The 111,992-nt window shown below is 42.3% G+C and overlaps 2 protein-coding genes across 7 annotated transcripts; one reads left to right on the top strand and one right to left on the bottom strand.

Moving 5' to 3' along the window:
- Positions 1 to 10,603: 10,603 nt before the first annotated feature.
- letm1 (leucine zipper-EF-hand containing transmembrane protein 1) lies at positions 10,604 to 41,472 on the bottom strand. Of its 4 annotated transcripts, XM_076300442.1 has the most exons (16): positions 41,063 to 41,472; positions 31,682 to 31,739; positions 30,937 to 31,432; positions 23,721 to 23,864; positions 23,373 to 23,510; positions 21,622 to 21,825; positions 20,979 to 21,098; positions 20,603 to 20,734; positions 20,319 to 20,477; positions 19,807 to 19,935; positions 17,709 to 17,741; positions 16,675 to 16,809; positions 16,161 to 16,354; positions 15,168 to 15,200; positions 11,652 to 11,790; positions 10,604 to 11,423 (listed from the first exon to the last, which is right to left on the bottom strand). In XM_076300442.1, the coding sequence occupies exons 1-16, from the start codon at positions 41,139 to 41,141 to the stop codon at positions 11,271 to 11,273; spliced, it is 2,346 nt and encodes a 781-aa protein (XP_076156557.1). In that variant the 5' UTR covers positions 41,142 to 41,472; the 3' UTR covers positions 10,604 to 11,270. The 4 variants fall into 4 exon arrangements, with proteins under 4 accessions (XP_076156557.1, XP_076156559.1, XP_076156558.1 ...); XM_076300444.1 differs by lacking the exon at positions 15,168 to 15,200; XM_076300443.1 differs by lacking the exon at positions 17,709 to 17,741.
- Positions 41,473 to 42,693: 1,221 nt separating this feature from the next.
- On the top strand, positions 42,694 to 68,894 carry nsd2 (nuclear receptor binding SET domain protein 2). 3 transcript variants are annotated; one of them, XM_076300439.1, is made up of 24 exons: positions 42,694 to 42,864; positions 45,359 to 46,173; positions 46,769 to 46,925; positions 47,148 to 47,299; positions 47,658 to 48,362; positions 48,533 to 48,661; positions 48,913 to 49,084; positions 49,341 to 49,421; positions 49,609 to 49,718; positions 49,972 to 50,158; positions 50,537 to 50,649; positions 51,231 to 51,326; positions 52,186 to 52,312; positions 52,521 to 52,721; positions 55,876 to 56,055; positions 58,468 to 58,624; positions 59,482 to 59,684; positions 60,146 to 60,249; positions 61,392 to 61,661; positions 61,933 to 62,049; positions 65,072 to 65,213; positions 65,668 to 65,774; positions 65,952 to 66,150; positions 68,156 to 68,894. In XM_076300439.1, exons 2-24 carry the CDS (start codon positions 45,388 to 45,390, stop codon positions 68,500 to 68,502), a joined length of 4,842 nt encoding a protein of 1,613 aa, XP_076156554.1. In that variant the 5' UTR covers positions 42,694 to 42,864; positions 45,359 to 45,387; the 3' UTR covers positions 68,503 to 68,894. The 3 variants fall into 3 exon arrangements, with proteins under 3 accessions (XP_076156554.1, XP_076156555.1, XP_076156556.1); XM_076300440.1 differs by lacking the exon at positions 42,694 to 42,864 and adding an exon at positions 42,898 to 42,957; XM_076300441.1 differs by lacking the exon at positions 42,694 to 42,864 and adding an exon at positions 42,964 to 44,008.
- The last annotated feature ends 43,098 nt before the right edge of the window (positions 68,895 to 111,992 follow it).

Raw genomic sequence — 111,992 nt, 5'->3', positions numbered from 1 at the left:
TCAACTGACACACACAGACACCCACACACACGCACAGAACACACATTTGCACAATACAGGTGTCTTCGGTTGTCATTTACAGGTCTGAAGAATTAATACTCCTTGACAAGGCAGGTGAACTTCTGCCTTGCCCTCAGGCAATAGCATTACTCACTTCGTCTCTCTTGCTCTGTGTCTCTCTTTCTACACACGCACGCTCTCTCTTTCTCTCTCCTTCTCTGTCTCTCTCACTTACTCATATACACACAGACAGGTATGCAAATGCAATAACAAGGCATCACACATTTCAGTTTACTGTTTATTATTTTCATAATGAATAGTGTAATCAGTACACGTGAATGCATTCACTGACAATCATTTAGCGGTGTGGCGTTTAATTGCTTGTCCATGTATTTTCTAGTTGCCTAACTTTTGAAGCACCTTGGTTACTGCAGTAAAGTGCAGAGCACATATGAAAGCAATGAAATGTCTTTCTACGACACACAAAACAACAGCTCCAACCAACGTGGTCTCAAACAGACAAAAAAAAAAAGTACAGTATTTTATAGACAGCATTTAGTACCAATTCCTATGAACCCTACACTGACCAGTCACAGTTCACACTTACATATCATGCAAACTATGCTGTCATGTAGTATCTGTTGCTGATCGTAGGATGGTAAATACAGTGGCTTTGTATACAGCGATATATGTGCACCTCGTCTACCACCCTGGGCATACCAGGTCCAGCCAGCGAGGTGTTAAACCACAGCGTACACATTCAATGCATTAGCCGATACAGAGATGGATGGCTTCGCCATGAGTTAGAGTACACAGAGCAAAGGTGTACGAATATCTAACACTGTTGGTGCAGAGGAATTTCATTTGTCATTGAGTTAGCCATCCTGCGAGGACCCTGCAAGTGTGGAGTTGGGGAAGGCGCCCGAAAGAGATGGGTCAGCACAGATGTGTAAACAGAAGATACGTGGACGTGTGTGTGTGTGTGAGAATGAGCAAGATGTGTGTGTGTGTGTGTGTGCGTGTGTGTGTGAGCTCTTTTCTCTATGTTGTGACAGGCATTTGACAGAGAATACATAAATGCATTCATAATACACAGAACACTCAAATACACACACACACACACACACTCAGGGCAAGTCAGTGTTTCACAACACAACACACACATCCAGCTTGGCCTGTTGTGCCACATATTTCACAACCTGCTTACACACTGCTGTGCACTCCCTGAACTTGTTCTCACACACAAACATGTCTCCTCGAAAAAACTCAGAAGCTAACATCATAGACACTCTCTCTCTTACTCTCTCTCTCACACACACACACACACACACACACTCTCTCTCTCTCTGACAGGTCTGACAGCCATGCACTTATACTCTTAGAAGCAGACCGTTTTAAATTATAAGTCTTAAAGTACATCAGGCCATTGTGGACATGTAATACATCTCTGGAAGTCATTCTCCTCTGTGGCACGTTGTTCTCTCTGCAGGCATCTGTTAGGATAGCAGGTGTGCCCCCACAGACTCAGATTAGTAGGATGTGCATGAATATCACCCCTTAGCCAGGAGATGTTACTGAAACACTATGAGCAAATATGAGCATCATGCATTTCAGTTAGAACCCACAATAAGCCATGATCTGATTTTTTTGTTTTTTTTTTGTTTTCTGTAGTTGTAAAACATACTTTTCATCATTATTCTTACTCTCTCTCTATCGCTATCAGGCACATTTATAGTATAAATGCACTCTACCTGCAATCAGACTGTGACTGCCTTCATATGAGCTTTGACTTTCAAGTGTCAGTGGCTTTTGAAGCTACTACAAATCTCCCGTTTCCGTCCAATAAATGAAATGTGCATACAGAACAGATTAGATCTCAGGGCCCTCTGTCTGTTAATCACCACCACAACATAGCTTGTTATACACTTGGCTGTACTCCTTAACTGTTTATAAATATTAGGTTTCTGAGCAAAAACACACAAGTGAGGATTTTGCAATAGCTCCTTGTGACATGCCTCATTAGCACTCAGCATCTTTGGCTGTCTCTTGTTGTGTACATAAGGTGGATGCTAAGTCACACATAACAGACAAGTAGTACTCTGGAATGGACAGAACGTTCCTGTTGGCGGAGCTCTACAGCGGAGAGCTGTTGTTTTGGAATACACATTGCTTAATTGCGAAATAGTTAGTCTTTCCTTTAAAGGACAGCCACTAGCTGTGATAGCAATGCATTCAAAAAAGGGCAGTTAAATACTTCAACAGGAAACATGCCCATATAAGGTGTCTTTGTTTCCAGATGTTGTTTCAGCTAGTTACTGGGGAAACAGCTCCCCCTGTAGTCCAGGTCAAGTACTGACACGACAGCATTTTCTAACACTCCGTAGTCTGTTGACAGTACTACATTATTCTGAAGCATCATTATATGATTAGTACAGCGGCTAAGGCCAGATTTTTACCTGAATCGTTCAGTTTTTGCAGAAAGCACGAAACTTGGTACAGGTATACTACTACCCCTAGTGATCAAAAATTGAAATGGACCCCAACACATAGCGCCCCCTAGTGGCCCCTATCTTGACTTCAAATATGGCCACCAAAATATGCCCTTTTTTTCTACATTTATAATGCTATGCTGCTTTTAACACATAATATGACATCTATAGCCATCTTTCAGCATTATGAAATATATAATGAGACAATCATGCATAATTAAAATGGCAGACATGTTGGATTTTAAAGAAGTAGCCATACATTCTGACACTGAATCAAAAACTGGGGTGCGTTTAGGCTATGTGTAAAGTTTCGACTGTGTGACTAAACCCTGCACTTGCCTGGGCTCAACCCTTCTAATTTGCCCCCTAGAGGCTGGCATGCTAGCAAGGAGGCTAAAACCCATGGATGCTAACGTCTGTCAAGTCTCTTAAAGAAACATATGCTGCCTTTTGGGAAATTTGCTATTTTGTCTTCTATCCTAGAGTTAGATAAATTAGTACACATAACCCAGTCCAACACATCCTACTGTTAGCCTAATTCAATTGAGGTGGGTGGGGCTAATTAGCATATGCTAAAGTTTCTTTTAAGGCTTATAGTGATTGTTTGAAAAGGTCTATTTTGTTTTATTGTAGTTTAACATTTTGCATCCCATAAAATGATTATGCCTGTCAATGAAGCTAATTTAAATACGTAATACCTTATGAGTTTAGCTCCCTCCTGACACATTAGGGCTCATGCTAGTCAGTGAACCAGCACTTATAGGACACTTGCTAGTGCGTTCAGCGACCAGTCCTTGGGTGTGCTTTATGGTGGAAGACGGGTAAAGTTGAGTATCGTCCTCATAGCAGTGATAATCAAATTCATAGGAGCGAATGGTCTCACCCAAGGAAGTGTGTAAATAGAGAAAAGTAGGGGCCCTAATACTGATCCCTGAGGCACACCTGTGGTGAGATCATGTGCCCTTTAAGGTAGGACTTAAACCAGCCAAGGGATTTCCTAGACATCCCAGTTCAGATAGTGTAGAAAGGAGAATGTCATGGTTAACAGTATCGAAGGCTGCAGATAAGTCTAGTAGAATAAATACTAATGACGTCGCAACTTAGATGAGGACTTCCCTGATAGCACAGGGGCGTTGAATCCACGTTGAATCAACCTCCGCCGCTTCAAACAAACGTGGATTCAACGCCCCTCAACGCCCCTTTGCTATCTGGGTTAGCTACTCTCAATGCTTCGGTCACAGAAAAGCAGTTTCCATAGAATGACTCTTGAAAACAGACTGCATAGGGTCTAGCAGGTTGTTCTGATATAGCAAGTCCAAGACTTGCTTGAAGACCACTTTCTCTAAAAACTTTGACAAGAAAAGAAAAAGGGATATAGGTCTGTAAAAACAGGAATGGTTTTAGAGGTGGTGGCAAATTATACACTTTCCATCTTTATCCTCCTTGACTGATTTTTCACTAGTTTCACATTTGGCTAGGGTCAGTGTCAGTACTGGTAGCATAAGCCAGTACATGGAGCCTACAATCGTTGCAAAGGTAGTCCAACTCCTCCAGAATGGCACACCAATACGTTCCATTGCCAGAAGGATTGCTGTGTCTCCCAGCGCAGTCTGAAGAGCATGTAGGAGATTCCAGGAGACAGTTGCTCTAGGAGAGCTGGGCAGGATGGTAGAGGGTCCTTAACCAAGCAGCAGGACCAGTATCTGCTCCTTTGTGCAACAACAAACAGTAGGAGCCCTGCCAGAGCCCTACAAAAGGACCTCCTCCTGGCCACTGGTGTGAATGTCTCTGACCTGTCAGACTTCATGAAGGTGGCCTGAGGGCCCGATGGCCTCTGGAAGGACCTATGCTCACTGCCCAGCACCGTGCAGCTCAATTGGCATTTGCCATAGAATACAAAATTGGCAGTTTCGCCATTGACGCCCTGTGCTTTTCACAAATGATACCAGGTTCACCCTGAGCACATGTGAGGTCTAAAGATCTCTTGGAGAATGTAATGTTGCCTGCAACATCATTCAGCATGACTGGTTTGGTGGTGGGCCAGTGATGGTCTGAGGAGGGATATCCTTGGAAGGACGCACACACCTCTACGGGCAAGACAACTGCACCCTCACTGCTCTTAGGCATCAGGATGAAAACTTCAGACCCATTGTCTGACCCTGTATTGGTGCAGTGGGCCCTGGGTTCCTCCTGGTGCACAACAATGGCTGGACACATGTAGCGAGAATGTGCAGGCAGTTCCTGGAGGATGAAGGCATTGACACCATTGACTGTCCCCCCACACTCCCCTGACTTAAATCCGATTGAACACCTCTGGGACATTATATTTTGGTCCATCCAACACCGCCAGGTTGCAACACTGACTGTCAAGGAGCTCAGTGATGGCCATGTCCACATCTGGGATCAGATACCCCAGGACACCATCTGCTGTTTCATTAAGAGCATGCCCCGATGCCATCAAGGATGTCGAGGCCATACGAACTACTGAGTACCATCATGAGTTGCTGCGCTGAAATTTAAGCAAAATGGACTAGCTTGCCACGTCATTTTTTCCACTTAGATTTTCGGGGGGTCTTTTAATTCAGTCCTCTGTGGATTGATCATTTTCATTCCCAAATAACGAAGTGGCATCCTTTTCTTCCTAACATATTACCCAGTCCATATCAGTTTGAATCCTACCTCACAGGATGCTCGTTTAACGTATCATGGCTTGGAATGTTGGGGTAAAAGTAACGTGCATCATTGCTCTTTGCCAGAGTGTCTCGGCACCCCTTGGTCTCGGCACGGACCTCGGATTGCCTCTCAGACATATCTACATGGATGAAGGCACACCACCTCCTGCTAAACCACTCATAAACCAAACTGCTGGTCCTCCCAGCTAAACCTACTGCTCTCACCTACTCGAATGCCCTCATACAGGCATATATGCTACCCCCCGACCATTGCGCTCTTCAGACAAACATCATCTAGCTCTGCCACCGGTACGCTCAGGTCAATCCAAACTTTGTTCATCTGTTATTCCTCGTTGCTAGAACGCGCTACCAGTTCCTACTAGAGCAGGGACATCCCTCTCCACCTTCAAAAAACTCCTGAAGACCCAGCTCTTCAGAAAATATCTCCTCTCGTAGCACTACTTACAACTAGCTAATTCTAGCACTTACCACCTGACTTGACTGTATAAAAACAACAATCACCGATGCACTTTTCCCTATTGTACTCTACCTTTTTGAATTGTTTTAAATTGTTCTAGAATTGTTGAGAGAATTGTTTTAAAAGCGTTAAACTGTTTACCAGGTTGTAAGTCGCTTTGGCTAAAATTGAGTCAGCCAAATGTAATGTAATGTAGATATCCAGTATGATGTTTTTTGAGCAGTGTATGGTAAGAGTTAAGGTTTGCTCAGAAAGAGAAGAAGGTAGAATAAGAATTTATTGATGATGTAGGTAGTTACTTCAATTAACCAAGATATAGAATAATTGGCTTATTTTCTTACACATAGTGGCCATATTGGAATCTTACCAAATTATACTTGATGCCTTGTATATTATTGAGTTTGTCATGTGATAAAATGACTGTTCAAACTTTGAAATAGTTTTTGAATGATATTTCTATCATGAATAACAATAGAGAAGGTCTATATTTTCACATTTGGTATCCGCCATATTGGATTTCAAAATGGCCAACATCAAGTTTGTTTGGAAATCATGTCAATAGCTTCCTTGACCCTAAAAATTGAGTGTTAGAACTTAAAATACTTTTTTATCTTGTTTAATTTTGAAGTTGTATCAACAATTCTATTAAGAATGGTAGCCATATTTGAATTCAAGGTGGCAGCCACTAGGGGGCGCTATGTGTTGGGGTCCATTTAAATTTTTGATCACTAGGGGTAGTAGTATAACTGTGCCAAGTTTCATGCTTTCTGCGAAAACTGAACGATTCCGGTGCTTAGCCGCTGTACTAGATGCCTTTACACAGAAGAGACATTTGTCTTTTCATGTAAATTCAACACATACACACACACACCCCAACTCTCTCACTCACAAAGTCAAAGTAGGTCTGATTTTGAGTGTTTAGTTTTAACGCCCTAATACACACACACTGACACACCACTCTCATAATGCTCAGTAAATAATATAACCCATACCTACATATCAAATAAAACTTTTCTTTGTAATGGACCAAAACTCCTGCAAACCAGGTCCCCCAGAGAGGCCCAACCAAGACCTCTGGGAATTTGACAAATAAATCCTTCAGATTTAAATAAACATCAAACTGAGTGGTTGAACAAAAACACCTCTCAAGTCTTTAGGCTTTAGCTGTAGGCTATCCTACACCATCTCCTGTCTTCTCACCAATTAAGGCCTATTTAGTTTAAATCTCCTCTCTACCACTGCATCAAACTGGACCTTGTTCGACCCGAGCGCTTCTTTTGGATCATTATGGTTAAGGGGTTCAATCAGTTCTTATGCCATAGGCTTGACTGAATGACCCACTTTCAAGGTCCTTCCACGTATGTGTGTTAACAGTGTCTTATAGTGCAATCTAAACTGTTTAATGTGCTACTGTTCCACTACGTTGCCCGGTTAACTTTCTTGTTTTGTGTATTTTTTTTTTTGGGGGGGGGGGGGGGTGTTAATTTTAAGTACTACAAGTGCAATATCTGTGTGCGTTTGGCGGCTTTAGTGACGTCCACATCAATGCGAGACGTCAGGCTCTGGCTGGGCCAGAGGAAGAGTGCAGTCGTGCTGGGAAGGGCTGAGAGAGACGAGGGGAAAGAGAGGAGGATCCATGAACGAGTGAGTAAGGATGGGTGGAGGGTGGATAGATGGATGACCGGATGGAGAAAAACAGGATGAGATGTGTGTTGCAAAAATCAATTAAACCACAAAATCAATCAACAAACAAACAAAGGTCCATGAACATCACACAAAGATTGAATTTTATTGAACATCTCCCGTCTCCTATGGTTATTTTAGATGAGTGCAATATTTACAAGAAAGAAAAATATTATTCATTGCAAAAAAATGAAAAGCTTGCGTATCCTTACATCTCTACTGATTCAAGTAAACATCTACTGTCATTTCATTTGACAAAATTTTCTCATAGCTATGAATAAGTACTCAGCTGCGGCCTTTCCCCTTCGCATCAAAACTTGCCAGCAGTATAATTAAATAAATAAATACATATTACATCGTTTTTTTTGTTTTCAGGAATATTGACAGCGTAGATTTTAAAACGGCATAAATGTCTTCTTAATAAGAACAGTTAATACCCAGTTTATACACATGGTCATAGCTGGACAGTCTCTTTGGCCGTAGCTGGCCAAGGGTGCGTCTTTACAGCTGCAACAAGCTTTATAGCTCCCCCCAACACACACACACGCATGCACACACACACTCTCTCTCTCTGTCTCGCACCAAACACTCTCCCATTAGTGCATTTACACAAGAAGCTGCTAAAGGAGACACTGAGTGCGGAAACAATGGACACACATTAGCTGGATGATGTGCCACTAAGCTGTCCTGAAAATCTGAGCTGGAGTCGTGCATCCTCTCTCCTTCTCTCACCTCACACACACACACACACAAGCCCATATGCACCTAACTGACAATATTGTCATGTGAACATCAAAATCAACACATTCTCAGTCCCTTACACCTGCTGAAAGCAATTTGTATCAGAGTTGCACAACAGGTGAGATGATCAAGTTTTCAAAGCGTGGTAATAGAAACAGGCAACCTGAAATGCATTTCACAGCACCACTGGGTCACCTGTGTACCCAACGTGAGGTATTCTGAAATGCATTTCACAGCACCACTGGGTCACCTGTGTACCCAACGTGAGGTATTCTGAAATGCATTTCACAGCACCACTGGGTCACCTGTATACCCAACGTGAGGTATTCTGACTCGACACCTTACACCGGAGAGGGCAAAAAAGCTACTTCACACTTCAACTGTTGGACCTGAGTATACACTCACTCACACACTCTTAGTAAATGGACTCTTCTGTATGTATATATGTATGTATATATATACACATACACATCAAGTGTTATTGCTGCAGATACCAAGCCAGCCACTAAGGCTGAATTTTATTGGAGTATTTAATAACTTCTTCTCGTCTTCATGGCACTGAAGAGACGCTGTCTGTCTGACTATACATGCATGCAGTGCTTTCTTGACAGTCCATCTTCTAGATGGAGTAGGTATTCTGCACTGCTTTGAAACATACTGAGATAGGGGGTTCTGTTTTAACAGATTGCCAAAAAATGGCCTCTTCCCCAAAGGAAAGTTGGAGTTGATAGGAACCTTAAGTGGTCTAGCTAGCGCTTCTCTAGCATGAATGCACTGAGCTGTTTCAATGACAAGCCTGTCAATTCACAGGTCGACCAAACCTGTGCACAATGTATGTGTTTTTGTGAGATATATGTCTTTGATGAACTGTATACAAAATATGTTGTGTTCTTTGCCTTCTCCTTGTTACATTTGAATGTGACCCCCCCCCCCCCTTCCCTCCACCACCACCACAACCTAGGCTACCCTTCAGGGTTTTACAGTGATTACCTGAGTCAACATCAAGACATCCTCAGCGAAGCTCTACAAGACTCTAGTGCAATTAATTAAAGAATGAGTGATGCGTCAGTCAAGCCTTGCCAGTATGGACACCAGGATACAGAGCAACTCATTATTGCATGGCAGATGAAGAAGGCCTACATGGCAGTACTGATCACACAAGAACAAAACATACATATTAGCATTTCTTTTTCCGTAATCAAAAAGTCTTTCTTTTTATGTACTTCTTCAAATACTCTCACTTCCCTCGTTCTCCCCATCTGCCCCTCTCACAAACACCCACACACACACACACACACACACTCTAACAGAGAGCAGACGTGGTGTGTTTGGGGACAGTGTGTATAGGGTTCTGGTCAGGGGCAGAGTGGAGTCTCCTGCTGGCATGTTTAATGTTGGAGATGATGTATGCCGAGACTCCTGTACCCTGTGCCTCTGCGTCACTGAGTTCACACTCCAAACACACACACTAGCGTGTGTGTGTGTCTGCATGCAGGGCCAGTGTTTACTCTGCCATCAAGCTGACTGTACCCAGCCTACCCCTTACCCGTCTGGGCGAAGACAGAAACACACACACACACAGACACACACCGAGTCCTACACTTCAAAACACAAACTCTCTGTCCTGAACGTCAAAACACTGAGATTCCAGGGACGGCTTAAAGTTGATATCGTCCCTGCACACCTCGTTTATCCATGGCGCTTGCCTGGAGCGCATGAGTGCACACACACACACCCACACACCCTTTCCTGGTAGCCACACAAGGGTGTGTTCAGTTGAAATCCACCCAAACCCTTAAACTAGGCGTCTCTGCGGTCTGCGATGGGTCACAGGAAGGTCAGTGTGTGTGTGTGTGTGTGTGTGTGTGTGTGTGTGTGTGTGAGAGAAAGATTGAGATAGAGTACGAAAGAGGAAGAGAGAGTGTAAGTGTAAGCAAGACTCGTATGAGCAGCATGGGTGTATGTAGAACTGAATTCACTCTGATCCAAATACCACTTGAGTGAGAGAGAGGGAGAGAGAGAGAGAGAGAGAGAGAGAGAGAGAGAGAGAGAGAGAGAGAGAGAGAGAGAGAGAGAGAGAGTGTGTGTGTGTGCATTAGAGAGAGACTATATGTGGATGTGGGTGCATGTCTACATCTGCAGTTCTATTAAAGGCCACATCATACACATTGGCCAAAACCAACACATGTTAAAAGCTCAGAGGTAACAAGCCTCAGGTATGATTTTTTTTTTTTTTAATGAATTGATTCGATGAACCAAATCAATCAACAAGTCAGTCTGACAGCCAGTCAGTCAGTAACGGTCTACACCTAAAGCTTCACCAGCCTCCTCTTCAGGCGCGTAGCCGAACAGTCTCTTTCCCCACTTTGGCATAATCGAGCCATTTGTGTGTAATTTTATATCACACGAAAACTTACAAAAACTCTTATCTCTTTGGTGAATTGAACACTTTAGCATACATCAGTATGCTGTCCCCTCAACATTCACTGTACATTCAAGAATGGTGCCTGATGTTATGATTAGTTAGTGACCCAGAAACCCAGAACAAAAAAAAATGGAGAACAGTCAAATAAACAGAGGAGTGGAATGGTGAATGATGGTGTGATTTCTGTGCAGAAGTGCATTAGAGATGGTCTCCATCTTTCCTCTCCTCTCCTCGGGGAAAATGATATACTGCAGGGTGGCAAAGGGTATTTAAGACTCACCTTGGAGTCCCAAGTCCAGAAGAAATTATTGTAATTATCTTTGAATTGATTGATTGTAAATATTTTTGTTTGGTTCTGTTGTTCTAGTTAGCAAAGGTGCATATCAGAGTAGAAGCAAAACTTTTTCAATTAAACACAATTGCAAAATAGCCTATTCTGGCTTAGAAGAACAAAGTTCTGTTCCTAATTTATGCGTTTTTTTTTGTTAGGCTTTTTTTTTTTTACTTCCAGGGAAAATGTAAGTCTCAAACTCTATGAAGCAAAGGAAAAACACAGGTTGTTCCTGTTACTTCATATAACTTTTTTTTTTCTTTCTCTCTCTGTCTCTCTGACTCTTGGGGCAGGTTTACAAACAAGTTCAGAAAGAATGCATCCATTCAGACTCTGTGGTTGGCTGTGCTTGACGGCGGTGACGTTTGCTGTCTGGTGGATGGTGGTGATGGCTGAGAGGGGGGGATCTGCAGCAGACCTCTCCCTGAGCCGGGGCTCACCAGGGCCAGCCTCAGTTCTGCAGTTCGGCGGCCTGCTCCTTCTCGGCCTTCTCCTTGGCCTTCTCCCGCTTCACCAGCTTCTCCTCCTTCTGCAGCATCACCATGATCTCAGCCACCTGGTCCGTGGAGATGTCGATGTCCTCCTTATCGATCAGCTCCACCACCTAGACACACACACACGTTACTGCAAATTGTTGTCATTGATAAAAAATACCACCTCAGACAAATGCATTACAGATGTCTTTGATCACCAGATGAATCAACTAAACTACCTAGTCACACGTCAATACCTTTTCTCCCAGCTCAACACACACACACACACACACACACACACACACACACACACACACACACACAGAGATCTCTCCTGCTGTGACCCTCTGTCGTCTCACCTTGATGACATCATCAATGTCGATCTTTCCATCCTTGTTCTCGTCGAGTGCATCGGCGATTCTCAGCAGCTTCTGCTCCGGAATGTTCTGTATCTGCCGCATGATGGCGATGAGCTCGGCGATGCTGATCAGGTTCTCCCTAAACGAGAACAAGAACATGCCGCGTACAGGAGATGCACTCTGGATAAACGTGGCTCGAGTAAGCACGCGTTGTGGAGAAAGCTTGGGCACACACACATATACAATCGCGGGCACACACACATATACAATCGCGCGCACACACACACACACACACACACACGCAGACTCGCAGGCAACTCATGCCAAGGTTCCCAGCTTGACCAATGAGTGTGCGCCACTCAATGGCCTGGTTTATCTTCTTTTCAAATCAGCGTCTCTCATTCCATCAAAAGCAAACTTCATTAAAACCATTACTTGTTCATTTTTACCATTCCCCTTGTGATCAGAAGCTGAGTTGTCCCGCCTGGAGACACCCATGTTTATTGTACATTCTACAGTTTATTTACACATTCTAATCCACTAGAATTAGAATGCCTTTGCCACTCAATTCAAGCCCTAAAGATGTACTGCTTGCAATCGTTACGCTTGAATCACAGATGCCTTTTGAACAACAGGGGCATTTTGTATTGTGATGATCAGGCCAATTAATCAGAACACCGCAGCTTGCAAAGGCAGGGGAAACTGTACAGCATGATCAGTAGAAGCCTTAATCAGTAGCAACGATGGATACAATTACATGGAGATGCAAAAGAGAAGCCTGGAAATGGAACATCTTCTACTCATCTTTACTGGGCCTGCTGCAGAAGCGTCCAGTGGGTTTTATATGTAGGTAAATAATCGAGTGAATGGATAATGGGTTGAAGATTAACATATTATGAAATATGTTCTGTGTTTAATAGGCATGTTACTAAGCCTGTGGTCAGCATATTACAGAATGTATTATTGTAGGAATCCTATTGCTCAGGGGCCGTATTCACAAAGGCTAAAAGTAGCTCTCCTAAAAATAATGGGCGTGTCACTCCTAACTTTAGGACTCCTAATTTTTTAGGATTTTAGACCTAAAAGTAGCACCTAAGTCTGGGACAGCTTAAAAGAAGTCGAGAGGACTCCTAACTCACTAAGACCTATTCACAAACAGCTTTTTGTGGCATTTCACGTTGCGATGAAATGCGTAGCCTATGCGGCAACAGGAGCTTCCAATCGTGAGGTAACAATTTTGCATTCATAAAAGGGATGCAATAACGCCACCAACAACAACCCAAAACTACCCATTGTTAACATGTGAATTAAATGTAACGTTTCATTGTGAATCAAATTAAAATGTTCTCCTCTTTGCAAATGTAGGCATATGGTGACAGATTAATTTACTTACTTACTGCATCAATCCGTAGGCCTATGTTTCATAAGGCTACTAGGCTATTTGTTTTGCCTTACTCTTTATTCATTTAGGCTTGGGCTTTTTATTCAGTTATTCATCATCTTCCGTCCTTCGCACTACTTGTGTAGCGCACGCATTCTCAGACCTGTCACCTGCCACTCATCATCGTAAGGGAGGTGTTTAGAATCATTCCCGCGTTACAATCATCAGCCAATCAAGGTGGTCACTTCAGTCAAGCTCGTGCATGAGTAATGACGTCATCCATAGCAACGAAGACTCGCTCTTAGTTTAGGAGTTGTCATTTTTCCTTACTAAGAGTAAGTCTGAAAGGCTTTGTGAATAACTGTTAAGAGAAAACTCCTAGCTAAAATCTTTTAGTGCGATTTAGGAGTACTCCTAGTGGTAAGATAAAAGGCTTTGTGAATACGGCCCCGGGCCTGTTACTGACTGAACATGCCCTACAAAACGATTATCCCATCTGTCGTATTTTGATTAAAAAATGTACTTATGATTGGATATGTTAAAGACTAAAATATGTTGAAGTTGAATTATGACATTCATCACACTTATTTTACATTTAATTTATATTAAAAAGGTGCTATGTGGACTTTTTTTTAAAGTTTAAAACTTTCAGAAATTACCATGAAAGACCAACAGAATGTCAAGAAACAACCATTTTGACATAATGTCAAAAACATTCTATGCTCTCTGTTGTCCAGAAATGCACTGAAGTTACCATGCATACAAGCTAGCACCAGATCCATCCGAATCTCCCTATGTTGGCAAAGATGGTTCGGCAGCTTTGGGTCCTTTTCGTAGGCGAACTTCAGAGGTCTAATAAATTCCATTACTATAATACAACATCTATTGGTGCTGTACTTAAAGGGATAATCCACCATTTGGGGAATTACACTCATTTTCCACCTCCCCTTGAGTTAAACAATTGATTTTTACCTTTCTCAAGTTCATCTAGCCGTTCTCGGAGTCTGGCGATACCACTTTTAGCGTAATAATCAAGGAACACCATGGGCGCAGCAGCACAATGATATCATGCAGCACCTGAAAATAGTCCCCGTAGGCTAACTTCCAGCAACAAGGTTGAGCTGCAGCAGACGAATTGGTTAGTGACTGGATTATTACGCCTGAATGAGAATATAGTTTCAAGTCAAATCAGCCTAGAAAATCGCCACATTTAATTTTCCATCAGTCTTATTACACTTTCTAACTTGAGAAGAGACAAGTTTTAAATAGGAAAATTACTGAAAATCGTAGTCACTTTTAAACGTGATGCTAGCAGGCGAGATGCTAATGGTCTAATCCAATTCAATGATTTATGCTAGGCTGGAGCTAAAAGTGGTATTGCCAGACTCGGCTGGATGAACTTGAGAAAGGTAAAAATCAATTGTTTAACTCAAAGGGAGGTGGAAAATGAATGTAATCTTCCCCAAATGGTGGAATATCCCTTTAAGGCAGTGTTTCCCAAACTTTTTTTCTGGGGACCCACTTTTTTTAAAATGACAGACTATCGCGACCCAACTCATGACTGTGGTAGTTAACAAACTAGATCCAGAAAGCTGTTAGCTTTCCTAAGCTATATAAGGTATAAGATAGGGGTATTACACAACATGAATTGTCACTAGGCTATGCTGGCAACCCAAATAAAATCCCCTACGACCCACCTGTGGGTCGCGACCCAGTCTTTAGGAACCAATGCTTTAAGGCACACATACCTGCCTGGGGTTTGTCTTCAACTCATAAAATAGCTCTGATGCTATATGCACCACAATATACTATCCTTACATTGATACTATACTAGTCTTACCTTGACAATTGCAATGCATTATAAGTAATCCTATTACTAATGTACCCCTTCATTACCTATGCGCTCGAAACAATGTCATACTTCACTTCAATAATAGAAATGAAGTGTGATAAGGTGAGCAGCTCCAGTGTCACCCAGTGATGGTGGAGAGCCTGTTTGTGGGATGCCGTGATTATTAAGTGAATGAAAAGAGGAGAGTAAGAGTTCAGATGAGACAGCCAGTGTTAAAGTCTGGTGAGTGATCACTATTGGCACCTCACACACCTCACGCCTGTTTCCCTGTGAGTGGGCTTACCTCTGACAGCCTCCAGACCAATGAAAGAATAATCTGCAAAAATTCAAAATAAAAAAAATAATAAAATACGAATAGCAATGCACTAGAGAGCAAATATTGTTTTGTTTGCGTATTTTTTTTTTTTTTTTGATAGACTGGGAACCCTTTTAAAAATAGACGTTAACACCCTAGTGAGGTCACTCCCTAAACCATCATTGGACAGTAATATAAGCAACATGGTTTTGACTAATAGGGTGGTTAGGGGGATGTAAAGCTCATGAATATCAGACATGAGTTTTACATCAGAGCAGATGTCTGGACCATGTTCCAGTAGAGGTGGATGGATATCCCTGTCAGAATTAGAGGAGCACTGTATGTGACGCCAACAATACATTTGGGAAGATCGTAGAAATTGTAGTTGTAGAAATAAATAGAAATCTATCCATTACTGCCACTTCTTCTTTACTCTTGGCGTAACAAAGCTACTACATTGGACAAGCATAGCAAAGTTCAGACAGCAGTCCAGGATGAGTGACTGTTGGAATTGGAATTGTCCATTGGAATGTTAGTGATTAGTCTCTAGAGTGCTCCTCTAATACTGGTGGACCTTCTCTTCTTTTTAATGGAAGCTTTTGAGTAAAGGGGATATGATGAATAACTGTTTGGAATGAGTCAGAGTAACAATTCAACACAAGCAGCTCACTCACGTTAAATCAAAACAGACTGCCACCACACACACACACACACACACACACACACATCCCACAACTCCCCTAAACCACTCATACATACATGCACACACAAGCACGCACAAAACCCCCACCCCCAAAACCACAAGCATACCCTAAATAACACACAACGGTTTTACAAATACAACCCAGACACACACACACTTTTTTATTACATATTATGTCCTCTAAATACTCAAAAGCATGCAATACTCAAATGCTCAAACAAAGCCCCCTTCCGAACACTACCTCCAACTCTTCTCCAGCCCATCTCTATAGTTCTTACCCGATTGGGGGGATGGTCCCACTGTCCATCTGGTTGTCCAGCACCACCTTGTCCTTCTCCAGTTCACCGATGATCTTGCCAATGCGGCCGATCATGCGGTTGACCCGTCGGGCCAGGCGCTGGCTGGCTTTGGACTCCTCCACGACGCGCTCCTGACCCGTCTTGGACAGCTCCTTACGGATCTCCTCAAGGTCCTAAGACAGAGAGAAGGTGGGGGGAGGGGGGGTTAGATAAAGTGAGACCCAGAAAATGAGAAAAAAAAAACTCCAAGCATTTCATTTTGAATCTCTGATTGCATATACTTTATCAGAACTGTGTGTGTGTGTACAAGCCTCAATCAGGTATCTGTGGCATTTTCAGGAGCTTTGGAAGTCTGAGACAATACTTGGAATGTTTTGATTTCCCAAAAAAGCAAATAGAATATTTCCTGGTATGAACCCTTAGTAGGGAGAAAAGGGAAGCTCGCACGCACACGCACACACACATACACACACACACACACACACACACACACCTCGTTGTACTCCTCCACGTCCTCCTTGAGGTCCTCCAGCTCTTCCTTCTCTTTGGTCAGCAGCTTCTTCTGCTCCTTGAGTTTGGTGCAGGCGTCGCTCAGCGTGTCAATCTCCTCCTTAGTGATCTCCTCTCCCTGATCACATATGCACACACAACATGTTAGAACCATGCACTCACACACATTCATTTTCACACATATCTACTCACCCACACCCACACACACCACACAGGTATGATAACCAAAATAATAGTGAGTCACACTTTCAACAATAAGCATATGAGCAAAATATATTACATAAGCTACATAAATAAATAAATTAGTAATGAGCTACATCTAAATCTAAATTAGAACTTTAAATTAAATCATCATCATCAAAAATTACATAGAACTACCCAACAGAGGGAAGCATCGTGGGTCAGGGGGGTTACAGTGAAGGATTGGCTGTTTGGGGGTACAGGTTAGTGAGTGAGTAAGGACGACGACGTTAATCACCCAAGGAAAGACGACCAGGGAGATTCAATTGTGTAGGCTACTTGGCACTTGTAGTGACTACCAGACACCAGCAGAGGTCAGGAGTGAGCATGCAGGGGAGGAGTCACCAAACACCCAGACAAGCACTGCTCTTCCAAACCAGGACACCATGGCTCAATCTCAGAGCAAAGTTCCATGTCATTACGTAATCATAGCGTCAGAGTGTGACCTGACCAAGCTGAAGTTTTGCTGTGTAAAAGGCTTTTTTTTTTCAGATGAAATAAGAAAACATACACTTATTCTTTCCAGTATTTTGACTGGCTTACTGTGAGAGGACCAACAACAAAAAATGCAGGACCGCACAGGTTCACAAAGCAAAAAAAAAGCTTTTAAAGTTTTTAAAGTCCACATAACCACAGGACCTTCAAGCCCTGGCCTGTTGTATTGAATCATGGTTCTGTGTGTTCCTGTCTGAGCCATGACCTTCACGGTTCTACAGAGCAGAGTCCATCTGGGTGCAGGGGGTTCCAGCATGTCCACAGAACCATACAACAGCTAACCTGAATGCGCAGATACTTCTGCCACTGTTCAAACTGCACCGCATGGAGAGATACACACATACACACATCAACAGAAACTCTCATCAGAACTATGTTGTCTTGGAAAATGTAACATAACACACACATGTGGGCAAAAATAAGAGACAGCAATGGAAGACGACAGAATCCTACAGTTATGTCAGACACATGCAGACACACATGAGAAACTAATATACAGCGGAGAAAATAAGTATTGAACACGTCAACATTTTTTTCAGTAAGTAAACTTCCAGAGAGGCTATTCGCATTAAATTTTCTACAGACATTAGTATTAACTTAGTTAATCCACACATATTAAAAAATCCAAACATTAATGTCCCTAAGTAGAGTTATGAGTAAAAAAGTGTAATGGCACAGGGAAAAAGTATTGAACACACTAAGAAAAAACTGTACACAAAGGCAAGGAATGGCAAGGAACGAGCTGGAATCTATACATAGTTAGAGAGTAATTATCTCTCCTATCTGTGCAAATTAATGTAAGCTGGGTTAGTACATATTGATGAGCTATAAAAAGGTTTTTCGTTACCAAGTTGTTACACAAGAAACATGTCATGATGGGTAAAAGCAAAGAGCTCTTCCAAGACCTTTGCAACATTATTGTTGCAAAACATATCAATGGAACTGGTTACAGATGCATTTCAAAACTTCAGAATCATCCAGTAAGCAGTATTGGAGCCATTATCTGCAAGTGGAAGGAACATCACTGCATCATCAATCGGCCATGCACAGGATCTCCTCACAAGATTTCTGACCAGGAAGTCAGAAGGATAGTCAGAAGTGTAGCCTAAGAGCCAAGGACCACTCCAGAAAGCCTGGGAGGCAGCAGGTTCAATTGTTACAGAGAAAATCATAGGTAATGCACTCCACCGCCATGGCCTCTATGCACGCTCATACCGCATGACTTTATTACTGAAGAAAAACATGTCGAAGCTCATTGAAAGTTTTCTACACAACATTTGGACAAGCCTATGAAATACTAAGAGAATGTATTCTGGTCAGGTGAGAGCAAAATGTAACTCTTTGGATGTCATACTACACACCATATTTGGAGGAGAAATGGCACTGTGCATCACCCTAAAAATACCATACCAACAGTGAAGTTTGGAGGTGGAGGCATCACGGTGTGGGGCTGTTTCTCATCTCATGGTACTGGCAGACTTCATACAGTTGAAGAAATGATGAATGGAGCCATTTTTTCTGGGAGAATCTTGACATCCACCAGAACAATGAGAATGAGACATGGCTAGACCTTCCAGCAGGACAATGATCCAAAGCATTCAGCAAAGGAAACTCTCAATTGGTTTCAGAGAAAGGAAATTCAGGCCCTGACTTAAATCCAATTGAACAGTTTTGGAAGTTACCTAAAGATCAGGATTTACAAGTGGGACCCCTGGAATCTTCAATATTAAAAGACTATCTGTTTAAAAGAATGGGCCAAAATCACACCTGAATACTGCGACTGATTAGTTTTGTCATAGAGGAAATGCCTTGAAGCTCTCATTACAAATAAAGGGTTTTCCACAAAGTATTTAAGAAATTTCAGTAGGCGTGTTCAATACTTTTTTCCTGTGGCATTCCACTTTTTTACTCATAACTCTACTTATGAACATTAATGTTTGGATTTTTTTATATGTGTGAATTACCTAAGTTAATACTAATGTCTGGTGAAAATTTCATACAAATAGCTTCACTAGAAGTATACTTACTCAAAAAAATGTTGACGTGTTCAATATTTATTTTCCCCGCTGTATATATATATATGAGCATGTGTGTGTGTGTGTGTGTAGAGTGTGTGTGTGTGTGTATAAGTGATGGAGAGTATGTGTGTCGGTATAAGTTGCTGATGTGAAATTATGAAATCCATTATGAGGATACACCACACTCTAAAGGAAAGCATACTGCAGTATGACTGAATGGTTCTACTTCAGTGCTTTTGAATGAGTACATTTCTAAACATGAAATTCTGAAATATGAGGTGCGTTGCGTTTATTTTGTGTACTTTGTGTGTGTGTGTGTGTGTGTGTGTGTGTGTGTGTGTGTGTGTGTGTGTGTGTGTTACCTTGATGCCCTCCAGGGCGGGTGCAGTGTCTTTGAGTGTTTCCGAGTGGATGGCTTGATCAACGCTGGTTAGAGAATGCTCCACATCCAACTGTTGTCGCCTAGCAACCTCTGCTTCCAGTTCACCCTCCTATAGACAGTAAATGAGGAGGCCAAAGATCGATTAACAATATTAAAAACACACATACCCCAGAATGGAACAAACATTCAGACTGTCCAACATGGGCCCTTCACTCACTTTCAACCATGATTCCTAACGTAAAGTTTGACCACATTGTGAGCCCTTGATATCTATATACTTATAACTGTATGTATTCACAGCAAAACAACAGTCTGATCCTGACAGAAAGTTCTAGATATCCTCCCTTCACCAGCATCTACTCTGTTCTCACATGTATGCTGCTGTTCACTGAGTAAAGGGCTTTACTGAGTACAGTGGCCAATCAGCTTGCATGCTGTGAGTAGCAGGCCTGCCCTCATTGTCTGGTGTGAGTGACGTGCAGCTGCACTGACCCGTGCAGCTTTCTCGGCGGCGTCGGCCAGCCTCTCCATCTCCCTCTCGCGGTTCTCCTCGCGGATGGCCCGCTCCTCCTGAAGCGTGGTCTCCAGCTTAGTCTTGTTGTCCACTTTGGAGAAGTCCAGCTCTGCCACCTTTACCTGGGCCTCCTTCGCCTACAAACACACGCACACACACACACACACACACACAATATTCAGGTTCTGAATTCACAAACAGTTAAAATTACACTAAAACAGAGACATTTGAAACACCCCTCTCCACACACACACACACGTACCACTATCTCTGGCAGGATCTGTAGTGTGGTCTTGAGTTGGTCTGCAGGTGAGAGTGTGTCCGGCAGGTACATGGCTCTAGAAAGCAGCAGTAGAGATGTGGGGATCTGCTGATCCAAGTGCAGCTCCAGCCACTGAAAGACACACAGAGAGAGAGAGAGAGAGAGAGAGAGAGAGAGAGAGAGAGAGAGAGAGAGAGAGAGAGAGAGAGAGAGAGAGAGAGAGAGAGAGAGAGAGAGAGAGAGAAAGAGAAATATACAACATATTATATTCATTCATGTGTGCAAAGAACTCATCAGGATGGCCCACTGAGTCAATTTCATGAATGTGTGTGTGTGTGTGTGTGTGTGTGTGTGTGTGTGTGCGTGCGTGTTCTACCTGTTGGAGTTGTTCTCTCAGGCGATCTTCTGTCACTCCCAGTGCCCTCATTCCTCTGACGCGACAGGCGGCCTGCACTTCATTCACGTTCAGACTGTCCACTCCCTCCTCTGCTATCAGCTGCACACGCGCACACACGCGCGCACACACACACACACACACACACACACAACACACACACAACACACACACACACAACACACACACAACACACACGTTACTTTCAGGATGCTTAGTTCAGTACCACATACATGCATGTCCAGAATATTCAAATGCTATTCAGTGCTGTCTTTTCACACAGATGCACTTTTGTGTGTGTCTGACAAACACTGTTGTACAAACACTGCATCTGTATGAGCCCCCAGCCAGTGTGCACGTGTGTGTGTATGTATATGTGTTTGTGTTTTTGTGTGTGTTTGTGAATGTGTGTGTGTGTGTGTGAATCTATATGTGTGTGTGTGTGTGTGTTTTTGTGTGTGTTTGTGAATCTATCTATCTATCTATCTATCTATCTATATATATATGGTTTGATATATATATATATATATATATAGATTCACAAACACAAATATATATGTGTGTGTGTGTGTGTGTGTGTGTGTGTGCGCGCGCGCGCATCTCTGTTCCCTGACCACCCTCCCACCTTATCGTCGGTGCGTATGGCGCGGAGTTTCATGATGAGCTGGAAGCGCAGGAAGTTGTTGGTGCCGATGGACTGCAGCTCCAGCAGCCTACACAGCGCCACCAGCTGGGGCCGCGTCAGGTTGTCCAGCGTCAGCTCGTCCTCAAACAGCTTCGAGAAGCGAATGATCTGCTCGTTACTGGGGCGCTCACCCGAGTCACGGATCTGATGGAGAGACACAGACAGGGAGGGAGAGAGGAAGGGAGAGGAGGAGAGAGAAAGGGAAGCAGTATTAGTATTTAGTATTTTAGTATCATGTTTATCTTCTACTGTCTCTATTGTACAGTGGAGTTTTTTATATGTATATTACTTTTTCTGCTGTAAGTGCATGTTGTGTGTGATGTCTGTATGCTACTGAGACCTTGAATTTCCCCTTGGGAATCAATCAATCAATCTATCAATCTATCAATCTATCTATCTACAGTGATGGCCAAAAGTATTGGCACCCATGCTAAAGTTGACTGAAAAGAGGAATATAAAATCATCTTTTAAAAATTGATCTTAATGCCTTAAGAGAAAAATGAGGAAATATCTAACCTTTAAGGACACCAATTTTCTTAGTGAATGAATAATGTATCATAAATAAATAAATGTTCTTCCTTAAAATACAGGGGTCATAAGTATTCCCACCCCTATGTTAAATTCCCATAGAGACAGGCAGATTTTTATTTTTAAAGGCCAGTTATTTCATGGATCCAGAATACTGTGCATCCTGATAAAGTTACCTTGGCCTTTGGAATTAAAATAGCCCCACATCATCACATACCCTTCACCATACCTAGAGATTGGCATGGGTGTTATTTCAGTTAGCCTATTAGCTGGTTTGATTTGCATTGAGCTCATGATGTGAGCATGATGTGTTGGTTTGGTTAAGCTTTATAATTGTTTATAATTAAACTCGCTATTTATTAGAAGGAATCATTTATATATAATGAGCCTCTTAAAGTGTAAACTCCGGAGTAAAAGCAACCTAGGGTCTATTTATGGTAGTTAACAACTTCAAAGTTTTGATTGAGAGCAAAATTACGTTAACTGGTGGAGTTTTGAGCAAGTCCGTTTATTTACATCACTGAATGGGCTTACAGTAAATGCTAAGAGGTCAGCTAGCACGTCAAAAAACAAACACTATTTTTTACCACTGACAATGCTCAAAATGTAATTACACTTCTGTAGTAGTGTGGTGAGGGTCTCTACAGACAAACCAAAGTTTTGTAAACTTTGAAAGTGTACAGAGAAGTTAGTCTGGCTTTCACCAGACCAAGCTCAATCTTTTAAGATTGAACAGTGGTCTGAGGAGTCCGCTTTGTATTTTCTACTGCACAAGAGGCGTGATCAACGGGCATAGTTGAAATTACTCTGTACGCAATTGGATAGTCATTCACCAATCTCCAGCCTGAGCTGCAGGGCAAAAAAGAAACCGCCGGCAGATCAGGCTGGGTTCACCCAGCCTACAAAGAGGTTTAACAAGACCTGTATCTGTAGGAAGAAAATTGCCTCAGATCATGCACTGTGCAGATCTGACTGAGCGTAAGGGATGTTTGTATTGTGAGATTTAACCAGATCTGTGCAGCATTGCAAGATCGAACACACCCTCTGATTTGACGCTATCAGAACATGAAGCCAGACAATTCGCTTCCTTATCTTCCTTCCAGATTTCCAGATTATTTCTTGAGCTTGTGTATTCATGTAAGTGTGTGTGTCAGGGACAGTACCTTCTGGAAAAACGTGGAGAACTCCTCGGTGACGTTGCCTTTGAATGCTTTGTTGCGGAGGGCGATCTCCTCTACGGTGTCCTGCAGGAACTTGGCCATCTCCAACTTCACTCGCAGCTCTTTCTTTAACCGCTCTTCCTACACACACACACACACACACACACACAATTCAGGTTACAATTAGTTGTTTATAAGGGTATATAGCACAGGCATATGCATACAAATATGTAAAAAGACATCACCACCTCATCAGTATCTTAAAATGTGATATAATGTGTACATATGAACTGCCCCTGATAAATGAAGGCTTGACTGATAAGGGCAGGTGTTGGCTGCTGTGGTCCTGACCTTCTTGGACTGTGTCTCAAAGGTGGACGGCAGCATGTTAGGGAAGAGCTTGAGCGCCACGGGCAGCAGAAACTCCATGAAGGGAACGATGATGAACACGAGGAAGGGGAGGAGTCGGAACACATCTGCACACGTCCGCAGGAACTGGAAATTACATAACATTATGAAAACACAGAATTAGGCCATCATAATTTATCTGTGAAGCTACTTGACAGAAGACAACAATAGTATTAGATATACTGTATAACTGACCTGAATATATTGTTCAACTATCAAATTGTGGCATTAACTGGGTGTAGTTCTAAAATAAGTGACTTTATTGCTTAAACACTAGCATATATGTAGCATCTTTGATGATGCAAGCGAATGTTACATGCATTCACTTTTACACACACACACACACACACAAAATACTGCATTCAGCTGATGCACTGCTCGAGATCCTCAGAAAAAAAGACCAGTTTTCACTAATCAAAGAGACGGTTGTCTACTCAAAGCTTCCACTGCAGTGCCTATGTGGAGCAGTATGGTTGTACACCAGCAGAGGGGGCTACTGAGCCAGTGAGCCACCAGCAGCAAACACACACACAGGCCAAGTGAACTGGGGCCTTTCCTCATCTCCATGTCCTCCCTCTTCCCTCTCTTGGCTGAGCTTCCCTCCATTGCAATCCCCCCCGCCCCACCCCCCCTCCCTCCCTCCCTCCCTCCGTCTCCTTGCACTTTCACGTGCCGGCACTGCAGTCCATTCCACAACCCAGCATCACAATGCACGTCTCCATGGAGATGAGGGTGACTGGGAGGGGGAGAGGGACCAGGCAAAAACAAACTTACACATGACATGAGTGCTTCAAAGAAAAAAAATGTAAAGGGGCATTAATTAACAGAGAGAAACACACATACACACAGACACACACACACACACACAACCCATACACGTACACAGCAGATAGAAGGGGGAAAGGGTGAAAGTGAGGGACCATAAAGAAAAAACAACTGACACATCATTACCTATTATCAGCAGATGTGCATTAGAGGGAGAAAAAAACATGTGGGAGAAATAAGAGGGGGGGGGGGGGGGGGGGAGCAATGAGGCCTGGCTAACAGAAGAATAATGAGGTAGGGGGCAGTTTAGGGTTCCTGTACCCCCCCCCCCCCATCCCCTCTCTCTACCCCACAAAAAGAAGAGGTTGAGTACCCCCTCCCCACCTGCCTGTCAGGGGGTGCATTTGGAAGCCGATTTAAGCCAGGCTGCATGAATAGGGCTTTGTGCTACGCCCATTGACATGTATATCACTTCCAAGAAACATAGGGAGAAAAAGAAAGAAAGAAGAGAGAGAGAGAGAGAGAGACAGAGAGAGAGAGAGAGAGAGAGGGGAAGGGACAGTAAGGAATATGGGAGAGTACTGCAAGAAAGAAAAGGTGTGAGGGTAGTAACACAGAAGGTGAGCTGATGTCAAAAGAGTGGGACTGGGAAGTGCGAGAGAGAGAGAGAGAGAGAGCAAGAAAGAAAGAGAGAGAAAGAGAGAGAGAGAGAAAGAGAGATGAGAGGACATGGGGGGCCAAGAAGAGGAATGAGCAGTTAAAAGAGTGGCCGGGAGAGGGAGTGGAGGAGAGAAGAGAGGAGAAGAGAAGAGAGGAGACAGCACTGAGCAGCACTGAGCGGTGGCAGGCGAGTTCTGAAAGAGCGCGCATGTGAAAGAGGCAAAGCCGGGGGATTAGAGGGCTGCGTTAGATGAATGGCGTGGGGCTGAGCCGTTAGCGGCCAGTGCAGGGGGCGCCAGGTCAGCTGGCCCCACACACAAAGACTCCGAGAGGCCCGGGGGAACTGGAGAAGCTCGGCCGTTAGTGCAGATACTGACGCGCTGTAGAGGCCTTCTTCTGGACTGCCTGGTTCTTCTTTTAATTTTGTACGTTCAGAACGTTAAGCAGTGTTTGCTATTGTTTGCTATTGCTATTGTTTTCTTTTCTGGAACATTCCGCAACCTTCCTAACTGTATGTCAACAAGATCCTAGAAAAATACCTCTTTTCTATTAGCCTCTATCAGAGGTGATATGAAGATTTAGAATGTTTGCCTTGTAGTTTAAATTACTCAGTTTATTGTAATGTGGCTGCATATATTATAATAAAACTGAAGCCACAGACCCATATTTGCATTCAAATTCCACATGTAAAGCTGACCTGCTGTTTGTACTGGGCTAAAGCACTGGACTGGCACTGATGTTTACACTAATGGGTGGCTCAACGCCCACTGTAGTGATCCAATGTCTAAGTCTGTTTAATATTTCCTAAAGACTTACCATGTAGAACTAGATAACATCCCCACCGTTGCTTTGTCAAAAGCTTTCTTATCAATTCCCGAGAATGTGGAGGTCATTTGCAATGTTTTATTTTCCCCCCCAGAGTTTTCTAGAACATCCACCATTAATCTAGCTGAAGAACAATTGATGGTGCATGAAGCTAAGAAAACACATTATAGCAGAATTTGAACTCTCGTCAAGACCAAAACAAGCATAAGATTCCCTCTAATGCAGGCAACGCTGTTTAAGTTTCTAGCTGCCATCGAGCATAGGCTAAAAATAAAAGGCATTGAGCATGTGATTATTTCTAAGCTGCCAACCCGTCATGTTAATGAGCCCGGGTTGAACCCAGGCACTGGTAACTTCCAATAATAAACTAATGCCTCACACTAATGCCGATATGTTAGCAAGGTGCTCACAGATAGCAGCAGGGGTCGGTTTCACAAAGCTACCTGTTTGTTTATCTGAATTGTTTTGGCCTCTAAAGTGTAGAAAGTAAAAACAACAAAGCTTAGGTCAGTGTTTCCCATACATTGACTTATTTGTGGTGGCCCACCACAATATCAACATTGACCACTAGGCTTGGGTATCGAATATCGAGTATTGGTTGGAACCGGGACTATCTTTGCGATTTTCCCGGAATCGTTCAAAAGTTTAAATTTCGATTCCTAGTTTCGATTCCCAGTCCGCCGACCTGAAGAAGAAACGGCTGAACACCAACGAAGAAGCGCATAGTTCATAGAATTAAAATTCATGGAGAAGGTCAGACTATTTCATTCAGAAAGCAGGGTTCCCGCGGATCCTTAAATAGTCTTAAATACAACTGAATTTTCGAAAGAGAGGTATTAAATGTGCGTATGGGACCGCCAGCGAGTGCAAGAGAGCGAGTGATGTCTCAATCCAGTTTCGTGTATTTAAAATGCAATTGTATAAGTGACTAGGCTATTAGGCTACGGGAGGAAGTGTAGTGGTTGCAGAGTGAAGATGTTTTTCACGGGTGTGGTTAAAGGAGTGAAAATAGTAATAATACAGTAGGCCTATGTACAAAATAATATGCCTGACGTTTTCGTGGTGTAGCTGAGGCCAGTAAGATATACAGGACGTGGAATAAGGAAACCTACGGTAGAATGAGCAAGAGAAAGAAAGAGCGATAGGTTGGCCATACGTTTGAATTTAGGCCGGACATATGGATTCTAAAAGCCCTGTCCGGCGTCCGGCGCAGCCTCAAGCCGGACGCTCATTTGTTCTCCTTTTTGGAGTTGCGCTTGGCATCTAAAATTGTTGCTCGGACGCAGTATCGTTTCACAAACTATGGACGCGAAGACTGCTGGTCAAATTATGTGCAGTGCTTCGCACTTAGGAGGAAATACTGTATATGTTAAGTTGATCTGTTTGCATCTTTCCAGCGTGTGTTGCTGGCTTAGCCTAGGGAAGAAAATATCTGTCTAAGTTAATAGCCTACCTGTAATATCTGCCAGCAGCTTGCTTGCCAGCGTTTCCCAGTAGGCTAGGCCTACTTCGCAAAAGTTGTGAACTATAACCGCATATTTTTTGAATGTCGGCGACTGGCTACATAAAAACGTGTGTTCATAATACGTGCGTGCTTGAGATGAAACCAGCGGTTTTCAGCAGGATCATGCGAGGAGGACCTGTCTCTTAATTAATTTAAAACAAGTCAATGGTTTTACAATGTTTCAGTCAAGCTTTGGTTGGTTTAGATACAACTGGAATGCAACATGTAAAGTAGTGGATTAACTTTAATTTGCTGTGCTGCATATTGGACAATAGATGCACATAGTAAATTATATAAAGTAGGCTTATTAAAACATGTAAATAGCTTAGTCTAACTTTGAAAAAAAATATTGAAGGGAATCCAGTCCAGTGCACATGTCTTTGCCAAGTAGCCTAGGCTACTACAGACACAGGTGAAGAACAGTCAGCCTCAGCAGTAAGCAAAACCAAATATGTACAGCCAGCTTCAAAAGCAAGCAGCCCAGACCCTAAAATTGGCCATTTATAGCTTTGAAGGTAATTCACGCACAATTATTTTTCTTTCGCCAAAATATATTTGGTAACTTCTGTAGACATCCAAAATGGGGTGGGGGTTAAAATTAGTAGGAAAAAAAAACTATTGCATAAACAGTCATATATATCTTTTTGCCGTGGTATAGTCTTAAGTTTCATTTAGATGTCTTGAAAAGGTCTTAAAAGTCTTTAAATTTGCACTTGGAAAATGTGCAGATACCCTGAGAAAGACCGTTGGTTAGCTAGCTCATTTAAAATATCCTAAACTTTTTTTGACCCAGCCTCTTAAAAAAATCGGAATCGAGAATCGCTAGGAACCGGAATCGAAATAAGAAATAGGAATTGGAATCGGAATCGTTCAAATTGAAACGATACCCAACCCTATTGACCACCACACAATGATTTTCCAGGTTGTTAAATCTGGTTAGCATCATAATCACACTGTGCTAATTAGTCAAAAACTGTTGCATTTAAGTTAATTCCGCAAACCAGCCACCACAAATGGAATTCAATTCTCTGGGAAACACTGTAAGTGCCATTTTAAATCATCTATGTGCCCTCTTCATCATGCTTGATCAAAGGAACATTTTCTGAACTCTGCCTCTGCACTAGATGTGAGCCGGACATGGGCCGGACGTGGGCCTCATGCACCCCAGACCAGGAGCTTTATGGGCCAATGATGGGGAAACCGGTTATGCAAGTGCAGGGATGGTGGGGGTTTAATCTTAAAAACACAAACACTGATATGGTATAATAATGAACTTGGTAGGAAGCAGCTAGTGCATACTGAACACTAATGCACATCGCTACTTCTCACGATGAGCTAAACTGAAAGTAAAAAAAAAAAAAATGCTATGTTAACAAATGCACTGATATGTTGACAGAAGTTGGCTGGCAAATTAATTGGTTTCTCTTTCTCTCATTCTAAAAAAGGCTCAAGTTAACAGTGCACTCATCAGTGAATATTCCCTGCCAGAGTAGCCCACTTAACACTGAGAGCCACTTGTCCACTACGACCAGGCACGATGGGAGACATGAATAATATGGCCTTCAGACGGTCTAGTCCATTAGGGAACCCCAAAGTGGACTGGTCGACTCCACAAGACACTTTTCCCTTACTGGCAACCTGCATCAGATGGCAAAATATATCATTCCAGGAAGTTCCCCTGCCACAGCTGATATTGCCGAGTCATGAAGAAGACATACTAACCATTGCATCTCATAACCATACAGTAATATCAGCACCACCACCAGAAAGCATGAGAGGGTGTGAAAGAGAAAGTGTGATAGTGTTAGACAGAGAGAAAGAGAAAGAAAGAAAGAGAGAGAGAGAAAGAGAATGAGAGAGAAAGAAAGAAAGAAAAAAAGAAAGAAAGAAAGAGAAAGAGAAAGAGAGAGAGAGAGAGAGAGAGAGAGAGAGAGATATTGCCTGATTTGACCCCTCTCTTCACCTCACTGGTGAGGACACTGCAGGCCTCCATGGAGTATCATTTAACCACAATAGATACTGGGCTACCTTCCAACACTCTCACAGCTTCTCTCAACCAGTTTGTCCCAAAATGTCCAAGAAGTCTCACTTGTCCTGAATCCCCCCTTTCCCATCACACGCGCCACGCACACACACGCACACACACACACACACACACATTGAGATGCGAGTCCTAATTGATCAATCATTGACTACATAGAGACAGCTATATCAGGGGCTATAAAAAGTAAATGGAGGTCTGCTGAGGACACACACACACACACACACACACACACACACTCAATTGCATAACCACACAGTCATTAATAATGCTGCCTAAGCTAAGCATTAGGTTAGACATTAAGTATTGGCACCAGTCAGTAACTTAATTGTTGTGTTTTAAACACACTGTAAAACTAGTACACTGGATGATTTGATGACTGTCTTCCAAAATACATGTCAGTATAATGCCGCATACACTGGACTAGAAAGAATATAACACCAAATTAGACTAAATCTAAAGATAAACATGAAGGTGCAATAAGACCTTCATGGAAATAAAAATCCCAGTAAATCTGAAAATATCATTGTCCAATTCCATTATAAGCTACATTACTGCATAGGCCTCTATCAAGCCACTGGCTTGCCCCTATGGCTAGCTTGGCTCCTTTTAGGAATGGACACTAGGTCAGGGGACTATAAAGGAAATGTTCTATTACAGGGCAGCATGAGTCCGAATTAAATCCTCAATCTCATTACTGGCTCCAATCAGGAGTTAGATGCCACAGATTAAAAAAGAGAGAACATGAGGTCCCGCCCTTCTAACCCCACAACACACAACGACACACTCACACAAACAAACAAACAAACAAACAAATAAGCAAACAAAGACAAACAAACACACACGCACAAACACACACACACACAAACACACACACACTAAACCTATCCGCTAACCAACGTTGCCCTCTATATCCCGTGTAGGTGAAAAGGTGAAAAGGTGTGTTTTTGCGGAGGAAAGAAGTTGGTGAGGGCTCTGTAGTGAGATAACCACATCCTCTCTTAAATATCTGTTCCCAGGGGGTAGAGGACCACAACATGTGACTGTGTTTTTGTGTGTGTATTGGACCCACAAGCTTTAGCACCTTGCTTTACAAGAACACACACACACTTGAGAGTGTAACTGATACTTTGGATTGTGTGTATATGCTTGTGAGTGTACATTCCTCCCCTTGTGTAGGCATACAGTATGTACATATTGAGATACTGTATATCTTGTGTAGGTATACAGTTTGTATGTATTGAGATACTGTACATCTTGTTCCACCGGTTGAGCCAGAACAGGAAAATGAGTGACAAGACTGTATTGTATGTACAGTATACGCATGTGCAGTGCTACAGAGTATGGACGGCATATTTGAATACCTGTCTCCGCTCTCGCCGGGAGAGCCCATGTCCATTCAGCACCCTCCACAACATGCGTCCGGCGATCGTCGTGTCGATCCACAAGAGGCGGAAGCCGTGGTAATAGTGCTTGACCTCGTCGAGCACCCGCTGGCCCAGCGACCGCCGCTGGATCTGCGCGTCCACCGTTGGCGAGTAGACCGGCCCGCCCTCCTCCAACTTCTTGTTCTTGTCCTTCAGCGACTTGAGCGAGCGCTCGACCTTCGAGTCGTCGCACCGACGGGCGCTCGTGTGCACCCACCGCACAGGGTTCTGGCGCCCGGGTGTGTGCGCGAGCCGCGAGCGGACACACGCTGCCCCGTGCGGCGGCGGCAGCGGAGGGTTGGCGACGAGGACGGCACAGTAGAGACGCTGGGAGCGCTGGGAGTAGCTGTCGCGCGTCGACATCCACGCGGAGAAAGGGTCAGGGCTGCAGGACGAGGCCAGAGACACAGGGCCACCTCGGAGGACATCGGGACTACAGGGAAAAGACATGGACAGGACAACCAATCAATCACAGACATCACAGCAAAGAGCTCAAACAAGCCAGACCAATCAATGGGCTAATCTCCTCAGGATCACCACTGTCATTGTTTACTATTATGTACTTCACATGCAGGAACAAGGACTCACATAATCATGTAATCCATCCACATTTAGACAACATCATTTGTGTTTTTTATAATTTTGTGTGTGTGTGTGTGTGTGTGTGTGTTTGTGTGTATACCTGTGAGAGGATAACCGAAGAGATGTGCAGTTAATACAGGCACCTTCTGTGAACTTCCCTGTGAGAGAAAGAGAGAGATTTAATCATTCAATTTAAACACAATGTTGACATCTGATGAATACTTTATCTCTTCTTGGCAGCAATCCCTTATGCTCAATTGCTCATATTAAAACTGAAGATGCGTTTGTGTGCTGTCTCCCTCTCTCTCACGCACGCGCACACACACGCGCACACACACGCACACACACGCGCACAGCACCTGTCTGCCTGTGAGTATCTATGTGTAAATGACTGAGTATGTGTGATGGAACACTGGGACAGACGGACATATCATATTCTGTTCAGACAGGGGTCAGTCTGTGTGTGTGTGTGTGTGTGTGTGTGTGTGGCTGGGGTTAACTGTCCCCGTCTGGGAGCCCTGACGTGCCAGCGTCCACTCCAACATCAAAAATAACAATAGTGCGTCACAGCACACCTCCTGGAACACTCACTGACACACGGTCACGCTTATTCACTCACTACACACAATTAAATGCTTTTATTTGGATCCAAATTTGCAAAGAAGGGGAACACACACACACACACATATATATACACTGTATATAGGAGCCCTGATAAGACATCCACTGTGTAAGTCAACAAGGATATCTAGATGGTTGTAAATATGTTGCCACCTGACTCACCTTAACTTATATGCCTTTTGCATTACATCAGAACCATGTGCTGACAGATATGCCACACAGTCACGACAGCTAAATATATGTTACTCTGCCTGGCACCCATTCAAAAGGATATGGCACACCATTCCGTCTTGCAACGACATAACATGAGTCCTATAAATCCAGCAATAACCTGTCTATCTACAGGGTGTGCGTGTGTGTGCGTGTGTGTGTGTGTGTGTTTTCACGATCAACTGCATGGAACAAGTGACGTGTGTGTGTGTGTTGCTGTATAGGAACAAGAATGACTATCACTGCCACTGTTCTTTACCTGTGTAGCGGGATTAGGGAGATGACTACTCGGCATACGTGACTGGCACTGCATGTGTGCATGCTTGCATGTGTGTGTGTGTGTGTGTTATGGATTATAGAGTTAGGATTAAGAATGGGTAGTCATGAAAGGTAGCTTAGTATACGTGACTGATGCAGTGTGTGGGGACTGGGGGTGCAGATGTAAGTGTGAGTGTGTGTATATGAGGGAGAGAGAGAAAAAGATAGAAAGAGGGAGAGAGAAAGGGGAAGAGAAACTAAATAGAAGGGTGTGGTAGAAAATGATGCCTGCATAATAACTGCATCTTATGCCCCTAATATTTTAACAGCCTTGATAAATGGTTTCATAATCACATCATGTAATCACATTCGGTAATCCTAGATCATTATTCTCTGAATTGATTTAGTTCCTCTGAAGAAAAGGCTGGGGGAACAGGGCTGCAGACTGCACCCATTACAATTAAATTCCTTGGGGAATCCAGTTCAGTAATTTTCCATCAGTGGACAAGTCACACAAATAGGCCTATTTCATATTTTTGTATGATTATTTAAACATCATCACAAGGCCATATTGCTTCCCCAAAGGGTGTAAGAGTCTGGGGCATTTCCTGATTTCCCTCGATGCACTCGGAAATGTAGAACATGTGGGGAGATGTGCACCACACCTCTGCTGGTGACAGCACAGCAGGTGAACGCTTTCAGCATTTCATGTTCAGTGGCAGCAGGCAAGATGCTGTTTCCTCCAATCACAGGCAGCCAAGTGCTGTGACGCAAGCGAGAGTCTGTGCCAAAGATACCGCCCTCAGCTGGGTCGCATAAGGACAGTCTTCCTCTCTCTCACCCACACACACACAGACACACACACACACACATTTCCATTCGCTATAGTGGAGGTTGCCATGGTGATATTAATTCAGCGCACACACAAGCAGGAATGGCCAGTGAAAACAGAATTAACCGAGCCCTAGCATACACCAAGGTTTTTAAAAAGCATTTTGTTTGTAGTCATCCTCAAACTGCACCACAAACTGCACCACAATCTCCCACCTCTAAAGGACAAGTCTTGGCTAGCACTGCAATCTCACAGATGACATCATGCCCCCCCAATAAAACACTAATTAGCCTTGTATAACACTCCCAAATACTGTGGACCTGGGAGGAGAATATGCTCAAATGTGAACCAGCAATAAATGAGAGCATGCTTGCAAGAAATGCGATTTTTTTTTTTTTTTTTTTAGACCAGTGGGTGCTGAGGCTGGATCTAGGGCAGTGGGAGTATCAAATCAGGGCCTGTGCCTCTGTAGGCCACATTGAGCACAGAGACAACATTTTTTGGCAAAGGACACAGGGACACTGGTGTACTCAAGCGTCAGAGCCTTCACTGTGAGGCCTGCAAAGGACACACTTGTGTAAGCAACACATTCGCTCCTGTTCACATGTGAGTAGAGGTCATTGATTGGACACTTGATTGAATCAGACCTCAAAGAGCTCCTAAGGTCACTGCCACAAAGTCAGTGCAGTGGTGAACTGATGAAATCTCTCAGAGTTTAAAGGTTAATCAGCGCTTTGTGCCAATACAGCAGAACCTGTGTGGTACACTTTAAACCTTTCAGCGTCTATGAGCTGCACGATACTGTATTGAGTATGCTCTCTCCACAACTATGTCCACACTCGTGTGTATTTGTATACATAGTACACTGAATTCAACATGTGAATACAGCCCCAGAGGTTATTATGGGGGCAAGAAGAGGTGGGAGTGGATAAAATTAGCCCTGACCTTTTTTATTGTGGAAACCCTGCTCGTCTATCATCTGGGTACACTGCGCGCGAGCGAACACACACACACACACACACACACAGTCTACTGACCCATCTGTTAAGGCTGAGCACTTGTGTCAATCCACAAGACCCTCTAATCCTATTCCATATGCACTAGTTCTTCCAGTCTGACTCCAGCAGACGAGACCTTTACTCAAGACCAGTAACTTAAATCTCCCTTGACCCCTCCTTACCCGTCTAAAGCTCCAGGATATACTACAGTAATACAACACAAAACATGCAGTCTCCACAGTGGATTCACCTGTCTAATCCGCTCTTCAACCTTCCTTTGTCCTTCCTTCCATCCCTCCCTTCCTCTTATATCCATCCATCTCTCTCTCTCACTCTCTCTCTTTTACTCGCTAACTCTCTCTCTCCGTGACCTTTGATCTAATGCCCCCTGCTCTACCTCACTCAGACAGGAAAGAGGAAGTCCTGAGGAAACGCTGTTAGAAGGCCCAAAAGAAATACGGTTAACCTGTTACGCTGTCTGAGAGAGGGAGGGAGAGAAAGAGAAAGAGAAAGAGAGAGAGAGAGAGAGAGAGAGACTGTGTGTGCGCGTCCTCAGTAGGTTGCTACAGAGTCCTTCAGGGCACGACTTTCCGTGTTGATTTTTGAATAAGAATTCAACCAAAAAAAACAAAAAACAAGATAACCATAGCACAACTGGACATGAGTTGATGAGTGCTTAGCATCACATCATCAGTTTTTTGCATCCTAGAATTCAAATACAGTTTCTGTGAACCATTATCAAGCACTGACTGAAATAAAACATACACTGTCTATAAACATAAAAAGGTAACATTGTTTCTTTCTGAGTTCTGAATTCTAAATTGTTGTATTAAAGGTCCAGTATGTAGGAAATAATGGAAAATAAACTGTAACCATTCCAAAAATGATCACCATATGTTGTCAGAGAGTGAGGAAACACGATGAATTGAAGTAATGGCTTATTTGACAACATTACTCTAACCCGTGAAACCCTGTAAAACCCATGAAAAAAATCAGTTACGTGGCGGAATCTCTTGGAATTTTCGTTTATGTTTTGAACGATTAATTCTAGAATAGTGTATTAATAATGGGCTAGCGCGTCCTCCTATTTGGGTTGCCAAATTAGCAAAGGCCAACTGTCAACAGCTGTCAGTTGTAGTCATGAACGCCTACAAGAGGCAGGCAAATTTCCAAAATTAAAACAAGAAACAAATTAAGTGGACATCGGAGGAGCTTCCTGAGATGGTGACGTCTTCGTCAAACGAAGAATATCAAGTCTGACGCAGAGCTGGCCATATTTCTCAACAACAGGTAGCCTATGCTAAACTTCATCTGTATCGCTAACTTCAGCTAAATATGTTACGTTGGTTAGAGAGGTATTTTTTGTTTTCACTGTTTCCGTAATGTGTAGCTGGGTCATGGTTGGAGAAACGTTAAAGCAGCTGCAGGTCAATTAACGTTAGCTAAGTCTTCATTACATCTGGCAACCCAGAAGAGGCTCGCGTCTGGTAGTCTTGAGAACGTTCACCAGTGTTTTGATTTTGGCCTACAGAACGTTCGTTAACAATCCTACAAATCGCACCTTTAACTCATGTTCAATTTGTAATATGTGCTGCTGAGCACACAGAAGCAATTTGAGACAATGGACCGTAACAACGGTTGCTAAGTAAGAAGGGGGTCAAGAAAGTAAGGCAGACATGGGATCAGCCAATTGGACAGTAGTTTGCCAGAGGTCCTCCAAGGTGTCCAGTGAGGGCAGGTGTATCCATGGTGTGTGCTAGATTCTCGGGCACATTTGAAATCCTACCCAGGGGTGGCACTTGGCCAGTTAGGACAATGCTGGTTCCGTCACATTACTGTTTGAGATGTTTCACTTCTCACTCAGCATGTCTAGACGGTTTCATCAAAAGAGCTATTTTTAACCTTTTCACCCTTGCATCAAAAGAGCCATTTAAGACTTTAATCACAATGTAAAGGCCTATTGTAGGTCTACATGTAGTAGGTCTAGCTGCCCCACAGATCGTTAAGACACTCACCAGGTCGAAGAATACCCTGCTGGAAGACCTATTCCACACACTAATCTTAGGCATGAGCCATGAGCTGAACTAGCCTAAGCTGTGCTGCTGCAAGTGTGGGTTTGGATTCTCCAGCATGGAATTATCCCCGAGTCTGACGCCAATTCCAAGAACAGGCCAACTACGTACAGTAAGCCCAGATGCAGGAGCCAGTCAATGAGAGCCCAGTATCAGTTTCAGTGACACACTCCACACAAGACAACACAAGCCTGCTGTGAGTGAGGCCTTCGGGGTGTGGTCTTGCACTGACACACAGAACTAACATAAACTCTCGTTCACACACAAACTCTGTGGTCCCCGTACGTACTTCCTGCCTGCTGCTAGAGCTCTGTTGCTATGGTAACACCCAAAACACCCAGTGGAAAAATACAGCTCTTGAGTGGTTAGTGATACCACAGACTGCTGGTGGTGGTGGTGGTGGGGGGGTTAAGATTTTCTGCTGTCACACGCTACCTAATGCTATTCCATCATGTCTCCCTACAGAGCCAATACAACAGCTAACCATCCTGGCTTGAAAAATGCTGCAGCTGTCTACACCAGAAACAAGTACACCATGACCTCATATTTTCAAAAGAAGGGGTAGTGTTTTGCTGGACCTGGAAACAAAAATGGACACAATAAAGTTCATATCAGTCTCTTTCAGCATGATTGGGTGGCTGTGGGCTTTCCTTGAGGTAAACTAGGCCAAAACAGGCAGACTGCAGGAGCTTTTCTCCCTAAGGAACTCGTGCCAGACAGATCAGTGGAGACAGGATGAACTCAGGGACTGAGGCTTTCTGTGCCAGCTCCTGCTTGTGCATTTGTGTTTAGGTCTTATGTGGCCCTCGGGTCTTCACTCCGCATGATGTCCACTCTGCTGGCATGTGGGCAAGATAGTCAAGGTTCACAAACCGAAATCAGCTCACGACTATTTTTGTGTGCATTGTGTGTGCTGTGTGTGCTGTGTGTGTGTGTGTGTGTGTGTGTGTCTTTCGCTCTTATCACAGTGAGCAGCTTTCTCCTTCTGAGCGTGAGCGTGATAACACGTCGCACAAACCGGGGCGCACGGAGGCCTTTGAGCTCCAGTGGAGCAGAACCATAAAAATACTTGCGATGATTCGCCACTCCTGACCCTCCTGTCCTGACACACACACAGACCCGTGTGAGAGCAGACAGAGGGGAAGGAAAGTTAAACGTGGTTTCACAACCTGCTGTACATCACAGAAACACGCAGAGGGGAGAAATACAGGGTCAAAGTCAAGGGCATTTCAACACGGCTTGAAAGAATTCCCTACAGGAAGTCGACTTCCTGGTCATCCTTTTACGTTCATGCCATTGTCAAATAAGCTCACCAGCAGACACAAGCACAACAATCTAGGCCTAGTGAGTATGGCAGTTGACTGGAAAACAGGGACAACAATGACAAACAAAACAACGCTATGTTACGGAACTCAAGCAGTAAACTTGAAGGTGGGGAAAACAAGCCTACGCTTGGCGCCTCTATGCTACAACAGATGTGTTTCAGGGCAGTAGTCATAAAGTTTAGCACACACATCTCAGTCCACACACACACACACACACTCACACTCTTCAGGAAGGTTGGAAGCTCTCACAGAACCTGTAAAAGGGCCCACACTGGAATCACATTCTGGATAATTTGATGAAAACCTCAGTTAATCTATGTTATGCTCGGGTGAAGCAGACAGCCGTCTTGACGTCTTTATTTTAGGCTCTCAAGGTAGGGCAGCTTGCTCAGACTGGCAGTGACCCAACTTCCCAGCTCACTCTTATTGGCCACTTCTCAGCGGGCCACCTCAATTGGCTCCATTTCAGATGAGAAGCTTACTCTGATTGGCTGTGCTTCACCCACATGGGGGCGAATGGCGACTGTGGGCCAACTATGCTTTCAGGAACACTGCAATCTGTGCAACTATGACAACAGCAACATGTTCCAGTTTGCCTACCAGCAACGTATGTAGTTGCAATAGAATAAAGACCAATTGTGTCAAACAAAGATCTAGTCAATCCCTATGGTCAAATAGCAGACAGATGACCATAAAGTTTACGAACCATGCAGCTGCAGAGGCTGTAATTAAGGTATTTCTGACAGACTTTAGTTCTTCGAGTGCATGTGGACTGCCTTTACATAGAATGCTCCGCAAGCCATTTGAGAATGTACTGTATCCAAGTACACCCAGCAACCCTGAATGTGTGCTGAGACAGGTTAATGTTTAGCGGTGCAGGTGTGGAACCAGAGCATTAATGTGACTGATTAACACTGTCACTTGCCAGGCTGCGGTTTGCCTGCCCCTCAGTGGCGCACAGAGCAATTAATGATCACAGCCACAAAAACTGTGACTAACCAGAGATCGGACACATATATCCTAATCGTTACGCCTTTATCAGCTGTCAGTGTATGTTTTAGTGTATCTAACCATAATAATGCATCCTTTCATCATTCACAGTAATCACCCATCGGATTACTTTGTATTTGTCTAAAAACTGTATAATACTCATTTGCCATCACTAACATATTGCCCAACTTCCACAAGAGGGACTTTAAAGTGAAAGGGAGCAGTGAGGTTTACCTGATATCCCATACTAAAGAGGGTTGCTAGGTAACTTGGAGGCTGACGGTGTTTGTGTGGTGACACTGCAGTTTTGTCCGAGCGAGAGGCTGGGATGTGGAGAGCAAAACATTTCTTCCTTTTTTTTGGGCCGACCTAGAAATGGATAACCCCCCTATCTGCATTCAACATATACCACAATGGTTAAGCTACATTATTATGCATTTACTAATTGTTCTTAAGAACTGAACTAAATGTGTCCACCTATGAGGTTAAAAAATGACTACGGCTTAATATATCACAATGCGAGATGTAATTCAGTGTCTGCCTTTGCCTGCGATGCACTGAGCAACCCCGCCATTGCAGACTGCAGCGGCCTCGTTTCAGACAGTGGGGAACTGAGGTGTCCTCAAATAACCTCGCATCGGGTGACGGTGTTCAGCATTCTCCCTCATAAACGATGCATGTCGCCTCAAAAGGACACAAACACGGATATTTTCCACAAACCTACTGTTTTGTCATCGTCGAAAGTTAAATGAATCTATATTGATGCTATTTCTATAACATTATATTCGGCGTCTAAGCTCGGAAAAAGACTAAGCAGTTATTATTTAAGCGCAACCGCAATGTGTTTCGATACATGGGAAAATAGAAAGGACGTGGGATAATGCTGTCAAAGAGCGCATTCCATAAACTGCTTTAATGTAACGTTAACTTCACATTTTCAGGTTTAGACAATCAATGTCAAGAATATGGATCAGTTAACTAGTTAGATAAGGTCAGTTATTTAGAATAACTTAGCATTCAATAAAATCAAAACACAAAATAACCAAACTAAAGCATTCTAGAACTTGTGATATTGATGGTGAAAACGTACAGTCTAAGGACTACAGCTGGTAGGAGAAAGACAGCTAAATGCACAGTAAGATGTGTGCCTTAAAATATGTCTTCTTATGTCGGTGAAGTCATGTCGAGTCGTCGAAGCACCAATACTTTCCTTCTTGATCTTTCGACTGCAAACTAAGCATCCATCTACTGCAAACCTGGGACGTCGTCTGAAATTGATCGATATCTACTAACGAGCGTTAAACGATTATGAGGTTAAAGCCTTTCCACAGTTGTAACGTTAGTCTTCTGTATTACACCGACAATGACCACACTAACTGCGATGCTTTCTTTCAGCCATATTAAAACACCAGTGTTTCTGGAATGTACTTACAGTAGCTAGGTAAAGGGCCTAACTTGTCAAATGTGACATAAAGGACTAACACGTGTTTACACGTTGTCAGGTATTGCCTGTACCTTAGCACAATGCAAAGCCGCAGGTCAGCAATTTATACCTAGTTTACCAAATGGAAAAAGGAAACTTAAGGGGACAAAGGCTTTTCTACATTTGTAAATTGATTAACGTTAAATAATATACCCGTCTACCAGGATAGCAAGGCTGTGGATCTCCAAGCCATGCCCTTAATCTGATGTAGCTAACTAACCATAATCATTATCGTGGTTAACGTTGGTTGAGGGGCTAACGTTAGCTAGGTCATGAACTTTCTGATTCAGACCGTGGCAGCAGCCGGTTAAATCCCTGCCAAACCTGGTAGAACTAGCTGCTACATAACAAGTCCAATTCCGTAAACAATAGATGCGTGATCGATATAATTTACGACATGACACATTAGGTTTAATATATATATATATATATATATATATATATATATGACGCTAAAGTGTGACATTCTATTTTCAGTTAACGTTAACTTATCCTCTTGTGTTAACGCTAGAAGCTAGATGATGGCCACTGCCTTAAAATCAGTCCTCACTGTCTGTCAGTTGGTTGACACTAACTGGTAGACCAATGTCCCGTTATCATAATTTACATCACATAACGCTATTATACAAAAGTTCACAAATTATTATGACGAAAGGTATGATGTTAACAACTTTCAAAAAACAACTTCTTACCTTTTCTGAATTCGTTTTTTAAGGACCTTGACGTTTTCATTAATGGAGCCCGAGATCTCGTAAACAAAATTAAAGCCATTATGATTCCGTTGCTTGCTCTGTATAAAAACTGCCCAGATGGCTGGTTAGCGAGCTAGCTCTATCCGTAGAAAAAATGAGATTGTGGTCTGACGCAGCTAACTAACGATAACTAATGTTAGTGCTAACGTTAGCTCCAACTGTCATAAACTCAAGTTCTTGCCCCATGTCCTTGCTCCCTCTCCACAATGGTTCAAGCAATGAAGTAACTTAATGAAAAGAACAGTAGTCATTTGCTTCCGTTTTCCTGAATCTCCCACGACCAACAGAGGGAGTATTTATGAACTTTGTAGTTCTCCGTTGCTCAATGTGATGCCATGGAGCTATCTCAGGACAACTCGGCGGTGACAGGACAGTACTGACGGAGAAATTACCAGGTGCTCCGCCCATTTAGCGACAGGCATTCCAACCAATTAAATTAAACTTTTGTGAACAGCGTTCACAGAGAAATGACTTTCGATTGGCTAAAAATCTTTCTGATTGCCAATGTGAGATGAATGCGCGTTGCTAATGTCATCACATCTGGCGATTCTGTTAAAATCGCTTGATGTAAAGCAGCCTACCAGTGAATTCAATGGATACAAAACTCTCGAGTTAATCATATTGAAATGTTACCGTTTCTCCTGTGTACTTGACAAAGCGAACGACAAAAACATTATAGGCTTAATGATGTTATGGTAAATATGGCAGATTTGACATTGAAAGGCGCGTATAACAGGGTTGCCATGTTGTACGAAAATAAATTCAAATATATATTTCCCAGAAGTCCATAATCACAGGAAAATAATGTAGCACTGATGATGATGATGATGATGATAGTTGCCATTTTGCAGAGTGTATTATTATTATTATTATTATTATTATTGTTGTTGCTCTTGGGTGCTCCTTGTTGGTGCCCCCCCCAATCCCAATCCTCCCCCACCTTTCTTATGCAGCCCTTGCCACTTAATCTACTAAACCCCTCTTCCACTGCCCTTTTTACCCCCCCCCCATAAATGCACAAATAGGCTGACACCAGACATCATTTCACTGCATTTCTTACTTCTCGTAACTATATGCATGTGACAATAAACTTCCTTGTATCCTTGTATCCTTGTTGATGTAGATGATGATGTTGTTACCAAATGTGTTTGGTTGTATCTAGATGTTATGGTTATATAACAGCAGGAATATTATTAACAATTCTGATAACAGTTTAGATTGTGATGACATAATAAAGAATATGTCATGTATGTCTGTATGTTAGTAGAGTAACTATAATGCATATAAATCTACATGGAAGCTTTTACGGAAGGAAACTTAATGAGGCAACTTAACAATGTAATTATTGCAAGATTAGATTCAAAGTAGAGCCAAATAATGTATATGGAGGGAAGACGGGCTCTGATATGTCCACTATGTTTCAATTAATTTATTCATGTAGTTGATCTTTCTAAACCTGGCAACCCCAACCGCAACCCTCCCTTTTTCATGACGTCATACCACTAGACGCCCCGTCCATCCTAGATCATTTCTCGAAAAACACAGAATCCTTCCATTGGATATAGTCTGTGTTGGAGCGACAAAAGAGAAATCATATAGCATATGTTTTAAGTTTAATGAGAGTATGTTGATGCAGCTAAATTCAAAATAACTGCAACAATGTCCTTTGGAGACGCTGTGGATGGCAAGGTTGAATTTTGAAAAGGCCGGTTAAACTCTGCGCCTGGACCGACCAATCGGAAGTGAGTATTTTTCGCGCTGATTGGGAAGAGAGTTTCCCGCAAGCATTGATTCGAGTTGAATGGAAGTCGGCTTCTCCGAGATGCGGCAGACAGGTTATATTCCATTAAGTCGTTGACCAGATCAGTCATACATTTATTCAAAAATAAAAAAAATGATCTCTGTAACGTTGGTATGATTACAACACATAAGGCGGGTGAATTCGAGTGTTAAGGCATCGTGCATGTAGCTAGCTTGCTAGCATGTCAAGTCGCTCTATCAGCAGTGCAGAAGCTAACTAGCTTGCCAACTAGCTATTTAACTAACGTTAGCTGCTCAGAATGCGCTAACATTACAGATGTTTTAAGTGGTTATCAAGCTCTGTTCGGTTACTTCTTTACTAAGGTGTAAGATATCAGGCTTGATTGTTTTTCAGCAAGCACAGGTCATGCATGTTATAATCTCAAATATGACGTTAACTTGATTAACGTTAGCCCGCTAACGTTTCCATTAACGTTAGATGTATGGTGCCTCGTCGTTTGCTGTAAATATGGACGTGTCTAAGTTGACTAGCCAACTCTCGTTAGTGTTGATTGTGAAGATGTGCAAAATATGAAACGGAGTGTTTGGCAACCAAGTATATCGAGCATATAAAATTATTTGATTTTTTAAACGGTTGTTCCAGTATTCTTGGTAACATACATTAGCCAAGTTCGAATATGTACCGTGTCCCTGCTGGTATGCACCGGTTTAAATAAAAATGGTTAATGTTACATTTCATTGCAGAGTGTTGCCATTTTCATGAACGAGATACAGTGTAGCTGGCTGGCTGGCTGCCTGCCTGCCTGGCATTACCCGTTTGCGTTGATCTCATACCGATTTTGTGTTTGGGGAAACGTCAACTTCGCAAGCTAATGTTGAAAGGTTTACTATCACTTATCTTTTGAGACGGCCGAGTTTTTAGGTCATTAAGCTACTGTGGGCGAGGTGAAAGCAAACCATCCTTTCCATTGCTTCGGACTATCCTTGGGGAAATCGACTGTTATGTTTTGCCACTCAGCAGCGATTAACCACAATGACTGCAATGCATATGCTAAAAAGGCGCTGCATTTGAACAGTTGTTTTGCATTGAAAAGATTTGAAAGTAGCTTGCAAGACGCCAAAAAGGTATGTCCTTAGTCAACAGCAGCCATTTAGAATAATTGAGCTTATAGTAGAGTGGAAACACGACGTTATACATTGTTTCAGTTTGGCACTGAGATAGTCGTACTTTAAGTGCATAGACAGCTGGCGAAGTTGATCAGCATCGGTATCCTTAGGTGTCTAATGGCATGCTGCTAGCTAGCTAAGTTGCACTTTTTAGAACGAAGTTAAGTAAATTATATGTTAAATGGGAAGGAGAATAACACGTTTTTAGAAACGTGCTAGTTCTATAAAATATGTATGCACATTGAACTATTAGGCACTAATGCATATTATCACATATATCCAATATGCACGCTTCACTGTATTTTGATTTTCGCTTGCGATTCCCTCGTTCTGTAACCGAATATCTCAGGACAGCCGCGCCGGGATGGGGCCAGCTGGCCACCCATTCACAATAGAAGCGAATGGGTAGCCATCTTCTCGAGGGAGCCGTCGCTTTTTATTTCTGTAAACAACTGTAAGAATCTTAAGAGGAATTATTGGTCTCTTAATTTTGAGCCAGTTTGCCACTAATTGCAATGTGCAGCATCAGCTCGATTGAAGCGGCTTGACGTTTATGACTATGGAGTAAGTGGCAGCCAAACGAAGTGTACTTCTCACTGGCTTGCTTGCTCAAACTACTCGCTAGTCGCTGCAGGTGCAACTGACAACAAATCGCACTAGATGGCCGGTTTTCAAACGTAGTGTACCGAATTCACTACTCAGAATAATGTTACGTTTTCCTTCCTTTGATAAAATCCCTATCTCTACGTGCATTAAAATTAAAATAAGCTTCATGATTTCCAAATGTGCCTACAATTCCCTGAACATAGACATTCACAGTGAGTCTCATATCCTCCTGCGGCCTATTACGCCAAAGTATTTAGTAGGCCTGTATGGAAAAGCTCAAAGCGACCACAAGTTTGTGCTGTTGCACTGCAGATGTTTTCTGACTGAAGCTGTTTGTAAAATGCTCAGTGTTTCCCATACATTGACTTATTTGTGGCGGCCCACCACAATATCAACATTGACCACCACACAATGATTTTCCAGGTTGTGCTAAATTGTGCTTAAATCTGGTTAGCATCATAACCACGCTGCGCTAATTTGTTAAAAACTGTTCATTCAAGTTAATTCTGCAAACCTACCACCACAAATAGAATTCAATTCTGTGAAACACTGAATGCTTAATGTAGAATAAGTGCCTATCATCCAAGTGGTTGCTTCTGTCTCTGTCTTTTTCTTCATTAATAATAATGATTAAAACGTTAATTGCTTGTTAATTTCTCATCACCCCCCACCCTCCTGTGTATGTGTGTGTGTGTATTACAGGTTAGAGAAGGACACTGCGTGTGCATGGGATGGACAGTAAGGGTGGCTCTCTTCCCTTGATGCCTGAGCCGCGAAGCCCCATCAGCATGAAGCAGCCGTCCGATTCGCTGGCAGGCGGACGCAAGGGGAGGGGTGAGGTGGGCGCAGACTCCGCCCTTATCTTGGACAAGGCCACCACGCAGCTGGCGGCCACACCTCAAGACGGTGCCCTGCCCAAGATGCAGAACGGCCACGGCCTCACGCACGGCCACAGCCTTACGCACGGCCACAGCCTTGAGCAGCTGAAGGATCTCACCTCGCGCGTCCTCAACAATGGTGAGCAGCCGAAACACTGTGCTGCCACCGTTGTCGCCGCCACGACAGAACCCCCCATCAAGGGGGCGGAGCCCACGCCCCCGAACCCTGCCCCTGCCCAGGAAATCAAGCTCAAGTTCCCCAAACGTGCACCCCAAGTGGCTGCCAACGGCACCAAGCCCGTGCCCAACGGCAGGTGTGACTCTGCCTGCTTCGCTGAAGATGGGGAGCGACCGGAGGTCACAGTCACAATACCGGAGAGGATTCTGGGAGGCCCAAGCACTGGGAGGAAGCGGAAGGGCCGTCCAGTGAAAAAGAGGATCCCGGCGAGCACTCGGAAGCCTCTCACAGTCCGAGTGTCGCCCCACAAGGGTGTGGTGCAGTCAGCAACTGACCCGATGTCAGATGATGCAGCCACCACCTCAACCAATCATGTCACAGAATCTAATACTCTCACCACTAAGCCAATCACTACCCTTGCCTCCTTTGACCAATCATGCATCGCTGTGAACTGTAACCCGGTAAAGTTACCCCCATCTTTCCCCCCCTCATACTCGTTTAAGTCTAGTTTAAGTCTAATGATGTGCAGGATACCTGGCTATACAACACATTCCAGGGCCATTTTTATGAATTCAAATCATGTCAGACATGATCAACACATGTATTGAAAGTGGAGTTATTTTTTGAATGGTTGTATGTTTTTCCACATTGTTTGTGCTGTATCTGATGGTGTGTTTAGCAAGTTAATTCCACCAAGTTTTATAAGCGTACACACACACAATCATAAGTGTTGTGTGTCCTGCTCATATTGCAGTCTGTCTGGATTTACAGCCTAAATGCGCCATTCTTTTTGTAAATATTTATCTCATATTCTTCCCCAAGGGAATGTGTTAAGAGTTAACAAATATCTCTTTACAACATTGGATGGTATCTCCCACAGATGGTGCAGCATTATCTTAAGCCAGTGTGGTTTAAATCCTGATTGAAATGATCCTTTGTGTCTGGTTCCATCTAGATGAACATAATTTGAAGGTGTTTGATTGATCAGATGGTTTCATCTTCCCTACTTCCTTCTCCCTGTTTTTTCTCTGGGTCCTCTGTCCCTCTTCCTCAAAGAGAGTGGAAATTGAGAGATATGTGAACAGCCCAGCTGGAACGATCCACGAGCGCTTTTCTGTGGGGGACGTTGTTTGGACCAAAATGTTGGGGTACCCCTGGTGGCCCGGCATGGTTACAACCGACCCCCAGTTCAACAAACACATGAAACAGAATGGTATGTAAGCAGCCAAGCAGTCTCTTAGCTACTAACATTGGAAATAAATCCTAACAGGATATCTGCAGTCAAAACACAAGCTGCTTTCATACGTTGTCATCACACAAATTCTGGTGTTTAAAATAAGAATGTGTCTTGAGTAAGCATAGTAATAACTTGCAAACATGCAAGCATATTTTTCACTCTGTGTGTGTCTCTGTCTGTCTATCTGTCTGTTTGCAGCCTTGAACAGTATTCTATACCATGTTCAGTACTTCAGCGAGGCTTCCGAGAGAGGCTATGTTTTTGAGAAATGTATGGTGCCATTCCGTGATGGCAAGCAGTACCAGGAGCTCAACCTGGAGCAGCCCTCTCCTCGGCCCGGTGGGAAGAAGGTACCAGCCATCAGCCGTTACTTAAAACCTCACCACACCCTCCATTTAACAAGAGGCTGTGAAAGCACATCTGTTGGGTCTGTTTCCTGTGCATGGATTAAGACGAGTCCTGGCCTGAAATAGCACTGCAATGGAGATCTCCGTTGAGGGAAAAGCTGTTAGTCTATGTGTGACTGTGTAATTGATTGATTGTAAATAACATTGGATATAATGCTGTTTAAAGCATTTATTTGTTTCTTTATTTTATTGTTTTCTATATTGTTATTTCAAGAGAGTCGGCAATTCATTTGTATGGATAGACTTGATTGAATTTTTGTGCACAGCTGTTCATGCCTGTTGATTATGTTTTCACGTGCAGCTGGTCATCCCTGTTGTGCCGCAAAGATTACCGAAGCCGTTGCGTCTTGGAATCTCCCAGGCAACCGAAGCCATGACCATGGCCCTGGAGGACCGTATCGCCAAGTTCACCCTGTGCGCCCCTCCACAGGTCCCACGCAGCCCCTTCCCCCAGTCAGGCCCGGACTCAGACCAGCAGCAGGACACCGGCCAGCAGGCTCCAGAACCGGGCCAGGAACTGGACCGTCACCTCTGCCCCTCCGCAGCTCGGTCGGAGCCGGACCAGGAGGCGCCCTCGGAGAGCAAATCCCCGAAGACCCCGTTGAAGGAGGAGGAAGAGGAGGCCCCTCTGCGACACATCACCTGCCGAGGGCGAGTGCTGAGCGGCTACCCGCCACCCCTGTGCACCAGCACTCCCGCGGGACAAGCGCGCACTCACGAGGAGCTGGAGCAGTCTGACGCACACACACCACTCTCCCCGGCGCTCACACAAGATGACCTCAACGACATCAACACACCTGGCGCCCACTCCAAAGACAGCAGCACTTCAGCGTCCAAGAAGGCCCCTGGCAGGAAGGTCTCGAGGGTTGCAAAGGTTACCAAGGTGACCAAGGTCACGAAGGGGGCAAAGGTCAGCGCAGACGGTCAGGTGACGAGCACACCTGTGAGGAGGAGGAGGAGAAAGGCCCCAAGCATCCCTGAAGTGGCCACACACACACTAGCTCAGGTAAAGACCCACACACATACATTTGTTCCAGCATGTTATAGTTATATACACACATATTCTAGTTGCATATTTCTGCATATTTTAGTTGTGCGCACACACTTTTATTACCACATATTCTAGATAAAATTGAAGAGATAAAGAACATTGTGTGTGTGTGTGTGTGTGTATAGGAGACCACCACTGCTGCTTCCAACCTCGAACCTCTGAAATCCGAACCGCCAATACCTCCACAGAAACGCAAGAGAGTCAAAGTCACTGTGACTGCAGACCTGAAAGTACTGGAAAAGCCTGCTGCTCAGGTGAAAACACACACACACGTTCATACAAAGCTCCTGTATGTGTTCCACACCCCTGTTTAAACACACTTGCACATTATAATGTCTACATCTGTAGACTGAGTGAGTTGTGATATGCAAATCCTGTTTTAAAATAGTGTTATACAGTTATATGCAAATCTCTGTTTTATAATGGCACTGCCTTGCAACAATGTGTGTCTGTTTTTGTCTGTATGTGTGTGTGTGTATGTGTGTGTGGGCACATCTACGTGAAGGAGTCCCTCCCTGCAGACTTAGTCACCCCCGCTCCGGTGAGGAAGAGGCAAACCAAACCCAAGTCCAATACGGCCGGCAACGCCACCGCCAGCACCCCCAAGAAGAGGGGGAGGCCCGTGGCCGTCGCCACTAAACCTCCCACCAAGGAGCCTGGCAGCCAAGAGGCCAGAGGTAGGTCTCCCTTAATTAACTAATTAATTAATTAAGCTTTGTGTAGTGGTTTTAATGCAACATATCCAAAGGGAATGTTTAGCAAATGTAAAACGCAAGACCACATAGACACGAAATACGTAAATACAAGACCACAACATGACACGCGCAAATGGTTACAAAGGCCTGTCAAAGGTTCTAAGCATTCATCTGTTGTGAGTCGGTAGCATCACTTGTGTGGTTTCGTGACTAAGCTTTACATCCTTTTATTGAATAGCTGATACAGCCCAAAAGGTCCCCAAGGCTCCACGGACGAAGAGGCAACCTGCTCAAAGCAAAGAGAAGCCTGACTCCAAAGGTAGGAGCATCTATTTCCTCTATTAAAAGGAAATGACGTCATTATTTTTAACCTTTCAAGGAAGTTTCAGACTGTGTGCAGTTGCATGGCAACAGGTATAAAATCTTTTATTATTATTGGTCTTGAATGTAACTCAATGTTTTTGAGGGAGCTACAGAGTGACATATGTGTATCCCTTTCTCTTCAGGAAAGAACAGCATGAAGCGGGAGCTAGAGGACAAGTACGGGGAAAAGGAAGAACAGACCAAAAAACGCATCAAGCTCGAGGTTGTCACACCCAAAGCAAAGACTCCCAAGGTAAGTCATGGATGTTGAGAGATGTTCAGGTCACAACAAGAAATTAACACACCGCCCCTGTGGTTGACTCAGTTTCATTCACTCTCTGATTGCTTATTTTATCCTTCAGATAATCTTTGATGTATCCCGTCAGTATAATCCATTTAGTATCAATTTACTGTGGTACTGTACAGTGAATGCCTCAATTAGAGTGCTTCCCGTTTGGGTATTTGTCAATCTCTCAATATTCATCCATCCATCCATCCATCTACAGGGTAAGTCGGCAGATCTCACCAGCCCTGTGAGAAGGAGGAAGAAACAGACCACTGACACGGAGGTGAAGGGGGTGGGCAGTGGGCCGGAGGTGAAGAAGAGACAGAGGAAGAAAGTGCAGGAGAACCCCCCCACCCCAGCGAAAGGGAGGAAAAGATCATCAGGGAAGCACCAGGCTCAGGTCAAAGGTAAGAATATGGCCCACACTCTGGAACTCTCTAGAACATTCTATAGACTATTGTGTCAGTCCCTCTGGAGTGATGAAAGTGCATGGAGTGATGAAAGTGCACTTCTCCTCTACCCCTGTTCCACTCCACTTATCAGAGGTGTTGATGGTCTAAACCAGTTCTCTTAAGCCATCCATGACCAGAGACACATCTTAGATCTTATAAAGGATTATGTGAAATGCTGGTAGTATGCATCTCTACAGCATCAAGAACACAATAGGAGCAAAAGGTTCAGTTTCAGACTTTGCACTAGGTTTCAGCATAACTTGTCATCTTGATGTGTGTCTGTCTGTGAGGGAAATTGTGAAGTGTTTTGATCATTATGCTGTTGTATTCCAGAGGAGGAAGTTCCCGGGACACTGAAACGGCCCAGGAAGAGAAAAGGATCCAGCAGCCAATCAGCTGCCGCCACGCCCAAGAAGAGGCACATCCAGTCCCACCCTGAACCCGAGGTAAGCCAATCACCAACCAAGCTGAGACCTGTCATCCTATCAGATTGGGTCCATCAGAGTCCCTATATTATAATGGCAGGCTTATTTAAAGGGACACCAGGCAACGTTTTCGTGTTAATTAATCATCTTCGTAAGTCGGTATATGGTTAAATGACTCATTACGGGGCGAATGAAGGCTCTCTCGCCCGCCCCTACTGCCTGTAGGAAGAATATCCCACTTGCAAGTTCGGTGTATCCTACCCGCCGACCGAAGCAGGATCAGTTTACAGCACAGAGGCAGGCTAACGAAACGCTAGATTGTTGCAAACGTGTGTATAATGGCAGAGCCGGCGAAGAAGCAGCGAAAACCCTTGACGGAAGACGCAAAGAAAAGGAAAAGAGCTTCAGACCGAGCGAGGGGGAGTTTCGTAGAGAAAAAGCATCAGGCTTGCCTGGTGTCCCTTTAACATCTTAATGTCTCGCAAATGTAACCAAAATGGACATAAATTCATGTACTCATGTGTGTGTTTGTGTGTTTGTGTTTGTTTGTGTGTGTGTGTGTGTGTGTGTGTGTGTGTGTGTGTGTGTGTCTGTCTTTTTAGGGCTCTATGTGTGAAGACAGGCCTGAGTCTCCTAATGACAGCACAGACGAGACCCAAGCGGCAAAGAAAAGCACTAAGAAGGACAGTGTGTGTCAGGTGAGCACTATGCATGGGGGCAACGTACTGGCAACGTTGGGAGTGAGGAAATCATATTTTGACATCAGCGTTTCCTGCAAATCAAGAGGTTTTGTGTGTGTGGTATTCATATAATATAAAATAATTTTCATGATATAATATGAAAATGAATGAATAAACATGGAAAAACAGCTTTCAATGTAGCTGTCAAATCATACAATTAACACAAGTTAAAAACATTTAAAGACCATATAAGGGAAGTATATTCATACACTATTATGTATATTATTTAATAACGTCTTTTTTACTTTAAACACAGGTTGTCATTCACTTTAAAAAAACGATTATCAGTTTGAAAGGCATGTAGCAGTTAGGAGTAGCTAGGGAACCTCGCCGCCTGTAAAGCCTCTTAACCATCACAGATGAATAAACTGCAATGATAACAAACAAAACGAAACCACGTGGCTCAGTAACTTGCATTTTCCTGCATTTTACAAATGAATTTCAAACATTAGCATGCTAATTTTGATAGCACTTAGGTTTTTTATAACTAGGCTATGTTGTCCTTAACGCCGTTCACCGGTCTCTCGTGTTTTACTCAACAACCACCTAGCGTTACTGTACCTGTACGAAACATGTGGGTTTGTTATGGGAAAAGAGCTCTGGTAAGGTTAACCAGCTGGATTCTGAGCCAGAGTACTCACTACGGCGATCAATTAGATTATTGGTTGGATTGGTTTGTCTTTTTTTTTTTTTCTTGCTGTGGATGGCCGCCACAGAAAGTTGTTATCAGCTGAACCAAAGCATGTATAGATGGAGAGAGAGACTTTTTTTTAATAACTATTTATTTCAATTCTCTTGTTTTGTGTGCTTTATGTAGGGCTGCGAGCACATTGGAGAGGACCTTCTGGTGTGTGAGGGTGTGTGTTGTAGCTCGTTCCATACAGAGTGTCTGGGGCGACTACTAACTCCAGATGAGAAAGTGCTGTGTGCTCCATGCAGCTCAGGTAAGACACACTCTCACACACACACACACACACTCAGTAAGCTTCATTTATCTTTTTGAAATGAATCCATATTTACCCAGTACATCAATTATTTTCATCAAGCATTTATTTCTCTCTATTTCTATCCATTTCTCCATCTCTCTGCCGGTGTTCCTCTCTCTCTCTCACTCACACTCTCTCTCGCTCTCTTACTCTCTCTTTCTCTCAGGCACACACGTGTGTTTCTGCTGTAAGCAGTCTGAAGGGGAGGTCCGGCGCTGCAGCGTTCTCCACTGTGGTCGGTTCTACCACGAGGAGTGCCTGCGGCCCAACCCGCTCACCGTGTTCGAGAACCGCGGGTTCCGGTGCCCGTTACACACCTGCCTGTCCTGCCACTACAGCGGCAAGGCCAAAGCCAAGGCCACTAAAGGTGATGTGCACACAAACACACAAACACAAGTATAGATGTAGTTCTGTTAAAGGAATGAGGTGTAATTGAGTTGTCTTGATTATTATATTTGTGACGGCACTCTTCCATGCACTTGCATTATATTGACTCAGAGCCCTGGGAGGTACAAGCGCAAGTCCTTTTAAAATTTGTTATTTAAACAAAAAGAAAAATCACACATCGCCCCTTTAATTCAGATTCACATTTGTGACCCTGCAAGGCGAAACCAGTCGTCTTGCGCACAGTGCTATTTTGAGGAAATCCACGATAAACAAACGTACGGGTTAAAATGTCGAATTTCACGTTTTTGCATAATTCGACAGTATACAGTCTACACTTTCATATTGTGAACAAATTTCACGGATAAATATACCTTTTGACTGTTAAACCCTGACTTTATTTAGGTGAAGATTAAACACATTAGCAGTCATTCCATTTGTCCACGCCGCTATAAGGTTTTACGGTAGAGCTAAAATGTAGCCTACTCGTTACTCAATGTGTCTCTATCGTTCTTGGCAGATGTAACCGAATATGAATGTGAAAGACTTGCCTTTCAGGGTACGAACGGTCAAAAGCACAAACTTTTAGAAATATCCTGGTGTCATTTTAAGAACCAGGAGAAGTTTTCTATTGACGTAGCAGTAGCACATTTAAAAGTGGGCCTATAGCCTACACAATCTGTGTACATAGAACTTCTTCTCCCCTTACTTCCCCCGAAATACATTAATTATATTCTATAGTGACACCTTATGACCATCCCTGGTATTAACTAGGGGGCAGAAAAAGACATTCACTCGGTTGATAAAACTGGACATAGTCAGTCATCCACTTCAAAGTCACGCTACCGTAAGGCTAATAATAGCTGTGTCCTCACACTATCGCACGTGACTATTTACTTAAAAAGGTGATTTTCTCTTCTGGCGTATCGTGACAGGAGAACCATGCCAACTTTGGATGCGGTTATCTTAGCGATACTTTTTGTAATACCCTCGATATACATATCGTTGGAAGGCTTAGTCAATGGCCGTTCATGTGAGCACATTAACTTAATTTTGTAAATTTTACCAAAATGACTGGTTTCGCCTTGCAGGGTCACATTTAGTACATCTGTATCTTAACTAGGGCTGCACAATTAATCGAATTTTAATCACGATCATGATTTTGGCTTCCCACGATCAAATTTGCGTGATAGAGCGATATTAAAAATGCGTGCTCTACCCATAAAACCAACCTGGCAACCCATAGAATGCTCCGCTACAAAACAAATCAAGCGCTCCTTAAACCTGTCTGACCATGTGCCTGCATGCAGCCTACCAATGACAGCTGTTCCCTGCACTGCTCAGCCTGATGCACTGCTCAGTTTGCACTGTGGACTAGTAGCATTATGTTAACTATTAGTAAGCTAGTTAGACTATACAAAAAAACGATCAAAAATCATATGTGTGGCACAGCAGAAGGCCAAGAGCTTGTCCCTCGAAACGGATCATTGTTCGAAAATATTTCGGATTTCAGGCAAGTGAAGTTAACCAAAAACATAAGCAAAGCAGGGCTTTTAACTGATACTGTGAAACACATCACATGACGTAAACCACACATGCCTTTTTTATCATGTTAACTTTTAGTCCTTGTTTGCTTCCTCCGATATAGTCTATAATAAGAGTTGAGCTAACGGGATCAGTGAATTTTATTCATGTATTTTATAAGCTACATGTGCAACCTACACTGTTTCAAGACACAGCCTACTCAAAACGAGTGAACAATAATGAAAATGTAGCCTACATGTCCATGTTTTACATATCAACGACGAATGACTAAACCAGGGGTGTCCAAACTGTGGCCCGCCACGCACTTTAATCCGGCCCGCCGAGCATTTATTAGTTTATCATAGGCCGCTCGCTATTTTCTTCCAGCGATAGACGACGTTGTGGTTAACTTTAGGCTACTACAAACTGCTTTACACCCTTAGAGAACGTTTACAATGTCAATGTCAAAACAGCTTGTTACATCGAGATATCTCCATTGCAGCAGATCTAAATGCTACTCCTAGTTTTTTGTACCTTAAAATACTGTTTCCAAAATTGTTTCAGTGGTTCATCAACTTGTAACAGGGTGAACGGCACTTCTGCATTGCTTTGAGGCCCTCTATCGGCTATAACCGCACTATGTAAGTTTGCCAGATCGGGTAGCGGGTCTGTAGTTCGATGGAATGAGACATAAGAAACTACAAATTTGACTTGCATCTGATGTCGCAATACATCGTACTTTCATAAATCGTGCAACATATTCTACCTTGTCTGTGGACATCTTATTTGCAAAGCCGGTGCTGGATAAACAAATAGCGTGCGTGTGACAGAGGGAAAGTTCTTTGGTGTTGCTTTAATTGGGAACGCATTTGAACGTGCAATAGAGGGAGAGACCGCGATGGCAACAGTAGTTCCCACTACTGATATAAACTGAGAGGGCACAGCCATAAGCACAGCACTAGCCATAGACTATTTGAGTGGAGCTGGCAAAGAGTCTTAAAGTGACAGTGCACTATTTATAAATGAATTAAACAGCATCAAATGAACAGTATTTCTTAAGAAATTAATTTTCTACAACAGAAATAATACAAAATGTTGTTGTTATTATTATTATTATTATTATTATTATTATTATTATTTTTGTGTGGCCCGCCGGCCAATTTTCAAAACCCAATGTGGCCCTTGAGACAAAAGTTTGGACACCCCTGGACTAAACGATTAAACTCATGAACAAGAAGCAGAGCTTAAGTGGCTAATGGGGAGCGTTGGGAGGATTCCCGGTAGGCAGTCAACGTTTCCCCAAATATTAACAAAGTAGCACGCACAAAAAAATTGTTTGGAAGTCACGGTCAAGTCTATATTTGCAGTAATTTAGGGGAGTAAATGTGAGGGGAAGAATTTGGGTGAGCCAGATAGCAAGTCCAATATGTTTAGGGAAAAAAACATTTTGTCACTAAAATTAATTAATAATTGTGATGAATAATCGTGATCTCAATATTGATCAAAATAATCGTGATTATCATTTTGGCCATAATCGTGCAGCCCTAATCTTAACTTCTACTGCTTCTAATGACTCATTTGCTAAAAGCTCTGTGTGTCCCTTGTAACTACAGGTAAGATGATGCGTTGTCTGCGCTGCCCGGTGGCCTACCACGCAGGAGACCAATGCGTTGCCGCAGGTAGCGAGATGCTGACCTCCACGGCGATGATCTGCAGCGCTCATTTCATGGCCAAGAAGGGCCGCAGCCATCACAGCCACGTCAATGTCAGCTGGTGCTTTGTCTGCTCCAAAGGTTAGTGACCCCTACCCTCCGTCTCCCAGGAACCCTAAAATTGCCCACTGTCATCATGGACTTGGTTAAAGGTTTGATAATTTGTTATTTCATTCAGTAATTACAAAACTAATTGAAATTTTAGTTTGCTTTAGTAAATTATTTACCTTATTTTGCGTTAGTTACACAATCAGTAAAGCATTCTTTTTACGTGTGTAAAGACTCACCGATACATATTACATTGTACCCATCGAATCGCACCAAATCCTTCTGTATTCAAATGTATCATTTCTGTGTTGTATCCTTTCTCATGCATCTAGAATCATATCGGATCTTCTTATAAGGGGGAGATGCAAACCCCTAATTCTTCATTGAAATGTCAAAATAACCATAAGGCATAAAAAAAAAATTTCTTGGGTTCCGGTTTCCGACCGACCCTGTCAATTTATGTGCGACCCAAATTTATTTTATGAGCTTGGGGAAGAAATAACACTAAATAGTCTAGGCTACATTAAATAAATCCACAAATAAAAGGCGAACTATAATTACATTAATTACCCCTTGCGTTGTGTATAGGGATAAGCGTATTCTCTCTGTTACAAAGTAGCCTATGCACAGCTGTTCACGAAGACGATTGTTTTCGTCACTTACCAAGGCACTCGCAATTTTGTCCAAACACCGCAACTTTTTCGCAAATTTGACCAATCATCGTAGTTTCACTATGAAATGTCACCTACCGCAACAGTCCCTCGCGCAGAATATTAAGCCAGGTGGCACACTTACTTCTGCACCTTCTGCATATGACACCAAAGACTGCCCTAAGTGTTCGTTCCTCTGCAGTTTTGATGACTATAAATAGAAGGCTAACGTTAACGATCTGCTTACTTGCATCTCTCAACCTGGTGTTGCTAACCTACCTAGGCTATGAAAGTAAGTTAATTAAGGCCTACTTGGTTTACTGACATTTGAGTAGGCTATGCAACCCATTGGCAAACGTTTACCTGGATATGTCCTTTTAGCTTATGTCATGTTTATGTCAAGCTTATGTTTGCTAGCTTGTGGGCTTAGTTTGAGTAGTGCTACCAAAATCATAGAAATTAATAAAATTGCAAGACATTTACCTCTTCTATGATCCAAGAATGATTTCATTCGAGTTGTTTTTTTTAACATTTATTTTAACTAATGACATAGAAGACATTCCCAATTGCATCCACATATGGTAATGCACTATGCAAAAAGTGATTTACACTCGTAGCCGAACAGTGAGATGCAAGCCTTCCAATCCACTCAGAAATGTAATTAGGCTACTCTCACGTCCTTAAAGGGGCAGGCAGTGAATTAGACGTACACCACCAATGTAATGACATTAAACAGAAGTGTAGTCAAATAGTTTAAATCAATATGAAATTACTAGATACTTACTTGGATATTAGTAATTATGCAGGCCACAGTCTATGATTTATTAAAAAGATATGAACTTAATATGAATTACAAAATATATGAATGTATTGAAACATATGACATGATGCCATCTCTTGGTTTGATTTTCTACTTTGATTTTCTGTAATCCTTACTGTTTACCTTGGATTATCCTTTTTAATAAGCATCAAGATTATCAGTGTGATTTTGGTCTTACTAACCTTAATTGCCTTAAATTTAAACTATTTTTGCAATTTTCAATTTCTCCACAAGAAACAGCTAAAATCACCGCAACTTCCATCCAGGCATATTAGGTCGCAACAGTCTCAAAAAACCTCGCGAAATCCTGGAGGGATTGATTTTCAACCTATCCCTTACTGCCACTGGGGAAAAAAAAAAAAAAAAAAAAAATTCCCTACCGACCCATGGCTTCAACAGTCAACCAACAGGAACCAAACCTTTTTTTTTTTTATGCCCAACTCGTGTTTCTGTTATGGCCATATGATGTGACTGTGTTCGGTGGGCATCCCTGTAAAACTAGTGTTAGAGTTTTGGCCGTTTGAAACTTTGATTGAAGATCAGACAACATAACTCGTCTGAGGTAATAAATGTTTTGGGTAACTAGATGAGACTTGCATCTACATACCGGTACTCAGACTTGTAACCCCAAATAAATCAATTAAATAAAACCATGTAATTAGCTCATGACAGGGTTCCCACGGATCATGGAATTTCTGGAATATCATGGAATTTGTCATGGAAATTAATTTTTTTTTGTCAGGGAAAAGTCATGGAATTTTACATTTGACTTAGTGGGAACTCTGTCATGAGTTGCTGTGTAACTTCTAACCATCAGCATTGAGCTGTGTGTTGGTGGGCCTGAGCGCAAAACCAGAAAAGGCTGTAGGACCACATGCTCCCGCACACTCAACCCCACGGCAAGAATGTCACTTCTGATGATGTCTGTCTCGCCCCGTTTCACACATTTGTTTCCCTCTGTGTCTGTGTGTTCAGGTGGCAGTCTGCTGTGCTGTGAATCGTGCCCGGCGGCGTTCCACCCCGACTGTCTCAACATCGCCATGCCTGACGGCAGCTGGTTCTGCAATGACTGCCGCAACGGCAAGCGGCCCAAGTACCACGACATCATCTGGGTCAAGCTGGGCAACTACAGGTGAGCAGCGACCCCCTTACCTTTGACCCACACAAGCTCCGTGTCAATCCCTAAAATATGTCGGTTCATAGGCAACGTATATTTCAATAGGTTCAGGTTTATTCATTTATGTAAAGCCATTACTAATCAGCATTGTCTCAAGGTACTTAATAAAGTTAAGAGTTACAAACATTAATCTTAATGTTACTTTTTTAAAAGGAAATGCATCAACTCTCACTGACCCTTCCAATGTGCAGTAACTCAGAAAGCTAGCTAACTCTGATGTAAAACTAGTTCTGGAACAAAGTTAAAATTTGAGCAGGTTCCAACGTACTTCAGACATGTCAGACTCAGCGATGACCATAATGTCGGATAATATACCATCCAAAGTACGCAGTAAGCAAGGTAGGCAAAACATTCATCTGGAGAACAAAAGACGGCTCTATATCCTCCTCTCTCAAGTCAGCCTGTCATGTCTGAAGAGATAACAGTACCAGACTGTGGGAGGGAAGCACACAGGCAGCATGTTCCAACACTGACCTTGTAGCCAAGCCAAATCCTCGACAGAGAGAGATTAAAAAACACAAGGACCAACTTAAGAGCAACATACAGAGGCAGAGGTCCACATAGAATGGCTTTTGTTTCCATAAAAAGATATCTCAGATCAGGTTGGAAGGATCCAATACATAAGGTTGTATTTTCCCTCTATTCCAAGAGTCTATGAACGTGACTATTAATAAATGCTGTAAGTTTGAAGTCTGATGTAATGTTGTACTCTTTTGACCCATGCCACTCTCTCAGGTCTAAACTGTGCCCGTGGCTGTTAATAAATACTCTAGTTTTTGAGGTGTGGTGATGTAATGGTGCCCCTTCCCCAGGTGGTGGCCAGCAGAAATCCGACACCCACGGAACATCCCCACCAACATCCAGCACCTGCGCCACGAGATCGGCGAGTTCCCCGTCTTCTTCTTCGGCTCCAAGGACTACTTCTGGACCCATCAGGGCCGCGTCTTCCCCTATGTGGAGGGCGACCGCGGCAGCAAGTACCAGCAGACCAACATCGGCAAGGTCTTCAAGAACGGTGAGCTCACCGCTCCGCCATAGGGCCAACTTCCAGGAACCCATCTGTGCACATCATTAATGTAATACTATTCAGGATTCATTGTTCTGTATGCAAATTATGAGAAAGGGGAACGGTCTGAAAATGTTATCTGATTCGTAATGTGATTGTGTGTAAGCCTTGTTTTTAGTAAGGTCCCACCTTTTGAAGGTTTTAGAATATCTTACTAGCATAGATTTAAAAAAAACATATTTAAGTTTCTATAACACACAATGCTCTGGCCATTAAATAGCCTTAGTTGCGGAAATGGCCTTAAATTAAACAAACAAACATCTGATTCGTAATGTGATTGAGTGTAAGCCTTATTGACTTAGTACACCTGTTCACGTATGTGTGTTACTAGTGTAATAGTATAAGAATCAAACAACGGTGTAGTAAAGGAGTGTTGAATATCTCTGTGCTTGTTGAATATCTCTGTGCAGCCCTACTGGATGCTGAGGCCCGCTTCAAGCAGGTGAAGCAGGAGCGAGAAGCTAAAGAGGCCCAGGAGAACAACAGGAAGCCACCGCCCTATAAATACATCAAGGTATCACCTTTTGACCTTCCTACCCTTTCCCTCCTCTCCTCTGCTATGTAATGGAGCAAACACCACTATATTCATCCAATCAATACTGTCTTAAACTGCATACTTAAGTACATGGGCTACAAGCTGTGTACATTGCACTGAATCAGACACATTATGAGGGAGCAGACTTACCATGAACTTACCATGAGGAGATGAATGAATTTAAATCCAGTGTTTGTACAGGCAGGCAATCACATACTTCTGTTTCCCTCTGTTGCTTCCTGAAGTATAAGTACAATTAAATTGAAATTGAAATGAACCCTCTGTGGGCCAAATTTGCTAAAATATCATTTTTGACCCTAAATGGCACCTGTACCTCAGAAGTGCAAGAGGGAAAAAACCCTAGAGAGAAACAAAACAAAACATGGACATATGCACATCACTTTTGCCAGGTCCCCTCATGCTAAGTATCAAATACATTTTAAATGTTAAAAACATTTGAGCTATTATTAGTATATTATTACTATACTTTTTGGGTTGTGATAGGGAGGGGAAAAAAATCTGTTTGAGATCTGTTGCGATTGTTTCTGTGTAGTTAGCCGCTAAGCTAGACGGTTATATTTACACTACACGCACGGCTGTGGCTACCTTACTGAATGTCAATGAGTGGAGTGCACGCACATCTACAAAATTTAAACTGGTGGTGGGTATAAGGCTTATTTAAGCAATAAGCCCCGAGAGGCCGTAGGTTACGCTGAGTCTACAACAGCTAAGGGGCGTTGTTAGGCACGACGCGCTAGCGGAGTAAAACCCCCCTTTAACTGTTGTAGAATCAGCGTAACCTACGGACTCGAATGGCTTATTGCTTAAATAAGCCTTATACGCCAAAACATTACACATGTCTCATGGCGCTTTACAGAGTGTTAGACAATCAGAGAAAAGAAAAGAAAAGAAGGCCCATGGGTAACAGGGAAAAACTCGATGAGCTCATTGGGGGGGGGGAAGGAAGCTGTGCAGGCTACCCTAGATGCTACTAAATGTAATCACTTGTGCCGTCACTGCACATTGTAGGAGACTGATGGCTCTTGTGTTCCCTCTATGTTTCCCTCGTAAACTCACTCTCAACTCCAACCTCCTGTCTCACCCCCACCATCACCTTTCAGATCAACAAGCCGCACGGGCGTGTGCAGGTGCACACAGCGGACGTGTCCGAGATCCCTAAGTGCAACTGCAAGCCGTCAGACGAGCGGCCGTGCAGCTTCGAGTCGGAGTGCCTGAACCGCATGCTGCTGTACGAGTGCCACCCGCAGGTGTGCCCGGCCGGCGAGCGCTGCCACAACCAGGACTTCACCAAGCGCCAGTACCCCGACACCAAGATCATCCGCACAGCCGGCAAGGGCTGGGGCCTGCTCACCTTGCACGACATCAAGAAGGTGTGTGTGAGAGTGTGATGGACAGTGTATTGCCGGGTCCGCTTTAAGGAAGCCTGTGAATTATGTGTGTGATTGTGATGTTGAGATTCAGCTTTAAGGAAGTTGTGAATATGAATTTAATTGAAAGTATTTAGATAAAATTGGTGTGTAGTGCTTTGTTGAAGGCCTGGGTAAACGCAGTGTTGGTGGGAGCATGCCGTTTCTTTTTCCTGCTCAGTTTTTTGAACTGAGCTCCATTTGAAAGTGTGTGTGTGTGTGTGTGTGTCTGCAGGGACAGTTTGTTAACGAGTACGTGGGCGAGCTGATCGATGAGGAGGAATGCCGCAACCGCATCAGATACGCCCAGGAGAATGACATGTCTGATTTCTACATGCTCACCATCGACAAGGTAAACGCTGACTAATCACCAGCCTCCGCCAACACGTGTGAATGGTGTCAGTTTTTGTTGCAGCAAAGCTCACAATTACTTGCAATGATTATATTCTTATCAGACATTTTGTTACATTTTATTGTAAATCATATTTAAATCAGTCACATTAAATCCCAAATCTAAGACCCAGCTTAGTCCCAGGTGGGTGCGCTATCTGTATAAGTGGGTCCGGATTTGGAGGGTTAGCGTCAGCTAGTTAGCATCCACCATCTTTAAAAAATAAGTCCCTCAAGTGCTCACTCCCGCCCACATTTTCACAAACAAGCCAGTTAGGTGCCACACCACTGGATTGGTGAATGGGCTGACAATTTCCTGCTGAGAGCATCACCAATTCACATGGACAACATAATCTGTGGCCATCAATAAAATGGCACATAATTGGCTTGTGTGTGCAAATGTTGGCAGAGTTGACACTACTGTTAAAGATGGCGGCTGAGTATATTTTAGCTGAATTAGCTAGCCTAGCATAGCAAAGGATGAGGCCTCTCTTTGATATCCTCCAGTCTGTGCAGTGACTGGAGTTGTCAGAAGAGGGCGCCAGAGGAACAGTATTGCATTGGGAGTGCCACTGTGCAGACTTCAGTGGCACTACAGTAGACTATACAACAGTTCACAAGGTCAGCACAGCCGTGTATTACTGAAGCTGTGGATTTTCTATGGACCCTTTTAACAAGGTAAACAAAAACAATGCTTGAACATTCTATTTGGGCCCCAATCTACTTCCAATGCATTAAGATAACATATGGAATGTTAAAAAGGAAGTCTTGTGGGGCCAATTTTGATGCTGATAATGGAACTCTCTTGAAAGGGTCCATAACTGTTTTTGGTTGGCTTATGCCAGGGGTTCCCAACCTTTTTTGGCAGTTTACCCTATTTTGATGTCACAAAACATTGGTGACCCCAATCATTCACAACATGTTGAGAGAACATCTCATCTCTGTTGTAGTAACATCCAGTCGAGAGTAGTACTTTGATTTTCGAGCATGATTACATCAAAGATCTCATGCGGGCTGTCTTAAGTTTATTTTTAGGTAACTAGATTGTAATGAATCCATATTAGTTTCATGAGGTTTTTGATATTGGGTTTTATTGAATGTATATTCTTATGTAATGTACTGGTCAATTTTAAGATGCTCAGTATCTCAGCTGACCCCATTTGAATTTCAGGCGACCCCGCATGGGGTCCCAACCCCAAGGTTGGGAAACAATGGCTAATATAAGAAATCTGTGGACAGTGTTACCCTTGAGAAATATTTCTTTAGTAGCCTATAGCACAGACTTTTCTCCAATTGCCTATGTCAGTGTGAGTCATGCAGATGACGACAGCAGGCATGCCATGATGTATAGAAGAGTGTGTATATTCAGATTTGCCAAGTAAATTAGTTACAAAAGTCACATCATTAGCAATGCAAAAATACTTCAAACTAGTCTGATTTGCCCCAGTAACACTGCTGCACTGTTGCAATAGACCAGGGGTCTCAAACTCAAATGAGCTTAGGGCCACTTCGGCCAAAGTAATCTGATTAGAGGGTCGCGTCGGTGTTAAAGAATAATACAAAAAAGAATGGCTATTTCCTAAAATGCAATGTTTTTTTGTTTTTTTTTTCAAATACTGTATTTTCTCATTTCTTTTTATCTATTTTTAGACACCTGTGCTATAAAATAATGATGATAAAATAAATATAAATACAAATTCTGAAAAGAAACAAAAAAGCATAAAAACAGGTATGTGTGTGTTTCACACCAAAAAAAAATATTTTCCTCTCATAACTTATTTAAACCTGGCATATCAAAATTTCAAAAGGCCATGGCTTGAAAGTGGTCAGAGATAAAGTCCTACTGTAAATGTAAAAATCTTTGAGTATAAACAAAAGTTTATGAAGGGGGTAAATTTACCCATCTAATTTGCCACTGGATGGTAAGCACCTCAAATTATGCACCTTTCAGTAAATACTGGATGTTGAACTATTTGAGCAGGTTTACTTTCTTTTTGTCATATTACCCAAATAACAAATTAACAGGAAAGCAGTAGGCCTAAGATGTAACAATAGTAAACTAGCCTGTTCCACAAACCGTTATTATAGGTCTACAATAAAGTAGCCTGGTCAAATCAGTTCCTATCGCGGGTGACTTAGTAGTTCTTCAGAGCTGTCTGTACCACGTCCATTACGGACACTATCACGATTACCACTGCCACCTCGAGCTATTTTGGGCAAAGGGTCGAAATAAGCATGGTATGCTTAGTGGACACCGTTGTATACACGCAAAGACGCACCTCCATTCACAGACGCACCGTGACTATCACTGTCAATAGAGGATCGATCATAAGATAATCTCCAAAAGGCAGATATTCTCCTTCAGAATCAGAATAGGTTAATAGCATAGCCTACCCAAGACTTAATCACGCGTGAACGTTTTTTCAACAGTTGGTGTAGGCCTATTTCTGCTTCAATTTGTGCAAAACTATGGCCTGCATCGCTTCCGCGTCATTACAAACAAATGCACGTCTTCATGTTTACACTATTTCCTGAAAACTGTGTGCAGCGATTTTGGGCTTGAATCAAGCTCTGGATGTCTAGCAACTAGTGGAGGAGAGTACAAATGAGATTTGTCACTGCACTTGGATCTATCGTCTATTTTAATCAGTGTCGTTGTTTGTCGCAATTAAAAATACCCTCAAGGGCTGAATTACATTATTATTTTGAAATAGGCCGCGGGCCGGAATGGGGCCGGGCGCGGGCCGGATTTGGCCCACGGGCCGGGAGTTTGAGACCCCTGCAATAGACTGAAAACAAGCATGTTGCATGCATGTACGAGAAGTGCTAATAATAAGTTGTTATTGTATTCCATAGCTATTTAATGAGAGCTACAAGTAAGCACACATTCTGGGTCATTGTCCTTGTGTGCCGATTCACATACTAATACCTGAACATTCAACCGTGTAAATGATAATGGTGGTGATGGTACTTTTTTTCCTCAGGACCGAATCATAGACGCTGGACCCAAAGGCAACTATTCACGCTTCATGAACCACAGCTGCCAGCCGAACTGTGAGACGCAGAAGTGGACGGTCAATGGGGACACGCGCGTCGGCCTCTTTGCCGTCTGCGACATCCCAGCTGGTGAGCGAGAGAGACTGGGAGAGAATTCTTGAATAAATGATAAGCACCGGGGATGATGTTGTTCTCAACATTGCGGTATTTTCATTTCGTTTTTAACTTTAAGCGCAGTCTATGGACAGCATTCAGTGAAAACAAAAACACCGGGTTGATTTTGTTCGTTGAAAATGTATTGAACTATTCTGGTGAGCTAGACAGTTGAAGTTGACGACAGATGGGGTGTGGGTTCGGGGGAATGACCTTAGGCCGGACTTTAACCTGTGTCTCTGTGGGCTCTAAACCCATTTGTGGTGTGGGACACTGACGCTGCCACTGGGCTCCCTCTCCCCTACTCTCACCTTTTTATATACTTTTTACCTGTATGTGTCCCTAATAAGTGTGTGTGTGTGTGTGTGTGTGGGGTGGAGTGTTTGATACTAAATGCCTAATCTTAATAACCATTGGCGGTCTTCCACAGGCACAGAGCTGACCTTCAATTATAACCTGGATTGCCTTGGCAACGAAAAGACAGTGTGTCGCTGCGGCGCACCAAACTGCAGCGGTTTCCTTGGAGACCGGCCCAAGGTCAGACAACACACAGTTGATTTGAGTACTGACTTACAAACTGTTACAAATTCCTTAAGTTCTTTTGCTTTACATAAAGATGTAACCAGTCAGTTTCCTGTTGTAATCAGGTGTACTTATCTGTTGTGTGTGTGTGTGTGTGTGTGTGTGTGTGTGTGTGTGTCCGTCCGTCCGTAGAATGGCCAGGCGTCAGAGCCCAAGAGCAAGTCAACAAAGAAGAAGACCAAGCGGCGGAAGAGTCGGAGCGAGGGAAAGAAGCATTCAGAGGACGAGTGCTTCCGCTGTGGAGACGGAGGCGAGCTGGTGTTGTGTGATCGCAAGGGCTGCACCAAGGCCTACCACCTGTCTTGTCTGGACCGTACCAAGAGGCCCTTCGGTCAGTGCCTCAGCAGTACACACACATATGCACGCACAAGGCTGGGACGGTAACCGCAATACCGCGGTCACGCCTACCGCAGGTCTGAGCTCGTCACTGTCATCACCGCAAAAAAAAGAAAAAAAAGAAAAATCCTTTTGGGGGATTCGACTTCATGTCGCCGCCGGCAGAGGTCTTAAGCTAAAAACGTGCAGTAGCCTACCGTTGTAACAGTAGGCCGAGCATAAGTGCCATGAATGTAACATTTCTAAAATCGTGATAGCCTTGTTGATAAACTGCTTATTTATTTAATGTCTGAAGCATTTGGTCCAGTGATCTTTGAAGTTGCTGTGGCTGTCTAAAGTTTAATTGGCTGTGATGGTGGCACAAAATTCATAATCCATAACTTGCAATCAGATTTTTTTTTTGGGGGGGCGGGTAAAGCGGTATACCGTGAAACTGCGGCAATTTCTTGCTTTCCAACCGCGGTAAGAAAACATCCATACCGTCCCAGCCCTACAGTATGCACGCACACATTCATTCAGCGTCCTGAGTGTGTTGCCGAGTTGCTCATATCTGTCCTCTTCCCAGCCCAAATTGGCATAAAAGTCAGTTAAAGACTTCTCAATTCCATATTTTACCCCTTTTCCCACAATGTTAGATAGTTTCTTGAGGTTTTAATAAAAACTGAGGTCCAAAATGTAGAAGCACCACAGCACCTTTCAACCCTGTCTGAAGAGCTCTGTTCAGAGGGACCTGTTTGTGTGCCTGTCCCTTTACAAACTCAAGCATATTGCATGATGACTTTGCTTTGACATTTTGGTAGCAGGTCCTGCACCTACATGGTAAAAGCAAACTTTCACACATTCGTTCAGCTGTCATGAGCCATTTTGTTGCTAATGCAAACAACGGAGAACTCCTGATGTCACCTTTCAAAGTACTCGACAGGTTTGACTTTGACAGGGGTGCCTTGTTTCCATGTGGCATTTTAGTTTTGATGATTTCATGCTCTCATGTGCCAGCAATTCACTGCACACCACCACACTGTGGTTTCCTGTCCTTTTTTATTCTCAATTTAAGTGAATCCATATGCTAGCCCAGTGTTTCCCAGAGAATTGAATTCCGTTTGTGGTGGTTGGTTTGTAGAATTAACTTGAATGCAACAGTTTAACAAATTAGCCCAGCGTGGTTATGATGCTAACCAGATTTAAGCACAATTTAGTACAACCTGGAAAATCATTGTGTGGTGGTCAATGTTGATATTGTGGTGAGCCGCCACAAATAATTCAATGAATCAATGTATGGGAAACACTGTAGCCTACTTCAAATATTCAGGGTCGCAGCCTACTTGCGTTTACTGCTAAAATTATGTCTAACGTGTCCTGTCACATAAACAGGTTTTTTTTTTTGGGGGGGGGGGGGGACTTATGCCTTTAATTGACAGGATAGTGGAGAATGACAGGAATTGAGTGGGAGAGAGAGAGTCGGGGTGGGATCCGGAAAGGACCACAGGGCGGGAATCGAACCCCGGTCGCCGGCGTATGGTGCAGGTGCCCCAGCCAGTTGCGCCACGGCCAGGGCCCGAATAAAGGTCCAATATTTTTTTTTACCCACATGCTCATGCGACATAATATGACATAAATGTGTCAATCTCTGTCTGCTGGAGTGTCACAGAGCTTGATGCGTACATCAAAGTTCTACTGAAGTTTGAGTTCTGTTGTGTGTTGCTGTGGTCACGGTGTATTTGTTTACTTTTGTTTTGCAGTGACATCAGTGCCGTGACATGTACTTTAATGTCCAAGTTGTTATAGAAACTAGCAGACATTCTATTTGACATCTTTCGGCAGCAATTTGTTTTTGTCGAGCGACACTTTTTTTGTTGTCTGTGTGTGATTATTGTGTGTGTATGTGTGTCCTGTTGTTTAACTATGACATTTTGCTAGTTTGTAAGCCGTTGTGGGATTGTCTGGTGTTAAGTGTGTGTGTGTGTCACTGTGTTTAACCATGACCTCCTACTTGTGTGCAGGTCGTTGGGACTGCCCGTGGCACCATTGCGACGTGTGTGGCAAGAACTCGGACGCCTTCTGCCAGCTTTGTCCTAACTCCTTCTGCAAGGCTCACCAGGAGGGAGCGCTGCAGCTCTGCCCCACCACCGGCAAGCTCTGCTGCCAGGAGCACGAAGCCTTGGAGCCACTGGTGCTCCCCTCCGAGTCCCAGCAGGGCCCCTCTGAACTACCCCTGCTCCCTACCACCCTTGCCCCGGCCGAAACTCTGCCCCAGATTCGCCCAAAACCAGGTGCTAAGAGAGGGCCTAGAGCGGCGCCCAGGAAGGTCCTCAAAAAGAATAACTCCAAAAAGTCAGTAGAAGTCTAAAGAGACAGTGGACTCCAGATATTGACACCCCCCTCACAACTCCACCTAACATTCCCATTCCCTGACCTAAGAGTCCACTATCAAACATTGTTTTTTTTTTTCTTTGTTTTTTTTTTAATGTACATTTTTTAAGTGTAAATTAATATCAAGCAATCTTCCCATTTCATCAGTAACCTTACGTACAATAGTCATGTCAGTTGGTTATATAGGCAAGAAAAATTATATTAGACACTTAAGACGTAGTTGTACTGCAGTTATTTGAAATAAAGATTCATTTACAGGTATCTTGTAACAGAATTGTGACTTTTTAATTAGTGTTTGTGTCCTCATCTTGATGCCCATATGTTTTTATTCCCCTTGTGTAACATTATACTGTGTAGCAAAATATTGGATTTTGCTATTAGGGCCTATGAGTACAATAAAAAAAATTGTATATATTTGGCAAGAATCCTTAAATATTTTAAAGTGACTAGTTCGAGATGTTGGTTTCATTGTAAGGTGGTGTGCAACTGTGCATAAATAAGCACTTAGGTAAGGCTAAAGAAAAGGGGATTGATATCTGTAAAATAGAATGCAGTGAATGGTCAGTTACAGGCTTGGAATTTCACCATTCTGGGGGCAAGGCCACTTGGCCTTCAGTTGGGCATATTTGGTGGGGGGCACAAAGGCCACATGTCAGGGCAACAAGGCCAAAGTTAACTATACAGTAGTAGGCTATAACTAGACCGCATTTCCGGCGGGAACTGCAAAAGTGTGCTTGCCCTGGTCCGGTCAGCAACGTGAGCAGACAGTGGCATACGCTATGCTGAACCTGGCTTGATCCAAGCATTCCAACAGTGCCTTTCAGTGTGGAACGTTTCAGTGGAACGTTCCCTAAAGGTAAAATATTTTGAACCTTTAAAGGTAAATATTGTGAACTTTTAGGGAACGTTCCCTAAAGGTTTTTTTTACATTCAGCTAACCTTCTATGAACGTTCCCTAAAGGTTCTCTTTGAGGATGCATAGGTAAATATGGGATGTCTTAATTATAAGACTCTGAATAAGCCAAATCGATTGTGTGGAGGGAAGAGAAAAGCTATACATGTAATACAGACCATGTCTGCTTTTCTGTGTGCTTCTAGTGAGCTTGTTGCTCTGAGTGCGTGTGCCCCCGGATGGATAAAATGCAGAGATCTCCTACAGTCTAACTTAACTTAACAACCATGTTGGTCCAGTTTAGATGGCAGTCCAACACAAACGCATGCCAACACAATGCTAAAAACCATGATGGCCTAGTTTAGATGGCACTCCTACACAAACATAAGCTAACAACACGATAACATTCTACTATGAAAACAATAATAAAGAGACACTGACACAAGTGTTAGGTTTACAAAAGGATTTTATTTGTATTTTCTATTTAGAACTGTCTTAACATGGTTCAATTTATTCAAAGCTTCAATTATATATATTTATTTATTTAGTTAATTAGTATACACACACACACGCAAACACAATTAAACTATACAAGACATTCAATGCATTTTACAACTATATTGACACCAGATCTGTGGTGTGTGCATTCCATCACAACTGTATCTAAGCTGACTAATGTTACCTGTAAATGGTTTACCTAATTGTTTTAATGCTGCGGCTGATCTTCTAGGTAAACATGGTATGGGATCACATCCGCGCATCTTCTAGGAGTCCTTGACAGAACTTACCCCACAGGCTTTCCTCCTCATGAAGACCTGTGAAGAAAACAGATCACACATTTAACTGGTTACCCCACCCCACACACACTCACTTCCACTCAATTTGTTTCACAGATATGGGCCAAACACCACTTGCACTTGCCACTTTATTTTTTCTCTTCTATGTCCAAGGCTACTCATTCTTACTGTTGTTGACTTATTGACAAACATTTCATTTTAATTTCTAATGTTAACAAATACTGTATTTGTTTAAGTTGAGCTGGCACATGTGTATAATAATAATAATAAGAAGAAGAAGAAGAAGAAGAAGAACTCATTGCTGGTTAATTGTTATTTAGGAGTACTTGACAATTACAGATTACACATCCTGAGAGTACACTCTCTTTAACCTCCTAACCTCTGGCAGGCAATATTACTTTGCACTTTCCATCCCAATCCATGTGTAGGCCTACTTTACATCCCAATCCTATGTCTTATTTGCATTTTTTGTATATTATGTTGATATGTGCCTACATTATTATTATTACAGTATGTAGCCAATCCATATTACTATTTGTCTATGTGTACACTAGTGCTGTCAAAATAACACATTCATTTCAATGTATTAATTACAGAAACTAAAAGTCTTCAAAAGTTTGTTGAAGGTGTTTACATTTATTTCAATTCCAATAGCATTACTTTTCTTTGTCTCGTTTTCCTACTGTTGAGTTTAATATTTTCTTGAACTGCTCTATTTCTTATCCTGGACTGCCACCTACTGGATAGTAAAGGCAACAGCCTAGTAATTATGTGAATAAAAATCTACTAAGAGTATAATTAATTAGATTATTTGTTTAATCGATTGGCAGCCCTGGTGTATTATACTAGTACATGTTTATTTGTTGACTGTACATAGAGTTAACACCTACCAAAATCAAATTCCTTTTGTACGTAAGTATAGGCCTAAATAAAATTCTGATTACCAACTTGAACACAGGTCAACAAGCCTGATTTAGAAAAGCATTCTAAATTCTAGAAGCTCGCGACAATAACATTAGCAGCTACTTCACTAACTGCCACTGAAGTAAGACTTCTCTGCTGACTATGGTCTGCACTGCTTTCATCTACATATAGACACTGCTATTTTTAGATCTTTATCTCAGAGAAAATAATTATTCAAATCACCGCTAAAGACCACTGTCACCACCACTGGTAAGTTACGTTACGTTTTGCGCTGAGAGCGAACTAAGGTATTTCCAAACCTCTTTCTTAGCCTAGAAAGTGCTAACGTTAGCTGCTAACGTTATGTGTCACTTAATATTAATTTCTACACAAACCAAGAACCAAACTAGATTTTGTTCAAATCTACACACCTATGGCTACTGAAAAATATAAGGTTCATTTATCAAATGTTATTTTGAAGTATTAGAAAACATCGCTGTTTTAGAATTTTCGAACGAAAGGGTTGGTAATTGGTGGTTTTACGATAACGTTACTAACGTTAACGTTAGCATTTAACCAAGCAGCTGCTAGGTTATCTGCTATCGATATTCAAGGGCAATCCTCTATTAGTGCTAACCAACACATCAAACTAAATTTCAACAAGATAAGAGTCATAATGACAACTGATGACCACGAAAGGTGCAGGCTTTAGTTAATCTGACGACAGGTCTAGCTACAACCTAGCAGCTACAAAGACATTGGCTACATTAATGATGGTATAGGCCAAGTTAACGTGATGCACGCTTCACTCAATCATCCACAAAGCCGTATAACACAATAATCTATGTCGGGATAGAAGTACCAATCAACTCTGCTCCAGGCTGATAAGTATTGCCAACTCATGATGGGTCAAATTCATTGATAACGTACTTATAAATATCTGATTTCCTGTGTGGAAAATTAAAACTATCATTATTTGTTTCAGTGTTCAAGACCTTCATGGATCCCTGCACGTTCAACCTCTAATGTAAGTTGTGTACGCACTATTACTGCTTTTAAACAAATCTTGCAAAGGAAAATTAATCAATATCAGTCTATAAAAATTGTGTCCTTTTATCCAAATAGAAAAACGTTTGTCTTTTCAGTGTGCACTTGTGATTCAATACTCACATTTGATTTTCGTTGTCCTCCTAAGGATGCTATTGGAAAGGACATGAAAATTAACACTTTGGTCAGCTGTCGCCCATGTCTAATCCCACCTGTGAACACACAACAGAGGCCTGCTTTGGTAAAGAAAACGGTAAGACTATTTTTTAAGCATTATGCATTTACTAGCCAGCCATATAGCATGTAGTCAGTTTCAGATCATACAGTACGTTTCCGATCATGCATGTTTTACAGGCTTAAAATATAATATGGGCTACTAGGGCTGGGACAAACGATTATTTTTTATTACTCTAGCGATTATTTTTTCGATGCATCGATTAATCTAACGATTCATTTTTTCAGTCCGATTCGATTTCGATTCGATTATCGATTATCTTCCCATTAATTCACTAATAGCAACTTATACATGTTTATTTACACATCTAAATGAAAAAAACTATTCTTTAACATTGCAATATATGTTTATTGCTCTTAAGATTCCAAAATAAAAGACTATACAAGTGCAAAGTAATGCATTCTTAGTCAGAGGTAGAGCTTAGATCGGGCCCAAAAAATCAAGCCCGAACCTACCCGAGCCCGAGCCCGATTTAAACCCGACATTTTTTAAATACGTGGGCCATTATAACTGACGTTCTCAACTACAATTCCGAGCTGTTTGAGCTACAGAAATCCGTTTAGAGGACATTGAGAGGACAAAAGAGGACATTGAAGGCTGGCTATCATTATTTCTGCCATGGCAAGCCTGCTTCATGTTCATCTTAAAGTATTTTTGCTGTCATAGGAACATCGTGCGCACTTAATGCACGCAACAAAGCATAGGCTACCTGACAAATGCATACATCCGACTTTTCTCCAAACTTCCTCGAAGTTATTTCTCCAGTTTTCATTTTTATTCTTTACATCTTTAAGCTTCACGTTGCACTTAAGCTACACAATAAAGCACAGCAGGCCCGGTGTGATGTGTGCGAGTGGAGAAGCTGCGCATGACACGTGTTGCGCAGATGACATTACAATAGACATTTTGTAACTCTGAGCCTAACTTGTATAACTTTGTATACTTGTTACTTAGGCCTACTTTTATAAATATAAAATATTTCTGAGTCTGACTATGGCGTAGCTTTAGCTCCCCACCCAAGTAGGCTAATGATTAGAAAAGAAAAAAAAAGCAAGCTTGATCAAGGACCCGGCCCGGCCCGAGGATAGTGGCTGGAAATATCGGCCCGAGGTCAAGTTCGGGCTCGGGCAGAGAATCTAAACTGTAGTCAGAGGTAGCAGTCAATAAAGTTCAGTAGTGTATGTCTAATTGAGTGCCTGTCATTTTAAAATGTTCGTGTGGGAATCCTTGCAATTAACATTAACACAGTTAAAAGGCTTATGATGTGTGGATGCAATTCATAACGTAGTTAGTTCAAATAACGGTTCGTACTTCTCCTTTGGACAAGCACTTTTGAGTCTTGGAAAACGCTTTTCCATTTACATCGGGATTTTGCAAACATTCAGTCAATAAAATGAGCCCTGCATTAGTAACGAATAAGCAGCTGCAAGTAAGCATGCTAAACTTGACACCCAAACAGTATTCTAACGTTAGCTTTGAGATACTGCTTGATTGCATACTGTAACTTAACTTAGTTTAGTCTCCTCAATGTACTATGTTGTGATAAGACCTTAGCAGAGTTTACTTTAACTTTAATGCAGCAGTTTTAATGCTGCAAATTTGCGCAGCATGGTCACGATGCTAATTTAATAGCATTTTAATAGCAATAGGATTTAATAGCAATTTAGCCCACTGTGTTCTATGCAGTGATTCTATGTGGCAACAACAATCCTTCAACAATCGTGAATATTTTGTTAAATGCACATGCAGAGGAGGAGCAGCGGGCTCGTTACGAGAGAGAGCGGGCGGGGCGAGGAAAGGCTGTGTGAGTAAAAAGTGCAGCTCAATGAAATTATTTTATCTTATCTTTAATTTAAATAGTAGGCCTAACATAGAACATCAATGTGTGGTGGCCGGTTTTGATTTCGTGGTGCCCAGCCACAGATTAGTCAACGTATGGAAAACACTGAAGGTGTAAAATTAAAAATATTTAGCAGCACACGTTATGCTTGACGAATCGACGCTCATATTTTGCGTCGACGTATTTTTTGCGTCGATGTAATCGATTACGTCGACGCGTTGTCCCAGCCCTAGCTACTGCCATTCGCTGTTAAATTACATTTTCTGAAAAAGTTACAGTTATACTACCTGTGTATAGCTATGCATATCACGAATTGTTTGACAACTGGCTTTTTTGTGTCTTTTAGACCAACACATGGAGTGGAGGCCAGACATGTCGCTGGATTCTAGAGACCATATCAGCTCAGGTAGGCCTACTGCTACTGCACACGTAACGTTACATTGTAAACAATGAATCAAATACTAGGCCAAAACCATGCCTTGGAAAATGCACTGTTTCACACACACGTGGTTAAAACAGTATGCCTGCATAACGATGTAGCCTTTTGGTGCGGAACATGTTTTCAAAAGCATTGGACAATTAACATACCTGCCAATCTCTCGTCCAGTAATCCAGTGTGATTTTGATCCAAGGAAAACAGGTAACCCAGATGTGCATTTGGAAAGAACACGTAGATTTAGTAATGTCTTCTCTCGTTCGCAGGAGCTGCATTGAAAGACCCATCATCCAAAGGCAGAAGGACTCCCGGATTCTCTCGGATTGAAACCAAGTGTCGCCTGAATAAATTGTGCGTCATTCTCGTCTGCAATTCCAGCAAATACTTAATAAAACATTTCATGTTTTACATGCCGTCTGCTCATTGACCATTATAAATCTAGTGTTGTGAACATAGCCTGTCTTATAAGGTGGCAAGAATAAGTCGCCAATATTACATCTGGAAGTATTATTATTATTATTATTATTACTAGTAGTAGTAGCCTAGTAGTGCCCAATATTTGGTTCGCTAAAGGTTCGCTGAAGGAACTGCAAACCTGCACTGACGGTTCGCTGAACGTTCGCGGAACTTTTAGGGCTAACTTTCCTGCGCTACCGTCAGCGAACCTTCGGAGAGAACCTGCAGCGAACGTTCCCGGAACCTTTAGCGAACCAAAAATTGTTATGTGGGAGGTTCACGAAGTGACCGCGCGCCAGGCTACTGAAGGAGACCGTAACCGAGGGTATGAGTCTATAATCAAACGGGTGTTATCGCAATTTTGAGTTATCAACCGATCGCAGAAACCTATTTATTTCTCGTGCATCTTAGGTGATTATGTAGCCTACATAGAGGTTCATAGGCTACATTACCGATGGATATAAAATACAAATACACGTCATGTTATCTTGGTAGTTATAAATGAGATGTTTGTTGGTAGGTAAGCTGTCACGAGGACTGTAGCCTACAACAGGTTAGAGACCATAACCGTGCTAATGCATGAGTAATCAAGGTGTAGGTTCTTGGTAAGTTGAGTTATTGATCCCAAAAGCTTTTATGTTTCGTGCATCTTGGAATTGTTCATTGAAATTCATATCCTAAATTACAAAGGGGGGAAATATTATATGACATAGATATGTTATCTTGGTAGTTAAGTTAAACAGGCGCGTAGCAAGCGTGGGGGATGTGGGTGTTATAACGTACACACTTTTGCTGGAACACGATTCTATCCCCCACACTTTTTGTCAGATTAAAATGAAAGTAAAATATGGAAATAAACGCTCCCGTAAAGAGTTGGAACCGTATCTACCATAACGCACACACAAAGAGACACAAATAGGTCTGTTGATTTGATTGAATGGTCATCCAGCCAGAGCCGCTCTGATCAAATTCAAAGTTTGCGTCTTTCAAGGTGCTGCTGCTTGGGTCTGCATTATAGCCTAAAGTCTGCAGTGAGCAGATTTCAGATAGAATTGAAATGATAATTGTTACCGCATTATGCTAATTTAGTAAACCAAAATTCACTCTCTGACTGACAGTTTTTGTCACAATGTATAAATGCAGAGAGTCAAAGTGAAAGCGGGGGTGCGCGCACCAAGGCACTTGTTTGTGCAGAAAGACCTTGGCTACTGTGGGTCAGGCTAGGCCTACTTGGCTACTGTTCTCAGAGCATTTTGCTTTCTCTGTCTATGATCTGCAGCTTTTCTGAAACTATGGGCCTCCTCAACAATTAACCTACTGGTCCACGTAGCCGCGAAATTAAGTTATGGCCGGTGCTGGAGATCTTAAATACGATCGCGTTCCATTTAGAACATCTTACAAACGGAGGCGTCAAGTAGCCTAAAGACACATTTGAGTTCTACATCTGAAAACTAAGATTTCCAGCATGTAGAACTCATATAGAACGCTTATGAGCGCTCATGCAATGTGTGTGTCCCTGCAGCAAGTGAAACTAGGTAACGTGGGCTAGAAGCAACAATAGTTAAAACAACAACGGGGCTTCCTGTAACTATTAATGGAAAAAGTATAGAAACGGCTAATCATAATCTTTAAATTGACATTAATTAAGCTGGCTATATGCAACACAATTTATTTATATTCCCTTTGCATATGTTTGGGTAGACTTCAAACATTTTTGAATTTGAGCTTACAGTTCTGTATTCTTTATTATTATATTTATTTAGGTATTAGTGATACCTCGAAATTAGGCTGCTGTCTGTTAGGGCAATTTATTGTAGCCTGCTAACCCATATGCACAAAACATAATTTCTGAAATTATTTCTTGATTTATAACATGAGCTATGTCTCCATGTAGGCTAGTGTCAAATAGTTAAGTGATAGGTAGATCATGTAGGCCTACATGTCACATGAGCCACACATATGAGGGGCACTGCTTCTTCTGTCCCTCCCAAACTGCATTAAAATGGTGTGTTTAGCAATCAGAATTTCATTTTCTTTCGGGGTAGAAACTCCCGGACACCAATATAGTCCGCACCCCTCTCAGAAAATACTTACAACGTCCCTATAGGGAGTTATTTATAATTTGGCAAGATTGTATCATTTTCCTATCCCTCAACCCCCACACTTTTAAAAATTAAATGTTAGAAGTGAATAGGCTATTGGTAGGCTCACGAGGAGACCGCACGCACAGCTGACTACTGAACAAGACCGAATGTAGGCTAACCATGGGCAGTGCTTGAGTCTAGTGTAGGTCAATATGAGTGTGTATGTCAGCTAATTTCAGAGACATGGAGAGCATGACATTTGCAGCTTGAGGCTACATGTCTTGGAGCGATATGGCGGGGAAGTAACGTGCGATATAACCCCCCCCCCGTCGCGCGAACCGGTGACCGAATCTATTAACTCGGTAGGCCAACCAACGACCGTCCGGTTGAACCGACTTGTGTATAAGAGTCGGTTGTCCCATCACTACATTGTGGGGCGATTTTTAACGTTCACCCCCTGCATCCCACCCCTGAGGAAGTTTTCAACTCCAGTAACTTCAACTATTACTTTTCTGCTTGTGTGAGGTGTCCAAACTCTGCCATCATCATATCCAAGGTAAGAATTACAGTACTTCTGCATATGCCAACGTGAATTTATTATAAATATATTGGTTTCAAAATGTAATGTTAATCAAAACCAAACAAACTAAGTCATGTTAGAACTAGCTAGCAATTAGCTAATGTTAGCGAGCTAAGAATCGCTAACGTTGACAGAGTTAATGTTAACTTTTCCAATAGCTAACTTCACCATTATGTTGAATATCTGGAATGGTAGTTAATATCATATCCAACAATACATCTGTGTAAGATGTCATTGTGAAGGTTTTAGTTTGAATTTAATATCAGGCGCAAATAAGTTAACTGTTAGGTTAGCTGCTATTTAAAGTGGCTCCATGCAGGCTAACATTTACTTAGCTTCTACGGACACATATGAGAGTTGTTAATGTTAACGTTAGAGAATTTCTATGAGACATAAGCCTAGGTAGATAACATTATTTACATTTAATATGCATGTAGTGTTGATATTGAAATAAAGAGGACCAGTAAAACAAATGAATGTAGCAGTGGCGGCTGGTGGTATTTTTTTCTAGTGAAGCAGTTATGAAATTATGACACCCCCCCCCCCCCACCACGGAAACGAACATTGTGCCTAACACATCTGCCAAAGTTGGTGAGGTTGCATGTATGAGACACACGATGACATTGAACTGTCTGCAATGGCATAAACAAAAGCTATGTTTGATCAGTCAGAGAGCTCAGAGTAATTTGTTGAGAAATCAAGACCTGTTTACCACCATCTCAAAGTACAGGCCACAAATGGGGTGTAGTAGGCCTAAGACTGGACAAGACAGTAAACAAGGTTTATGCATTATTATTATAATTATTATTATTATGTTTGCATATTTTTGTTAGACATATTGCTTGCAAAGACTAGGCTATCTGTGGCCATGCCCCCAAAAAAGAGCATCTCCACTTTAGCACTAATTAGTGACTAGGTAAGTCTCTATACTGAAAACAATACCAACTATATTTTCTGATCTTGATATAAGATGAATAACACTTGGTTAGACTGTATTAGATAAGCAGTTTTTGCAGTGTAGCCTATTAATGCCAAGTTGTTGATATCCACATCTTGAAACAACAACCTTCCAATAGGCCCTATTCTAAGCTACTAATTATGCCCCATAAGCAATGTCAAATTCAGTAGCCTATTGAGACACATTCTTGCCTCTGGGATACATTATACCATGACTGCTGCTCTGGCATATGTTTGACCAACCGGTTTGTTTCTGTCACAGCCTTCCTTCTATACAGAAGTAAAAATCCACTTGACATTTGCCTCCTGATACACTGAAGAATCCTAGAATTTTTTTCTGAATCAATCAGTGTCTATTTCGTTTTTAAATGGTAGTTGAAATTTAGCTTCAAGTAGATTGTTCTGAATTGTCTTTGACAAAATTGAGGATTTAAAATGGGAAGCCAAGACGTTATAAAACATCCATAACATAGGCTAATGTTATAATAACACATCAGTGAACTTACAGGATGGCTACGTTGACAAGCTGCACTTACTGATCAATGCATAGCCTACTTGGAACACGTTTATCCTTACCGTAGTACCCACGAACTGTGTTAATTTCACAGGAAGTCTCTTGGTCTCCCCTCTGCATTCACTCATAGGTCATTTCAAAAAACTGTAAAGAATCCTGTAAATAGGGTGTGGGCGTCATGACGTAATTACTCCTCCATGTTGATTGCCTCCTTTACCGCTACTCAGACTACTGCCTATGACTACTGCGTAATGTACTCCCTCTCAGCCGTTAATAATGCTGATTTTGTCAACATACCGGTACCTGGCTTCTCTATTGAATGCGTCCCGGTAAATTCCAGATCCTTTTCGGGATTATTCCAGATCCTTTTCGGGATTTTAACATATTTCTTCTATCTATTTTTCTATCTATTCTTTCTCAACTCTACTTCTAGCTACGTCTCTTCATTCAACAACGTTATGTCAGAGTTATTTTAACGTTCGCGTAGCCATCAACATGGCCGCCACGTCCCACAATGCAACGCGGATCCCACGCCCTATTGCGGTCAACCATAGATATATACACTAGATGTCGCCTTCTGCTTCTCAGCATGCGTCAACACCGCCGCCATCTTTGTACAGGGATCTGAAGCGCTAAACTAGTTCTCCTGTATTGTCAGCGTTACCTATTTAGCGACGTTTGGCCATCCCCAGCGATAGAAAACCTTTTTAGCGATTAGCGACAAATTTGGGAACTTCTCACAATGATGACAGATCGGCTTCTTTGTTGTTGAAACGTAAGAAAATCACCTTTCTCATGGCTTTGTCATTTATGAATTCAGCTACATCTCGTTTGCCCATGGCACTGACCCATGATTATAAAAGTAACGACTGGTGTAGCCTATGTAGTAGCAGAGGTAAATGTTCTACAGATCTACAGCAGCTTCTGGTGAGATTACAATTTACATGAGTAAACGAGACGAGGGGTATGTGGCCTCAACCAGAGCCTGTCTAGAAGAGCCTGTTTACTTTCATTGTATCGAACCTGGTTGCAGTTTACTCATTGTTCCTCTAGGGGCCGCCGCTAGCTAGTGCAGAATGAATGGGAGTCTATGGGGCTAGACGGGTAAAATGTATCTTTATTATCGTCTTAAGCTTAGTTTTCTCTAGACTCAACCATAAATACATGCCTGTCAGTTGGAACAACCCAAAAAACTAGATAATTGCTTGAGATTTTGACGATTTATGGTGATTTTATTTTCGCTAGATCTTTGCCCAGATTGACGCTAATGCATTATAGAGGAGTGGATCACTGAAGCAAGATGGCGTCTCGATTGACGCATTCGTTCCAATGAACAGCAGTAGTCAAGGCGACATCTAGTGTATATGTCTATGGCGGTCAACGATGTTCATCGCCTGAAACTTCCGTCGAATCCATCTTGCTAGGACTTAGCGAGTCACGTTAGCTGTGGGGAGACCGCTAGCAAGCTTTCCACCTAGCTTATGTTAGAAAACACAGAGCTACACACAATACTTCTAAATAAAACGTTCCCCCCTACACAGAAAAAAATCCGATGTACCTTACAAAATGAATGTAAAACAAACTATGTGAATGAGTTACACAATGTATAATGAAACTCTAGTGAGGTCACTGAAGGCAACTGAAAAGTGATGGCAAGCTAATGGAGACAGTGATTAGCCAGAGTGTTGCGTCAATCATATTCAACGGCAGGAAGTGTGAAATTCTGCCCAATCGGTCACTGCTTCACGGGTGGGACTTATCTGCCATAAGGATCAATTGAAACGGAAAAAATCCACGAGCCCCCTTCACTCGATTTACATCGAAGTCAATGGGGAAAGATATCTATGGTAGTGAAGCAAAACGAAAAGTTGGTGAAGCAGTCTGATTCACTGTAATTCTCTGTTCCACCGCGGGTGACTGATGGCGCTGTTGTCACTCACAGAATTGATTTCCGGAAAACAGTTTGTGTTAGTGACTGTATTTCTGTTTCAAAGGAGTAAAATTGGGATTATTATAAGATTTTTTTTTGTGTTTTGTTTTTTACTTTTTTTTTGGTGAAGCACTGCTTCACCTGTAGTCTTATAGAAGCCTCCTCTGGAATGTAGTAACTATGTTAAGTTATCTCCCACCCTCATTTAAGGAACTGCAGTGTAGCCATTGTCATTAACAGACTTGTCATATACTAACTTAGTGGATGCGAATGGGGGCAATTATACAATACATTTGGGGAATTGGGGGTATGATACACTTTAGGTTGTGAAGTAGTGTTTGGCTTCATGTTCTTCATTGCGCCTCAGTAGTAGTGCTTCAGTGATGGTCTTTTTGTGTTCTGTGTGTTTTGCAACTTATTAATCTTAGTCTCCCTCTGTTTACAGGCGTTATGATGTGAGGACTGCTGCCCTTAGAACGCTGAGTGCATTGTCGAATATTCCAAATGTGTGCCACTTCCATGGAAGAAGTTCTCAGTCCGCAAAAAAGTTCACTCACTAGGTAGACACACACACACATACAGGGCCGGTTCTGGAGGGGTAGCAAAGTGAGCAACTGCACCGGGCCCAGTTTAGAGGGGGGCCCAGAAAATGTTTTAAAAATTAAAAATGCTTGTGCGTGATGTTGCTCCCCGGCTCAGAATAGCGTAGGACCGGCCCTGCACACATACACATACAAAAAATGCACAAGTAGAATCACATATAGCATTATGATATGTGTGCATGTATATGTGTCTGTAACTGTGTTCATGTGCCTGTTTGTTGTTATGATTGTGTAGTGGGCTCCATCAACCGTCCATGGCAAAGTTGGCCTGTCCTGATGGAACTACCTGCTGTTACCGACAGGACCTCCCGTCATGGCCACGGCTGCCCATGTTCCTCTATTTGAAAGTTCCTCCAAATGTGTCATCTATGAATTGGGAACAAAAGCCCCAACTCCCTTCATAGTATTTGTCATGGCCACTTTGGAGGCTGAAAACGTTTTTGCCTGTTTGGATTCAATAAGAAAGCGACTGGGAGAGAAAGACTGGGAAGGTCTGTGCTGAAACTGAACCGGGTCCCCGGGTTTATGGTTCAGTTTAAATGTTCGCTCTGTTATCTATTTTTATCTATTTGTTCTTGTATGATGACTGCTTTTTCCTGGTTTTTAACTTTTTATGCATTTTAAATAAATGTAAGATTGAAGATTTTCTTCATTACATCTCATTATTTTAGTAGAGAGTAAATGTGTAATTTTTTGGCTCCTGGCAAAAAAAAACGTAAAAATAAGTAGTAGCCTAGTGATAGATGTACTACGTGAGTAATGATGATGAAGTACTAAGTGAGTAATTTGTTCAAAATTGTCAGTATTATATTCTTTAAACTTGTTTGTTTTTTTACATGCTTATAACCTGCAATATAAAAATGAGCATAACATAATTCAACATAATTGATGGGTCAAATAAACCCAACTAAATAGGTTAATGTAAACCATTCTTGGGTTAAAATGACATGCCCATTTTCTGGGTCACTGTAACCCAACATCCCTGTCAGAATAACCCAATATCTGGGTTGATTAAGCTACCCACAAGTTGGGTTAAATTACCAACCCATCTTGCTGGGTCATTCTAACCCAACATGTTTGCTGTCCCATAGTGACATAGCACCTGGGTTAGAAACAACCCAATTTGGGTCGTTTCCAACCCAGTAGTTTTTAGAGTGCGTGCTGCCCTCTTTTGAGCTTGCGAGAGGCTTAAGATGCACAATTGCGCAGCCTATAATAAAAAGTAAATAATGCTTAATTAAATAAAGGCATGTGCTTACGCAGCCTATAAGTAAAGAAAAGACCCATGCCATAATTTGAGGATTTACAGCAGGCCTAGATGAGTAGGCCTGAATAATAGGACTACAGCTACAGCGGGGAAAATAAGTATTGAACACGTCAACATTTTTTTCAGTAAGTATACTTCCAGTGAGGCTATTCGCATGAAATTTTCACCGGACATTAGTATTAACATAGGTAATCCACACATATATAAAAATCCAAACATTAATGTCTAAAAGTAGTGTTATGAGTAAAAAAGTGGAATGGCACAGGGAAAAAGTATTGAACACGCTAAGAAAAAGCAGTACACAAATGCAAGGAATGGCAAGGAACAAACTGGAATCTATAAGTAGTTAGAGAAATTATCCCTCCTATCTGTGCAAATTGATATAAGCTGGTTTAGTACATACTGGTGGGCTATAAAAAGGTTTTTTGTTAGCAAGGTGTCACACAAGAAACATTTCATGATGGGTAAAAGCAAAGAGCTCTCCCAAGATCTTTGCAACCTTATTGTTGCAAAACATATCAATGGAACTGGTTACAGATGCACTTCAAAACTTCAGAATCACCCAGCAAGCAGTATTGGAGCCATTTTCTGCAAGTGGAAGGAACATCACTACATCATCAACTGGCCATGCACAGGATCTCCTTGCATGATTTCTGATCAGGAAGTCAGAAGGATAGTCAGAAGAGTAGCCCAAGAGCCAAGGACCACTCTGAGAAAGCTCCAGAAAGATTTGAAGGCAGCAGGTACAATTGTTACAGAGAAAATCATAGGTAATGCACTCTACCGCCATGGCCTCTATGCACGCTCATCCAGCATGATTCTATTGCTGAAGAAAAACATGTCGAAGCTCGTTGAAAGTTTGCTACACAACATTTGAACAATCCTATGAAATACTGAGAGAATGTATTCTGGTTAAAAATGTAACTTTTCGGATGTCATACTACACACCATATTTGGAGGAGAAATGGCACTGTGCATCACACTAAAAATACCATACCAACAATGAGGTTTGGAGGTGGTGGCATCATGGTGTGGGCTGTTTTTCATGTCATGGTACTAGCAGACTTCATGCAGTTGAAGGAATGATGAATGGAGTCATTTTGTTCTGGGAGAATCTATACATCCACCAGGATGATGAGAATGAGACATGGCTAGACTTTCCAGCAGGACAATGATCCAAAGCATTCAGCAAAGGAAACTCTCAATTGGTTTCAGAGAAAGGAAATCAAGGGCCTGACTTCAATTCAACTGAACAGTTTTGGAAGGTAACTAAAGATCAGGATTCACAAGAGGGACCCCTGAAATATTCAATATAAAGGACTATCTGTTTAAAAGAATGGGCCAAACTCACACCAGAATACTGTGACTGATTAGTTTCATCATACAGGAAATGCCTTGAAGCTGTCATTACGAATAAAGGCTTTTCCACAAAGTATTTAAGAAATTTCAGCAGGCGTGTTCAATACTTTTTTCCTGTGTCATTCCACTTTATTGCACATAACTCGACCTATGGACTTTAATGTTTGGATTTTTTTTATATGGGTGGATTATCTGAGTTAATACTAATGTCTGGTGAAAATTTCATGCAAATAGCCTCATTGGAAGTATACTTACTGAAAAAAATGTTGACGTGTTCAATACTTATTTTCCCCGCTGTATTTTATAACTCAAGCAAATTGTTTTCAATTAACAATTGCACAAATTAAGTTCAACGGTTAGATTCATCTGGACGTGTTTTAAGTTGGCTGCAGCCTGTAAATAGGCTAATGATTTTTGAAAATGAACTTCTGTGGTCATATGCATTTTACATAGGCAGGACAATTTGGGAGTTTTTGACTGCATGGAAACGATACAATAGTGTCAAGCACGGTTGTGTTTAGCCTACTACCATTTGCATTTATTTAAGTTATGAACATCAGACGCTTGAGTGAAATCTCGACCTTATTAGTGATTGATAGCCTATCTTATGTGCTGTGTTTAAGCAGGCCGTGAACAAAGGGTTAACTTATAGCCTACAGGTAGAAAAAAGAAAAATGGTGATAATATAACGTTAGCTAAGTTAGTTTGCCTGCTAGCTAGCTTATCAGTAGGCTATACAGTCTATCAATGGGAATTTATGTGATCTATTTACCAGTGCAATAGCTTCTTCTGTCTAAATAATAGGACTATTTACCTCTCCTTATTCAGTGTAAACTTGAAAAAGATCAATCGGGTCTTTCACACTGTCAGTTCTTGCAGTTCATTACCAAGAAAAAAAAAACAGCTGGCAACGTTAAAAACAGCTGTTCAGGTGGGCTCATACAATTGGAACTGTATATGAAATTTTGCGCTGAGCTTATTAAAATGGCGCCCTGTCAGGCTCAGAGCGTACTTCATGCCTATGACGTAACTGATCTATCTTGCTCCGCTCTAGAATCTTTGATGGAAACCCCTTACCGCAGTAGGCGTGTTCATGAACATGAGCAATGCGCATGCCCATGAGTTTACAGTTGAGGGAACTCAAAAAATCTTGTTTAGGTTATTCAAATTTCGTTGTTAAACCAACTTCTGAGAATATTAGTAAGGCAAACATGTATTTATTTGTTAGATGTTACATTTATATTTCAGTCAGATTACAATACAATTGTGTGTTAAAACAACAATTGCCATTTCTTTTTTTTACCGTGTGTGCACCTCTGCATGAGACACTGAAACCATTCGAGCAAAGCTCAGCTTAAACCCAGAGCTCTTATTTCTTTTCCCCGAAGTTCTAGTTGTTGTTTCATGAGTTCAGGTTCACTAACTTCATTGTGGACTCAGCACCATCATGTTAATGTTTTAGATGACCATACAACCTGCTGAGTAAGCTAGACTGCTGGGGTATGGCTGTTCCTGTGCTGCTGGTAGAGGATTCTGCAATCACATTGTTGCACTCCTCTACCAGACAGCACACTACAGCACCATGGGGACAGCCACCATTCCCTTACCTGTGGCTTGCACTAGCAAACCACAAGCCTGGCACAAGCCGCATACTCAGGTAAACATAACTTAACAGCAGACTATAATGGAATAAACAGACAAAAAGACCTCAATAAAAATAACATTTAGAGCCCTCTATAAGTAAACGTTTGCATAAGCAACATTTATTATTGTAAAGGGGATTCACCCAGAACCTGTTGACCTGTTAGTCATTAAAAATCCAAAAGCTTCAGGCAGCTGCGGAGTGAAATCTACCTTGTATATGCCATATAAAGGTAAGTTTCAACAAGAAATATATTTTATTTTAAAGAAATACATATCATAGAAAATAGAAATACAAAAACATAAACCAATACAATACTACACCCAAAACGCAATGAATAAACTGTAAATGAATAATTTGCTATAATATACTACATTATTTAATCTTTGTAGGGCCCTTTCCGGTAGAGAAAGTCCAGACCCTCCACTATGGGCTACAGCAGGAGAACCCAGAGCCGCTGATTTGCCAAGCATTGTCTGGTTTGGCCACAATGTCCCAGGTGGACAGCCAATTTGGGCCAGTCCCCTTCGTCATACCAATGCCCTCCAACAAAGTCAGCAAGCCGGGAGATCTGGCATCGAGAGGGTCCAATCTTCCCCGATCTTCCTCTGGCAGGGTACCGGTTTCCCCAGAGGCTTGCGGTTGTCCCCATGCTGCACCACCAGCTTCACCTCGAGTGTCTGCTGATGACCCCTGGCTTCTCTGCTCTTTTAGAAAAGGACACCAGAGAGCAGAGCAGGAGCCAGCTGTGGAGTGCTGCTTGGGAGAGCAGGCTCACAGCAAGCCGGTTCCATGATGTCTATGTGGCCAGGGGAGATGAAATCCGGCAGCGGTTGGCAGAGAGGATCCTCAAGGGAACCCGGCAAACCGCAGCTATGCGGCAGGGGTTGGAGCTGGAGCCAGAAGTGCTCCAGCGCTACGCAGAGCAATGGCAGGTCAACGTGCTCCCCTGTGGCTTCATTGTGCACCCAGATGCTCCCCATCTGGGTGCAAGACCAGATGGCCGGGTGGTTGATCCTTTGCAGGATCCCCCCTTTGGACTGGTGGAGGTGAAATGTCCGGACATCAACAGCATCACCGAGGCACCTCATGTTAAGTTTGTTGGGGGGGAAACCTATACTGAGAAGGGGTCACCGCTACTTCACTCAGGTGCAAGGCCAGCTTGCGGTCACTGGCCTTCCCTGGTGTGACTTTGTCACTGACACCAGGTCAGACATTTCTGTGTAGAGGATCTGGCGGGATGAATCTTTCATCGCAGGTCTGAAAGACAAGTTAGATTTGTTTTATTATTCCACATTTATGGACGTTTTTCTAAAATAGTGTGTGACGGTTATACATGTTGCTGATTGGATCATAAACGGCCACAGCAACGAAGAGGAGTGACTATAGAACTTGCCAAAGCAATTAAGAATCTCTTTTTACTAGTAGTTCAGTTCTGCTAAAGAGTTGTGCTATTTTCCCAATGTATTGTCAGTGGTAAGTATAGTTGGTAAGTATAGTTACACACATAGTAAATATTCCTTTTTAGAATGTCCTGTGAAAACCACCGATGAGCCTTCTGTGTATTTGGTGCAGCGCAGGATGGACTATTCAGTTTAAACACCTGGCTCGCAAAAACATGCTTTTCAGTTGGAATGAATTTTATTGACAATTTTACCCTTTTTTGGAATCGCAGGGAATACTTCAGACCAAATAGTACAGAGCTGAGTTGGACTGGGGCCAAGATCTTAACCGAATACTATCACCTCTCTCTCCTGCACCCAACATATTTTATGCCAACCTTGAGCCGAGCCTCTGATAAGCGATCAGTGGCCATACAGACGGAACAAGCGGATGACATCAACATCTCAGCTAAACCAAAACACTCTGCACAGGCTGAAACAGAGATATGCCCACCCCCCCTGCTGTGGGGCCCTCTGGTAATCACCCGGTAGCCTCCACTGAAATGCAGACCTTGGAGAAACATAAACAACCAGCTCAACAATGCCCAGCCATGTCCACTGGACAAGATAAGATGGGTGCTGCTAAAATGACTCAAAGTCAATCACTGGCGTCAAACTCCCTGGAATCTCAGCAAACAAATGGATGCGATGAGCATGAGGAGATAGCACCTATCAAAGCTGCTGAGGGGCTATCAGAAAGGAAGGGTCATGTTGTAACACCAGTACCAATACCCCTCCCCACCTCCGTCGACTCCTTGTCACCACAAAGACACAACAACTTGGAATACACTACTGGAATACATGCTGAAAGCGGAGCGTCTGCAACAAACTCCCCAGGGCCTCAGCAGGCAGATGGAGACTCTGAACCAATATTCAACCCCATCTTCCTTGATTTCCCATCACCACCTACACCAAATCACGTCCCCACCCGATCAAATTCCCCAGGCCACCCAAACCCCCCTGTATATCCATCCTCATCCCAACACTCCCCCACCCGCTCAAACTCCCCAGGATCCCCTGTATACCCATCACCATCCCCACCCCAGCACATGATTTTCCCTGCAAGAATGGAAGGACTGCTGCCAGTAGCCCTGCAACTTGTTAGTAGCCCAAGACCTTCAACTGTATACCCATCAACATCCCACCTTGTTGGTAGACCAAGACCTTCAACTGTATACCCATCAACATCCCACCTTGTTGGTAAACCAAGACCTTCAACGGTATACCCATCAACATCCCACCTTGTTAGTAGACCAAGACCTTCAACTGTGCGGTTTTTTAGTACCCCAAGACCATTAGCACCAAAGGTGCGCATGGCACCTTCACAGCCTCCCTCTTTCCACTTAGCAGGATCTCTTAACCCTTTCGTGCCCGTGCCGAACATTCCATTTTTGGTGCTGGATGACCTCCTTACACAAAAAACCTTATTTCTTGAGTATATTACATACCATCAATGGGATATACATACCATTGTAATCAGAAGGATCAGTTCTATCAAATGGTGTAAAATACCTATGGTAATGTTGATATAGTAATGAACAGTCTTTGAAAATCCTCTCTAGATGTATACCGAAATTCTTTAAAATTTCATTTCATTCACATAAAAAAATATTTTCATCATATTTCTATACAAGATAGAGAAAAATATAGAGTGTATGACATGTTCAGCAAGTTGTGGGCTATTTAACAAAAAAGACTGAATTGGAATATCATTACCTTTCAAAAGTTATGATAAATTTAGTGATCAGTGTAAATAAAATGCAGGAAACGGGATTAGAATGTTGAAAGAATTCACATTCTCTTTCTCACCAAAAACATAAAAGTATGCATAAAAACGAATAATGAAGTCAGACACAATGGTTTAGATTTATTTGGTCCATAATAATAAACCATTTATTTGTATATAAGCAAATGCTACAGTCAATAATAATAATATATAAAAAACCATGTACCTTACCAGTAATACGGGAAGTAAATATACTGTATAGTTATTGAAGATCATTTCGAATAGAGACATAAAATACATTTGATCCAACAGATACAACTTCCTTATATAAATCAGTATAATATGAAAATGATATACATCTATAAAATGTATTATTACTTATGAAAAGCTAGGAATACAATCAACTTCAACATCACTAATCAATGTGTTCTAAACATTTGAAAGTGGATTACATAGAACAAGCCTGTTGAGAATAAACACATTTATACACAAACTCACACACACACACACACACACACACACACACACACACACACACACAAAGAGGAGGATAGGGAAAGGTGGGGTGGGGATCCTGAAGGTTGAACACAGAAGACCTATGACTCATAACGAAACACATCCTACTGTAGAATGCCAAATCTGACAGCAATTTTGTTTACCAAAAAAACAAAGTCACCTACCGCTAAACTCCGGGCCATACAAGCTACTAGTGTTATTATGTATTATTTTTTATAACAAAGCCAACCATTTTTCTTTGGCTCCTGCTGTACAGGAATATGTACTTGATGAAAAGACGACAGATTAGAAGTTGGAGCAGCTGAAGGCGAGGCTGAAATTTTGACGGAAATGCCTGCCAGCGGTTGTGAAGTCTTTCTGGCTGTAGCTACCAAACCTAGGTTCAACACCAGATTCTGCATTGCCAAACTTGAAATAATAAGAAACTACTGACAACGGCAATGTCAATGGAGAAAAAGTGTACACAATATGTATTTATCATTTGGTCAACGCTCCCTGATCCCTTCAGAGACTTGGTTCCCCAGTAGCAATGGATATTAGGGAGGGAAGTGAAGCCCCATGTCAATGATCAATCCTAGAAAACTGTAAAAGTCTTCTGAAGTCTCTTCGTCCCATGCCCCTGCACTGTGTGTTTGCATACAACGGCCTACTAAGCACAACTTCCCACCCGTTCCGGTTGATAAAACCACATATGCCTGGGACAACAACATATAAAAAACAACATAACAAGTCTATTTCACAGTGTTTTAGTGGCAGTCTACACCACCCTATGCACGCCACCTAAATCTATACCTTCTTCCTCCATCCTCACATGGTCTTCAACATTGTGAGCGCAAGCTCATCAGCAGTCAGCTACCTCTTCAGGCCTGCAACGAGGTCTGTGTAGGTCTTTTTATCCTTCATCTGAAACAACAGTAAAATCATACAAATGTAATACCTTTATTAATTTACAAAATAAAATCAAAATACAGATGTATGTGTGTGTGCACATAAATACAGTAGCCTTGAAACTATTGAAGCATTCTGAGTAACTCAAAAATATTCAGAAGTATGAAAAGTCATTTTATTACACATGGGTTTAGCTGCCCTAAATCTGATTGCCTGGCTGGCATCAAGATAAAGACAGATTACATTTCACCTAGTAACTAACTGCTGAAAACGCAATAATGACATTTCTGACATAATATGTGATTTCACATCATGTTTTCTATAACTACATATTGAGAGGACTAGAAAACCTATCAAGTCATGTCATTTTAGAAAATGTTGAGACAAGCACGTCTGATGTTTGTCATTTAGAAGTTAGCAAGCTAAATCAGTTCACTACAAACTGCCTAGCGAGGTAACAACTCGAGGACAGGCAATAAGTTAATTAGCATTACATTTCTGACAGAATATGTGATTCACATCTTGTTTTCTACAACTACATATTGAGAGGAGAACAAATATCGCTCAACTTATTTCATGTAGAACCGACGCAAACAAACGCAGCGCCTATTGATTTATCCAGCTTTGATGTGCTAACGTTATACTGACTTGCCAATAATGCTTACCTAACAAGCAAATTGGTACTAGAAAACAAACTTACTTACAGGTTATATACTAACAGGTTTTTAAACGAAATTGTCAAATGAAAATAACTGACATCAAAAGCAAACGAGAGTACTGCAAGCAGTTCAGAGTAATGCAGCTAGCTAAAGTTACATGACGATGCACTTAGCCCCCGCTATGCCATAATGTTGACGTTGATGAGAAAGCATATTTCTGTCAAACAACATGATTTTAGGACTACAAATTAAGATTAACCATAACTAAAACCAATGTAAAAACATATATTACCTCAGTTTATCCAGCTGTGTGGTTTCCAGTCGAAGTAAACTCCAGCATTACGGGGAAGATTTCAGAAATAAAATCAGTCATTGGACAGCTGAGATATTAAATGATTGGTCATCGTTAAAATTTTAATGAAATTAGAACGGTAGGGCTTGTAAGGGTTAAGCAGCAACAACCTCTTAGTTCATATTGTCAGCTGGCATATAGCAGCTGCAGTGGACAGCTAGAAAAGCATTTCCTGAAGGAAATACAGTGCATGAAAATGCAAAAATATGATGTAAAATATCATACAGAGTAAAAACAAACTATATTGGTTGCTAGGTAGATGAGGTTTAATATAGTTAGAATGACTGAACAGTTAAATAGGTGGATAGTTTAAATGGTTAAATTATTTAGGTAGATAGTTGATGATAACGTAAGTTACGCATGTAACTATGGATCTGTGAGACCGAGGGATGACCGTCACTACGGTCTAAAAAAGGAATGATCACCTTCGTTCTGCCTATCACCGAGACCATATGTCAACAAGGTCATGCCCATGACCTCCGGAAGCAGAACGACTCGAGCGCCTCAGGATGGTCCGAGCGACAAGGATAGTGACGGTCATCCCTCGGTCTCACAGATCCATAGTTACATGCGTAACTTACGATCTGTTTCGACCTCACTCTGACCGTCACTATGGTCTAAAAAAGGGATGACACATACCAAAAAAGTCGCGAGGAGCTCTAAGCTAACCATTAAAACCTCGCTCGGTCACGGACATGAGGGCAGCGTCGCCAACTGGAGCTGGGTGAGTGACGTCCACCCTATAAAACCTGGTAAAAGTGCAAGACGTTGCCCATGAAGCCGCTGCACAGATATCGCTTGCTGGTACCCCCTTAAGGGCAGCCCAAGACGTAGCCATACTCCTGGTGGAGTGAGCCCTTGTACCCGAAGGGACTGGCATTCCCAGAGCCCGGTAGGCATGGGAAATAACCTCAACCAGCCAATGTGACAGCCGCTGTTTGGAAAGCGGCAGCCCCTGCTTCGCCGCTCCATAACAGACAAAAAGTTGAGTGTGTTCCCTCCTCAACGACTGTGTACGGGCCAGATAAGCTCTCAAAGCCCTGACTGGGCACAGAGTGAGCAACTTGTCGCACTCTGCCTGTGAGGCAGCAGACGGTTGGAATTGGGTCAGCACCAGAACCTGGTTGATAGACTGCTGATTTAGAACCTTAGGCAGGAAGGCTGGATTAGGCCAAAGTGACATGCCAGTGCCCCCTGCCTGCCACCTCTGGCAGTCTTCGCTGACGGAGAGGGCGCACAGCTCCCCGACGCGCCTGGCCGAACAAAGAGCCAGGAGAAAGCAAGTTTTCAGAGACAACGATCGCAGATCTGCGTCTAAAATGGGCTCATACGGGCCTTCAGTAAGAGACATTAAAACAGTGGGCAAATCCCAGTTTGGTGCCCGCAAAGTGCGAACTGGACGCAACCGGCGGGCCCCTCTTAAAAACTGACCAATCAGTGGATGCCTACCCAAGGGCCTGTTATCCGCACCCTGGTGAAAAGCTGAAATGGCCGAGGCATAAACCTTCACAGTACTGACAGCCTTGCCTTGATCCAAATAGGACTGCAAGAAGCGCAAAACTTGAGGCACAGGGCAAACCGCTGGCTCAAGACCCAAGCTGGCACACCAATCCGAAAAGATCCTCCACCTGAGTGCATAGCAAGCTCTAGTAGAAGGAGCCCTGGCGTTGTTCAGAGTCTCCTGCACAGACTCAGCTAGCTGTTCAATGATGGACTCTGCAGGGGCCAAACCCACAGGCGCAGGGCACCTGGGTTCGGATGCCAGATCTGCCCGTCTGCTTGGGACAGAAGATCCGCCCAGCAGGGTAACTGCCATGGCTGACCCTGCAGGAGCCGGAGAAGGTCTGGGAACCAAGGCCTCGTCGGCCACCGTGGAGCAACCAGCAGAACTGTGTGTTGGCCCTCCCTGATCCTCCGCAGGACCTGAGGTACAAGAGGGGATGGAGGAAAAGCGTACAACAAGCCTGTCGGCCAGTCTTGTGACAGAGCATCCAGGCCCAAACTGCCTCCCTGTCCCACGAGAGAGTACCACTCTGGGCAGTGAGTCGTCTCCGCCGACGCAAACAGGTCCACTTGTGCAGTACCATACTGAGCCCAGACCTGGCTGACCACCTCTGGGTTCAATCTCCATTCCCCCGGGAGTGGCCCGGTCCTGGAGAGAATGTCGGCCGCCCTGTTCTCCATGCTTGGAACGTGTGCTGCCCTCACTGAAGCCAGACGCGGCCATGCCCATGACAGCAACTCCTCCGCCACCTGGAGGCACCGCCGGGACCTCGTGCCGCCTTGGTGATTGACATGATACACCGCCGAGGTGCTGTCCGACCTCACCAGAACATGTTGGCTTCGCAACCCTGGCAGGATAGCCTTCAGCTCGAGGACGTTGATGCGCTCTGACGTCCAGGAGGGCGGCCACACGCCCCTCGCTGACAGCCCTTCCCAGACAGCTCCCCAGCCTGTCAGAGAAGCGTCTGTCGAGATGACTTGCCTTTTGTGAGGAAGGCCCCCCAGTGGAACCACCTGGAGTAAGAACCTCCTGTCCCTCCAAGGACGCAGGGCTCGGATGCAAGCCGGAGACACCCGCAACTTCACATGCCAGTCGTCCCTCGGGTGGAGCTGAAAGGCATTGAACCAACACTGCAGGGGGCGTGCCTTCAGCAGGCCCAATGGCAGTACCGCAGCTGCCGCGGCCAGTAAGCCCAACAGCCTCCAGACTTTGTGGGCGGTGACCAGTCTGCCCAGCCGAAAGCCTGTCAGAGCCTCGGTCAAGCTGTCTGCCCTCCGTGGAGTGAGAGACGCCGTCATGCTGACCGAGTCGAGGAGGACACCAAGGAAGTCCGCCTGCTGGCGGGGCTGCAAGTTGCTCTTTTTCCAGTTGACCGTGAAACCCAGGGCCTGGATATGGGTCAGAACTGTGTTGGTGTCGTGCACCACCTGCACCTGAGATGGGGCACAAATTAGCCAGTCGTCCAGGTACGGTAGGATCTTTAGGCCCCGGACCTGGAGGGGGGCTAGCGCGGATGCCACCACGCGAGTAAAAATTCTGGGGGCCAGTGAAAGGCCAAATGGGAGGACCAGAAACTGGAACACCCTGCCTTGGAAGGCGAAGCGGAGGAAGGACCTGTGTGCTGGGCAGATAAGGACGTGGAAGTACGCGTCTTTTAGATCCAGAGACGTAAACCACTCCCCTTCCTGGATGGAATGAATCACTATTCCAACGTGGACCATTTTGAATGGCAGCACCTTGAGGTACTGGTTCAAGGGCCTGAGGTCGAGGACCGGCCGGTAACCTCCGTCTTTTTTGGGCACAATAAAATATTTGGAACAAAACTCAGTGTGCTGTGCGTGCGGCGGTACTTCTGAGATGGCCCTTTTCAGAAGCAACTCCTGGACCTCCTTGACAAGCACGGAATTTAAAAGGGGGTCTTTCACAGACGTCATCTTGACCCCTGAAAACGTAGGGGGCCGCCGTCAAAACTGTAGGCGGTAACCGTGAGTCACCGTAGCCACAACCCAAGAGTCTGGCACAATCCCTTCCCAGGAGGTCCTGGACAGCTGGGAACGGCAATCGACGGGCAGCCACCGCGGCCTGCACCTCTGCCTGCGCCCCGTCGAGGTCTTCGCTGACCTCTGGGCCAGGGAGTTGGGGCTGAGCTCTGGTCTGGTGCACGAAAGCGCCGGTCCCGCGGGGCAGCATAGTTGATACTTACCTGTGGTGTTCGGGCGGGCTGCCACCGCCCATACTTACCTGATGCTGCCCCGTGGGGAACCGGAGCCCGCCGGTGGCACACACGCTGACCAGTTTCTCTAGAAGCGCCAGCCTGTCCCACTCTGTCCAGCACCCCCTGGGAGTCTGGATGGAACACATGCCCAGGCACCACGGGGAGACCTAACAGGTCTGTCCTGATGGCATCAGGGAGAGAAGTTTGGGCAAGCCACACCTGTCTACGGCACAGCACCGCAGAGGCCATAGCACTCCCCACATCACGCGTCAGCTGGGAGTGGGCTGACAGTGCGGCATCCACCAGGGCCCTTGCATCATGGTCCTCCATGGTCATCGTTTTTCGCAGAGCCGCCAGAGTGATAGCCAGGGCGTTGCCCATACGGGCTGCCCGTGCTGATGTGTCAAAGCAGTGACTGATGAGACGGTCCGTCTTGGCACACTCCTTACGCGGGCAGCGTGGATTGGGAGATGCATTGGCAGGCCCCAGGGAAGTCCAGGCGGCGATGGACTGCTCGACCGGTGGCATATCCCCTAGCCCTGAGTCGGCCGGATAGGCAGCCTTTGCCAGCTGACGGCAACCTGGATTGAATTGGGGGCGCTGTAGCGACTTACCCCATGCCGTCCGCAGCACCTTCGTGTAATCCTCTGCCACGGGTATACAGGGTGGTGGTCTGCTGTGCGAGACGCCTTCCCAGACGCCCCCAAGGGAAGCCATGTCTGGTATAGGGGCCTGAAGACCCAGGATATTGGAGGCACTCAACACCTGTGACAGCAAGGAGCCGACGGGGACCTCCCCTGGCACCGTAGATTCATCAGTTGGCTCCACCATGTCTGAATGTAGCTCATCCAGGAGGCCGTCCCCGCTTACGTCATCGATCGTAGAACGAGGGGCATGGAGCGACAGCACATCCACATCACCCAGATCGATCAACATCCGCACCATGGCTCTCAGGCCTGGATGGGGAGAGACCTTCCTGGCCAGGGGGCAGAGAAGAGGATGACGTGCCCTGGAGACCCTCCAGCCTGTCCATCCTCCTAGCCAGAGCTTGGAGAGCTGAGAGAATCTGAAGCGACTCCGTGCCATTACCCTCGGTCACGGCAGCTGGAGCCGAGCGCTTAGCAGGTCTAGGGACCTCCACCTGATCATGCCTGGAAGGGGGCTCATGTTGCCATTCACGCTTGTGCGTATGCTTACGGCCATGCCTATGAGAGTGGGATGGTCGGTCGGGTGAGCGCCGCCTGTCCCGTCCACGCACGTGGCCACATGCCTGGTCAGCCCGGCGGAGCCGTTCCTCCCTAGGAAGGTCACAGGCTGCGCTGCAGGGGCTGTCGACATCCTCCAGGAGGTGGGCGGCCCCAAAGCAAGCGAGACACTCTCTATGCCTGTCATTGGGGGCCATCGTGGCCCTACAGACTCTGCAGTAGTGTGCCGCCATAGCCTACCACAGAAAAACACAATGCAATACAACACAATACAATACAATAAGGCACTTACCTTGGCCATACAACGCACTGGGTCTGCAAGCAGCAGCCCGTAAAGAGATACAGCAGTGGTGTAATACCGTACACGGGTGGCCTGAAGCAGCGTGCGGACACGCTTAGCAGGCTCACACTGGCCCCGCTAGCTGCGGACAGCAGCGACGGGGTACACAACAGATATACAAAGAAGGCGGCCACCAGTGCGCGAACGCATGCGTCGACGTACACCAGTGGACAACTGGAGAAAAGACACACAGCAGCCCGCACCTCGTGCAAGACTGCACCTAGCAGAAACAAACAGCTAAACTTACCTTTTGCAAGTAGCCTAGCACACAACAACAAAGCTAACAAGAAGCACACAGTAACATTAGCGCCTAAGCGGCCGAGCACATACGCGCTGATCAGGCCCACACAGGTTCCGGCTGCCAGAGCAGTAAACAGAAATAATAACGGTGGCCCACGCCGGTGCGCGAACGCACCCAGCAGGCTCACACCAAGCCCAACTAGCCGCGAACAGCCAGATAAGGTACACAGTAGTTAACAAACAACAACCCGGAAACCTGGCACACACAAAAGGAAATTAACACTGAAACGGCGGCCCGCAGCAGTGCGCGAACGCAGGCAGCAGGCTCACACTAGCCCCTCCGCCATGCGGTATGGGGTGAACTCAGGAAAGGCGTCAACAAGTTAAACAAAGTTAAACAAAGTTAAACGAAGTTTCCTGAAAAAAACACAGGTTACTGCACATGCAGACTAACAAACACAGTCAAAGCAAGAAAGCAGTGAAAGTACGTACTCACGTATCACAGGTCTCAGATGAGGCGATCAAGGTGAGAGACTGAACCGGGAGCAATCTCCGCTATTTACAAGCTCGAGTCCTTCTGCTTCCGGAGGTCATGGGCATGACTTTGTTGACATATGGTCTCGGTGATAGGCAGAACGAAGGTGATCATTCCTTTTTTAGACCGTAGTGACGGTCAGAGTGAGGTCGAAACAGATCTGACAGTTGGAATGGCTCTAATGTTTGCTAGCAGTTATGCTAACTATGTTAACAAAGATAATAATGCTAACCAAGTTACTTAACTTAGTTAATTAAGCTAATTATAGTGGATGGAATCCACTATCTTGAAATCTCCTGGCTTCTTCTTCTTATTACAGTGCATGAAAATGTACTGTACTGTTCTTCCTAGGCTTCTTATTACAGTGCATGAAAATGCACTGTACTGTTCTTCCTAGGCTTCTTCTTCTTATTATTACAGTGCATGAAAATGCACTGTACTGTTCTTCCTAGGCTTTTTATTACAGTGCATGAAAATGCACTGTACTGTTCTTCCTAGGCAACTTCTTCTTTATTAATTAAAAACTGTTCAAAATTTCCCCATAGACTTAACATGGGCTGATGACATCACAATAGAGCCGTTAAGCAATTAGAATCCTATGGCAGGTGTTCGGGCCACCTGGATCTCAACTGCCAGTCTCAGGCTTTAAGCATACAAACTGGCCCTATTAAGACTACACATCCTGTTCAACTGCTTCCTCTGCCAAAAACTGTTTCAAAATAAAAGTCCTCACTACAATATTTCACTGTTAAACAATTTAACCCTTTAAACTACTGAACTTTTTAACTGTTCAGCCATTGTAACTGTTACTTGTCATCAACTATGACTCCTACCCACTGTAGCTAGTTAGCATGGTTAGCATAGTTTAGCATACTAGCATGTTAGCATGCTAACATGTTAGCATGCTAATTAGCATTTTTAGCAAAACTGCTAAAAATGATTAGCTAAGTTAGCTAAGTCATATGGTTAGCATAGTTAGCATGCTAGCATGTTAGCATGCTAGTTAGCATTTTTTACAAAACTGCTAAAAATGATTAGCTAAGTTAGCTAAGTAACATGGTTAGCATAGTTAGCATGCTAGCATGTTAGCATGCTAGTTAGCATTTTTTACAAAACTGCTAAAAATGATTAGCTAAGTTAGCTAAGTAACATGATTAACATAGTTAGCATGCTAGCATGCTAGTTAGCATTTTTTGCAAAACTGCTAAAAATGATTAGCTAAGTTAGCTAAGTCACATGGTTAACATAGTTAGCATGCTAACATGCTAGCATGCTAGTTAGCATAGTTAGCATTATTGCTAAAAATGATTAGCAAAGTTAGCTAAGTCACGTGGTGAACATAGTTAGCATGCTATCATGTTAGCATGTTAGTTAGCATAGTTAGCATAACTGTTAAAAAAGATTAGCGAAGTTAGCTAAGTCACATGGTTAGCATAATTAGCATTTTAGCATGTTAATTAACATAGTTATCATAACTAATAAAAATGATTAGCTAGGTTAGCTAAGTCATATGGTTAGCATAGTTAACATTTTAACATTGTTAGCATGCTAGTTAGCATAGTAACTTGGTTAACATTATTATCTTTATTAACATAGTTAGCATAACTACTAGCAAACATTGGAGCCATTCCAACTGTTAGTTATCGTCAACTATCTGCCTAAATAATTTAACCATTTCAATGATCAACCTATTTAACTGTTTAGTCATTCCAACTATATTAAACCTTATATACCAAGCAAATAATTTAACCATATGAACTCATCATATTTTTGCATTTTCATGCACTGTATTTCCTTCAGGAAATGCTTTTCTAGTTCTTATTATTCTTCTTCTAACGTAGCTAATGCAGCTTCAACCATTTAACGTAGAAACTTCATTCAAACTATGTTACGTAGGTCTTACTTAGGACATGTAGGCTTTGTATTTTTCATCTTTGTAACTTTTATACTTTTTAAACTATTAATTATTAACTTTTATAAAATCCCCATAGACTTAACATGGGCTGATGACATCACAATGGACTAATTAACTTGATTTGCACCTGGTATCATCTTCCAGCTGCTCATCTAGGCCCCATCAAAGAATCAGTTCAACTGATTGCACCTGTATCAACTGCTTTCTACTGAACTAGACCAACTCTCTCTGTCTCTCCATTCTACAAGGATATAAGACACATTTCCTCCAACTTTCTATCCATTCATCCTCTTCAAACCATTCACTCATCCACCCATTAAACTATCCATCAACATCCATTAAACAATCTGCCTATCAACATCCATTCAACTTTCTGTCTATCAACATCCATTACACTATCTACATTTAACTTTTAAACTATATACTCTGTCTCAGGCTTTAAGCATACAATATGGCTCTATTAAGACTGCCGTTAAGCAATTAGAATCCTATGGCAGGTGTTCGGGCCAGCTGCATCAACTGCCAGTCTCAGGCTTTAAGCATACAAACTGGCCCTATTAAGACTACACGTCCTGTCATCAACTATGACTCCTACCCACTGTAGCTAGTTAGCATGGTTAGCATAGTAAGCATGTTAGCATGCTAGTTAGCATTTTTTACAAAACTGCTAAAAATGATTAGCTAAGTTAGCTAAGTCACATGGTTAGCATAGTTAGCATGCTAGCATGTTAGCATGCTAGTTAGCATTTTTTACAAAACTGCTAAAAATTATTAGCTAAGTTAGCTAAGTCATATGGTTAGCATAGTTAGCATGCTAACATGTTAGCATGCTAGTTAGCATAGTTAATAAAACTGCTAAAAATGATTAGCTAAGTTAGCTAAGTCACATGGTTAGCATAGTTAGCATGTTAGCATTGCTAACATGCTAGTTAGCATAACTACTAAAAATGAAAACATTAGCTAAGTTAACTAAGTTAAGTATTATCCACCTATTTAACTGTTCAATCATTCCAACTATATTAAACCTTATCTACCAAGCAAATCATTTAACCATATAAACTATCCACCTATTTAACTGTTCAGTCACTCCAACTATATTAAACCTCATCTATCTAGCAACCAATATAGTTTGTTTTTACTCTGTATGATATTTTACATCATATTTTTTGCATTTTCATGCACTGTATTTCCTTCAGGAAATGCTTTTCTAGTTACAGTGCATGAAAATGCACTGTACTGTTCTTCCTAGGCTTCTTCTTCTTCTTCTTCTTCTTCTTCTTCTTATTAGAGTGCATGAAAATGCACTCTACTGTTCTTCCTAGGCTTCTTCTTCTTCTTCTTCTTCTTCTTCTTCTAACGCAGTTAATGCAGCTTCAACCGTTTAACGTAGAAACTTCATTCAAACTGCGTTGCGTAGGTCTTACTTATGACATGTGGGCTTTGTATTTTTCATCTTTGTAACTTTTATACTTTTTAAACTATTAATTAAAAACTACTCAAAATGTCCCCATAGACTTAACATGGGCTGATGACATCACAATGGACTAATTAACTTGATTTGCACCTGGTATCATCTTCCAGCTGCTCATCTAGGCCCCATCAAAGAATCAGTTCAACTGATTGCACCTGTATCAACTGCTTTCTACTGAACTAGACCAACTCTCTTTGTCTCTCCATTCTACAAGGATATAAGACACATTTCATCCAACTTTCTATCCATTCATCCTCTTCAAACCATTCACTCATCCACCCATTAAACTATCCATCAACATCCATTAAACAATCTGCCTATCAACATCCATTCAACTTTCTGTCTATCAACATCCATTACACTATCTACATTTAACTTTTAAACTATATACTCTGTCTGAGGCTTTAAGCATACAATAAATATGGCTCTATTAAGACTGCCGTTAAGCAATTAGAATCCTAGGCCAGGTGGCCAGGCCACCAGCATCAACTGCCAGTCTCAGGCTTTAAGCATACAAACTGGCCCTATTAAGACTACACATCCTGTTCAACTGCTTCCTCTGCCAAAAACTGTTTCAAAATAAAAGTCCTCACTACAATATTTCACTGTTAAACAATTTAACCCTTTAAACTACTGAACTTTTTAACTGTTCAGCCATTGTAACTGTTACTTGTCATCAACTATGACTCCTACCCACTGTCGCTAGTTAGCATGGTTAACATAGTTAGCATGCTAACATGTTAGCATGCTAGTTAGCATTTTTTGCAAAACTGCTAAAAATGATTAGCTAAGTTAGCTAAGTCACATGGTTAGCATAGTTAGCATGCTAACATGTTAGCATGCTAGTTAGCATTTTTTGTAAAACTGCTAAAAACGATTAGCTAAGTTAGCTAAGTCACATGGTTAGCATAGTTAGCATGCTAGCATGTTAACATGCTAGTTAGCATTTTTAGCAAAACTGTTAAAAATGATTAGCTAGGTTAGCTAAGTCACATGGTTAGCATAGTTAGCATGCTAACATGTTAGTTAGCATAGTTAGCAAAACTACTAAAAATGATTAGCTAGGTTAGCTAAGTCACATGGTTAACATAGTTAGCATGTTAACATTGCTAACATGCTAGTTAGCATAACTACTAAAAATGAAAACATTAGCTAAGTTAACTAAGTTAAGTATTATCCACCTATTTAACCGTTCAATCATTCCAACTATATTAAACCTTATCTACCAAGCAAATCATTTCACCATATAAACTATCCACCTATTTAACTGTTCAGTCACTCCAACTATATTAAACCTCATCTACCTAGCAACCAATATAGTTTGTTTTTACTCTGTATGATATTTTACATCATATTATTTGCATTTTCATGCACTGTATTTCCTTCAGGAAATGCTTTTCTAGTTATTCTTCTTCTTCTAACGCAGTTAATGCAGCTTCAACCGTTTAACGTAGAAACTTCATTCAAACTGCGTTGCGTAGGTCTTACTTATGACGTGGGCTTTGTATTTTTCATCTTTGTAACTTTTATACTTTTTAAACTATTAATTAAAAACTACTCAAAATGTCCCCATAGACTTAACATGGGCTGATGACATCACAATGGACTAATTAACTTGATTTGCACCTGTATCTTCTTCCAGCTGCTCATCTAGGCCCCATCGAAGAATCAGTTCAACTGATTGCACCTGTATCAACTGCTTTCTACTGAACTAGACCAACTCTCTCTGTGTCTCTACATTCTACAAGGATATAAGACACATTTCATCCAACTTTCTATCCATTCATCCTCTTCAAACCATTCACTCATCCACCCATTAAACTATCCATCAACATCCATTAAACAATCTGCCTATCAACATCCATTCAACTTTCTGTCTATCAACATCCATTACACTATCTACATTTAACTTTTAAACTATATACTCTGTCTCAGGCTTTAAGCATACAATATGGCTCTATTAAGACTGCCGTTAAGCAATTAGAATCCTAGGCCAGGTGGCCAGGCCACCTGCACCCTATCAGTTTCTCAGGCTAACCTTTTAAACTATCCAGCTATTTGACTGTTTAGTCAGTCCAACTATATTAAACCTCATCTACCTAGTTCAGTCATTCCAACTATATTAAACCTCATCTACCTAGCAAATAATTTAACCTTTTACACTATCCACCTATTTAACCGTTCAGTCATTCCAACTATATTAAACCTCATCTACCTAGTTCAGTCATTCCAACTATATTAAACCTCATCTACCTAGCAAATAATTTAACCATTTGAATCCTATGGCAGGTGTTCGGGCCACCTGCATCAACTGCCAGTCTCAGGCTTTAAGCATACAAACTGGCCCTATTAAGACTACACATCCTGTTCAACTGCTTCCTCTGCCAAAAACTGTTTCAAAATAAAAGTCCTCACTACAATATTTCACTGTTAAACAATTTAACCCTTTAAACTACTGAACTTTTTAACTGTTCAGCCATTGTAACTGTTACTTGTCATCAACTATGACTCCTACCCACTGTAGCTAGTTAGCATGGTTAGCATAGTTAGCATGCTAGCATGCTAGTTAGCATTTTTAGCAAAACTGCTAAAAATGATTAGCTAAGTTAGCTAAGTAAAATGGTTAGCATAGTTAACATGCTAGTTAGCAAAACTGCTAAAAATGATTAGCTAGGTTAGCTAAGTCACATGGTTAACATAGTACTAAACTACTAGTAACTAGTAATGGTTAAAATAGTACTAAACTATCCATCAACATCCATTAAACAATCAGCCTATCAACATCCATTACACTATCTACGTTTTTTAAACTATATACTCTGTCTCAGGCTTTAAGCATACAATATGGCTCTATTAAGCCTGCCGTTAAGCAATTAGAATCCTAGGCCAGGTGGCCAGGCTTTATTAAACCTCATCTACCTAGTTCACCACGGGTGTCTGTTTTTACAGACAAGACAGACCCTCACTCTAAACCAGTCCTTCCTCATATACAGATATCTAGGCTATATTTAACATTTATTTTATATTTGGCCTGTTATGAAATCATGTATTGAACAATTTAAGCACAGCTCAGCTTTAAGAAACTCAAATAGCCTAGATGCATGCTTAGCATTTTGTGATCATGAAGGCTACTTTCACAAACTCTTATAGTCAGCTGTCCTCTGATTTACCGATATCTAGGCGACATTTGTAATATTTGTTTTGTATTTGGCCCGTTATGAAATAATGTGGAACAATTTAAACACAGTGTTAAACTTAAATCCCAAATTTGGAGACATCCATGTATGTTGAAATTTACTGCAAATTCAAAACGGGATTAGTCTGGAACGGCTAACTGTACAGGGGACTGCTTTACACCTTTCTGTTCGGTAAGGTCTGCTGTTTATTCTGATATATGGTTTGTCATGTGTTAAACGAAGGGTTCTGAAGTATTCCACCGAGATGAATGGGTAGGGAGATGGACGCAAAACCTTCGGTAGAATTTATGATTAAATTGAATATTATTTACTTTTCTCGCGAACCGTTCACCACAGCAATTAGCGGCTAACATCGATTAAAAGCTGAGAAAAAGCTCTTTAGTGTGATACTTGTGATGTCTGTGTGATGAGTAGGATGGGTTAATTTGGACGCACTTTCTTTCTTGCGCTGTCACTTTCTCCACTGCGTAATTTGGCCATAGGCCATAGGCTAAATATATATCGCTATTAGTAGGACGCAAAGTAGAATATTTAAAGAAGGGGGCACCAAGGCCACCGTGGCTTGTAAACCTCTGATTTTCAAAGGGGCGTCACGGCCAATGCAAGGGGCTACTACGGCCACGAGCAAGTTTGTTACTGCAGCCATCCACGCTTGTTTGTATGCTTCAAGACGCAGATTGATGATCATCATCTGTGCGCCGGTAAACGCTTCAGGAGCGCATAGGCACTATTTGTGTGTAACGCAAGCATTATGTTATCGGTTTTAAGGCAAAAAAAATCCGATAACGATATTAACAGATATTACATTTTTATGCTAATATCGGGCCGATAATATCGGTTGGCCGATATTATCGGACATCTCTAAATTTAAGCTTTTACACTATCCACTTATTTAACTGTCCAGTCATTCCAACTATATTAAACCTCATTATGTTGGTTGCCAATTAGCACATCATCTGTTTTAAAAATATATTTCACACCATATGTTTTGCATTTTCATGCACTGGTAATTCCCTGGAATTGCGTTTTCTAGTTCTTATTATTTTTCTTCTTCTAACGCAGTTAATGCAGCTTCAACCGTTTAACGTAGAAACTTCATTCAAACTATGTTGCGTAGGTCTTACTTAGGACATGTGGGCTATGTATTTTTCATCTTTGTAACTTTTATACTTTTTAAACTATTAATTAAAAACTACTCAAAATTTCCCCATAGACTTAACATGGGCTGATGACATCACAATGGACTAATTAACTTGATTTGCACCTGGTATAATCTTCCAGCTGCTCATCTAGGCCCCATCAAAGAATCAGTTCAACTGATTGCACCTGTATCAACTGCTTTCTACTGAACTAGACCAACTCTCTCTGTCTCTCCATTCTACAAGGATATAAGACACATTTCCTCCAACTTTCTATCCATTCATCCTCTTCAAACCATTCACTCATCCACCCATTAAACTATCCATCAACATCCATTAAACAATCTGCCTATCAACATCCATTCAACTTTCTGTCTATCAACATCCATTACACTATCTACATTTAACTTTTAAACTATATACTCTGTCTCAGGCTTTAAGCATACAATATGGCTCTATTAAGACTGCCGTTAAGCAATTAGAATCCTATGGCAGGTGTTCGGGCCAGCTGCATCAACTGCCAGTCTCAGGCTTTAAGCATACAAACTGGCCCTATTAAGACTACACATCCTGTCCAACTGCTTCCTCTGCCAAAAACTGTTTCAAAATAAAAGTCCTCACTACAATATTTCACTGTTAAACAATTTAACCCTTTAAACTACTGAACTTTTTAACTGTTCAGCCATTGTAACTGTTACTTGTCATCAACTATGACTCCTACCCACTGTAGCTAGTTAGCTAAGTTAGCTAAGTCACATGGTTAACATAGTTAGCATGCTAGCATGTTAGCATGCTAGTTAGCATTTTTTGCAAAACTGCTAAAAATGATTAGCTAAGTTAGCTAAGTCACATGGTTAGTATAGTTAGCATGCTAGCATATTAGCATGTTAGTTAGCATTTTTAGCAAAACTACTAAAAACGATCAGCTAAGTTAGCTAAGTCACATGGTTAGCATAATTAGCATGCTAGCATGTTAGCATGCTAGTTAACATTTTAGCAAAACTGCTAAAAATGATTAGCTAAGTTAGCTAAGTCACATGGTTAGTATAGTTAGCATGCTAACATGTTAGCTAGCATTTTTAGTAAAATTGCTAAAAATTATTAGCTAAGTTAGCTAAGTCACATGGTTAGCATAGTTAGCATGCTAACACGTTAACATGCTAGTTAGCATTTTTAGCAAAACTGTTAAAAATGATTAGCTAAGTTAACTAAGTAACATGGTTAACATAGTTAGCATGTTAACATTGCTAACATGCTAGTTAGCATAACTACTAAATATGAAAACATTAGCTAAGTTAACTAAGTTAAGTATTATCCACCTATTTAACCGTTCAATCATTCCAACTATATTAAACCTTATCTACCAAGCAAATCATTTAACCATATAAATTATCCACCTATTTAACTGTTCAGTCACTCCAACTATATTAAACCTCATCTACCTAGCAACCAATATAGTTTGTTTTTACTCTGTATGATATTTTACATCATATTTTTTGCATTTTCATGCACTGTATTTCCTTCAGGAAATGCTTTTCTAGTTCTTATTAGAGTGCATGAAAATGCACTCTACTGTTCTTCCTAGGCTTCTTCTTCTTATTATAGTGCATGAAAATGCACTATATTGTTCTTCCAAGTCTTCTTATTAGAGTGCATGAAAATGCACTCTACTGTTCTTCCTAGGCTTCTTCTTCTTCTTCTTCTTCTTATTAGAGTGCATGAAAATGCACTCTACTGTTCTTCCTAGGCTTCTTCTTCTTCTTCTTCTTCTTCTTATTATTCTTCTTCTTCTAACGCAGTTAATGCAGCTTCAACCGTTTAACGTAGAAACTTCATTCAAACTGCGTTGCGTAGGTCTTACTTATGACATGTGGGCTTTGTATTTTTCATCTTTGTAACTTTTATACTTTTTAAACTATTAATTAAAAACTGCTCAAAATTTCCCCATAGACTTAACATGGGCTGATGACATCACAATGGACTAATTAACTTGATTTGCACCTGGTATCATCTTCCAGCTGCTCCTCTAGGCCCCATCAAAGAATCAGTTCAACTGATTGCACCTGTATCAACTGCTTTCTACTGAACTAGACCAACTCTCTCTGTCTCTCCATTCTACAAGGATATAAGACACATTTCCTCCAACTTTATATCCATTCATCCTCTTCAAACCATTCACTCATCCACCCATTAAACTATCCATCAACATCCATTAAACAATCTGCCTATCAACATCCATTCAACTTTCTGTCTATCAACATTCATTACACTATCTACATTTAACTTTTAAACTATATACTCTGTCTCAGGCTTTAAGCATACAATATGGCTCTATTAAGACTGCCGTTAAGCAATTAGAATCCTAGGCCAGGTGGCCAGGCCACCTGCACCCTATCAGTTTCTCAGGCTAACCTTTTAAACTATCCAGCTATTTGACTGTTTAGTCAGTCCAACTATATTAAACCTCATCTACCTAGTTCAGTCATTCCAACTATATTAAACCTCATCTACCTAGCAAATAATTTAACCTTTTACACTATCCACCTATTTAACCGTTCAGTCATTCCAACTATATTAAACCTCATCTACCTAGTTCAGTCATTCCAACTATATTAAACCTCATCTACCTAGCAAATAATTTAACCATTTGAATCCTATGGCAGGTGTTCGGGCCACCTGCATCAACTGCCAGTCTCAGGCTTTAAGCATACAAACTGGCCCTATTAAGACTACACATCCTGTTCAACTGCTTCCTCTGCCAAAAACTGTTTCAAAATAAAAGTCCTCACTACAATATTTCACTGTTAAACAATTTAACCCTTTAAACTACTGAACTTTTTAACTGTTCAGCCATTGTAACTGTTACTTGTCATCAACTATGACTCCTACCCACTGTAGCTAGTTAGCATGGTTAGCATAGTTAGCATGCTAGCATGCTAGTTAGCATTTTTAGCAAAACTGCTAAAAATGATTAGCTAAGTTAGCTAAGTAAAATGGTTAGCATAGTTAACATGCTAGTTAGCAAAACTGCTAAAAATGATTAGCTAGGTTAGCTAAGTCACATGGTTAACATAGTACTAAACTACTAGTAACTAGTAATGGTTAAAATAGTACTAAACTATCCATCAACATCCATTAAACAATCAGCCTATCAACATCCATTACACTATCTACGTTTTTTAAACTATATACTCTGTCTCAGGCTTTAAGCATACAATATGGCTCTATTAAGCCTGCCGTTAAGCAATTAGAATCCTAGGCCAGGTGGCCAGGCTTTATTAAACCTCATCTACCTAGTTCACCACGGGTGTCTGTTTTTACAGACAAGACAGACCCTCACTCTAAACCAGTCCTTCCTCATATACAGATATCTAGGCTATATTTAACATTTATTTTATATTTGGCCTGTTATGAAATCATGTATTGAACAATTTAAGCACAGCTCAGCTTTAAGAAACTCAAATAGCCTAGATGCATGCTTAGCATTTTGTGATCATGAAGGCTACTTTCACAAACTCTTATAGTCAGCTGTCCTCTGATTTACCGATATCTAGGCGACATTTGTAATATTTGTTTTGTATTTGGCCCGTTATGAAATAATGTGGAACAATTTAAACACAGTGTAAAACTTAAATCCCAAATTTGGAGACATCCATGTATGTTGAAATTTACTGCAAATTCAAAACGGGATTAGTCTGGAACGGCTAACTGTACAGGGGACTGCTTTACACCTTTCTGTTCGGTAAGGTCTGCTGTTTATTCTGATATATGGTTTGTCATGTGTTAAACGAAGGGTTCTGAAGTATTCCACCGAGATGAATGGGTAGGGAGATGGACGCAAAACCTTCGGTAGAATTTATGATTAAATTGAATATTATTTACTTTTCTCGCGAACCGTTCACCACAGCAATTAGCGGCTAACATCGATTAAAAGCTGAGAAAAAGCTCTTTAGTGTGATACTTGTGATGTCTGTGTGATGAGTAGGATGGGTTAATTTGGACGCACTTTCTTTCTTGCGCTGTCACTTTCTCCACTGCGTAATTTGGCCATAGGCCATAGGCTAAATATATATCGCTATTAGTAGGACGCAAAGCAGAATATTTAAAGAAGGGGGCACCAAGGCCACCGTGGCTTGTAAACCTCTGATTTTCAAAGGGGCGTCACGGCCAATGCAAGGGGCTACTACGGCCACGAGCAAGTTTGTTACTGCAGCCATCCACGCTTGTTTGTATGCTTCAAGACGCAGATTGATGATCATCATCTGTGCGCCGGTAAACGCTTCAGGAGCGCATAGGCACTATTTGTGTGTAACGCAAGCATTATGTTATCGGTTTTAAGGCAAAAAAAATCCGATAACGATATTAACAGATATTACATTTTTATGCTAATATCGGGCCGATAATATCGGTTGGCCGATATTATCGGACATCTCTAAATTTAAGCTTTTACACTATCCACTTATTTAACTGTCCAGTCATTCCAACTATATTAAACCTCATTATGTTGGTTGCCAATTAGCACATCATCTGTTTTAAAAATATATTTCACACCATATGTTTTGCATTTTCATGCACTGGTAATTCCCTGGAATTGCGTTTTCTAGTTCTTATTATTTTTCTTCTTCTAACGCAGTTAATGCAGCTTCAACCGTTTAACGTAGAAACTTCATTCAAACTATGTTGCGTAGGTCTTACTTAGGACATGTGGGCTATGTATTTTTCATCTTTGTAACTTTTATACTTTTTAAACTATTAATTAAAAACTACTCAAAATTTCCCCATAGACTTAACATGGGCTGATGACATCACAATGGACTAATTAACTTGATTTGCACCTGGTATAATCTTCCAGCTGCTCATCTAGGCCCCATCAAAGAATCAGTTCAACTGATTGCACCTGTATCAACTGCTTTCTACTGAACTAGACCAACTCTCTCTGTCTCTCCATTCTACAAGGATATAAGACACATTTCCTCCAACTTTCTATCCATTCATCCTCTTCAAACCATTCACTCATCCACCCATTAAACTATCCATCAACATCCATTAAACAATCTGCCTATCAACATCCATTCAACTTTCTGTCTATCAACATCCATTACACTATCTACATTTAACTTTTAAACTATATACTCTGTCTCAGGCTTTAAGCATACAATATGGCTCTATTAAGACTGCCGTTAAGCAATTAGAATCCTATGGCAGGTGTTCGGGCCAGCTGCATCAACTGCCAGTCTCAGGCTTTAAGCATACAAACTGGCCCTATTAAGACTACACATCCTGTCCAACTGCTTCCTCTGCCAAAAACTGTTTCAAAATAAAAGTCCTCACTACAATATTTCACTGTTAAACAATTTAACCCTTTAAACTACTGAACTTTTTAACTGTTCAGCCATTGTAACTGTTACTTGTCATCAACTATGACTCCTACCCACTGTAGCTAGTTAGCTAAGTTAGCTAAGTCACATGGTTAACATAGTTAGCATGCTAGCATGTTAGCATGCTAGTTAGCATTTTTTGCAAAACTGCTAAAAATGATTAGCTAAGTTAGCTAAGTCACATGGTTAGTATAGTTAGCATGCTAGCATATTAGCATGTTAGTTAGCATTTTTAGCAAAACTACTAAAAACGATCAGCTAAGTTAGCTAAGTCACATGGTTAGCATAATTAGCATGCTAGCATGTTAGCATGCTAGTTAACATTTTAGCAAAACTGCTAAAAATGATTAGCTAAGTTAGCTAAGTCACATGGTTAGCATAGTTAGCATGCTAACATGTTAGCTAGCATTTTTAGTAAAATTGCTAAAAATTATTAGCTAAGTTAGCTAAGTCACATGGTTAGCATAGTTAGCATGCTAACACGTTAACATGCTAGTTAAAATTTTTAGCAAAACTGTTAAAAATGATTAGCTAAGTTAACTAAGTAACATGGTTAACATAGTTAGCATGTTAACATTGCTAACATGCTAGTTAGCATAACTACTAAATATGAAAACATTAGCTAAGTTAACTAAGTTAAGTATTATCCACCTATTTAACCGTTCAATCATTCCAACTATATTAAACCTTATCTACCAAGCAAATCATTTAACCATATAAATTATCCACCTATTTAACTGTTCAGTCACTCCAACTATATTAAACCTCATCTACCTAGCAACCAATATAGTTTGTTTTTACTCTGTATGATATTTTACATCATATTTTTTGCATTTTCATGCACTGTATTTCCTTCAGGAAATGCTTTTCTAGTTCTTATTAGAGTGCATGAAAATGCACTCTACTGTTCTTCCTAGGCTTCTTCTTCTTATTATAGTGCATGAAAATGCACTATATTGTTCTTCCAAGTCTTCTTATTAGAGTGCATGAAAATGCACTCTACTGTTCTTCCTAGGCTTCTTCTTCTTCTTCTTCTTCTTATTAGAGTGCATGAAAATGCACTCTACTGTTCTTCCTAGGCTTCTTCTTCTTCTTCTTCTTATTACAGTGCATGAAAATGCACTGTACTGTTATTCCAAGGCATTTTATTATTATTATTATTATTCTTCTTCTAACGCACTTAATGCAGCTTCAACCGTTTAAC

This window comes from Alosa pseudoharengus, unplaced genomic scaffold (genome assembly GCF_046254945.1).
Source record: "Alosa pseudoharengus isolate Yale_2024_CS ecotype anadromous, Long Island Sound unplaced genomic scaffold, YU_APseudo_1.1 YU_APseudo_1.1_scf_22, whole genome shotgun sequence".
Lineage (NCBI taxonomy): Eukaryota > Metazoa > Chordata > Actinopteri > Clupeiformes > Clupeidae > Alosa > Alosa pseudoharengus.
Note: the sequence above shows the minus strand (reverse complement) of the source record. Positions and strands in the feature narration are given on the sequence as shown.

What these genes read in the sequence shown, in the direction of transcription:
- nsd2 (XM_076300439.1), top strand. Translation starts at nt 45,388, where the DNA reads ATGGACAGTAAGGGTGGCTCTCTTCCCTTGATGCCTGAGCCGCGAAGC. An exon ending in GTGCTTTGTCTGCTCCAAAG is followed by an intron (nt 56,056 to 58,467) that starts GTTAGTGACCCC and finishes CTGTGTGTTCAG; the next exon opens with GTGGCAGTCTGCTGTGCTGT. An exon ending in CGGCAAGGTCTTCAAGAACG is followed by an intron (nt 59,685 to 60,145) that starts GTGAGCTCACCG and finishes ATCTCTGTGCAG; the next exon opens with CCCTACTGGATGCTGAGGCC.
- letm1 (XM_076300442.1), bottom strand. Translation starts at nt 41,141, where the DNA reads ATGGCTTTAATTTTGTTTACGAGATCTCGGGCTCCATTAATGAAAACG. An exon ending in CTTCGGTTATCCTCTCACAG is followed by an intron (nt 31,433 to 31,681) that starts GTATACACACAA and finishes TTTTCCCTGTAG; the next exon opens with TCCCGATGTCCTCCGAGGTG. An exon ending in AGAAGTATCTGCGCATTCAG is followed by an intron (nt 16,810 to 17,708) that starts GTTAGCTGTTGT and finishes ATATGTGATCAG; the next exon opens with GGAGAGGAGATCACTAAGGA.